A 144,179-nucleotide genomic window follows, 5' to 3' on the forward strand; every position below is an offset into this window, starting at 1 on the left:
ATCTATTTTCAAATTCATTTTTATTTCTACTGTGCTGTACATTAATACATTTATAAATTTTTTTATATTATTTTCTAATTTCCAATTTGTTATATTAATATACATTAAAAAAAAAATACTGAAATTTACGCTATTAATTTAAAAATGACTTAGTTTTAACTTTTCTTAACTTTATGCAAAAAAAGTTTCGCTAATAATTATAAGTAAACATTAAAATCTGGTTGTTTTTTGGAATAAAAAAAGATATTCGTGAGATAAATAATTATGAATATAAAGAATACAATAGAATGGAATCTACATAATTAAAAAATTTGGTAATATTTAGATTTTTGAATTGTGTAACATGGAAACGCTTGATATATCTGTGCCGCAAAAATTACCTCCTCGTATTACTTTCTTGACCCGGTCAAAATATGCATGATTATGTATGACAAAAATGTTCCTTTCTTGACCTGAAACGCGATATGCGATAAACAAAAAAAGAAATATTTTATTCTTTATTTATATTTAACAAAAATAATGTTCTTTAATACTTTTTTATTTCTACAATATTGATAAAATAATTTTATTTTATTTACAAAAGATAGCCGATAAATAGATTACATTTAAGAGAATTAGGTAATAAATACTAAACTACAACCCGCATAAAAATAAGTATTAAAATAAAAAAAAAATAATAAATTATTTTGTCATTAATCATTAATGATAAAAAAATAAATTATTCTTTTTGACATTAAATATTGATCTCCTTGTGTATATAACTCTTGAAAACTGAAATTATGGAAATAAGAAAAATAACAACGCGTTAATGTTTTTTGCAGGTCAAGAAAAGAACATTTTTGTCATACATAATCATGCATATTTTGATCAAGTCAAGAAAGTAATACGAGGAGGGTCAAGAACGTAATTTTTGCATCTGTGCCTGGTCTATTGTGAAAATTTTTGTGATCTAATTCAGTTCTAGTTAATGAAATTTTGATCAGATTTTTTTTTTTATATCATAATACTGATAAAGAAAGTTTAGTTTATTAATCATATTTCCCCTCGGGATGATGCGATCGGCCGCATTAGAATGTTAAAAAAATTTTCCAATATATTTTTCTTTTTTTTTTTAAACCAAAAAATTTTTTTTCAAAATTTTTTTTTATATTTTGATTTTTTAAAATCGAAATTTTTTTTTCCAAATCGGTTTTTTCTTTAAGCCGGTGTTTTTTGGTTTAATTTTTCCCCTTTATAATCTAAATAGTAATTTTTTTCCTTAATTCTTTTTTTTTCGTTCTTTCACTTTTTAGGTTTATATCTGTGATCGGATCGATACTGTAGTATTACTATAATTTTTTCTTTCTTGGTTACTTTTTTTTACTAATATTTCATTTTTCTTAATTTTTTTTTGTTCTTTTGACTTTTAGGTTTAGATCGGGCAGTGCTTTGATGTAATCAAAATAAATACTTTTTTTTTATTTAAATAAATACTGTATATTTTATATGATTTCTTTTAGGTTAGTAGAATAAATATGATTTTTTAAAAATATCCAGCAAAAAAAAAATAAAATTGATAATTTTTTAAATTATAAATATATATTTTTTAAATATTGTTAGTTGGTATAATTAATACTTATTTTATTATTGTTCATTTTTTATTGTTAATTATTATGACATAATTTATTTTATTTAATATAGTTAAAATTTTTAATCAATTTTTATTTTTCATTCACATTATAATCCAAATTATAAATAAATAAAAAACCTTTATGTAATTATTAACTCAATATATGAAATTTTATACTAATTTAAACTCATTAATCATTTTGCAACGCAACAGTTTACAGCAAGTTATCATAAAAAATAAAATACAAAGTTAAATAATGAATTTTAATCGGTAATTATTTTTTTATTTATCTTTTTTTATTTTTAAAACTAGTAGAGCCCAAATTACATATATTTGATAAAACGAAATATATAAAGTTGAATATAAAATATGTCCTAGATGAACTACACGCATAAATAGAACAATGTAACAATATAAATAAAAGTTGCAATCTGACAAAAGTTATCTTCTTTTTCTGTTATTAATATACTTTTTTTTTTGAATAAAAAAAAGATAAATCTTAAAATAAAATTCAAAGAAATTAAGTAGTAAGCTTAAATTTAATCTGCCTGAAATTTATTCATAATGATAAAACATACTTTTTTTCAAAAACAAATGAATAAATGAATTAATTAACGTATAATTGAAAAAATGACAAACATTTAATATACTGTTGTTACAAAAAAATACTGTAGTCAATCTGAACACTAGTTTCATAGGAATTTGATGTATCTACACATAATGAACATAGAATTCGATGTCAAAATCATTGCCTAGAAATTAAATTTCTTAGTGCAATAATGTAGCCTTACTAATAATTGTATTATTTAGACAAAAAATATATATATATTATAGTATTTAATAATAAAGTCAGTTAATAAATGAACGTGAACGTAATAGTTTTTTGTATAGATTATACAAGAATTTAATTTTACGGTGATTATGAAAAAGCATAAATTTTTTAATAACTTAATACTAATTTTAACCTATTGATTCGTTGTGAATATGAAAAAGGAAAGGTCTAAATAACATGATGTATTATTCCATACAATGATACAAGTACTTTTATTATTGATCAAAAAAAATATATATATAATATATATTTTTAAATGGATTCTTTGTGTAATTCTAGATTGTTAAAATTAATTACTCCAGAGGATATCATGGCTGGATAATACAGATATATGGATATTATCCGGATAGCCGCCAGGATAGTAAGAAGCGACATTCGCGAGTTTATCTGGATTGATTCACCACCAAACCAACAGAATGTGTCATGTTACTCATGTGTACTGTACATTAAAATAAAAATCGGATTTTTTATTTTAAAAAATCAAATCAAACTAGATATTCAATTAATCAAAATCCGGGTATTCGGATCATAAAAAATTTTTATTTTTCAACAAAAAAAAAATAATAAATAAATAAATAAATAAAATAAACCCTAAATCTAAATATAAAATCAAATAAACACTATACTATAAACCCTTCATTTACTAAATATTAAATACTAATATTATACATCTTATGAACATCATGAATACTATTAAATTCCATTATTTCAACTCCTTTATCTTTAATCCTATTTAATAATTTTAATTCCTCATCATTCAATTTTTTATTCAATTTCATCACACCAAGAATTTTTAAACTATTATTACTTTTTTCAATATAATTTAAAATAATTTTAAGTAATTTAAATTCAATAATATGTTTTAAATTAATTATTTCAAAATTATTATGACAATTTTCTAAAAATTCCTCAAGTTTTAAAAAATTGATTGATTCACGAAGACGAATAGTAAAAGTAATTTTATTAATATTAATAGGTATATTATTTGCTAAATTTATAAAAAATTTATCAATATTATAAGAAATATTAATATTTAATATTCTTATTCTTAAATTTTTTAAAAATTCTAATACTGATAAATCAATATATAAATAAATTCTTATTTCTAAAAAAATAAGATTTGAACAATACATTGATATATTTTCAATAAGTTGAATTGTAGGATTTTCAATTAATAATCTTTGTAATGATTCTCCTAGATATTTGATCATTAAAGATGTGACATCATCATTCCATCTATTACGTATAAATGATAATTCCTTGAGCTTAAATGAAGCAAAATTTAAAATCTCACATTGATTTAATAATATACCTTCACAAGATTTAAATATTAAATATTCTAAATTATATAAATTATTAAACCTTTTTAAATTAACGTTAATAAAGTTTGATCTTATAAATTCAATATGAACTAAAGAATGCTTTTGAAATTCTAAGGATAAAATAATATTATTTAATAAAGAATAACAATTCCATATCTTAAATATTTTAAGTTTGTTTTTCCCTTGAATAATTTTGTAAAGATTTTCCCATATAGTATTTTTGGAATTGACTGACCCTCGAGTTTGAGTAAGCTTAATTATCAATTTACTCAAATTTAAACTATTATTAGTTATATTTCCTAAAAATTCTTGTTTAATTTCATTATTAATGATATCATCTAATGATAAACTTAATGATTTTAATTTTGTTAAATTTGAAATAAAGTTTTGAACATTAAAATTTTTAAAACCTTGTTTATAAAATAAATGTAATGAAATATCTAATTGTTTAATATTTCTACTTTGACGTAAAATTGATTGATGAAATATTGGAATAATATCTTCATACATTTTATCTGTAAATATCGATAAACCTAAATTATAATTTATAAACATAATAATAAAAGACTTTATTTTAGAGTGATTGTAATCTTCTAAATATTTTAAATATTCAAATAATGGTTTATGTTCTTCATAATCAATATTATTATTATTATTATTAATTTGATTTATTCCTAATTGATTCTTTAATTGTAAAATTTCTTCTTTATTAAAACATAAAATTATGGTTGAGATTATCATGTATTTTTTTTTGGATATTATTACAAAAGGATTTGTATAAAGTAAAGGAATTGCCGTTTTACACCAAAATCTATTAACTAATAAACAGTTAAATAAAGTTGTTCCATCATTTTGAAGGTATTGTAAAATATCATAAACACAATCATCTATTAAATAAGGCAATGACATCTTAAGAAATTTTAGGAAGAAAATACGAGTATCGGAGTTATGTTAGTTATTACAGTATTATAAGCCCAATTTTAGAAGTCATATGGTTGTACATTTTATAATACTGCGACACGAACTGTGGATAAATTAGAATGCCGTAATTGCTGACGTGTGTGACGTATGACATATTGTATGTAAAACATTTATTGATGTATTGATGTGTTACACTGCTGATCATACGTTGAACAATAATTTTTATTTTTATCACAAAAAGAACCGTCATTAGTACAGTCTACAAGAAACTATATAAAACAATTTCTACAAGTAGGGCATAAGAACTAATGCATGAAAAGTCTTCCTAAGACAACATTCTTCTGGTGGAAATGGGAAATAACAAAAATATCTATACTAGATAGATATCACCAAAAAAGAAATAAAATAAAACTATGCAATATAAGGTTGAACAAACTTGAATAAAATTAGCCAATCAAAATATTATATAGTATATATCATATAATACAAATGAGCCACACTCTCCTATTTTGAAATAATTAAAGAATAATTAAAGCATTTTACTAAGTCCATTCAAAAAAAAATAATTATTATTTTTTGATCCCACATATAGCAAATGGACAACTTCTTCAAATTTGAACCGGCGATTTAAAAAGTTATATCCAAATTTTTTTGTCTCTTGTTCTTAAAAAGAAAATTTTATAATTTCAAAACAATACATATGGCTAGTTCATTAATAATGATCTGCAAAATTAAAATTTTCTGCAAATATGCGTCATATGATCATGTAGCAATAAAATTTATTTAATTGCCTATTCGTCTAAAATCAGCACTGCATCACTAACAAAATTTGGGGCTAAATTTGCCGATTTCATGCTAGAACATATTAACTATAAACTAGAAAATAGGGTTGGATCGGTCCTAGCAAAGACCGGTCCTGCGTCGGTCTTGGGACCGGTCTTCACGGTCTTCGGTCCGAGATCTGAGGACCGGTCCGGACCGGGACCGATCTTATATTATTAATATCCAATAAAAATGAGCCAAATTTTTGTGCTCATGTACTTCTAGGACACGGTTTTTGCCAAAACCGACTATCAGTTCGGTTTTTAACATTTTCGCAACGTTTTTTATTAAAAAAATGTGCGAAAACCTTTTTTTCGTGAAATTATTAATAAAAAACGTTTTTGTAATGTTTCCTATTAATAAAATAATTAAAAAAACATGCGAAAACGTTTTTTTATTAAATTACTTAATAAAAAATGCTGCAAAACGTTAATTACTTAATAAAAACGTTTTCACAACGTTGTTTGTTAAAATAATTAAAAACGTTTGCGAAAAACGTTTTTTTTTATGAACTTATTAATAAAAAACGTTTTCGCAACATTTTCTATTAAAATAATTAAAAAACGTTGCGAAACGTTGTTTATTTGTTAAATTACATGTTAAAAAATGTTTCGCAACGTTCTTTAATGTTTTAGAGGTCTTAAAATCATGGGGACAAAATTTCTTGAATTTAAATCAGTCCGGTCCCGGTCCAGTCCGGTCCAGGTTGAAAGACCGGTCTTTTTGGGACCGGACCAGACCGGACCGGACCGATCCAACCCTACTAGAAAACGTGAACCGTTGTAAGTCTGGACTCCGGAACGAAAAACTAAAATTTGCGATTTCATTGAGCGACGATCACGTGGCGGACAGAGAATTTCACGTGATCGATTTTTTTTCATAGTGCGTAGACATATATTGTCCTTCGCTCCGGACAATAAAAGTCACATGATATTCTGAAAAAATACTTGAAAAGCAGAATAAGAGTTTACTATGTACGCGCGTCAGATTTACACCTTAAAATATAGGAAAATTTAAAATTTATTTTCTGTATTGCATTATTTACATTAAAAACATATAATTTTTAGCTTTCAAAGTTGTTTTTAAAGACTTTTTTGAAATATTTTTTATTATTAAAACTGGGTGAAAGTTGAAGAAAACCAATTGATAATTTATTTTTTTCATTATTTCTATTGTAATTAACGGATGATTGTTCATAATTTATTTTGGATTTATGAATGTTTTATATTACTTTTACAGTAAGCAATTCTCATTCTTTTTTTTTATTTTTTTTATTTAGACAAGTTCTGTTTTGATTTATTATTTTTTTTTATTGATACATTCAATTTTTTGATTTTGATATTAGACATAGGATAGTTGAATTTAATAGTGACATGCATATTTACTTATAACTATAAGACGCGTATAGAGAAATTTAAACTAATTAAAATAATTAAATTACTCTTTAAGTAGGAATTTGGTAAATTTGAGAATATTTTATTAAACGGAATTTTAGAAAAACACGATGCATTATAATGAAACAAATACGATGTGTGGTCAACGAATCAATAATTTCAACAAATACCTCATCTTTAAATTAATATCGATAAGACAGAAATTTGAAATTTTTTTTTTTAAGATTAAAATTTATGCTGGATTGATTTTTTTCAAAAAAAAGATTCTTTTGTCTTTTAATACTTTTTTTTTTGCTTAAAAATGCTAAAAACTTGTAAGCTTACTTTTTTTGAATTTACTGGTCTTTACAAAGGTTCGTAAACTTTAAATCCACCAAGGAGTACAGTGCGTGACGTTGTTGGCAAGTAAAAAAAATAAAATTGATTAACATTAATAATTATACATCTTAGTCGAACCATCAAAGTTCAATGAAATGGATTTGAAATCCGCAAGCATCACTACTATCCGCCATAATCTTTATGAATTGGCATACTGGAGTTAGAAAACCTTAGTTTCAGAATAAAATTTTCTCAAACATCCGGGAAAACTGGAAAATGAATAGAAAATTGTAGTTTGGAGCAATTAATCTTGATATCTTTATTTCAAAACAACTTTCACCATTGGACTTGATGCAGTCCTAAAGAAAAATATAATGTTAGTTATCGTTTACCTATAGTTAAGTAAGTCATTTCCGGTGTAATAGTTTTGGGATGCGGTCCAATAATAATGATTATTACTGTAGGAAGAATATTAATGCAAAGAAATATCTAGAAATTTTGCAGAATCGTTTTTTCCTTATTATGACCAAATATTTATTTAATGTTTTACTAGCTGTAGCTTGTTGCGTTGCAACAGGATTAAATGAGTTTAAATCAATATAAAATTTTTGTTTTATATTTAGATAAATTAGAACTTAGAATAAGTAACTTAAAATAAAAAAAAAATTATGTAATATTATAACTAAAAAAGCTATACAATGCATATTTAGCGATAGTATGCTTTTGGATGATAAATTTCTGACGATCATCTTCCAAATTTATTCACTTTTTCGCTTAATTTGTAGTTTGTCATACGATCTACATGCATTTTTTCATAATTTCGGAAATGCTCAATGTGAACTTTTTTGAATCAATTTTATATAGCTATATATATTGCTAATTGCAATTGCTATTGCAATTGCAATTGCAATAGCTATATAGCTATAGACGTTGTTATTGCAATATTGCTTCTTTGATATCATTAAAATAAAATTACAAAATATTCATTTTTGTGCCACTTTCGCTACATATTAACTTGAGGCATCAAACAATAAGTTTTATATTTGTATTTGATTTTGTTGATCTTTATTGATTTTCAATAAAAATAGATTCAAATATATTTCTTTTTCGTTAAAAAAATTGAAACGTGTAGATGATCATGTAGATCTTGTGATAATCAAAATAAAAAAGTGTTAGACGAAAATTTTTTTCAAAAATTTTTCTTTTTTTATAAATTTTTTTACATTTTTTTCTATTTGTAAGATTAAATATTTGGATATTACATAATCACAAATTAAATTTATAAGTGTATTTAAGTGTATTTCTTTTAGAAAATAATGTGATATTTCATAAAAAATATTTTTTCTTACTATTTTTATTTTTAAACTACTTGAATTTATAATTAATGAAAAAATTAATTAAAAATTTATGTCAGGTCATTTTCAAATTTTTATCATCTCAGTTCTTAATTTTTATATTACATTTATTTTTTATATAAAATTTTTTTAAATTAAACTTCTTTTTCCAAATATACTATAATCTCCACTTTGGCCAAATGAAATCAACTTCATTTATTAATTAAAAGTTGTTCAGGCATGTTGAAACCACTTGACTATTAATTTTCATGAATATAGGTATAGTGCTTAGAGAAAATTGCATTTCTTGATGATATTAACTCTCTTTTCTGTTTTTTAATTTAGAGCGTAATATTTCCACTTTGGGCAAATGAAATCAACTTTATTTATTAAATGAAAGTTGTTCAGGCAGGTTGAAACTACTTGAATATTAATTTTCATGAATGTAGGTGTAGTGCTCATAGAAAATTGCATTTTTCTTGATGATATTAACTCTCTTTTCTGTTTTTTAACTTAGAGCGTAATATTTCGACTTTAGACAAATGAAATCAACTTTATTTATTAATTGAAAGTTGTTCAGGCAGGTTGAAACCATTTGAATATTAATTTTCATGAATGTAGATGTAGTGCTTAGAGAAAATTGCATTTTTCTTGATGATATTAACTCTCTTTTTTGTGTTTTAATTTAGAGCGTAATATTTCCACTCTAGACAAATGAAATCAACTTTATTTATTAATTGAAAGTTGTTCAGGCAGGTTGAAACAACTTGAACATTAATTTTCATGAATGTAGGTGTAGTGCTTAGAGAAAATTGCATTTTTCTTGATGATATTAACTCTCTTTTCTGTTTTTTTAATTTAGAGCGTAATATTTCCACTTTAGACAAATGAAATCAACTTTATTTATTAATTGAAAGTTGTTCAGGCAGGTTGAAACTACTTGAATATTAATTTTCATGAATGTAGGTGTAGTGCTCAGAGAAAATTGCATTTTTCTTGATGATATTAACTCTCTTTTCTGTTTTTTAACTTAGAGCGTAATATTTCCACTTTAGACAAATGAAATCAACTTTATTTATTAATTGAAAGTTGTTCAGGCAGGTTAAAACAACTTGAATATTAATTTTCATGAATGTAGGTGCCCAGTAAAAAGTCTTCGTATAAAATTCATATGGTTTTTGTTTAGTTTTTGTAATAATTGTCTAATTTTCGTATAGTATTTGTTATATTTAAACATTTTTTATTTTTTTATAAAGTTTAAACGTATAATTATTGTAAGATTTATTAAAATTTATGACATTTAATAAACAAAATTTGTATGATTTCTAAATTTGTTTGAAATTTGTGTTAAAGAAAAAGTTCTTAAAAAAAATTTTATTTTGTTTACTTCAATTTTAGATTGAAGTTCGGTAAACTTGGAATACTTAACTTAAAATAGTAATGATATACTTCATTTAATTTGAAGTACGTAAATAACAAATATTTATTTACACATCTCTATCACCCTTACTTTGTGCATCTTATGCATCTTATTACCGTATTCTTTTATGCATTATACTATTCTTTCCTTTTTCTTATGTTATCTTATTCCCTGCTTTCTATTCTCCTTTTTTACGCGTTTTTATCTTTTTTAAGTATCTATTCTCCCTTCTTACATGTTTTGTTTATTTCTCTATTTCTCTTATTTGTATATCTTGTTTTATTTTCCCTTTTTATTTTACATTTCTTTATTTTATTTCTCTTTTTTTTATGCGTCTTGATTTTTTGATTTTATTCCTTTTTTAAATATCTTGATTTATTTCTTCTTTCTTTACGTGTCTTTATTTTATTTCTCCTTTTTTTACGCGTCTTGATTTTCTTGATTTTATTCCTCCCCTTTTTAAACATCTTGATTCTATTCTTCTTACTTTACGCGTCTTTATTTTATTTCTCCCTTTTTTACGTGTCTTGTTTTATTCCTCCCTTTTTTACGCGTCTTGTTTTATTCCTCCCCTTTAATGCGACTTACTTTCTCTTTTCACACATCTTTTTTTTTATTTTTTTAAATATCTTACACATCTCATTTTCCTTTTTCATAGATTCATTTCATCCCTTCCATAATTTCTATTTTTTATAACGACATATATGACATAATCCGAAAATTGATACACCAATATGAATATAAAAATTTTTTTTTGAGGTATGTACTATTTAAATAATTTTATTTATAACTTTTATTGCTTATGTTTTAAGACACGTTTTAATATGAATTTTATTAAAATTTTTAACTTCATATTAATCATCAGCTTCAATGTCAAAATCTTCATAATCACTTTTGATTAATCACATTTATCTCTATATTCATATCAAAGCATCTTTCCAAAGTAATTTTTTTTTTCAGAATGTGGTTTTGGATCGGAACTCCATACCTATAACCTTAGAAGTAACCATTTCCTTAAGAGACTTAGGCGGGATAAGAGCCAATTCTAGCAACTGTACCTTTTAAAGTTAACCAAACTCCCTTAATTGGTTAGAAGTTCATAATGGTAAGGTACAAATTGCTTTAATTTGTTTAATTTTATTAGTTCATAAAGTTCTAATTTGCTAGAATTTTCCATATCCTTTTCAAGTTTGATGTAGAGCCCGCACTAATGACTCTATGATGCTGACAATAACTCTACAGCTCCTCATCCTCCTTAATACGATTACTAACACTTTTATCACTTCCGAAACCAACCCTAACTCTTTGGTTGATACAGCTTCCCCTTCTCAAACAGATAACCCTCCTACCAGCACCTCTCTTATGGATTCTATACATGTGTATATTATTCTTGATAGTTTATCACAAAATCTTCGAATATGTCAGCTGTAAAATTACTGGTATAATAAGTACATAGCCTACTACAATATTAGAATTTTGAATAACATTGAAAACATAATTTCAGACATCAGCATTGCCACCTCTGGTCAATAGCACAAGCCAAAAAAAAAGCGAGTTTAATAGATTATTATATTTTAAATTTAGAAGAATAAACCATATAAAGTGCAAGTCTATTGCAAATTTATAATAAATTACTTTCAAATACTATATAAAAATAATGCATGTTTATAACAAATTTATTTCAAATACCATACGAAAACATTACAGATATTGTACAAATGGATGCTCATAATTGTACTAAATTTGTTATATTAACTTATCTTACGTTTTTTTTACAAAAACCCAACATAAACTTTTTATTGGGTGTAGTGCTTAGAGAAAATTGCATTTTTCTTGATGATATTAACTCTCTTTTTTGTGTTTTAATCTAGAGCGTAATATTTCCACTTTAGACAAATGAAATCAACTTTATTTATTAATTGAAAGTTGTTCAGGCAGGTTGAAACTACTTGAATATTAATTTTCATGAATGTAGGTGTAGTGCTTAGAGAAAATTGCATTTTTCTTGATGATATTAACTCTCTTTTCTGTTTTTTTAACTTAGAGCGTAATATTTCCACTTTAGACAAATGAAATCAACTTTATTTATTAATTGAAAGTTGTTCAGGCAGGTTAAAACAACTTGAATATTAATTTTCATGAATGTAGGTGTAGTGCTTAGAGAAAATTGCATTTTTCTTGATGATATTAACTCTCTTTTCTGTTTTTTAATTTAGAGCGTAATATTTCCACTTTAGACAAATGAAATCAACTTTATTTATTAAATGAAAGTTGTTCAGGCAGGTTGAAACCACTTGAATATTAATTTTCATGAATGTAGGTGTAGTGCTCAGAGAAAATTGCATTTTTCTTGATGATATTAACTCTCTTTTCTGTTTTTAATTTATAGCGTAATATTTCCACTTTGGGCAAATGAAATCAACTTTATTTATTAATTGAAAGTTGTTCAGGCAAGTTGAAACTACTTGAATATTAGTTTTCATAAGATTTCATTTTTTTGTAGCTGTAGAACACTTATTACAGCTTATGTCATTATTTTAAATTATAAAAATTAATTTATATTATTGGCTAATTATAATCACATGATACTATTTGATTTAATAATTTAATAAAATATTATTATTTAAAATTAAATTCATATAAATGCAACTAATATTAATAATTATAATTTAAGCAGTAAATTCATTGACCAATTCTTGTAAATTTTATGCTCAAATTATGTAATTTCTTTGATCAAATCAATATAAATTCAGTATAAATTATGGTCAATCATACAAATGGTGCATTTTTGTGATATGGAATTGTGCATTTTCCTATATCCTTATATATAGTTTAGATACATTATTTTTAAGAAAAAATTGTATAAATCTTATTAAAACATGATTTTTTATAGGGTCTAATTATAATAAAATTTTATTATTCAGTAACAATTCAATTTATTTATATCAAAGAATTTTTTTAATTATAAATGTTATATTTGGGGGACGAAGTCCCCCAGCAAATCGCATATTCTAGTTATTCAATAAAAAATATTTTATTTTAATTATATCGCCGATCCAAACCTAAGAGGTGAAAGAACGAAAAAAAGAAAAAATGGAAAAAAAAACTAGTAAAATAATAAGAAAAATTATTAAAATAAAAATCACGCTTACTGTATGACTGTAGCGTCAATCCGACCAGTGAATTTTCTTCCTTTTTTTATCTTTAATTGTTTTTATCTATAAGAACGAATTATTAAAATAAAGTAAATTAAACATGTAGAAAGCAAGCTAATATAAATGAGTACCTAGGTTTAGTTGGTGAAATCTATTGCTTCTAGAAGTTCTAGAAAATAAAAAATAATTGTACTTTAATGATCTGATCATTGATCTAGATCAGTAGATCTAAGCCTAAAGACGAAATAAAAAAATGGATAAAATAAATAATAAATTACATAAAAATTATTAATATAGATTATTACAATCAGATATCTCTATAATCGACCACCCTATAAAGAGAAAAAAACTGGGATGAAAAATATTAAAAATTCAGTTTTAAAAAAAAATTGGAAAGAAAAACTATTAAAATCTTGGTAAAAAAAAAATAATATTAAAAAAAATCTGGTATAAAAAAAGAAACCGAAACAAAATGATATTAAAAAAAAAATAGTATTAAAAAAAATGATACGGTCTAAAAAAAATTGAAAGAAAAGTATTGTTAAATAAAAAATGATCCAGTCGAAAAAAATGATCCAGTCTGCAGTGAAAAAAAAACTGAAAAAAGATCTTAAAATCAATGTTCGGATAGGCTACGGTAACCACATCAAAAGGGTGGAATAACCGAAAATTGAAACATGATTAATAAAACAAGTTAAGCTTTTTTTCGTTAAATAAATATTCAGATATTATCAAATGTAAATTTTTTGGGATTTGGGAAAACATGAATGTTATTATTATTAGTGTTATACGTAAAATAAATGGTTCTATTTTCACAACGAAGGATGACATTCCACTTTCGCATTTTCCTTCCAATTCATGCAGTTCTTTTAAAACATTTCATTACTTTTTTTTAATGAATCATAATCTTCGTTACCACTTACCAGCAGGATATAAAATAATTGTAAAATGTTTGTCATGAAAATGCAAATTTTTCTTATAATTACACCTGTAACCATCACGTGTTTTACTTTTTGGCCCACATTATTTCCATCGCCAGAAATACTTAAATAATAATGATAGGACGACTAGGACGTGTAATACACCATCACTAATAAGCTTAGGTACTATATATTTAAGAATGTCTTTTATACTTCTATATCCCACTTTTCGAATTGCACTAAATTATATATTTAAATCAACATAATAAAATATAATTGTGTTAAAGTATTTGAACAATTATAATTATAACTAATATCAGTTCCTGTATTATATATACCAATTAATTTAATTAAGAACTAAATCTTCCATTTTTCAAAATATCATTGGCCATACACATAGTACATGTATGTGTCTGTGACAGACAGACAGACCGATTCCACCTATTAAAACATTAATATGATTTTACATACATATTAAGATTGATTTCTTTAATTTCAATTAACATTATTTAGAGAATTATTATTATATGATGCATGAAAGGATTTTTTGCCAAAAAAAAAGTGCATAATTACCATAATGATCCATAATTCAAAGTTTTATCCATCTTGTTAGATCATTAATGAATTAAATAGACTAAATTTTTAGATTATTTCGATTATTAATTATTTTTTTTTGTTTCCAAACAAAATATATTGTTATTTAGTATTTAATCCCATATGTGAAAAGAAGAAATCTTCTTGGAAATTTGAAATCATAAATTATGATATAGCTTAAATAATACCAATAAAAATAAAATTTAAAACAAAATTTAAAATAAAATTTTATTTATTTAAAACAATAAAAAGATATTATTGGGCGTTTTTTATAAAACTAGTAACGATTTTATTGATCATTTGTTGATCATTTATTTTTAAATTTATTATAAATTTTGTCACGAGATTTTCTATGGAAATCATTTCTCAATTTGTTATTAAAACACCTGCTGAATTGCCTCGAAATTGAAAATCATTTCTCTTTTTATAAAAAAATTTCCTTTTTGGTAAAAAACTCTCAAATTAATCTTATATAACTTTATATGTAAATGACAATGACAATGACAATGACAATGTCAATGTCAATGTCAATGTCAATGTCAATGTCAATGTCAATGACAATGACAATGAAAAAAACTTCTAATGCCAACTTTTCGCAAAAACTCTTCCTGTGCCACTGAAAATACCTGTTAAATTGAGACATCATTTAATATTTGCATGTTTTCATTTGTTTGCTGATCAATTTCGCTATTATAATATTATTTACTGTTGTAGCATTTTCGCTATAATTTAAAAAATTTTTAAATAATTTTAACAAAAAACGTTTTATCGTTAATTAATAAATTATAGTTTTTCAATTTAATTTTTAAAATGTTAATTTCAAAATAATACATGTATTATGACAATTTCTCTCTATAAAAAAAATAAAATAAATAAAATAAATAATAAGTAGAGGTTAGAACCATCCAAAAAAACCTTAACCAGTTAATATGAAAAATATTTAAAATTTTTTTTTACTTAAAATTGTACCAATTTTCGATTTTACTAACGCTAATACATTTAGTTGAAAAAAGACTATTTGAATCACTACCATTATTAATAAATAGGAAAAAATTCGGTATTAAATTTTGAGTTTGAAAACATATAACTGAATTACTAAGTCTCTAGGCAGCATTAAGTAAATCTGATCAGAATTACTGATATATTTATGGTCAAAACAGTTTTAACCAGTTAATCCTGCTAATAAGATCCTTGTGTTAATTAAATTTTGACAATAATTTGTCTTATGGATTATAAAATTTTGATATTTAACACTTTTGGGATTATAGAATTTGATTATGAGGATAATGCACCATTGGAATTTTAATGGATGAGTTCCCTTCAGTGTACAAAAAGTTTTAGAAAAATTCCGAAAATCTTCTGAAAAATACTACAATCTGCAGTAAAATGTCCAAAATTATTCAAGATTTAAAAAATTTACCAGATTTTTCAAAAACCTTTTAGAAAATCTGGCAAAATTGAGTAGATTTTACGCTGGCCCCCTTTCTTGAAGTGATACAATTAATTATGATAATCAAGTTTTTTCATCTTGTACTTTACCAATTATATAAAAATCTGTAATGCTTTATTCACATTTATAGATAGTTTGCAGGTGTTTTTTTCTCTACACTCAAAATAATATAAAATCTTTCAATTTTTTTTTATCAAAAAAATTAAAAAAAATGACCGCTACTCTGTCAGTTATCACACTTGTAGTACGTTTAAGAGAATCCTCTCACACAGCATTTGGGGACGCTATCTATCGTGAGAAAGTTTCCAATGAAAATCCTGTTTTTGGATTCAAACAGTTTTCAAACGCGCTGCACGATTATAATGAGGCGTTTAAAGAAGGGGACTTAGTCCATTTTGGTGGAAAGTTCACTATTGATGACAATAAATTAATGGTAAGTAATTTTTGTATGTATCTAAGGAATAATGACATATAATAATTTTAATAATAATTTTATAATTTACTTAATAATAATAATTATAAAAATGATAATAATCTAATAATAATAATTATAAAAATTTATAAAAATGATAATAATTTAAATAATTTTTTTAATATTAATTACAAATATAATATTTTCATTTGTCTTTTTCATATAAACAGCTCTTAGTTGAAGCGGCATGTGTGCTAGAACCTCAATTAGGACGTAATGGAGAACGTTTGAAATGGGAACCTGAAAAAATTCCATCAACAAAGCCGTTCGTTCATATCACTACTTCTGCTTGTGAACCATTGTCAACATCAAATAATATGAATTTTGTTAAAACCAAATCGTTGATCTATTCACCATTTCATTCTGCTGCACGTTACATTAATTTTGAGATTGGATATTCAAGTGAATCAAAATGGCTTGAATATCTTTCTGATAAATGGAGTGAATTTGCCAATTTTTTCGTCGCTGGATTTCTTGAGGCAATTTATACAGACGGATCAACAACATACGTACAGATAGATGCAAAGTTGATCGATTATGATGTTCGATTTTGTACTTCAACTTCAAGTAACAATTACCAACCCTCACCACAAAGATCAACCACCAACACATTTGCTCAAAGGAGGAATAAATCAACTCCTAATTTACCAGTAAAAACACATATTACCCCAAAATCGGATTCAAATACCACAGAAATAGAAAATGCATATGAAGAAGAAAGTGATAATGATTCAGACAAAGAAGATACAGTAGGAACAAATCAATCTCCTATAGACCTGGTTATGATAGATGATAATACGCCTATTAATGCTAATAAAACTAAAAAACGCCAATTATCTGATTTGTGTGATGGTGAAATTGATCAACCTATTAAACTGAAAAGAAGTTATAATAAAAAAGGAGGTCGTGGAGGACGCGGAAAGAAATAAAAATTATTTTGCGTATTATACAAATAATAAGAAAATATGTCAAAAATCATTTCCATAAATTATAGAAATTAAATCTTAAAGAAATTAGTAACAGAAAATTTAGTATTATTCACAAGGATCCACATTTTTTTGTTAAAAAAATATTTTTTTTCTATAATAATTTGTTTCACTTCTTTTAAAAAAAGAATATACATATATTTTCTTATATATAATAAAAACATAAAATTTATGATCTGAAATTATGATATAATGGTTTAATTTTATTAAAAAAAATAAATCTTTTTATAACGAGTGATTTCGTAACTAATTAATGTACACGTTAACATAATTATTTATGCTACACATAAATCTAATCTAAATTTATCAAAAAATTTTCTTAATACTGCTTAATACAGGTTAGAATTTTTGCCAATTTACTTTTAATTTATTCATAATTTTAATATTATTTTACAATTTTACAATTGTAATAGCAGGAGATATAATTTGGCCTATCGGTCATATATGTAATACGTATTACCAATTTAAATATAGGATTTCCGATTTTAATATTGCAACATGTGATCACGTATTACGGTTATTAACAAAGAATTTTTTTATTTTTTCAGCTGATTATTTTTTTGTCTTTTCGTTTACAAAAACCTAATAAAATAGAAGTAAAATTTTATTTTTTTTCCTTAAATATAAACAAACACATTTAAATTAAATAACTCAGAATTTAAATATAAACAAATATTATAGTTTGTTTACACATATTTCAAATTATGGTTTGAGCATTTTGGCCAAAGTAAATCTTGCTCTTTAATTGAAAGTAGTTCAGCAAGTTTGAAGCTGTTAAGATATTAATCTACATGAAAGCACAGTTAATATTTTTGGAGTTATTTACATTTTTACATAATAGTACTAAGTTACAAAATTTTTTTTACCTTCAGAGCGTATTTTGGGCAGTTTAGTCAAAGTAAATCAACTTCTTATATTAATTGAAAGTTTTTTGGCGGGTCAAAATCTGCTTGGATATTAATTTTCATGAAGGTACAGTTAATACTTGAAGAGTTATTCACGTTTTTCACAATGGAATTTTATTTTTTCTATTTTATCACTTTAGAGCGTATTTTCGGCACTTTAGTCAAAGTAAATCGACTTCTTATATTAATTGAAAGTTGTTCAGCGAGTAATAATCTGTTCGAATATTGGTTTTCATGAAGGTACAGTTAATACTTGAAGAGTTATTCACGTTTTTCACAACGGTACTCATTCACGAATTTTATTTTTTCCATTTTATCACTTCAGAGCGTATTTTGAGCACTTTAGACAAAGTAAATTGACTTCTTATATTAATTGAATGTTGTTCAGCAGGTGATAATCTACTTGGATATTAATTTTCACGAAGGTACAGTTAATACTTGAAGAATTATTCACGTTTTTCACAACACGAATTTTATTTTTTCCGTTTTGTCACTTCAGAGCGTATTTTGAGCATTTTAGTCAAAGTAAATTGACTTCTTATATTAATTGAAAGTTTTTCAGTGGGTCATAATCTGCTTGGATATTAATTTTCATGAAGGTACAGTTAATACTTGAAGGGTTATTCACGTTTTTCACAACGATACTCATTCACGAATTTTATTTTTTCCGTTTTGTCACTTCAGAGCATATTTTGAGCATTTTAGTCAAAGTAAATTGACTTCTTATATTAATTGAAAGTTTTTCAGTGGGTCATAATCTGCTTGGATATTAATTTTCATGAAGGTACAGTTAATACTTGAAGGGTTATTCACGTTTTTCACAACGGTACTCATTCATGAATTTTATTTTTTCTGTTTTGTCACTTCAGAACGTATTTTGAACATTTTGGTCAAAGGAAATCGACTTCTTTTATTAATTAAAAGTTGTTTAGCAGTTAAAATCCAATTTTCATGAAAATGCAGTGGAGTAATTTATATTTTTTATGATCATACTATACTGAATTGCAAATAAATTTACATTCTTTAATGTATTTTTAAAATTTAAATTTTTATTTAATATTACTTAATAAATAAGGTTGCTTGCCGAAACTAGAGGGTTTCGGCAATACTTTCTATATGATTTAATTAGAGTTTCAGCATTTAAACAATTTATAAGAATAAAGACAATATGATTTTTTGTATGTAAATATTTATTTTATAATATTTAATATTAAACTAATAAAATATACGATTAAAAATATAATAAAAATTAAAATTATCTTCTATGTGGGGACCTGCTTCTACCTCTTCTTCTATCTCTACTTCTGTCCCGTCTTCTATCTCTACCTCTATCTCGTCTTCTATCTCTACTTCTTGATCTACTTCTTGATCGAGACCTTGATCGAGACCTAGATCGCGACCTCCTTCTTTCCCTTCGCAATCTATATTCATATCGACGTCGATCATGCGCAGCATGCCGCTGTCGATACTCTCGTCTAAACAGATCTAAAATCCAATAAAAATATTAATGAATTGAATGAATTGCCTAAATAAAATTAATTTAAAATAATAATTAATAATAATTACCGGTTTGTAACCAGAATTCATCGTTCATATCGGCAAAACACGCTCTATCGAAACTATTTGGGCTTGTAATAGGAATGCCGTCATCATTATTATTTATTATTCTACTGAGGTTTTCATAACCTCGTTTGAGGGCATTCCATTTTGTATAGCACTGCCTGGGTGTCGCTGCAAATCCCGTTGCAGCGAACACCCTATTTGCTATTATTGTCCATGCATTAACATAGTAGCGGTTTGCAATTCTTTCGAATTGCTGATGTAAGTTTCTTCGCTCCGCAATTAACTGCCTAGCAGCATTAATCGTCCATTGGAATACTGGTGGTGGCGGTGGAACAAAAGGTACTAATGCTGCCATTTTTTATTTTTTATGATTTTTTTGTAACTTGAAAATTAAATACAATTTGAAAATTAAAATACAATTTGGTTTTGAATTGCGAAAAAAAAATTCAAATTTCATAATATTTATAATAATTTTAAAATTCGTTATAATGTTTAAAACATGAACTGATGAACATAATAACATTCTACATAATTAAAGTATTTGTAACAAAATAAACACAGTTTTGATTCTAATGTAATAAATTTAATTAACGCAGTTCTAAATTTTTTTTTGTAATGCAGTTCTTAAAATTTATTGATCTAATGTAATAAATTTAATTAACGAAGTCCTTAAAACTTATTGATTCTAATATAATATGCTTATCCTTATTCCTTAATTAAATTGCACTATTTTTAAAATATAATATGCTTATCCTTATTCCTTAATTAAATTGCAATGTTTTAAAATATAATATAAAATTACAATTGCCTGCATTGCCTGCATAATTATATGTTAACTGGACTTTGATCACGAATATTTTGCCCTGCATAATTACATCATTTATTTCCTAAATAGTATCATTATTTAAATCACATGATATTAGAATTAATTCTCATTGGATTAACTATTGTAATTATTTCTCATTATTATTATTCCTCACTATCATCATAATTATCGTCATTAACACTTTTATTAATAGAAAATTTAAAAACAAATTTTTATAGTGATAAAAAAATTATTAAAAATACTAAATAAATAAAAGAATTACAATGATGGAAAAAAAAATGACTGACTGAAAAAGGAATAATATTCATTTAAAAAAAATTTGTAATTACAAAAACTGAAAATAACTGGATAGCTGCATCAGGACCCCGAACAATACATATAAAGGTCACATTAAAATCAAAATTTTTTACTATGATCAATAAGCAAATGATTTTGGATTCTATCTCGCCAATTATAAGTGATCTACCTACTACTAATTTGTGATACTACAGACATCCCTCGCGCTCAAATTTTGTGTTCTTACAAATCTCTCCTTATAAATTCATTTGATAGATTTCTATTATTGGGGCTTTAAAAGTTCCTTTCATTATTTTACATAATTTACAATTATAGGTTAAATTATTGAAATCAGTATCTTAATTTTTAAAATTAAATAATCCTAATTATTTCTAAAAATAAATTAATGGTCGCGACTTATTAATTTTATTATTTTAACTCCTTAAATTAACTTATCGAGTATTACTATTTTTAGACTATTTTCCTTTGTTCTGAAAATAATTTTTCTGATATGATTTTCCTTTTCCAGAATTTTCCCTCATGTAACATTTATCCTTTTATTTGTTTTGCTAATTTTTACATGTTTACGCGTCACATCTCTTCATTATATAAGTATCTTCATTTTTCCTTCCTTTCTTGTTTTTACTTAATATTTTTCAAAATTTTCCTTCACTACACCTTTACTACACATCTATTTGTTCCTTCTCAAAATGGTTGCCACTAGGAAATTTACCACCACTTCTGCTTTAATTGCTGCTCGTCCTTCTACTACTGCTGCTCGTCCTTCTACTGCTGCTCGTCCTTCTACTGCTGCTCGTCCTTCTACTGCTGCTCGTCCTTCTACTGCTGCTCGTCCTTCTACTACTGCTGCTGCATCAAATAAGAAATGCTGTCGACGTTCTGCCACCTCTAACCGAAAATCTAAAAATCGCTTGAAGGCTTTGAAAGCTGCCAGAAAACCAAAGGTTCAACTTCTTGAAGGTGGGTATTGTACGCAAGGTTTACTAAATGATCTTAAAAGAGGTTGCCTGCAGACAGTATATTCGTATTCTCAGGGCATGGTTCTTGACGGTTCATTACCTGTAGACGGAGTATTCATATTTCCAGTGTCCAGTTCTTAAAAGGATTTTACCTTCTGCAGATCTTTTCTAAACTATCGACTTTATCCACTTAGTTCTCGAACTAACTATCCAATTATTATCATATACACATATATACATATATTTTTTTTTAATTTAATTCAGAGGAACTTGAAAGTTGTTGTCGTCATCTTAATCATATTCAGAAACAACTTAATGAGGCACAAGACTCCCTTCATGACAGTATTAAACTAAGGTCTCAGCTGGAAGATGATCTGACTATTGCACGATCAAAAATATTAGACCTTGAAGATGAATTAACGAAGCAGCGAAAAGAACAGAGAATGTTGGGTAAAAAGTATATGGAACTAAAAGGTATATTTCAATATTATATCTTTCAACTATTATTATATATTATTTCTTTAATTAAAAATTTTATTAGAAGAGAATTATACCATTAAAACTCGTCAACTTCGTTCTCATTCTACTACTCCCGCTACTCCTATACCATCACAACTGACTAAAAGTAAATCTAAAAAGAAAGTAAAATTTGCCACTTGATTTCTGTATTTTGGAAAGGCTTTTATTTCTTCTTTTTTTAGGTTTATGGATGATTCTTGGACAATTATTCATGGTAGGTTTATTTGTGTGGGTGTTAATGGTGACGTTATTAAACTACATTAACATCCCTTTTTTTATTTTTAGATTCCCAGATAATTTTAAACAACATTCTTCATGGTAGATCCTTTGCATGGTGTTTAATGGTGTATTGTTTAATAATATTAATGCCTTTTTTTATTTTTTTTAGATTTTTGGATGGTGTCAATAAATTTTTTGGATAATTATGTGATGGTTTTAATGGTAGTACTAACCCCATTATTTACTTTGTTTTCTAGGATTTTATTATGGTACGTAGGTTTTTTATTAAATTGGGTGATAATGGTGCCATTAAACAAAACTAATAATGCCTTCTTATTTTTGTAGCGTTTTTTGGATAGGAAACGCAAATGACATTAGACGCGATGAGATATCAAAGACATCTGAGACGTATTAGAAGTTTTTTGTTGGAATCGAACCAACTGGAAAAATGTTCCAAACCATTAACAACATTTATAATTTAGAAAGATAAAATATTAATGTAACACATATAATAAATATCTAGTTTTAAGCAAATAAAATAAATAAATGATGTTTATTAATAAATAATAATATACAATACACATAAAAATCAGTAAAATATCGGGATATATCAGGATATATTATCAATGAAACATTGTATTTTGATAATATACGGCAATAATTGAAAGTGCGAAAATTATTAGTACTCCATAAGTATTGCTCCGATTACTATGAAAATTTACGTGCAGGTAGATTCGACATCGCCGAACAACATTACTTAAACTTGAAAAGGCGATTACATTTGACTAAAATGCATTCCGAGCGTACCGACGTTAGTAAAAAAATAAAAAAATAAAAAAATAAAGTAATACTAGTTGTAGCCCGCTGCTTCGCATCGGGTGATTCGATTCGGGTGGTACAAAAATCAATAAATTGAAACAATAAACGTAACTAAAAAAAAATTCGTATACATAGTATACACATGACAATGATAATCTTCATACATACACATGACAAAGATAATCAAAGAATGAAAAAAAAAATTCGTTTTAACTTGTACAAATTCATACATGGGCTCACTTTTTACACAATAAATAATTTATTTCTTTGCAAATTATCGTAAAAGAGAAGAGTAAAAAGTTTATATTACAATATTATGCAAACACATACAAAATTCTAAGCAAAAACTTCCTTATAAACCACATTCCTTGTCCATCCTTTCTGAGATTTCACACAACCGTTGTCTATAAGAACTTTAATGTTCTGATATGAAGTAATTCTCGACAAAGCAACATACAGTTGGCCATGAGAAAAAACCGGTTGCGGCAAATAAAGACCAACACGGCTTAAGGTTTGACCCTGAGCTTTGTTAATAGTTAGAGAAAAAGCCACACGAATGGGAAACTGACGTCAGTTCAGAATAAAAGGCAAGTTGCTGTCAGAAGGGCTTAGTGTCATTCGAGGGATAAAAACACGGCTGCCAACATGAGAGCCAGAGATAATTTCAGCCTCAATTACTTTGTTCTGAAGAGCTCGACATATCATCCTAGTTCCATTATACAGACCTTGAGAAGGGGCAAGGTTTCGTAATAGAATAATTGGTGCACCCACCTTCAACTTCAATTCACCAGGAGGAATATCAGGAATTTTTAAGGATCTTAAAAACTCAGGTGAATATACTTGAGGTTGGGATGTATTGCCATCTTCAGATAAATCTACAGAGTCAGCACTGGGATAGATAGTAAAATCACCAGGTAATCGATCTAACACCAGTTCTGAAATTTTTTCAACATCAACATTTTTAGGTGTCAAGATGGCTTTTCCGACCATATAATCCACATTTTCATAATTCTCAATCAAGTGTGGATAAACAAAATCGATAAGCGCTGGTAAACCTCCTTTAGTCATCACCAAGTCCAAAGGGAGATTTATACTATCTTCTGTACCAGGAACAATGGAATTATTATCATCTCCAATATCCAAAAGAAATTTGGCAAATTTCTTTTGCTTTATGGTCTCCTGTGGATCAAGATCTTGACTAAGTCTCATATTAATAGATAATTTCATAACTTTCAAGTGTTTCCATAAAAAAGAGTGAGTCAAGCATGATGAGACAACATCAGCTCGAAGGGAACGTGGTATGACTGGTAAAACCTGCCTAAAATCACCACCAAATACGAAAACTTTTCCACCAAAAGGCTTATCAACGCAAGTGATATCACGTAAAGTCCTATCCACAGCTTCAAACGCGAACTTATGTAGCATTGGAGCTTCATCCCAGATGAAAAGCTTAGCTGCATTAATTAAACGGGCTTCTCTACTTCCACGGGAAATGTTGCAGGTTGAAAGTTCATCTAATTTTAGAGGAATTCTAAAGCGTGAATGGGCGGTTCTCCCACCATCAATCAAAAGTGCCGAAATCCCTGAAGAAGCTACAGCCAATGCGATTTCTCCACGGGATCTAACAGTTGCCAGCAACGTATTATACAAAAAAGTCTTACCGGTACCACCAGGACCATCAACAAAGAAGCAGTTACACGTATCATTAATAGAAGACAAAACAGCATCATAAATAGCTCGCTGGTCTTTATTCAGCAAAGGAACATTCTGATTTAATGCACTTTGCAATAGTGTAACATCATATGACATTTCTTCTCGAATCAGTTGATTTAACGCATCAGGACCATCAAGAAATGCAGATCCTCCCAAAAAAAGAGGCATATCAGGAAAATCTTTTAAAGATTTCGCATTCAACTGCAAGTAAGATTCCAATTGTCTCAACGCTTCCTGTTCAACTGCATCATTTACATCACTATAAAGATCACGATTTTGATATAAAATGTCTTCACAAAGAGCAACTTTATGATTATTCCACAGAATTTCAGGTGCAGCGGGCTGACAAAAGATAAGAATGGTCGCAAAAAGGAGACGTAATTGTTGACCCATTCTCATACAACATGCTTCTCTCAAACAGACATCCCATTCGGTATCATCTTGAAGAAGGCCCAAACGAATACAGGCTTCCTTAAAACTTCCACATACATGACCTTCAACTGTCTTCAAGTCATCAAAACTGGAAGCACCTCTTACATGAGTAAGCAACATTCGCAAATAATAACGTTTACCTTCTGAAGGTTGCACCATGTACAGTCTCCCAATCGTACTCGTAGCAGTTTTTCGTATATTCCACTTATGATTGGTTGAATTCCAAGTATAATAAAGTGGAAAATCAACATATCTGTAATTATGAGCAGCAGGATTCTTAGCATTTTCTTGAAACCAAGCAACTAAGGTAGTTACATGAGAGTCAGCATGATCTAAAACTTGCTGCAATTTATCATCATCACGGAAAGTAATAAGCTGCTTCTCAGGAAGATGAATCGCCAACCTTTGAACACTTGGAGAACGGCCATGCATCCTGTAATGAAAAATTCTCCAAATTGCCTCCGAAGACGAAATGTATCTCGTGTCAAGATACATCTTTATCTCATCAACGGGTTCTTTAACAGGTGATCGCAGTTCGCTAGCACTGTCAGGTCGTGAAAGCGCAACAGTAGCTCGATCGTGACCTTTGTATACGTATTTATATAGGTATTTAATAGCTAAAACTGAATTACAGATTTCAACGTTGATATGGGCGTCATATTTTTCTACCAATTCAACATTGTGAGGAACCACCCATCGGTTATCTAAACGGATGCCACGCCTAACTTCAACAAAAGAACCATTATCACGCCTACGGTAAAGAGGATATCCGTCACAATTGTCCTGTGTGGAGGATTGAAAAGATTTCGGATAATGCTTCTGGCAGAAACCATCCTTCATACACGGAGCCGAAGGATTAAGCACACCACACAGACCATGCATCATAGACAATATAACGGTCTCGTAAGCAAGAGGGTGAACATTAGGATCAGGGATTTCTGCAGAAACAATTGCATCATAATCTTCCGCAGAATGAAGCTTTGAATCTTGCGAAAGAATTAGGAGAATATGAGCATGCGGTAAGCCGCGTTTCTGAAATTCGATTACGTAAACAAACGCGGCAACTTTACCGAGGCAGTGTTTTTCACATAAATCCTTTAACAATTCTCGTAGTTTCATATGAAAAACACGTGCCGTCAAGTCAGGTCTATCCACGGCAGTTTGATGTGGCAACAATTCTCTTGTAACCTCTTGCCACTTGGGATTACATGTGAAGGTGACAAAAAGGTCAGGCTTTCCAAAGTGACTCACGATGGCCATAGCATCTTGATAGAGTTGGTACATCTGACGCGGACCACCAATAAACGTTGAAGGAAGAATTATCCGACGTCCAATATTCTGTCCAATGTCTCCAGCATCTCTATCATCAGCATCTCTGTCATCAGCATGTATGGCATCAGCAATTCCTTTATACAAATCCAAGCGAAGGGATGATTGATTAAATCTGAGATAATTCAAACGATGCTGTTCTATCTTTGAATACTGGTCTACAACATACTGCTGATACAAACGGCCAGCACGTTGCAAGCAATTACCGGGTCTAATCTGTAACCTATAAGAATAGAATTGCATAGGAGTCACCGTATCTCTTTGAGTATTTATTCGAGTGTTATCTGCAAGCAGTATATCAAGATGCCATCCATCATCACCGTTTGGGAACAGCAGCACGTATTGAAGAGGATCATAGGAAGGATGCAATTCGGATATTCTTTGTAAAGTCCCATCACGGAGGTTAAGAACAATATCTCGATTAGAAGGTTCAACTTCATAACCATCACCAACTATGATCGCAGCAACATCAGAAGCAGCAGGAGCATTATAGCGGCGGGCATCATTAGAACGATCACAAAAAATTCGCATCGAAATTTCAGCTGAATCAGCATCATTTTGAAGCAAATCTCTTACTTGACGAAAATTCTGGATATAAGGGTTAGAAGTATCCAACATATTCTGCAAATTCTGCAACATTTCGGCATTCAGATCACGCATAACATGAAGGCGATTGCTATTTTCATGATCGGTGTCATAGATATAGAGCTGAACAAATACCGGTTTCTGTCCTTCATCCGGCATCAAAGATCCTACGCGATGATAAATTTGCCCATGGATTTTAAAATTCGAGACACCTTGACCTTGAAAGCTTTCGTCAATATTAGCACCAAAAGAGGTGCATGCCAAAATTCCGTTATAAGCTCTGATGTTTTTACGAAAACTTATTGCTTCGGAACAGGAGGAAGTATATAAATCAAGTAGATAAGGAGGAGGATCAAGCACAGGAGCTAAACGGACCTTGCCACCCGCACAACACATAGCAAACCTAGGAGAAGATAGGCTGCTGTTCCGATCCTTCTCACACAACCAAAATCTCACGCCACAGTGTAAACACGTTTGATCGATGATTCCCAGATCAAGACGCCCTCCATCAAATCTCCTTTGTCGGTGACGTTCAACTCTCTCTTTTTGCAGTCTTCTTTTACGTGATACAGGAGTCTCGCTTGTAGAAGGCATATTGGAGCAGTTAAAGAAAGATTAGCGTCAAGGACAAAAGATAAGACGACATCGTGCAAATTGGGCAGCAACGCGCATAAATTAGCATATGAACACGCGAAGAAAAAGGAAATCAGGGTATCAGCACAACGGCATGGGGGAAGAATACAACAAAACGAAGGATTAGATAATTAAAGCAATATTTTTTTTCGGATTACATTGGAAAAAGTATTTTTTTCAAACAACTTTATTATAATCAAATTAAAATTTATTTAAAAAATCATCTTTTTTAAACAACTCTATTATAATAAGATTTGAAAAACATTAAAATAATCATTAACTACAAAACCGGTAAATCAACAATTTATACAATGTTATACACTTATAAATAAGAAATAATTAATTTATCAATGTTATTACTTAAAATATGTTTAAGGAACAGATAACGTTAACTACTCTTCTAGAAATAAAAAAAAATAAAATAAAATAAAAAATTACTTTTAAAATGTTTATTTTTTACAAAAGGAACGTTTATTTTTTACAAAAGCAATGCGAATTAATACAAAATGAATATACATACAAACAAAACTCAACTAATCAGGTTTATTAAAAAAAAGACGCGAAAGTAGTTAAAAAACGTGACCAAAAGCGCGATGACGAAACAAAGAAAATGGCGTCAACAAAGGGGGTAACACAACTGTATAATTATTTATACAGGTAATCTAAACGTTACAAATTTTTTTAATTATATAGATTATTGTGAAAAATACAATTTTTTTTATGAGTATGATGTCTAATTTTATGAGAATTAGATGTAATAAGTTCAATAATGTATTTGAAAACAAATTATCAGTTTAAAAATTTATTTTATAAAAATTTTTGAACGTGTGAAATTTAATTTTATTTTTTATATATAAAAAATTACTCCTGTTACGCAAATCTATATATGACTATTCATTTCTAATTTATTTGCTACGCAAATACAAATATGACGTTATGGAAATTTTACCCCTAAATACGCAAAATTCTATATGACTTAATAAAAAATTTTATATGATGAATAAGCAAATTTTTTTGTTACCGTTCATTCCAAAAGGATGGGAATAGAAAAATTATTATTAATACAACTGAGTTTTTTTGTAAAAAAAGTGATTAAAATTTCATTAACTGGAAAAATTATATTAGCAATAAAGAATTGTGTACATATGAACATATGACCTGACCGCTAATCAAATAACATGGACAGATCATGTTACATAATTCAAATTATTTATACAGACAGTATGACAGAATATTTCTCGGTTTACACAATTTTTTAAAAAGCTATCAATCGGCCGGTAAGTTGTACAACCGATACCAAAACTGCATATATATATAGTAAATAAATAATATTAAATTAATATTAATAATAAATAAATATTGCACATAATTATAATTTATTTATTAAATATATTAAATAATTCACTCAGTTTATACAATTATCGATCAGCCAGTAAGTTATATGGCCAATACCAAAACTGTGGTTTTTAATATATATATATAGTTAATAAATAATATTAATTATTTATCAATATATTAAATAATTTTAGATATAACAGCTAAGTCATATATATAGCGAATAATAATTGCATTAATTACATGATAAATAAAATGAATAATCACGTATTTTACATTATTTTTAGGAAAAAACTGGTAATTAATTACCAGAATTACAAATAAGAAAAATAAGATAATAAAATCCATGTATTACATAACACATATGATCTTCGGGAATCGGATATTTTGGCAGGTTTCGGCCTATCTTAAGATTCGGCCTAATTTTGAAGTTTCAGTCAAAATTACAAATTTCAGCCAAAATTTTGGATTTCTGGAATTTTATTGGTTAAACCCTTTCACAATTTAAAAATAGGGTTTTAGTAAAAGACCCTTTATTTTGGTATATTAACACTGAAATGTAATTAAAATTCTTACATTAATAAATACATTTTTAATTTTTTCATATAATATAAAACTATGAGTTTTACTGTTAATCATTGGAGAGTTGAAGTATCAGATAATGATTCTGAATCTTATTTGAACTCAGAACATGAAAATTTTGATAGTTCATTATTTTCAAGTTATGCAGTTCGTCAACAAGCTAATGCAGATCATTCTCGAATTCCAATTCAACCATCTTTGTTTTCTGCAAACATCACCTTTAGAGCTTATTTTCCATCCTGGCAACCTTCTATAAAATTGTGTAACTTACAAGATCGGTTTAATACAACTATTATTCTTACTCAATATCCATGTGTTCCATGTAGTTATTGTTCTCGTTTACAGTATCCAACAAAGGCAAAGTGGGAACTATATGATAGAACATTTAAATATCCTTTAGAAGAAGCTTATTCAAATAATCCACAAATCACATTAGTTTTTCATACTGATGATTCTCAACCTGCACGTATAGCAACATGTTCTTCTTGTTATAATTCTAATAATCATCTTAAAATACCAATTCCTGATTAAAGCTCTCCATAAGCCAAGCCGGCTTGAAGGCTTATAAGCCGGCTTGCATCAAGCTGGCTTGAATCTCACTTATAAGCCATCAAGCCGGCTTATTTCAAGCCAAGCCAAGCCGTGGCTTATTCAAGCCGGCTTGCAAGCTTTTTTTTTTTTTATAATTTATGTAATTTATATGAAATATATTAAATTATTTATTAAAAAAATTTATAAAATAAAAATTTTCAATAACCAAATTACGTAGTATTCATAAAGATCGGTATCAGTCATATGACTTGCCGAATCAATTTACCGATCGGTTGATAATCTATTTTTTATTTAAAACAACCGAATTCCTATAAAAATTTTTATGTAAAAACTCCGTAAAAATAATCCTTTCACGGATCCATTCACGGAAAATGAAAACAATTCGATAAATTCCATGATATAAGGTTATTAATTCCGGAAATATGAGCCTTCTACGGAAAAAGGATGGAATATAAAAAAACGGATCAACTTTTTTTACCGGAAATAGCTAAAAAAAGTTGGAACTCTACATAAACTAAACACCGGAGTGCTGTAAGTATGAGAGTTCGTGGTTATTTTTTTATTTTTGGAACGATTACTAACGTTCCTTTTCATTTTTTACTTTAGGAACGGTTCTTAGACGTCTGGAACTCTGGAATGGCAAGTCGAGGGGAGAATGGGGTATTGTTAAAACGTAAGAGACAATTCCTTCCCCGATTTTGAAGAAAAAGAATAACGCCGAGTTTCATAAAAGAGAACGACTAGATTTGCATTGTGAGGAATACCCCAAAACCCGGAACCTTTCGTATTCCCCTTTCCCTTTCGTATTCCCCTTTCCCTTTCGTATTCCCTTTCCCTTTCGTATTCCCCTTTCCCTTTCGAATTCCCCTTTCCCTTTCGTATTCCCCTTTCCCTTTCGTATTCCCCTTTCCCTTTCGAATTCCCCTTTCCCTTTCGTATTCCCCTTTCCCTTTCGTATTCCCCTTTCCCTTTCGTATTCCCCTTTCCCTTTCGTATTCCCCTTTCCCTTTCGTATTCCCCTTTTCCTTTTAACGGTTCAAATGTATTATTTCCGACGCTATTATTTGTTGCCATACCTGGAGCAGCGTAGGGATCTATTGTTGGTTGATTTTGTGGATCGTTCGTGTTTGATGTCATGTACCTAGAACCGAAAGAATTGAGAGAAAAATTTAAAACGGTATTTCCGGAGGATCTGAAGATTCTGTGAGAAAGGTTTTTGATGTTTAAATAATTGGAGTATTTTTTTGTGAAGAAGCATATCAACAAAATAATTTCTATGGAGGGTGAGGGTGTTGAACTTACCGACGTTCCTCCATCTTCGAAGTTCGAAAGAGGACGTTCAAAGTAGCAATGTTGGTCCATTTTCGGAAGAGGACTTTTAAACTATTAATGTTGGTATTTCTTCAAAAAGTAGACAGTTTATTATATAAGATGGGGAACGTTAACACGTTCATCAGTTTGGTGTTGATAAAATTTGAGGAGCAGCAAACGAACCCGTTGGAAAATAAAGTATTTGTTGTTTTTCTATAACCCATAATACTTTCAGAACGTTACTAACGTTCCTTTTCGTTTTTTACTTTAGGGAACGGTTCCTGGACTTGAATTTTGGTCTGGAACTCTGAAATGAGAAGTTGAGACTTGAGACGGGTTAAAACTCCGGAAAATAAGGTATTTGTAGTTATGACAATAATATCTTTACATTTTGGAGGCGCTTGTAGATACGAACCACTAATGGAATGGTAGTGGTCGGCATTTTTTCTATTATGGGAACGTTAGTAAACGTTACTGACGTTCCTTTATTTGGTTTTTTTTTAATAGGAACAATCCTGGAAGTTAAATATATCACCCTCAAGGTCTATATAAATATGTTTTATGGGGAAGTTGGCACTCACAATAGCATCTCCCCTTCTTATTCCTGCACGTTGTAGAGGTTGGCAAGCTTTGAGAATAGATGAAAAATGGTTGAAACTCATTTTCTTAAATCAATCAATTTGCCAATAAATTTGTCTAATTGATTTGTGAATATATTACATTAAGAATTGCCAAATTGTGTTAAAGTACCAAGATTCACACCATCCATGAGTGGAGTTATTTTGAGCTCTTCTAATTCAATATATACTTGAATAATAGTAAGGTGTGGAATGCTGAATTTTTGCATATAAAAAGAGTGCATGAATATTACCCAACTTTTTCATTACTAGTTAAATTAGCTGGATAGAAGAAGAGATACAAATGCCAAATCATTGTGGATGGATTTATCAATTATGGAATAATCTAAGATACAGGAATTGGGATTTAACAAAGTTTGATATCCAACAATCACTCTATTTACTTTTATATTTTTCGTCCTATTGGTCTAATAATAATGTATGGTCATATGATTTATACGTACTATACTTTATGCATGCATATTAAAAATTTAAATAAATGTTTGATAAGAAGATTGCTATTTTCAGTATTTTGGTTACAATTACGAATCATTATACAGATTTATGCATTAATATTGTTCTTTTTTTTAAAAACGTTTCAAAATTATTTATAAAAAAAAAAAAATTATTTTGTTGGGTTTATTCACTTTATTGTATTAATAATTTGTTTTTTTGTTTTTATAAAATTATAAAATGTCATCAGATTCTTCTAATAATACGAACAATGATAGTATCATTAACATTGGTAAAGAAGATGAAAGTTCTGTTAAAAAAAGAGTATCCCCCGTTTATCAATATTTTACATTTAATGATGAACTAAGTCGCTGGTATTGTGACTATTGTGCGTAAGTATATATTTTCATGTTTTAATATTTATTTTCATGCTTTAATATTATAAATTTACAATCTAAAATTAATTGTATTGTTTGAATAATAGGAAGGATTTTGGAGATAATACCTCAAATCTTTGGAGACATATTAAAAAAATCCATAGCGAAATTCTTGGTGAATCTGAAAAAACAAATAGTAATAATAATGAAAAAGTTAGTTTAATATTTTAATTTTCAATACAAATATTATGCAATAAGCAGTATTAATTAGAACATTTACTTGTTTATTTTTTTAAGCCTACACAGCATGGTTTTCGAAAAAAATTACTCCAATGGGTAGTACGAGATGACCAACCATTTATCACAATCGAATGTCAGGAATTTAAAAATATGGTAAAATATTTGTGGCCTAGTGTTAATGTACCATCAGCAAATACATTAAGAAGAGATTTAAGTGCAAATTTTGAGCAAGTAAAAGATAAAGTTCGCCTGGAATTACAAGTTAGTATTTAGTAATCACATAAATAATAATTATATAATTATTAAATATTAATAATAATATAATTTAAAAATAGGAAACTCCTGGTTTGCTTTCTTTTACAGTAGATGCTTGGACAAGTAAAAACCAACTACCATTTCTTGGTATATCTGTTCATTGGATTAACAAAAAGTGGGAACTACAAAGTTTAACTTTAGATTTTTGCCTTTTATCGGGACAGCATTCCGGAGAAAACCTTGCTCAACAATTTTTGAAGGTTTTGGAAGATTTTAATATAGAAACAAAAGTATGTAATTATATTGGTTTAGAAATTTTAATTTTTTTTTTAATATTTTTTTTTGATTTTAGCTTTTAGCTATAGGGTGTGACAATGCGTCAAATATGGATGTTATGCTAAATAAAATATCTAGTTCTTTACGTAGTAAAAATATTTTGTTTAATCCAAACAATCAACGTGTAAGATGTTTCGCACACATCATTAACTTAGCGGCAAAAAAAGCTGTTGAAAATCTTTATATATCTGATTTGAATGATGATGATAATTTAGATATTGGAGAAACTACTAATGAATTAATGAGTGTTATTTATAAAGTAATTTATTAATTATAAATATACTATATAACTTAAGTTTTAATACTAAAATTTATTCTTTTTATTATATTAATATTTAATATTAGCTTCGAAAATTAGTAGTAAGGATACGTGCATCTCCACAAAGAAGAGAACGTTTTCAACAGCAATGTGTTGCTATTGAACTTCCAGAGCTTGAATTACTGCCAGATATCAAGACACGTTGGAATTCTACAGAAATTATGATTGAACGAGCTTTAAAACTTCGACAAGCACTTCATAATTTCACTTCGGCTGATAGAGATTTAAAACATTACTTATTTTCAGATAATGAATGGAAGCTTATTGAAGAAATTCATTTACTAATGCAGGTTTGTAAATTATAATTATTGTTTTTTAAAAAAAATAATTATTTATTAATATTTTATGAATTTTATTTTATATAGTATTTTAAAATATGTTCAGATTATATTACTGGTCAATTATATCCTACTCTTGCCTTTACCATCCCAGCATATAATTATCTATTAGATAAAATCGAAGATATTATTGATAATAATAATATAAGAATTGAAATTAAGAATGCGGCAACTGCCGCAAAAAAAAAATTGAAGAATATTATCCTACTACTGGTGGACATATATATATAATTGCTACAGGTTAGTTGAATTACAAAAAGTGTATTTTATAATTTTTATAAATTTATATTTATTATTTATTATTCATAATTATTAAATAGCAATGGATCCACGATTAAAATTACAATATTATGATGACAATGATTGGGAGGCTGAATATATTTTAGAAGCTAAAAAAATTGTTACAGATATATGGAATAATTTTTATAAAAATAATATAGATATTAGCCAATCTTCAGATAATTTAGAAGACGATCTTCTTTCACATATTTTCAAAAAACGAAAAACTGAACGGGATGATGAATTAAAATCTTATTTTAGAGAACCAACTATATCTAAATCAACAGATGTACTTGCATGGTGGAAGGTAAATTTTATTGTAAAATTTAATTATAATAATATATATTATTAAATATAAACTTATTTTTTATTAATTTTTTTAATAGGTACAAGAAGCTAATTATCCAAATCTTTCTAAAATGGCTTTAGATTATTTAGCTATTCCAGGTTAATATTTAAATAACATTATTATAATAATATTTTTAATTATTTAATAATATATTTTTATTGTTTTTTAGCGACAAGTGCTCCTGTAGAACGTATTTTTTCAAGTGGTACCGATTTAGTTACACAAAAAAGATGTAGTTTAAAAGGTGAAACTATTAGAGAATTAATGTGTTTAAAAAGTTGGTGGAAATTAGGCTTCAATGAACCTATAATTATCAAAGATTAATTTTTTAAATTATTTTTTTTAAAAAAATCAATTTATGTATAAAACTTATATAAATATATATATAATAAAAAGAAATTATTTATCAGAATTTTTATAATTATATAAAAATAAAAAATTAATTAATTTGTTTAATAACTTATAAAATATAAATATAATTTATATTTTATTAAGGGTTTAAATCTTATATACAAGTATATTGCAATATCCTATCCTTTATAATATTTTATATAAAAGTCAAAAACACTATTTTAATTGGCTATTAAGTAAAATTGTAAAATAAGCAAAAATATATATAATATATATCTTTTAAAAGTTCTATAATATGTATATAGAGAAAATTACCAAAAAAAAAGGATGTGTTACTACATAATTGCATAAAATGTTTTTATTAAAATTAATTTTAAAGTATTCTTTTAAATTTAAAAAAGAAAATATTAAAATAATATTTTTTTTTATTTAATGATTATAAAAAAATAAAATTACTACTGTTAAATTCATTTCAATAAGATATATTAAATGGTAGTAATTTACCCTTTTATAATTACTTAATAGTAAAAAATTTAATTTGTAGTTTTTTCTAGAATTTTATAATTTTTGAGCAAAATTCATAATGCCGGCCAGAATTACAATATCACGTAATTTCGGAATTCGGGTAAATAGTTTAGCCACCAGAAAATTAATGTTACACAAGAAAAAAACACATTTCAATACGCACAAAATCCGTGTAACATAAATTTCCTTATTAGGAAATTATATTTACGAAATTTGTGTAACATAAATTTCCTTATTAGGAAATTTAATAATTCCGGCCGGCATTATAAATTAGACAAGCCGGATTATTAAGCCGGCTTGTTAAGCCAAGCCGGCTGGATTAATCAAGCCGGCTTGAAAAAATTTAATAAGCCAAGCCGGCTTGTAAATTAATCCAAGCCGGCTTATGGAGAGCTTTATTCCTGATCCTATACCTGATGAAATTCAAAGTGTGCCTTTATATCATCGAATTTATCTCTCACCTATTCATCTTAGTTGTTCATTAGGCCGAGTTCCAAATAGCAATGCTTACACAAACTATCGTCACTTAACTGGAACCTTTAACTACTCAAAAAATATTAATGCACTTGCATTATATTCTGGTACCATTGGTGCTATACTAAATAATAATCAATCAAATTCATGGTATCATTCTTCACTTGATAATGCAGCAAGATGGTTACGAGATCATAATCCTTATTTTAAACCATATCAAACTTTAATTAATCGTGGAACATGGGATGGGGCACCAATTATCTTTCCAAATGCCTCACTTAGTAATACTTCTCAAAATCAAGACCAACCATTATTTAACATTAATTCACGTCCTTCTGCTGTAATACTACCTCCCTATGAACTTGATGCAGAAATTCATAATGAAGATTACCATTATAATCGATTAATGGCAGGATTTTTAACTGATCCATATAATAAAAAATTACCAATATCTTTTTATGATAAAAATATTGAACCACTTTTATTTCCTGACCTTTTTCCATATGGAAAAGGATTTTATATAAATGATGAAAATACAAATCGGCGATTTACAGATAGTTTAGGTAATTATGCAAAATCTTTACTACTTTGTCCTGATCCCAGATGGAGATTATCTTGGTATTGGCCTCATTATATTTATTTAACAATTGAAAAATTAAGAAATCACCAAAATAGAAATCGAATTTTAAATCAATATAATACTTCACTATCACATCAATTAACAACAGCAGATTTAATTACCAATAGTATTTATACTGGACGTCCAATAATTAATGAAAAAAATACAACAACTATACCTTCTTATATTAGAACAGGAGATTCTTATTTTCGCCAAAAAGAACATCATATTAATACTATGGTTCAAGGATTTGGTTTACCACAAATTTTTTATACTATGACTATGGCTGAAAATCATTGGTCACATTTAAAAAATATTTTATTAAAAACTGATAACAAAGATCCCCTTCCTTCTAATCGTCCATTTCATACCTACTTGCATTATCATCATCGTTTAGCATCAATGCATCAATATCTTTGGAAAAATCCAAATTTAACTGATTGGGGTAACTGGTTACATCATTTTGAACGTGATGAATTTCAAAATCGTGGAGCAATTCATACACATGGTATAGCTTATTTATCTAAATCAATTTCTGAATTAATTGATTCTAATGTAATTAGAGCAGATATGCCAGATCCCAATTCTGAACCAGAATTATATGAATTGGTTAAAAAACATCAAATTCATACTTGTGATTCACGTTGTGGAGGTCCAGCTCCATCTGGTTCACGTTGCAAAAAAGGTTTTCCTCAACCATATTCAGATACTACACATGAAGATCCTAATTCCTTAAGATATATTTATCGTCGTACTAAAGAAGAAGATTTATATGTTATTCCATATCATGCACCAACATTATTTTTATGGAATGGTCATATTAATTTTCAATATGTAACAACACATCAATTTGCAAAATATATGACTAAGTATGTTACAAAATCTGAACCATCAGAATATTTTGATATTTCTGAACCTGATGCATTTCGAAAACATATTTTAGCAAGACGTCTTGGATCAATGGAATTAATGATTCTTTTACTTGGATATTCAATATGTCGATCATCAATTGCTGTTGAATTTCTTCCTTCTATTCCTCCTGAAATAAGAACTAAATCTATAAAACCACTTTATTTATTACAACAAGAAGAACAATTATCTCCCTATTGGGATGATGCCATTGATAAATATTTTGATCGTCCATCTGATAATGAATTTGATAGTATGACATATCCTTTTTATCATCGCAATTATACTATACAAAAAAGTCAGCCAAAAAATGGAATATATTATATAGATAAAAAAAACCGCTTTGTAAGAAAAAGACAAAAAGAAATTCTTGTACGTTTTCAACATTTAACAATTCAGCAATCAGAATCATTTTATTATCAACAATTACTACTTAGATTACCTGTTAGAAGTGAAACTGATTTAAAAAGCTTATATCAAACTTATAAAGCTCATTTTGAAGCTAAATATCCTACTGAATATTCATTAACTTTAAATTTTGTACAAAATTCAATGCAATCTAATATTCAAAGATATACAAATAATTATCAAAATTTAGTTAATAATTTGATATCTTCATTGCATGTAAACTTACAAGAAATTATTGGAAATCAGTTAAATAATTTGTTACGTCAACCTATTCGCTCTTTAAATCTCTCATCTATGCTACTTTCTGAAGATCAATACAAAATAATGAATATACTTACAAATAGTTGGGGAGAAAGATTACATTCTAAACATCCTTATTTTTTTCTAACTGGTTCAGCAGGTACTGGTAAATCTTTTATGATACATCTAATTAAAAATTTTTTAGCTGATAAAAAAACTGAATATTTATTGATGGCTCCTACTGGTGTTGCTGCACAAAATGTAAATGGAAAAACTATACATTCAGCATTATATATTAGAAATACTCAAACCTATTTTGAAACATTATCTCATTATAATAATCAACAATTTGAAAAACTTAGCCAGATTAAAGCTATTATAATTGAAGAAGTATCAATGGTATCATCAATTCTTTTATCTTTTATTAGTTCATTATTTGCAAAAATTAACAAATCACCAGTAACTTTTGGTGGAATTCCAACTTTACTAATTGGAGATATTGCTCAACTTCCACCTGTAAGTGGTAAACAAGTTTTTTATGCTCCAGAATGGCAAGAATTTTTCCCACTTTTTCTTACAACTTCTCATCGCCAACAAGATAGATCATTTTATAATATATTAGAAGAAATGCGAATAGGAAATATAAGTTCAGAAACAAGAAGATTAATTGATGAAAAAGTGCAATCATATCAAAGTAACAATGAAATGTCAACTGATACTACCTATATTTTTGGATTTCATCATAGTGCAGATTCAATTAATAATTTAATCTGTGGTTATCTTCCTATTTTTAAAGATATCTCCTCTGGATTTTTAATTTCTACAGCTATTGATTATGTTAATGAAAAAGAATGTATACCAAAAGAATATGATAAACAATTTAGACATTATACTAATTTACCATCTGAATTAATAATAAGAGAAGGAGCAAGAGTAATGTTTCTAACTAACAAATTATTTAATGAACAACTTTGTAATGGATCAATTGGTGTGGTAACTAAATTAATAAATGAAAATCAAGTAGAAGTGGCATTTCCAATAAATAATGGGATAAATCAAGTTATAGTAGAAAAAATTACAACTTATTTTAACTTACATGGAGCTTCAGCACAACGAACACAATTTCCACTTCAAAATGCATTTGCTCTAACTGTACACAAGACACAAGGCCTTACATTACCCCATGTAACTGTATCATTGGATGAACAAATGTTTGCTCATGGGCAATCTTATGTAGCAATAAGTCGTGCCACATCTTGGGAAAATCTAGAAATCCAATCTTTTGATCCAAATGCAATAAAAGTAGATGATGCAATGTTGTCAGAATTAAATAGATTACAGGAGAAATTCAATACAATGTATTTATCATAATAGCATCCAATCTAATTTTTTTAAATCACTATACTTAACATTATCATCATATCTAATATTTTACTAAAATTAATACAAACTATTATATTTATATTTATCTTTATATTATTATCACTTAACATGTTACAGGATCAATTCATTTTGATCATTAAATATAATATTTCTTTAATAAAACTAATAAACTCAAAATAAACCATAAAATTTATTATTTGATAAAAATACAAAATACAAATCAACTTTTTAATATAAACCCTATTATATTACTTAAAATATATATAAATAATTACTGAATAATGCAATAATTATATTATAACTCACTAACAATACCAAATTACCCTAGTTTATAATAATAATATAACTTTTAAGTTAATAATTTATGCATAAAAATTATTTAAATTACAAACTAAGAATTTTCCTTTTACACTTAGTGTTTTAAATAATTCAATTTAAAAAATTTCAAAATAAAATAAATGATATTTCCTTTGGTTTAATTTATAAAATAATTTAAAATCCCTCTAAGAAAAAACAAATGTATTAGTAGTAAATAAAAAATTCACTATTATAAGCATTAAGTATATAATTTTTGTAAAATAAACAAACCATCAGGAATTTCAAATTCTTCTTGTTCTTCTGAATGAAGATTTGGATTATTATATTCATCATCATCATCTATGAAACGAAAATAATATACAATTACTTATGATCTAAAAAATTTTTGATAAATAAATAATAGTTTACCTACCATCATTATCACCTGTTTGTGATGATGACTGTTGTATTTTATCTCTATAATAGTTATTTTGTATATCAACTATTATTAAATAAAATAAAATTTATTAATAAAATACTACTTATTTATAAATAAACTCTAATTTGAGTGTTTACTTTATTTAATATTTACTCACCACTTTTTGAATTTACCCGTAATTTTTTAAATACCTTGGTCAATCTTGTATTACCAGCTAAAATTAAGATATTAATACTAAGTATTTAAAATAAATTAAATATTTATTCTTATTTTAAATTACCTTCAATAACATTACTATTTCTTTTGTTATTCTGGTTACTTGATTGGCCAAAATCATCAACTAACAATAAAACAATTATCAATATTATACCATATAAATTCAACATAAACTTAAAAAATTTTTACTTACTATTTTTTGGAATATTAAAGTCAAATAATTTACTATGAAATGCTATTAAATAAATAGATTCAGTTCTAATTTGTTATTGACTAATTATTTTTTAATAAGAATAAGTATTAAATTTATTTCACCTTCTTGTTCTTCTATTATTATTTAAATGAAAAAAGATTATATTAGTAATAACAAAAAAGATTAAGTAGTAAATAAATATTACTAAGTTATACCTTCTGTTGCATTTTTTGGTTCAGGTAAATTTTCAAATTTATGAATTTTACTTGTAAATAATTTACTGCTTGCATTTGCATAGCTTATTTTTTTATCCATATTTGCTTTTAGTTGAGGTAATTCAGTTGGATTATGTTGATAATACAATTTAATTTCTTCCATTTTTTTCCAAAGTGTAAAAGTATCAGGCCTTTCTAATGGGTTAGCATTCCAGCATTGTTCCATTAAAGTTTTATAATTTAAGGGAATTTCTGATATGGTGTTTGGTCTCATACCATTAATGATATTTCTTGCAAGATAATAATCATGATCATGATTAAAAAATGGTGGTTGTCCAGATGAAATTTCCCACATAAGCATACCAATACTATAAATATCAGATTTAAAAGTATATTCTTTTCCATTAATAATTTCAGGTGCTATGTAAGGAAGATTTCCATATATACTTGTTGATGGTTTATCTGCAGGGCCACAAAATCCAAGATCACTAATAAGCCAAGTATCACTAAACTGTAAATATAATATATTTCCAGAATGTAAATCTCTATGAATTGAGTTCTCTCTATGAATACTATCAAGTGCATGAATTATTTCATAAATAATTCCAATTCTTTCTTTCCATATTAGTTGATTATGATTTTGTTGTAAAAATTCTCTTAAATTAACATTTGCCTTTCTCATTACAAGCATATAATTTCCATTTGATGGATTTTGTGTTAAACCATAACATCCAACAATATTTGTCCATTTATTACTTATAGTTAAATGTGATTTAGCCTATAAAAATCAGGTTTAATAATTATGATTTTAAATATTAAATCCCTTAAAATAATTTAGATTACAAACCTCTTCAAACCAATTTTGACTTGCATTTTCAAAGTTTTCTAATTCTTTTAGTATTACATCAAGATTTCCAAATCTTTGTAATTGTTGATTCTCAGAATCCCATTCTTCATATCCTCCATCAATCCAAGTTGCTGTATAAATTTCAGAAAATCCACCTTTTGTTAGATATTCAATATTTTGTAAATTATTATATGGAATCCATTCAACTATCATATCTGGCATAAGTGACTCAATTTGACATTTTTGTATAAAATTATATATGACATTATTTCTAGATGTCCAATATGAAAATTTTGCTTTTAGATAATTTCGGACACAATATTCACAATATGATGTAGCCAAACATTTTTGATTACAATTTTCACAAATTCTTCTTGTCCCTTCATTATTAAGAATTTTTTCTTTATCATAAACTTTTTTATGTATTCTTATTGCTTCAGTTTTTTCATCATTTGTAAGAGAGTTATCAGCAAGAATTATTCGATTTATAAATTCATATTGTTCGTGTATATTATCGTAAGCATTAATAGTTGATATAATTGCTCTATTGATTGCTGCGTTAATCAACTCTCCGCGAATGGTAGACATAATATTATAGGGCTTTCAATTTTTTCTGACAAATTTGAACGATGAACTAAAGTGTTATTTGGTAAACTCTGGATTCGTAACTATAAATTTAAATTTAGCATGATCTACTAAGTGGTTTCAATGTTTCACAACGTTTACCATATGACTTTTGTGATTATACATTTAAATTAAGAAGTGAACTACTTAAAAAGGTAACAAAAAGTATTACTAATTTTTTTTTTAACAAAGAAAAATAATTATTATGTCATAACTTTTCGTTCAAAAAAAAAAAATATTTTTTTTTCTCATTATTGTTATTTAATATCATTATTTCCAGATGTCCAACTTGAAAATTTTGTTTTTAAATAATTTTGGACACAATATTCACAATATAATGTAGCCAAACATTTTTGGTTACAATTTTCACAAATTCTTCTTGTCCCTTCATTACGAAGAATTTTTTCTCGATCACAATTTTTATTAAATACTCTTATTGCTTCAGTTTTTTCTTTGTTTTACAAATTCAAATTGTTTGTGTACACTATCGTAAATATTAGTATCAATTAATGCAATTGCTCTATTCAATGTTACTTTAATTAATCCGATTCGAAAAGTAGACATAATATTATAAAATTTTAATTTGTTAAAAAGAAAATATCTATATTTATCAACTTTAACCAATAAATTATAGTGCACAAATAGAAACAAAAAAGCAAGTCTTTTTACGCCCTTTTTAAAATTATAAAATTCTACAAATTTAAATTTAGCATGATTTACTATTGTATAATGTTACACCATATAAAGGATTGTAATTTATACACTTATGGGTTAGAAGCGTATTACCCAAATGCCAAATGTAACATAAAAATTTTTTTGTACGAATTGTTACTACGCCACGGCATTATAAAAAAAAAGTATTTTTTTCTTTCTCTGATTAATTTTTTTTTTTTAAAAAAAAAATCCTAAAAAATAAAAAAAAAATTCTAGGAAATTAATGAGTTAAAAATAATTTAATTATCATACACAAGTAATAGCTTTGCTCAAATTGTTTCAAACAATAAATCGTTCTTTTTTTTTCTTAAAAAAAAATAAAAAATAGCAATCAAATAAATAAATGAATAAAAGTAAATAAATTAATCAACGGATAATTGAAAAAACAACAAACTTTTAATATGTTGAAGATCACAAAAAATACCGCAGTCAGCTGGAGACTACTAGTCATAGAAATTTTATCTACGCATAATGAAATAAAGAATTCGATCAACTTCAAAATCATTATCAATATAAATTTCTTAGTTTAGTATTTGCGTCCATCTTATTAAACTCTCACATAAATGATATTAGCAATACGCTGCATGAATAAGTTGAACAAAATTGGAAGGAATACATTACATTATTATAAAATTGTGTAAATAAATGAACGTGAGCGTAATATATCATAATGTAACGGCAATTAGTAAAGTTAGTTAATATAAGTACTATAATAAAAAAAAAAGTTACGTATATAATAAATTAATTGTATTCCTTGAAAATTTAAAACTTTAAACTTTTTTTTTTTAGTTTATAATATGATATCTTACGTCATTTGTGTTAAAAGATTTTAAACCACGTAATGTTAAAACACTTTTAAAAGTTATAACGACGATTATAAAAAAAATTTTATTAATATATATAATAAATAAAAAATATATATATTATAATAAATAAATCTTACGAAAAAAAAAAAAATTAAAATCTTACAAATAAATAATTAATCTAAAAATTATATACACATTTTAAATAACCCAATTTTTTTTTTCTTAAATATTTTGAAATTCTTAAAAAAAATTTTTTTTTTGTTTATCAATCATAAAAAAAAAATAAATAAAAAAATATTATCAATATTATCTAAATTTTCAATAATTATTTTTTTTCTTTTTTTTCTTTTTTTTTTGTTGTTGCGTATAATCTATTTTAAATTCTCAAATTTTTTATACTTAATGTAGTATAAATCAATCACGAAAAATTTTAACGTTATTAAATTAAAAAATAATGTAAAATAAATTTATTCTTTTTTTTGGTTTCATGCAAAAATATTCCAAGTAATGTAACCTATAAATATTGAATTAATAATGAGTGATTTAGAATTACATGATCTATATATGGTTGGTTAAAATTTGGCAACCTTTTCGCAAATTACCTGGCGTTAAACTGCGTGCACTATAATAATGATGCAATTTTTCAATTTGATTTGTGTAAGAGTATATAATACGGTTACGGTACATTTTGCTGAAGCCATTTCACTGAAGGGATATTTTACTAAAGGGACGTTTTGCTGCAAAATGGACATTTCGCCGAAAATAAAAAATATTTATCGCGCAATGAAAAGAGATATTTTTTTTCCAGGATATTATCACTTTAATATTCAAGTAACTGATATTAATTGTTAAGAGATAAATAAATAACTATTCTCCTGAAAATATTTTTTAATACATTATAAACAACGAAATAAATTTATAAAAATCAGTTAATTCAAAAATTTTCTAGAAAATATTTCTTTATGTATTTAATATATAAAAACAATAAAATAACCAAATGAAATAAATAATTTTTTGGTGAAATGTCCATTCGATAAAATGGCTTCAGTGAGTGGAATTTGGTGAAATAGGGTTTCAGTGAAATGGTATTTTGGTGAAACGTCCTTTTGATGAAATATCCCTTCGGTTAAATATCCCTTCGGCAAAATGGCTTCGGCGAAGTGGGTTTGATGAAATGGACTTTAGCGAAAAGTCCGGATACCATATAATACTAAGTGTTTTCGCAAAAAAAATCAAATAGAGGACTTTATTGTTAATGGTTAAATATTTGTTGTTATTTAAAGCTCATGAAAATTTATTGAGATAAAAGACGTTCTAAAATAGACAATGATATATGGATAACAGAAATTCTTTTTACAGTATTGTGTTTTATATATTATTAAAGACATGTATAAAGTTTACATTACATCAATCCTTTAAGTATTTTTTGCTATATATATGTACGAGGTTGTAAAGTAGTAATTTGATTTTTGGCCAAAAATTAAATGCGAAAATTATTGGTAAAGAATAAAAAAAAAATTTTTTATTTGTATTACAGTATATGTTGTGTCTTGCTGTGATATTTGCTGTAAAGTAACTATTCTTGGCATAAGAATCCTAGTTACACAATTTTGCAAAATTTTTAATGAAGTCTAAATCTTCATTACACGAAATAAACAAATATACACATTTCTGAAATTGTGATAATAAGTGTTATAACATAAATCATAAGTTAAAAATAATACATAATATTTAATGATAATTTTAATACAGAAATAAATAAAAAAAAAAATTATTTAAATTACAAACTAAGAAAATTTCTTCTACTACTCTTTAGTGTTTAAATAATTTCAAATTTCAAAATAAAGATAAATGATACTATATTGCTTATAAATCTAATTTGTAAAATAATTTAGAATCCATCTAAAAAAAAATAAAATAAAATGATATAAATAAATACATTAGTAAATCATTACTATAAAACATTTGTTTATAATTTTGAAAAAAAAAATAAACAAACCATTAGGAATTTCAAATTCTTCTTGTTCTTCTGAATGAAGATTTGGATTATTGTATTCATCATCATCTATGAAACAAAAAATAATATACAATTAGTACTTATTGTCTAAAAAGATTTTTAATAAGTAAACTCGTTTGCCTACCATCAATATTACCAGTTTGTGGTTGATGTGTTGTATCTTTATAATAGTTCTTTTGTATATCAACTATTGTTAAATAAAATAACATTTAATAATACTTATTTACAAATAAACTCTAATTTGAATGTTTATTTATTTAATATTTTACTCACCGCTTTTTGATGAATTTACTCGTAATTTTTTAAATACCTTGGTCAGTCTTGTATTGCCAGCTAAAAATTAAGATATTAACTGTTAATACTAAGTGTTTAACATAAATTGAATATTTATTTTTATTTTAAATTACCTTCAATTACATTGCTATTTCTCTTGTTATTCTGATTACTTGATTGGCCAAAATCATCAACTAAAAACAAAACAATCATTTAGCAACATTATACAATATAAATTCAGCATAAACTTAAAAACACTTACTATTTTCTGGAATATTGAAGTCATATAATTTACTATGAAATGCTATTAAATAAACAGATTATTTTTAATTATTAATGATTATTAATTATTTTTTAATAAGAATAAGTATGAATTATTACCTTCTTGTTCTTCTGTTATTATTTGAATAAATTAAAAAAAGTTTGTATTATTAATAACAAAGAAAGATTAAATAGAGTTATAAATATTGATAAATTATACCTTCTGTTGCATTTTTTGGTTCAGGTAAATTTTCATATTTATAAATTTTACTTGTAAATAATTTACTGCTTATGTTTGCATGGTTCATTTCTTTATTCTTTTTTGCTTTTAGTTGAGGTAATTCATTTGGATTATTTTGATAATAAAACTTAATTTCATTTATTTTATTAAAAAGTGTAATAATATCAGGCCTATCAAATGGATTGGCATTCCAGCATTGTTCCATTAAATTTTTATATTTTAAAGGAACTTTTGATATAATTTTTGGCCTCATACCATTAATAATATTAAGTGCAAGATCACAATCATGTTCATGATTATTAAATGGTAGTTTTCCAGATGAAATTTCCCACATAAGCATGCCAATACTATAAATATCAGATTTAAAGGTATATTTATTTCCATTAATAATTTCAGGTGCTATGTAAGGAAGATTTCCATATATACTTGTTGATGGTTTATCTGCAGGACCACAAAATCCAAGATCACTAATAAGCCAATCATCACTAAATTGTGAATATAATATATTTCCAGAATGCAAATCTCTATGAATTAAATTCTCTTTATGAATATAATAAAGTGCATCAATTATTATATAAGCAATTTCAATTCTTTCTTTCCATGTTATTTGATTATGATTTTGTTGTAAATACTCTCTTAAATTTATACTCATTCTATTTATTACAAGCATATAATTTCCATTTGATGGATTTTGTGTTAAACCATAACATTGAACAATTGATGGATACTTATTACTTATAGTTAAATGTGATTTAGCCTGTAAAAAATAATTTTAAATTCAGTTTTATTATTTAATTTTAAACACTAAATTCCTTAAAATAATTTAGTTTACAAACCTCTTCAAACCAATTTTGACTTGCATTTTCAATATTTTCTAATTCTTTTAGTATTACATCAAAATTTTCAAATCTTTGTAATTGTTGATTCTCAGAATCCCATTCTTTATATTTTCCATCAATCCAAGTTGCTGTATAAATTTTAGCAAATCCACCTTTGGCTAGATATTCAATATTTTGTAAATTATTATATGGAATCCATTCAATTACACTATTTGGCATGAGTGTTTCTGATTGACATTTTTGTATTAAATTATCAATATCATTATTTCCAGATTTCCAACTTGAAAATTTTGTTTTTAAATAATTTCGGACACAATATTCACAATATAATGTAGCCAAACATTTTTGGTTACAAGTTTCACAAATTCTTCTTGTCCCTTCATTACGAAGAATTTTTTCTCGATCACAATCTTTATTAAATAATCTTATTGCTTCGGTTTTTTCATCATTTGTAAGAGAATTATCAGCAAGAATTGTTTGTTTTACAAATTCAAATTGTTTGTGTACACTACCGTAAATACTAGTATCACATAATGCAATTGCTCTATTTATTGTTGTGCTAATTAATCCAATTCGAAGTGTAGACATAATATTTTAAAATTTTTAATTTGTTAAAAAGAAAATATCTATATTTATCAACTTTAAACAATAAATTATAGACTTATAGACTTATAGTGCACAGATAGAAACAAAAGGCAAGTCCTTTTACGCCCTTTTAAAACTATAAAATTCTATAAAATTAAATTTAGCATGATTTACTATTGTATAATGTTACAGTTGTTACACCATATAAAGGATTGTAATTTATACACTTATGGGTTAGAAGCGTATTACCCAAATGCCAAATGTAACATAAAAATTTTTTTTGTACGAATTGTTACTACGCCACGGCATTATAAAAGAAAAAATTATTTTTTTCTTTCTCTGATTAATATTTTTTTTTTAAAAAAAAAAATCCTAAAAATAAAAAAAAATTCTAGAAAATTAATGAGTTAAAAATAATTTATATCATACACAAGTAATAGCTTTGCTCGAATTGTTTCAAAATAATAAATCGATCTTTTTTTTTTAAAAAAAAAAAAAAAGAAAAAAGAAATCAAATAAATAAATGAATAAAAAGTAAATAAATTAATCAACGGATAATTGAAAAAACAACAAATTTTTAATATGTTGAAGATTACAAAAAATACCGGAGACTACTAGTCAGAGAAATTTTATCTACGCATAATGAATAAAGAATTCGATCAACGTCAAAAGATAAATTTCTTAGTTTAGTATTGCGTCTATCTTATTAAACTCTCACAAAAATGATATTAGAAATACGTTGCATGAATAAGTAGAATAACAAAAGTGGAAAAAATTCATTACAATATTATAAAATTGGGTAAATTAATAAACGCGAGTGTAATATATCATTACGTAACAGCAATTCATCTTATAGTATAATAAAAAAAAGTATAATAAAAAAAAGTTACGTATATAATAAATTAATTGTATTCCTTGAAAATTTAAAACTTTAAACTTTTTTTTTTTTAGCTATTAATATATATCTTACGTCATTTGCGTTAAAAGATTTTTAAATCACATAATGTTAAAACACTTTTAAAAGTTATAACGACGATTATAAAAAAAATTTTATTAATATATATAATAAATAAAAAAATATATATATATAATAAATAAATCTTACGAAAAAAAAAAAAATTAAAAATCTTACAAATAAATAATTAATCTAAAAATTATATACACATTAATTTTTTAAATAACCCAATTTTTTTTTTCTTAAATATTTTGAAATTCTTAAAAAAAAATTTTTTTTTTGTTTATCAATCAATCATATCATAAAAAAAAAAATAAAATAAAAAAAATATTATTGATATTATCTAAATTTCAATAATTATCTTTTTTTCTTTTTTTTCTTTTTTTTTTTTGTTGTTGCGTATAATCTATTTTAAATTCTCAAAATTTTTTATACTTAATGTAGTATAAATCAATCACGAGAAATTTTAACGTTATTAAATTAAAAAAAAATGATGTAAAATTTTCCTTCGTTCGATTCCGTGTAATAAATAAAAAGAAAAATTAGGTTCGTCTAATTAAAAAGTAAAAAGGTGTACGTTAAATATGAACTAATCTATCTATCTTGATCTGGTTATTTTTTGGAATATAATTGCGAAATAAAACATAACAAAGAAAAAAAAAATTGTAGAGTGGAATATAATAAAAATTAAAATTTAGTCGTTGTTCATGAATCAAATTATTATTTGTTTTAATTAATCATCAAAAATTGAATTTAGTTTTTTCGAGCATAACATCTAAAATTTACAAGTTGAGTTTTGTACTCATCAAATTCACTTGCAATAGAAGCAAATATATCATCTGTTTCTTCTTCCGTTAAACCTGGTTGAAATCGTTTATTTAAGGCTTTTTGGGACGTTTCATAACTATTTAGCATCTAAACAAAAAATAATAATGATTAAATTAATTAATATGAAGATTTTTTATTGACGGATTACGAGGATTACGAGGATCACGAGAATCACGGATGAACCACTTACCATCAAACCAATTTCTCCACCCCAACGACCTATCGGACAAATTTTATCTTGTTTATGAAAGTCTGAAAATGAAGATGATTGTAACATTTGAGGAATTGAATTTATGGTAGTTTCTGGATCGATTCCCTTAGAATTCAAATATCTAAAGACTTTAAAAAAAAATAATGATGGTGAGAACTACTAGAACTTAAGATGCAGTACTAATGAACACTACCAATGTACTCGCTTACCTTGATCATTTCTATTTTGAGTTATTGGACCGGGATTATCGTAACCTATACGATATTCCATTATCTCCAGATAACCACCTGGTTTTAATACTCTTTTAATTTCAGAAAAAAGATATTTCCATTGAGAATCTGTAAGATCAGGATAAATTAAGAACCTTTCACAAACAAAATCAAAAGTAGAATCAGGAAATGGGATTCCATCAAGAAGATCACATTGTATAAAACCAGTATTTGAAAGACGAGAATTTTCATCAGGAAGGATTGGTAAAATATCTATACCGATATAAATATTTGTAGAGTGATATTCTTTTGCCATATCAAGAATCCAAGTACCAGTTCCACATCCCACATCAAGTACTTTTAAACCACCTGATAATAAATTTTGTTCTATAGGGGAGGAAAAATTACTTTGCCATTGAAATCGAAATAAATAATGATCTAAATTTAATCTTTCAAAATCTTCGTCATTAAAAGAAGGAAAATTATATTTATGAAACGATTTAAGATCATGAGCTATATTAGGTTTATAATGATCATCTATATCATTGTTTAATAAAGGTTTATTATTAATTAAAGCTCGAGAAAATTTTTTTAGACAAAAAATTTTAGCGAGTTCTAGAAGAAGAGAAGATGCGTCGGTTTGTTTACGTGGATTGGGAGATGACGGACGATCGGTCATGGTATGGATAATATTATAGTGTTGGAAAAGACTGAAAAAGTTTTTCGTAAAATTATAAATATAAATATAAATATAAATATATAAAATAAATATATTAATATATATATATATATATTAAAAAATATATATATACGTCTCTTTCTAGTTGTCACAAAAATACGAGACTAAAAGGACTGAAAGAAAAGAAAAGAAAAAAAAAAAATTTTTTTTAGTATCAGCAGACATAATTTATAAGATATCTTGGCGTGAGAAAGATGCATGCAATATACCATTTATAATTGGACATATTTGGATTATCCATTTAGAGAGATCTCCCCATTGTGCCCGTTACCAGGGAACCTGATATTTTTTAAAAAAGAGGGAATCAATACCTTAATATAAATAATTTCACAAAATTAATGCAAAACATGAAAGTAGATAATCAGTTAAGAAAGAATTAATTGGTTAAATTTCCCCCTAAAGTTGTTCTTGTTAGAGGGGTAAAAAGTAATCTCCGAATCTATTTCAAAAATCCTAAAAAGGAGAAGATAATTTAAACTTTTTAATAGTTTAATAATAATGTTTATATAATCAAAGTAAATTAATATGTTACACGGCATGCATTACGTGAAATAGCATAAATAAAATTCATTATTTCTCACTCCTTTTTTGCGTTAATGAGACAAAATATCAAACAATTTAATCAAAAATGATTTATAATGAATGAGCCTTACTACAAGTTTAGCAAAAATTCCACGTAATCCAAAAAAGACCAATGAAGTTTTCTCCCGATAAATCCGCCCGTTATCCGGCAATAGCCGTAACAGCCGGAATATATTTTCCCTTACAATAAATAATTAAATAATTCGGGAAATGAATCCTTTTAAAGGAGTTAAATATTAACTTTTTTTAAATAACAACGATCTTTATGAAACTAAATAAAGAAAACCATACCTCGGATTTTCCTTTGAATAATTCATTAATGTAAGTAATTGTAAATAAAATAATCATTTATTTATTTATTCCATTTAAAAATATTTATTTCTACAATGATATTTATTTTTACAATGTTCTCAAAGCAAACTTTCATCTTTTTTTTTCATATTTTTTTTTCATTTTTTCTTTCATTTTTCGTTTCATTTTTATTTTTCATTTTTATTTTTTTTGTTTAACGTTAATTGTTTAATTGTTTTGATCAAATGATCATCCAATATATTATTATTTTACGATTTGCTAATTGTATTTAGTTTCATTTTTTTTTTCAAATTAAAGTCTTTATTGTTTTCATTGTTAATCATTTATCGTAATTAATGTCTTGTCTTTATATATCCTGGTTTCATAAATAACAGATAAACTTTGAATTCATAAATATAATAAATATAATTAAATAATATATATTATAACTTACTAATATACAATATTACCGCAGGTAATAAACATATTGATGATCAATGATTTACATGTACCTTTAAACTAAAAATGGAGAGGTCTAGATCAGTCTACGCTTTCACAAAAATGATCATAAAGAATAAATAAATAATAAATAAATAATTTTTTTAACCGAACTTTTCCATAAAAAAAAAACTCACGTGCAAAATCCCTTACAAGTACATTTATACGTAAAATGAAAAATATGTAAGTAAAATAATTAATCACAGGGATCAGTCCCTTGTTTTTCTCCTGCGTACTTATCAAGAATCTTTTCAATAAGAGATTATTTTTTTTTTTTTAGTAATTATAAATATATTTTGTATTGATACTAACTATAATTAGAATTATATAATTTATGAGAAACTTCTTTTTAAAAAACCATAACGATAATATTGAAGCCACATACATTAAATATTTATAAAATGTTAGTATGATTGGATAATATAAGTTTTAGGATTCACTAAATTATATTAGTTAAATAAATAGAATGATTAATTTTTGTATCCGAGATGTTAGACGCTTGTCTAATTATTTTGATTGACACTTTGGAATATTTATAGTAACACATATAAACATAATTTTTAATATAAATTGGATTGGTGGAATACGTCATATAATATATGTCTACCAATTAAATATTTTAAATTTTATGTATTAAATATCATTTATATTAATTTGAAATAATAATTTTCGAAACCAAATTCAAAAAATTTTGGTTTTAAGTTATAAAAAAAATAAATTAAAAATTAAAACATTGAAAAATACGAATTTTTATTCTAACTAATCTAGTAAATGAAATTTGAGTTATTTTTTTTTTGTATACACAAATATTTACTATATACAGTGAGTATTTGGAAATTACTAATTAATAATTCTATTAATAATACGGTACGGTAATCCATAGTCAAAAAATAATATATGAATAATTAATTGAGAATTTATTATAAATCGTGCGTTAGAATCATTAGTTTGTGATGCTTTTAAGTAATGAGTAAAAATTAAGGCACGACAACATATTCGTTAACGTACTGTACTTATAGTATAAAGCATGAGAAATAATATAATGGTTGTAATCTAGTTGATTTTATTATTTTAATTTGTTATTCACTTATTAATCTTTTTTTAAAGAAAATTATTATAAAAAGTATTGTATAAACATGTTACAACGATAACCTTTTTAAAATATTCGTAATTTCGTGTGATAGAAGAGATCGACGTTACGACTTTAATTTATCATCAATCCACTATTCTATTAATAATCAATAAACATTAATAAACATTGTACAATACTTTTATTTTCATGGTTAAATTTAATATATTCTTTTAGCACAAAATTTAAAAAGGATTATAATAAGTTATTATTGCACATCAACAATCTTTTCACTATAATTTCGCGTCTGAAGCGAAATCATGAAAGTAATCGAATAAAGATAAAATAAATCTTCAAATTAACTCAATTTTTAGAGGTTTGAATGTCAGTCGCAATTTTTTTTTTTGTGCACCAAATAATAATGATAATTTTATTCAACAAAAAACTATTTATACAAGTAATAACCGAATCCTTTGTATAAAAATTCTAGTCCATATTTTATTTTTTATTCTTAAAAAAAAAATTATTAATGTTAAAAAGCAAATTCGATCATTTATAATAATGTCTATATCTGGCGACCGAACAAACATTTTCCACTTATCATTAGTAAATTAAGTACATGTAAATGTTTGTCAGTTAATCCACAAAAAAATATGTTGGACATTGGATATTTGGAAATGAAAATTTAATCATGATAGTAGTCCAGGGCGAAGTGGAGGAATTTTTTTGTAATAAATAACCCATGTCTTTCTATCAATTCACTTACGTCATCTATTCAATTACGTCATCTCTACTTTCTTTTTTTGCTGATCACTAATACGATATCGGTGTTTTTCATATTTACTGTATAAAATTGTCCATTTTCTTAGTAAATAATAATTTATTTTAATAATAGTTTTATAGTTTATAACAACAGAAAATAATTCTAAAAAGTAGATAGCTATTTAAAATTTCATTTTATTTTATTTGGGTTCTTACGCTGAATTATTAAAGAATATTTATAAAAAAAGTTTTGTATAATTAAAAAGAACGAGGAAATAATTTGAGAAATATTTAAAGAACCTATTTCTTTAATAAAAAATAATTGCATATTTAAATAAATAAGTATACATGACTATACACATTTAATAATTTTGTTAAGCTCCAATGGCCATGTTCGGATAGTTTTTTTGAGAAAGACGCGAAAATCTAATCTTTAATTAAAGTACATTTTTTCTAAAATTTTTTACGATCTATTTTGTTCAAATTGACAAAATTATGCGGTCGGTAATAATAATCATCGTTTTTCTTTTAATTTTTTTTTAATATCGAAAATGGGTTTTTTGTTTGTTTTTTTTTTGTAAATTTGCTGTTAGCGGTAGTTGTTGATCACGTGTCTGTATAATATACTAAACTTTTTAGGTAAAAACAAAATTCTAAAATCTTCGTATATACAACATACTTTAAATGAAGTTAAAACGATTTTAGCAGCACAACCAAAACTTTTATCTCACACATTATTAGTTATCAATTTTATCCACTTCAAGAAAATACTGTAATAACGATCGATATTAATATTATAATGAATCATTATCAAATAGAAGCGACTTTAAAACAGAATAATTTCATGATGTTATTATAATAAACTTTACATAACAAAATGGATAATTTATGTTTATAATTTATAATATAAATGAACTATTTAAATTACAAACTAAGAAATCGTAAGTTATCTTACTACTCTAGACTTAGTGTTTAAATAGTAATTAAGAATAAAAAATAAAAATAAAAATAAAATCAAAAAGAAAGAGAAAAAGGAAAAAAAATAAATACAACTCATTCTCATTCAGGGTTACGCCCAGAAAACTTTAAACGATTTGTAAATTTAATCTAATATGTTAAACATCACTGGAATTTAAGATCTAGATTATGCTAAGTGGTTTTAAAGGATATGAGCGAGACAAAATTCTTTGAAATAAAATTATAATTTATCAATATCTAATTATTTAAATAAAATTTAATAAATTAGTAATTCTAAAAATATTATTTTATTACATTAAAAAAAATGTTTACCATCAGGAATTTCCAATTCATCTTGTTCTTCTGAGTGAAGATTTGGATTATTGTGTATTTCAGCTTCATCTATGAAACAAAATAATATTATTATCTAAAAAATTTTTAATAAATAAATAATGTTTACCTACCATCAATATCACCAATTTGTAGCTGTTGTGTTGTATCTTTATAATGATTATTTTGTATATCAACTATTGTTTAAATAAAATATCGTTTAACAAATAACTGACTGATTTGAGTATTTATTTATAATATTTTACTCACTACTTTTTGAATTTACCCGTAATTTTTTAAACACCTTGGTCAATCTTGTACTACCAGCTAAAATTAAGATATTAATACTAAGTATTTAACACAAATCGAATATTTATTCTTATTTAAATTACCTTCAATAACATTACTATTTCTTTTGTTATTCTGGTTACTTGATTGACTAAATCCATCAACTGAAAAGCAAATAATTTCATCAATATCATACAATTTAATTTCAAATTCAAATAAATACTTACTGCTATCAGGAATATTGAAGTTATAATATGTTTTATTACTGTGAAATGCTAAAAAAATTATAAAATAAGGATTAAACACTATAATATAAATTTAAATAAAAATTATTTTTATTTTTACCTTCTTGTTCTTCTATTATTAAAAAAAAAGAGAGATGTATTAATAATGTAACTAATATTAACATAGATAATAAAAAACACATTATAATACCTTTTGTTGCATTTTTTGGTTCAGGTAAATTTTCAAATTTATGAATTTTACTTGTAAATAATTTACTACTTGTGTTTGAATTTATTTCTTTATCCATTTTTGCTTTTAGTTGAGGTAGTTCGTTTGGATTATTTTGATAATATGACTTAATTTCTCTCATTTTATCTCTAAGTGTTTTAATATCAGGTCTTTTTAATGGATCAGCATCCCAGCATTGTTCCATTAAATTTTTATATTTTAAAGGAATTTCTGATATAATTTTTGGCCTCATGCCATTAATTATATTAAGTGCAAGATCACAATCATGTTCATGATTATTAAATGGTGGTTGTTCGGATGAAATTTCCCACATAAGCATCGCAACACTATAAATATCTGATTTATATGTACACCCTCTTCCATTAAGTACTTCAGGATCAATGTAAGGAAGGTTTCCATATATACTTGTTGATGGTTTGTCTGCAGGACCACAAAATCCAAGATCACTAATCTGCCAATTATCATTGAATTGTGAATATAATATATTTCCAGAATGCAAATCTCTATGAATTGAATTCTCTCTATGAATATTTTCAAGTGCATCAAATATTGTAGAAGTAATATTAATTTTTTCTTTCCATGTAAGTTGATTATAATATTGTTGTAAATATTCTCTTAAATTTATATCCATTTTACTTAGTACTAGCATGTAATTTCCATTTGATGGATTTTGTGTTAAACCATAACATGGAACAATATGTGACCATTTATTACTTATGGTTAAATGTGATTTAGCCTGTAATAAATAATTTAAAACTTCAATAAGTTAAATAATTTTTACCATAAAAGATAAATATTTTTAGATTATATACCTCTTCAAACCAACTTTGACTTGCACTTTCAACATTTTCTAATTTTTTGAGTACCACTTGGATATACCTTATAGATCTTATTAATTGTTGCTTTTTAGAGTCCCAATCTTCATATCTTCCATCAATCCAAGTTGCTGTATAAATTTCAGAAAATCCACCTTTTGTTAGATATTCAATACTTTGTAAATTATTATATGGAATCCATTCAATTATACTATTTGGCATGAGTGCTTCTGATTGACATTTTTGTATTAAATTATCAATATCATTATTTCCAGATGTCCAACTTGAAAATTTTGTTTTTAAATAATTTTGGACACAATATTCACAATATGATGTAGCCAAGCATTTTTGATTACAATTTTCGCAAATTCTTCTTGTCCCTAAATTATGAATAATTATATATCGGTCATAGTCTTTACTATATATTCTTATTGCTTCCGTTTTTTCATCATTTGTAAGAGAATTATCAGCAAGAATCGTTTGTTTTACAAATTCAAACCATTTGTGTGCAGTATCGTAAATATTATAATCAATTGAATTAACTGCTCTATTGATTGTTGCATAAACTAAATCTCTTCGGATATCAGACATAGTTTATTAAAGTATTATAGCTTTTAGCTTTACTAAAAAAATTGAGCGTAAAACACAGAGCACAAAGAAAAAAATTTGGTACCAAAGTTAAACGAGTAGTTTGTGTAACCATTAAATCTTAGTATTGTCTACTGATCTACCTTGCACATGCAGCATAATTTTTGGTTTTGTGTAAAAAATGCCAGAAATGAATATTCTGTATCAGGAAAAAAAAATCTAGTTAGCCACAAATTGAACAACTTTATATGGTTGGCAATAGCCTTCATATTAATTATTTTGGACTTTTGAAACGTTATTTTGTAAATATTTATTTAATTTTAGATAGATATTATCTAAATTGAGAAAATTTTTCGGTGATCTTCATCCCTACGTTTAACCGCAACTTTTAAAAAAATGAGTTATTGTAATTTTCCATAGCTCAATAATGTTTAAACTTCAAAATGTATTATTCTAATTCTTAAAAAATAAAAATATTAATACTTGCTGTATAATAAATAAATATAATTATACCAAAGTATTTGTCTTTGTTTGTGTTCTCGACATAGTAATAATGTAATTATCTAATTATCATTATATGTAAAAAAGTTTTTATTTTAGATTGTAAAATTAAACATTATTTATATGATTTCTAGTTAATTTTACAAATATGTTGTATATATATATAATATATATGAATCAAACATAGACCTTATTTAAAAAATTAGTATATTTTTGTGATTACGCATTTATATAAATAATGATTTTATTATAATTTATAACATTTATTAATTTTTTTGTTCATAAATTACAAAACAGAGACAGGAAACGATACTCGTATTCTCGATTAAGGTTAAAGTACAGTACTAATTAATTTGTTGACGAAACTCGACAATGTATTTATTATCTCAATATCCCGACAATCAATCATTCGATTATGATCACGTTATAATTATGTTACTACGTAATAGAAATTATTTACAGATCACTTATTATCACAATAACATGTTGCAGCAGCGACTAAAGGAGAATACTCTATTGTATATATGGCATGGTGCTAAAATTGTTAAGTATGGTTAATATGATACTTCATTCTGGGTATATAACAATATTGTATAAGTAAGTACAGAATCAAATTTGGTATGGGTATACCGAATTACCAAATTACTATGATAAGACACTAATTTCAACCAAAGTTGTAATCATGTGACATTAGCGTCTGTGCTACTTACAATTCCAGCTAGAATTAAATTTCTTAAATAATTCCGACCAGAATTAAGATAATTAAAAAGTGGTCAAAATTGTCCATGCGAAATCAATAAACAAATTGGCTAAAAAATTGTCCATATGAAATTAATAACAAAAAGGGAAAAAATAGAGTGAACATGTAAAAATAAGGCAAAATTGTCCAGGAACAAAATTAATAATTAACAAGCAGCTTAAATGTTACTTTTATTTATTATAAAATAAATATGAAACTAGCAAGTTGAAAACTAAAAAAATAGAAAAAATAGATTATTAATTCACAAAAAATTTAACGAAATAGCCGGCTGGCATTACACATTTTGGCTGAAATTGTGAGTTGTGACAGATAATATGCTACTAAAAATTTCGTCCCTCAGATACTTGGTGATGAAGAAGTCACGTGATTTCCGTCGTATGTGGTCCTGGGATATTATATTCACGTCCAATACATGTTAAAGCAATCAAGGGTTTATTTAAATTTAACAATTTTTTCTACTAGTTACAAGACTAAAAAATTTTTAGTTTAAAAATATATAACTTATATTTGCTATACATACAGGTAATAGTTAGATGGTTTTTTAATCAATAAAGACAATTACTGGATCATGTGCGCAGATCATATGATAATCAGGAACAAATCCTTTTTTTTATTAGTCTTTTCGTTATATGTAGATGGTCACGTGTATGTATATATATAAACGTCTAATTAATTTATAAAAATTCTTTGCATACTTTTAAACAAAATTAATGAGCAAATTTAAACGATTTTATCGGCAAACTTCATAATCTTTTGTCTCATAATAATTGGCATATTACTAGTTATCTATATCAATTCTATCCGCTTCGAGAAAATACTATGACGATAGCTTTACTCTAATTATATGATGTAGCGTTGGTAAAATAGAAGCAGAATAATTTTATCATGTTATTTTAATAAATTTGAATGAAATATTAACTAAGAAATTTGTAAGACATCTTACTACTCTAGACTTAGTGTTTAAACATTCATTAATTCAAAGAATAAAAAATAAAAATAAAAATAAAATCGAAAAAGAAGAAAGGAAAATAAATATAGCTAATTTTCTAATCTAATATGTGAAATTACATTTCACAGGATACAGCAACGAAACAAAATTCTTAGAAATTTACTATCAATATCTAGCTATTCAATGAATTTATTAAATTGGTAATTCTAAAATATTATTTATTATATTAAGAAAGATCTTTAACATCAGGAATTTCTAATTCATCCTGTTCTTCTGAGTGAAGATTTGGATCATTGTGTATTTTAACTTCATCTATAAAATAAAAAAATAAATTAATAATCTATCATAAATAAAGATGGTCATCGGTCCTAAAAGACCGTGGTCCTACGGTTTTACACCTTAAAAAGACGGACCGGTCCGTCTTGGTGTAGGACTGCGATCTTTCGGTCCTGTATCACATATAATAAGACCGTCGGTCTTTCTAAGTACCGCAGCCTTTTTAAGACTTATCAGTCTTTTTTCTTTTTTTTTGCAAATAAAAAAATTTTTTAGCTTTAAATTTAATTCATTATATGAAGACCGGTATGAGGACCCCTACTGCGCCATAAAAAATGCAAGACCGCGGTCCGGTCCTACAAGTCCTGGGACCGACCAGTCCAGGACCGAGTAGGACCGTTAGGACCGATCCTTAATCATAAACAGTATACAATTCGAAATATTAACTTACATAAAGTACCTTGATATTTCTCTGTATCTTCTGTATCGGGAAAAAAAATCTAGTTAGCCACAAATTGAACAACTGTATATGTGTGACAATAGTCTTCATTTTAATTATTTTGAACTTTTGAAACGTTATTTTGTGAATATCTATTTAATTTTAGTTATTATCTAAATTGAGAAAATTTCCCGGTGATCTTCATCCCTAGTACGTTAACCGTAACTTTTAAAAAAAATGAGTTATTGTAATTTTCCATAGCTCAATAATGTTACAACTTCGCAATGTATTATTCTGTTCTTAAAAAAAATATTAATACTCGCTTATAATGAATAAATATAAGTATATCAAAGTATTTGTGTTCTCGACATGGTAATAATGTAATTATCTAATTATCATTATATGTAAAAAAAAGTTTTTAATTTTGGATTGTAAGAGTTAAACTAGTTAATTTTATAAATATGTTGTATATATATATAATTTATATTAATCAAACGTGATCTTTATTCAAATAATTATATTTTTGTGACCACGTCTTTATATAAATAATGATTCAAATATTTGTTAATTTTTTTCGTTCATAAATTGCAAAACATAGATTCAGGAAACGATACTCGCATGTCACTACGACATTTTCAATTATTACGTCATAATTATCATAACACGCGATTAAAGTCATCAAATTTGAAATAAAAGAGATAGTGATTTTAATGATTTTGAAACATCTTTACAAATTTAATATTCAAATAAACAAGATAAATCGACAACGCTATTTTGGTTTATGGATGTTGCATGTTTTGTGATTATTCAACAGATATCAGAATTCCAAAAAGCAATGTATAAATATTATTATTTGTTTTTTATTTCAAACAATATTATTGCATTTAAATAGTCATATTATATACTTCTGTATTAAACTTTATATTGTATTAATCCTTCAAATTTTCTAACACTAGATCATGAAAAACTTTTTGTTTATCTATATTACGAATTTAAAAAAATTAACGCCTTAAATTTATAAAGAATCTATTTTATCGAAAATTTTAAAGTAAAAATAAAAATATTTTCATTAATTACAAAACCGTGTACATCTTAACGAATTTATTTCTTCTAATAAAGGTTATGAATTAATATTCAAAACTAACAATTTTTTCTCTTTGAACAGTGTGAATAAAAAGTAAAAATTTTGATTTTCTTTGATAGCAATTAAACTAAATGGTATTACGTATAAATATATCATTAAAACTTCCAGTGAAATAAAAAAATAATGTATACATAAATCTTAAATATGGAAAGAGTTCTTGTCATTTAAAAAATTCTTGGAAATTACTAACTAGAACATTCTATAATAATATATTTGATTCATATTACAAGTAATGAAAATCATTATCTTGTAATTCTAATTATAATGAAAGTTTGTACGGATCAAATTATGTTATTAAAATAAAAGAATGGTGAGGGTTTAACAAGTTTAGAGTTTCAATTCGCGGACTGGCGGATCGGGACATTTTGGCAATTATACACGGATTTAATCAATAAAGGCAAGAATTTTTTTTTGAGATATCCTTAGACATATTATATAGTTAATTTAAAAACTCTTTTCAAATATAGAAAAAAAGAGAAATTAGATCCGGATTGAAAATCTATCCGATGGATGAAAAATTCAATATGAATCAAATTTATTATAAACAAAATATTTTGCATATGAAACTGATCAAAGAAAGCCATACCACAAAATTATAATAATAAAAATAAAATAACCAAAATAAAAAACTAATTAAAAAAGATTTATTTTTCGGTTTTGAACGGAAAAAAAATAAAAATGATGATTAAAAAATTATAGAAATTTGAACTAAAAACCAAAAACAAAAAAAATAATCAAGAAAAATTTTTTCAGTTTGAACCAAAAAAATAAAATAAAAAAAAAATTGATTAAAAAAATTTATTTTCTATAATGAATTAAAAATAAAAAAATAATTGAAAAAAATTAGCAAATTGATTAAAAAAAATTTATTTTCGAAACTGAACTATAAAAAAAAGGATTAAAAAAAAAAATTTATTTTTGATATTGAACTCAGTTTGAACTGAAACAAATAATATAATGATTAAAAAATTTATTTTCAGTATTGAACTGAAAAACTGAAGGTAAAAAAAAATAATTAAAAAAATTTTTTTCGGTATTGAATAAAAAAAAACCCCAAAAATAAAAATAATTAAATTTTTTTCAGGTTAAAAAAAAAAGAACCAAAAAAATAATCGGATTTAAAAAAAAAGTAACCGAATGCGATAATTGCGATCTGCTGCGGCCGATTACATCATGTACCAAAAATGAAATTAAACTTTTTTTTCGTTATTAGCAACCTGATTAAAAATTTCAATCTCTTATCTCTTGGATAGAATACACATGGCCAATCAAATCCCCAGCGTAACCAAGTAACCAACAAAAAAAGCTTGAACACGTGATCTAAAGTGTGACGTCTAAATTTTGATTGATTGATCTTGTGTAACATTTAACTTTTGAAAAAGACAATATTTAAGTTTTAACAAAATTTTTTTCTTTGTTTTTGTTTTTAAAATTCTCTGTATAACTGATAAAGTAGTTTGTGCTATTTATACAAAAAACGCCGAAATATATAAAATTAATATATATGAATACTTTAATACTTGCTAAAACAAACTTTAAAAATTTCAAAGGAACGCAAAATATTAATATTTATTGTTTATAATATGTGCGATAAAAATAATAAAAAGAAATAAATAAAAAAGAAAAGACAATATTTATATAATATAGGTTTCCAAGGTTTCCAAAAAATAAGATGTATAAAGAAATAGGTGAACGGGCAAGTTAATATTCGACGCGAGAAAAAAAACATTTATTTATAGTGTTTACAACGGTAAATGGGGAAGATTAGACATGTCACGATTGTCACGCGTTGGGGAGTAATCTAAACGTGTAAACTTTCAAATCGAATTGGCGAAATTCTCAAATAATAATATATGAAAAATTTATGTATTAAATATTAATTATACCTAATTTTCAAATTCGGTTTTAAAGTTGCAAAAAATAAATTATAAATAAAAAATAAAAATACGAAATTTTTTCTTTGATTTAACTATAAACTAAAGCGAGTTATTTTTTGTATACGTAATATTTAAAATACAGTAAATAATACATATACAATATATGGAAATGTAATTAATATATGAAACGATTACTAATCGGAAATTTGTTATAATCGTTAGAATCATTAGCGTGTTGATGAGTCTATAACCTTTTAAGCAAAGGATAATATAATAATTGTAGTTTAAACTTTGCTATCCTAATTTGTTGCTCTCTTATTTATTGTTTGTTTCTATCCCACCCCAAAAAATGTAATTGAAGAAAAGGCGTGAAAATTATTATAAAGTATATTGTATAATTATGCTATAGCCTTTTTAGAATATCCGTTTGAGATCAGGATGGTCCCAGAGGAGATGATTAACATTTGTTTACCATCTATGTACTGTATAATTTATTTTTAAAAAAATAATAACCAATAAACATTAATAAACATTGTACAATACTTTATTTTCATGTTTTTTAAACTAATAAATTTTACTACTAAACTATTTATTTCGGATTTTTTTTTAATAAATACTTTTAAGCAAAATCCCACACGAAATTTAAAAAGGATTATAATAAGTTAATTTCGCGTCTGAAGCGAAAATATGAAAGTTAATATAAATATTCATCAAAAAATATTTATACTCTTAATAATGTATAAAAATCTATGTTCATATTTATTTTTTTTTTATACTTGACGACAAAACGAACATTTTCCATTTTTACTCATAATTAGTGAATTAAGTAAATGTTCATCGACTAATCAGTAGAAATGATGTAAAAGAACATATATGTTGGATATTAGTTGGATATTGGAAATGAAAATTTAATAACGATAATTGCCGGAACGAAGCGAAGGAATTATTTCTATACTTTCTTGTGATAAAACATGCATTTTCATTTCATCAATCCACTTTCCACTTATATTTTCTAATTTCTTTTTGAATGATACTAGCGCGACATTTTTCCATTTTCCTGGTAAATAATGGTTTATTTTAAATAATATATTATAACAAGCAGAAAATAATTCTAGGAGGTAGAAGACTTCATTTAATTTATTTGGTTCTAATACTAAAATTATTAAAGAATATTTCGTAAAGTGCAATTAAAAAGGGCAAGGAGATGGTTGTGACTTGTGAGAAATATTTAAGGAACCTATATTTTTTTGATTGTTGCGCTGTTATAGTAGTTGATCACGCGCCTACTACAGTATATACTATAAATAAAATTCTTTGTATACAATATACTTTAAATGACGTAAGAAAATAAAAATCTAGTGTAGTTGAATAGAAAGTTTCCCCGTTAACGATGAATATCTTTTTATTTTTTAGGAGTACTATGAGGATAGTACTCAGTTTTCTTTATTTAATGTTACATTTTCTTTTGCATAATTGGTTTTTATTTCCCTTCCCCTTCCTCTTATCCTTGAATAATAGTAGGTTGTCTGAGGTGTAGTTGGAGGTTATATTTGATAGTTCACTTATATTTATTTTTTTAGGTAAAATGTGCGTCCAAAGGTTGGCGTGGTAGGAAAATGGTACCTGTTAGGCAGTGTTACCAGGGCTTATGTTGGGTTTATGAATAATTACAGTTATACTAAAGATTTAGGATTCTATATGTTTTGTAACCACATTTTGTTTTCCAATAGTATAAATAAATAAATGATATAAATACTTTTAAATGAAGTTAATTGAGCAAATTAATTTTATCAACTTTTACCTCACAATAATTGTCACATTGCAAGTTATTTATATCAATTCTATCTACTTCAAGAAAATTCTATATGTTACGAGATTTCACTTGTTTTAATATAGGATTGTAGCGTTGCCGGTTGGTCAAATAGAAGCAATTTTAAGCAGAATAATTTTTACAAAAAACCTAATAATTTATATTTGTAATTTATTATATGAATGAACTATTTAAGTTACAAACTAAGAAATTGTAAGACAGAATCTTACTACTCTAGACTTAGTGTTTAAATAGTAATTCAATAAAAAAAAATAAAAATAAAAATAAAATCAAAAAGAAAGAGAAAGAGAAAAGAATAAAAATAGCTAATTTTCATTGAAATTTAATTTAATATGTGAAAAAAATTAAATATCACTGGAGATTAAAATCTAGGTTAGATTTCACAGGATACATCAACGTGACAAAATTCTTAAAAATAGTAAAATTACAATTTATCGATATCTAATTATTTAAAGTAAATTTAATAAATTAGTAATTCTAAAATATTATTATTTTAGGAGAAAATATTTACCATCAGGAATTTCCAACTCATCTTGTTCTTCTGAGTGAAGATTCGGATTATTGTGTATTTCAACTTCATCTATGAAACAAAAAATAATATATAATTACTTATTATCTAAAAATTTTTAATAAATAAATAATAGTTTGCCTACCATCAATATCACCAGTTTGTGGCTGTTGTATTGTATCTCTATAATATTTATTTTGTATATCTACTATTGTTAAATAAAATATCATTTAATAAACACTTATTTTATAAATAATCTCTAATTTGAGTATTTATTTTTTTAACGTTAATATTTTACTCACCACTTTTTGAATTTACTCGTAATTTTTTAAACCCTTTGGTCAATCTTGTACTACCAGCTAAAATTAAGAGATTAATAATAGTAAGTATTAAACATAAATTGAATATTTATTCTTATTTAAAATTACCTTCAATAACATTACTATTTCTTTTGTTATTCTGGTTACTTGATTGGCCAAAATCATCAACTAAAAATAAAATAATTATTTAATATTATACCATTATATAAAATTCAACATAAACTTAAAAACACTTCACTTACTATTTTTTGGAATACTAAAGTCATATAATTTGCTATGAAATGCTATTAAATAAACAGATTATTTTCAATTATTAATGATTATTAATTATTTTTTAATAAGAATAAGTATTTAATTATGTTACCTTCTTGTTCTTCTGTTATTATTTAAATAAATTAAAAAAGTTTGTATTATTAGTAACTAATAAGGATTAAATAGTTAACAAATATTGATAAATTATACCTTCTGTTGTATTTTTTGGTTCAGGTAAATTTTCAAAATGAATTTTACTTGTAAATAATTTACTACTTGTGTTTGAATTTATTTCTTCGTCTATTTTTGCTTTTAGTTGAGGCAATTCATTTGGGTTATTTTGATAATGTATCTTAATTTCTCTTATTTCCCCTAAAAGCATATTAATATCAGGTCTTTTTAATGGATCAGCATCCCAGCATTGTTCCATTAAATTTTTATATTTCAAAGGAATTTCTGATATAATTTTTGGTCTTATACCATTAATTATATTAAGTGCAAGATCATAATCATGTTCATGATTTATAAATGGTGGTTTTCCATATGAAATTTCCCACATAAGCATAGCAATACTATAAATATCAGATTTGAAAGTATATTCTTTTCCATTAAGTACTTCGGGTGCTATGTAAGGGAGATTTCCATATATACTTGTTGATGGTTTATCTGCAGGACCACAAAATCCAAGATCACTAATCTGCCAATTATCATCAAATTGTGAATATAATATATTTCCAGAATGCAAATCTCTATGAATTGAATTTTCTTTATGAATATAATCAAGTGCACCAATTATTATAGAAGTAATATTAATTTTTTCTTTCCATGTAAGTTTGTTATGATTTTGTAGTAAATATTCTCTTAAGTTAATATCCATTATATCTAGTACTAGCATATAATTTCCATTTGATGGATTTTGTGTTAAACCATAACATCGAACAATTTCTGTAGTTTTGTTACTTATAGTTAAATGTGATTTAGCCTATAAGAAAATAATTTAGTAAGTAACCTTCAATAATAAAGAATTTAAATATAAGCTTTTAAATATTTTTTATTACGAACCTCTTCAAACCAACTTTGATTCGCACTTTCAACATTTTCTAATCTTTTGAGTACTGCATCATGCTCTCCAAATCTTTTTAATTGTTGCTTTCTAGAATCCCAATCTTCATATCTTCCATCAACCCAAGTTGCTGTGTAAATTTCAGAAAATCCACCTTTTGTTAGGTATTCAATACTTTGTAAATTATTATATGGAATCCATTCAATTATATTATTTGGCGTGAGTGCTTCTGATTGACATTTTTGTATTAAATTATCTATATCATTATTTCCAGATGTCCAACTTGAAAATTTTGCCTTTAAATAATTTTGGACACAATATTCACAGTATAATGTAGCCAAGCATTTTTGGTTACAATTTTCACAAATTCTTCTTGTCCCTGAATTATTAGTAATTTTTTCTCTGTCATATAATTTACTATTTATTCTTATTGCTTCAGTTTTTTCATCATTTGTAAGAGAACTATCAGCAAGAATCGTTTGTTTAATAAATTCACGCCATTTGTGGATATCATTATAAATATTATAATCAATTGAATCAATTGCTCTATTGATTGTCGCATAGACTAAATCTCTTCGAATAGCAGACATAGTTTATTAAGCTTTTAGTTTATTAAAAAAAATTATTTAGAGTGTAAAATACATAGAGCACAAAGAAAAAATTCGGTAACAAAGTTAAACAGGGAAATATGTGTAACTATCAAATTAGTATTGTCTACTGATCTACCTCGCACATGTGGTTGCAGCATAATTTTTGGTTTGTGTAAACTTAAGGCACAATGCCAAGAAATGAATATTCTGTATTAGAAAAAAATGAATTAAACACACAAATAACAAAAATTGTTAAATGAAGACTATTTACAAACATATAATACTTATTTAATTTTAGACCTTTCTAAATTGAGAAAATCTGCCAGGTGATCTTGCTTCAATCCTACATTAAACGCAATTTCTTAAAATCCCATAACTCAATAAGTTTTAAACTTTACAATGAATGTATTACTGTATTCTGTTTCTGAAAAAATTTTAATACTCGCTGTACAATACAAAAAAATGTGTATATCAAAATTGTTGTCTTTTTTTGTATACTTGATATGGTAATAGTTTAATTATTTAATTACTTTATATGTAAGAAAATTATAAATTTTGTTTTATTAAAACAAATGTAAAAGTTATATGTATGTAATATATTTATGATAATGTCTATGAATCAAACGTAGACCTATTTAAACAATTATATTCTGTGACCACGCTTTATAAGGCCACGCAAATTCGATTTTTCGGTTCACGTCACCCGGCCGGGTCACTTTTTCAAATTTCAATAAAAAAAATTTTATATATAAAAATTTTATCACGTGACTACGATATGCAATTTTATTGATGCGTTAAGCTTTATTGAATTATTACAACTAATTAGTCTCAACATTTTTTTGTTTACTTGATTTTACAAATTTCTTTTCTTTTCTTTTTCTCTTTTTATTTTCGTCTGACATACTATCACAGTCTTCACAATATGGAAAATATTCACCATGATTAGTAGTATTGTGTTCTTCACATTCTACACCACAATTAAAGCAAAGGACTTCTTTAAATAATCTACTTGAATAATATGGAATTTCAATAGGACTATTACATGTTAAAGTGTTATTAACTTTAACAATAGAGAATAATTTCTTCATAGAATCATTTGTGTCATTAGAAGCTATGTCATAAAAACTATCACCACATGTATATTGAATTTCGTCTAAAAATCTTGCCAGTTCTTCACTTTCTTGTAAAGCTAACTTTGATTTTGAATAAATTACACGCCATTTATCACATTCCCCACATTGAATAAGAGTGCCTACATTTTTACAACATTGTGCACTAGGTTTAAACCCCATCTCATTATTTGAATTTTTTTTATCTTTTAATGAGGGCCTATATTCTTCTGATGTTTCCTGACCATACAATTCTTCAAAGCTTTTATATTTTTTACCATCCAAAGATGGAATTGGATCAGGAAAGTTATGAACTTTGAGCCAAGTTTCAGAATCACATCTTACGGGTTTACATATATGGCAATCTAACGATCCACACTTTTTAATTTCAAAAAAATAATGTCGTGATCTACAACAATGGTTGTAAAATTCCAAAAATTTAATTTTATTTTGAATACTTCTTTTTGAATTATCTTCCATTGTTAAAAGATTATCAATTGAAAGAAGCGAATTCCATAATGTAGTCATTTCTTCATCAAAGGCTGCTTTAAAAGTACCAAATGGTTCTCCCTTCAATTCAAGTCTCTTAATTAAATTTTCCATTAATTCAAGAGTAGGTTGTAAACTATTTAATAGTTGTTCTTTTAATTGTGGTTCTTCTTCAGCTTTATTTCGGATATCATCCATTGAATTACAATATTTCATAATCTCTTCAAACTCTTCATCCATTTCTGCTCTCATTAATCCTATACACTGTAATCCTAGATTTAAAATAGACATTATACGTTCTACAGGATTTTTCCAGGAATGTCCTGGTGGTGTACGCACTGCTATCAATAAATCTAAATCTAGTGTAATAAATAAAGCAATTAAAGAAAGTTGGACTCTTAAATAATTAACACGATGATCAGGGCCACCATCTGTGTAAATTAATAAAAATGGATTTTGCTGTTTATCATTTGCAAGTAAATTATACAATTCTGAATTATGTCGCATTGGACTAGATGGTTGAAAAATTGGATCTTTTAACCCTGCATAAACTTTACCTTGATAGAAAGAATCTTCTATATTCATTGGTATATCACAAAACATTGTAACACTAGGAATAATTCCACATTTCGTAAAATCATGATCACTAACAACAAAAGACTTATTGCATGAAACTATTACTTGTTTTCCTCTTTCAACGGCAGCAACTGGATAGCCAGGTTCTCCAACCTTACATCTGTGTTTGTCATCCATAAAAACCAACCATGAATAATCCTTAAAAGTAATAGCTAATTCTTTCAGATATCAAAATAATGCTGAAGCATAATGACTGTCAATATGATTACATCGTAATTGTCTACTTTGTACCATAAATTTAGCATCTAATTTCCCAGTATATTTCAAACTTGATAGGTAAGTTGGATTACGTGGCCAAAATTGTAATCTTACCCATTGTTCTGATGGTATCTCTGTATCTGGTGGACATAAATTTGTTACTTGTTGGCGCAAATCACGTATTGAAATGGCTTGTGCTAAATGTTGAATTGTATCATGTCTTCTTTCATCCACCGCCAATATAGTTTCATTTACAGTATTTTCAAAATATTTTTGTGCATAACTCCAAAAAGTGTCAAATTTATTTGTCAAACCTCCATTAAGATGCCTAAGATCTGAAATAAATTCTGGATCACCTAATTCAATCATTATATCAACCCTTTCATCTACTTTTTGAGAAGCTGAATTCTCAGATGCAGAAAAATCACCAAGTAGATCAGAAATAATATGACGAAGTCTTGATTTTTCGCATTTTCCTACGTGTAGTTCAAAATTTTCAATTAATTCTTTTTTCATTGCTCGGGTATGAAATATTTTCAATTGGGCTTTTAATTTTGTTCGGATCTTATAGTTCTTGTTAACTATTTCTGTCTCATTAGCATTTGGATTAATCTTCCATATATATACTGCATTTTGTGCTGAACCATGATGGTACTTATACAACCCAACTTTAAATAAAAAAGCCATATTCAATCCTTCAATAAACCTATGCCTTCTCATTCTTTCATTAGGACAAAACTCATTCACATTAACAGGCTCCCAAAATTCTACTTCTTCTAATTTATTAGTTAAAGAACAATATTTATTTATATTTGCTGGATTACGCCAAATATTTGCTGAATAAATTTCCATAGATCCTGCTTCCATTTCGTCAACTATAGGAATTAATGAATTTTTTATTTCCTTACTTCGAATTTGTTGATGTTCTAAATATTCTGAATATTTAGCCAGGATTTCACCAAATTTAGCTAAAGATTCTTTTAGCCAGTTAAACCTACTTTGTTGCATCCAATTTAATTCAACATAATTAAGTATTTTTTTGCTTTGTTGAGTTAATTCTTCAGAACTAAATTTTGGTCTTGAGCTTTTATAGTTTTCTGGAAATGATCTTCCAAAAAATTCATAAAAAGTTACAGGAATCTTAAACTTTTGATCCAATGTTTCTGCAGAACGACTATCGACGTACCATAGCGCACTTGCCAAATCTGTTACGAATTTTTTTCCAATACTATCTGCAGCATCCTTTCCTTTCCATCCGCCACCATTATTTTTAACCCAATTAGATAAATCTAATCGCAACTTTTCCAATGCATTCCTTGGAGAGTCGTTAAATTCTGGAACAAACAGATCATTTGAACTAGCTTTTAAAATATCAAAAGCATTAATAGGATTAGAAATCCTATGAGATATCATTTCCTGTGATATGAGATAAAAATGTGCATAAATTCCATATTGAAGTGAAGCTTCCCAAGCAATGCATTGTGCTGAAATTTTTTCTCCAACTGATGTTTTTGATGGACTAAACTTCACTTCAAACTCTGCATCCCACCAATCGGGTGATAAATATAAGATCGATATATCTCCAAAAAAATCTTTTATTTTTGTTTCTTTTTCAACAGGTAATCCTTCCCAATCTTTCAAAATTATAGATTTGTAACTTACTCGCACATGTATAATAGGCATCTTGGCTTTAAAAAAAAACTTAAGAGTGAAAAAAAAAATTGATTATCTTTAAAGGGGCAATTAATTACGATAATCACATTAAAATTGGCCAATCAGAAGTCACGGTTTTACATATAAAATTTTTTTAATAGTAAAATATAAACCCCGGGTCCCCGGGTCGATTTTAAATTTCAATGTTACGTGAACCGAAAAATCGAATTTGTGTGGCCTAAATGATGTATTACTATAGTTTAGAACATTTATTATTTTTTCATTCATAAATTGTAAAACATATAGATAGATTCAGGAAATGATATTCGCGTTCTTGATAGTTGAAGTACAGTAATAAATTTGTTACGAGTATTTATTTATTTATTTCCATATTGTATTGTGACAACAATAAATCACAATTCAATCACGTTATAATTACCCATTCAGAGTTGTCACGACGTCGCGTAATTAGAAATTATTTGCAGATCATTTATCACAATATCACATTTGTCGATTAATGAAAATTTGAAATCGCATCATCTTCACAAATTCAATTCCAAAAAAAAAAATAATTCTAATGGATAAAGATAAATCGACAACGCTATTTTGGGTATTTCATAGGATGTTGCATGTTTTATGATTATTCAACAGATATCAGAAATTTCAAAAAGAAATATGTAAATGTTGTTTAATATTGGTTATTTTTTAACCAATATATTCATTATATTGTACTTAAATAGTCGTATTATATTCTTTATATTAAAGCCAAATATCTTTATTAGAATAATATTAGAATAACTGAAATATATAAGGCCAAATTGTAATTAACAAAAAAAAAGATTTTTTATTTTAATTAAATAATTTGATCAAAAAGATCATTTATAAATTCAAGATGCTTGAGTTAATATTGTTAATATTTTAACTAATAATTTTTTCTTCATTTTGAACTATGTGAATAAATAGTAAAAAATCACTGATGTGTTTGATTCATTTTCTTGATATCAATTAGTAAACTATATATATGTAAAATATGATGTATAATAAATAACAGTAAAAGAATAATGTATAGATAAATCTTAAATATAGAAAAAGGGTTCTTGATATTTAAAAAAATCTTGGGTATTAAATAGTAATAATATATTTCATTATTATAATTATAAAACAATATTATTTATAACTTGTGATATAAATAAAATTAAGTTTAGCTATTAGAGCGAATATTTTATTTTTAACTTGATTTATATAATTTCAAACATTTACTTAGTAGTTACTCAAGAACAAATTGTTTGTACATTATTTTGAATAATACGTAATTATTTTTCTAAATACTTTTGAGAAATTATGTTATAAATCAAATGTTACTTGTGAAACCAAATCAAGCCTCAGAATTTCCTTTGGAACAATTAAACAAAAAATTAAGTAATTGAAAGCATTAGTTTGTTTCTAAAGGGGTACAATTTATTATTCAATTTTTAAACAACGGAAAATGTATTAAGCATGACTAAATGATGATCAGCACCCAAAAAATGAAACCAGATGAGAACAAATTTATTGTTAACGTTATGTTAAAGACTTAACGTTAACGTTAACGAATCATAGAATCGATTTTAGAATCATTAATCGTGATTAATCGTTTCTCAAATTTCGACTTTAAATTCGATTCTTGATTCCGATTAATCATTTCTATCGATTGCGCCCATTAAATCTGCGGAAAAAGCAATTCCAATGGCAGCGGTAACTCTGGCCAAGTTTATAATTCCGGCCAGAATTAAAGCTTTTGTGTACCTCTATTCAAATACAAAGATCCGTATATGTAACAGTGCTTTACCGGCTAGGATAAATTTATATTTCGAAAATATTATCATGAACAATCATAAATATAAAGTTTTAAAGATCATCAAGTTAATACTTTATTTAATTTTTTATAAATTATTCAAATATTATGATAAAATTTTAACGTGTTCGATTCAATATATAAAAATTACACATATATATCATATGATTGCTGATCTTGTGTGTTGTGTATTATAAGGTATACCTCAAATCCTCAATTACAATAATTTTAAAACCACATAATAAAAATAAAATTTGAATGTATATAAAATTACAATTTATATTACGCGAAACATTCAAAAATTTTTATTAATCAACTTAAGTAAATGCTTTATATTAAATTTAATTCAAAAAATAAGAGATCCCTCTTGAACGTTTACTGTTAACTTGTTAGTTTATTAAACAAATAAATTTATAAAAATTAAAAAAATTCGTTTCTTTTATCATTTTATTTTTTAATATAAATCTACTACTACATAAATTATTTAATTCTTATATTTATTCTTAATATTTATTATTAATTTATCTTTGATAAATATTAAGCTCAAATATTGGATAAATTGTAAAGGAAGAACCGCGAAAAGATAAACAGTATAAAATTGTAGACATTTAATCACGGAAAACGAAATGTAACAATGATATTTTTTGTTACAATGAGGTCTCCCATAAAAAATTTGTTATGATATTTCAAAATCTATTATGTGCCGCAGTTATTTTTGTGATTAATAATATCATATGTTTAAGTTATGCTAATATATATTCTACATTTAACTGCCGATTTAATTTTGTCGCACAAAGTTTTTTTTTTATTTATTTCTTAACTATAGTAGAATAAAATGATAAATAAATAAATAATAACACTTTTATTCTCAAAGTTGCCAGCATGAAAGTATCATCTGGTGAAATTTTTACTTGTGAGAAAATTAACAAGAATTATTATTAAGTAGTCAATTGAATATTTAATGACAAATACGATCAACATAAATTGTTGCTATAATAGTGATATTCTAATTTTGGAATTTTAATTCCTTTTTTATCCTTATTGACAAGCACTGCACAATATAAAGTAACGCAAATAACGCCAACAAATTCACAATATAAAAAAAAATTAAACTTGGACAAAAGAAATGAAGTTTTAGTTACAATGCAATGGAAACTGAATTTAATAAATTAAATATCTCTGATGAAGATTCTAATAAAGATTCTAATTTGGAAAGCATCAGCCATAAAAATTGTTCTTATTGCAATAAATCATTTACCAAAGAATTATGGTGTAAAGAATGTGATCCATTTAGAATGATTGAAGGTTGGACTAGTGGAAATAATGATATTGATAAATTTATAAAAGACACAATTTATGATGCAAGAAATAGTGGCAGTGAATTTATTGAATGGGTACCATTTGATAGATTTGAAGACGTAAAACAAATTGGTGAAGGTGGATTTGCAAAAGTATATTCTGCAACATGGATTGATGGTAAAACAGAATATGACAAACAAGATGATGGAAGTTGGAAAAAGGAAGAACCTGAACCTATGAAAGTTGCTTTGAAAAGGTTAAATGGATCACAAAATATGTCAGCTGAGTACTATTTAAATGAGGTATGTTTAATTAATAAGATAAACATATATGTATTGTTAATGACATGCTAATTTACTTAATTTTACTTAAATGAAAGCTTAAAATACATCGGAAACATTGTACAAACACTATAAGAACATTACAATTTTATGGAATAACTAAAGATCCTGAAACTGAAGAATTTATCATGATTTTAGATTTTGCAAATCAAGGAAATTTGAGAAGTTTTCTTTCAAGTAATTTCAATAAAATTTTATGGAAGGATAAAATTAAGTATTTGTTTTGGATAATAAGTAACCTTGATGATTTACATGATTTAGGGTATTTTCATAAAGATTTTCATAGTGGAAATATATTACAAGTTAATAACGAATCCCACATATCAGATTTTGGATTATCAGGATCATCAAATAAACAGAAATCAGATAATAATAAAATATGTGGAGTACTACCATATATTGCCCCAGAAGTTTTGAATAAAGAACCATATACATTATCTTCAGATATTTATAGTTTTGGCGTAATTATGGCTGAATTATCTTCTGGAAAACCACCTTTTTATGAAAGAAAACATGATATTAGCTTAGCATTAGAAATATGTAATGGATTCAGACCAGAATTTGGAAAAGGAACTCCTGAAATTTATAAAAAACTAGCATATAAATGTATGAATGCTAATTCAAATCAAAGACCAACAGCTGTAGAATTATATGATATAATAAGTTTTTGGAATAATTCTTTTGATGAATATTACCAAGAAAAAGAAAATTTTGGTTATAAAGAAAAAGAGATTAAGGCTATATTTGAAGAAGCTGATAAAGAAATACCAAATATTTCTACTTCATATAAAAAAAATTCTGATGCAATATATACTAGTAGAGTATTCACATTTAACAATTTACCAAAACCTGTTAATTCATCTATTATTACTTCATATCTTGATGATAATGAAGGTAGTATATTTAAAAAATTTATTATTTATTTTATTCCATAATTGCTCATTTTGTTTCTTTAATAGATTGTCAAGATTCACAATTATTTGACTTAGAAATATCAGGTAATATACATTATATGTTTTGTATTATATAATGAAATTTTTTGGTTAATTTTTACTTATTTATTTGAACCAGTTGATATTCCTCATCAAGCTAATGTTAATAGTGGAAGTATAAATTCTAGTTGAAAAAATTATTGCAGCCCTAGATCTGTAATGCAAATAGTTAAATAATACCTGTAAGAACACATTCATATATGACTCTGAGGCTTGAAAAGAAAAAATTTAGATATTTTTGTTTTTAAATGTTTTCTTGTTATTTCTGTATAATTAATCATTCATTATTTCTAGATTATTTTAAGATATTGGTACTTTTACAATTTCAAGGTCATTTTCATTTTTCATTATCTTTAATCGTTTGGTGGTTCAAATGATCATATTATAATTTTACGATTTTCCAATAATTTTACGATATTTGTTTTCATTTTTTCAAAATTTACGCCTTTACATTTTTATTGTTGACTTATCTATATATATCTTGGTTTATTTATAAGCTTTATACCAATTAATATAATTAATAGTATACTCAAATATATAGAATTTAGTTTAGCCACAAGTGAAGGCGTTGTTGATCGACATGTAAGCTAAAAATGGAGAGGTCTAGATAGTATGGAAAGCCGCCATGGTCAAAAGTGCGTAGCAAAACATAGCGTGTATACGCTATGTTTTGTAGCGCATATACGTTATATTTCACGGTGGGTTACCCCTGTTCTGTCTGTTTCAGGGGTAACCTGTTGCAAAAAATAGCGTTTAATACGCTATATTTCATAGCGTTATATACGTTATATGTTATGACGGGTACCCGTTATAAGAAACGGCGGGTACCTGTTATATGGAATGGCAGGTACCCGCTATAAGAAACGGCGGGTACCTGTTATAAGGAACGGCGGGTACCCACTATAAGAAACGGTGGGTACCCGTTATAAGAAACAGCAGGTACCCGCTATAAGAAACGGCGGGTACCCGTTATAAGAACTGGCAGTCAGCATATTAACTTTTGATATCAATAATGATAATTATTTATTTAATGAAATTTTATTTGCAAATATTAAAATTTAAGTCACCCATTTACAATTTTAAAGAAAAAAATCACCATATATTTATTTTTATTTAAGTGTAAAAATAAAAGAAACAATAACAATAAATAAAAAGGATAAGTAAATTACAATGATCAAGGAGAAAGATGCTAATCAAAAAATGAAATAACAGTGGGAGTAATGGAAAGTAATAGAAGATGAAAGGTAGTAAAAAAGAGTAATGAGAAGTGATAGGAAACAAAAAGGAGAAATAGGACATAATGAGAGATGAAAAGGAGTGATGGGAGACGAAAAGAAGTGATGGGAGACAAAGAGGAGTGATAAGAAATAAAAAGGAGTTATGGGAGACAAAAAGAAGGTGAAGAGGAACGAAAAGAAGTGATGGGAAACGAAAAGAACGAAAAGGAGTGATGGTAGACGAAGAGGAGTGATGGAAGACGAAAATGAGCGATGGGAGATGAAAAGAAGTGATGGGAAGATGAAGTAAAAATTTATTAAAATTGTAAATTTAATAAAAAATTTTCCAATAAATTTTCAATCAATTTTTATAAAAAAAATTAAAAAAAAATTTCAAGCCAAAATTCTCGATACACTTATTAAAAAAAAACTATTATCAATAAAATTTTCTATTAAGATTTCTAAACAAAATTCTCCATCAAAAAAATAAAAAAAATTTTCAACAAACAATTCTCTAATGAAATTCTCAATCAAAAAAAATATCCCGATTAAAAAGATTCTTACCACCTATTAAAAAAAATTCTCAAAGAATTTCTATATCAAAAAAAAAACTCTCCTATTAAAAAAAAATCTTTACCGAAATTCTCTATCAAAAAAAAGTCTCCCCTGTTAAAAAAATTTACACTAACGAAATTATCTATCAAAAAGAAATTCTATGATGAAATTTCTATCAAAAAAAAAAAAAATTCTCTGCGAAATTCTTTAATGAAATTCTCTATCAAAAACAATCCCCCTATTAAAAAAAAATTCTCTAATAAAATTCTCCGTCAAAAAATACTTTCACCTATTAAAAAAATTCTCAAAAGAAATTCTTTATCAAGGAAAACTCCCTCAATTAAAAAAAAATTCGTAACGAAATTCTCTATCAAAAAAAATTTCACTTGTTAAAAAATTTTCTAACGAAATTATCTATCAAAAAAAAATCTTCTCTATTAAAAAAATTCTTCAAATAATTTTCTACAAAAAAAAAAAAATCTCAAATAATTCTCTATCAAAAAAATCTCTCCTGTTAAAAAAAATTGCTCCAACAAATTAAGTATACGTCAAAAAAAAAAATCTTATTCAAAAAAATTCTCCAATGAAATTTCTATCAAATAAAAGTTAACGAAATTATCCATCAAAAAAAAAAACTCAGAAATGTCCCTATCAATGAAAAAAATTTTCTAACCAAATTTTTTATCAAAAAAAATCTTCTTATTAAAAAAATTCCCAATGAAATTCTATCAAACAAAGCCTTTGCCTATATTAAAAATAAAAATTCTCTACAAAATTTGTTTATAAAAAAAAGCCAATAAAAAAAAAAAATTTTTTTTTAAAAAAAATTAAATGGCAGGTATAAAATGGCGGGTACCCGATATGTGAAACGGCGGGTACCCGATATGTGAAGCGGCAGGTACCTGATATGTGAAGCGGCGGGTACCTGATATGTAGAATGGCGGGTACCTGATATTTGAAACGGCAGGTATTCGATCCCTTAATAATTTAAAATTTGGTCCAAAATAAATTAATAAACCGTTATAATATAAAGCTTAAATTATGTAGCGTATACACGTTGCTTTTTATGGCGGGTTACCCCTGAAATTGACAGGTTAACCCAACAGAACAGGGGTAACCCGCCGTGAAATATAACGTGTATACGCTATGTTTTGTAGCGTGTACACGCTATGTTTTGCTACGCACTTTTGACCACTACCGCTTGCCATAAGATAGTCTTCACTTACGCTATTTATCACGAAAATGTCATCATAAAAAAATCTTTTTTAATTAGATAGATCTTTTTAAGAAAAAGATGAAACAATTGAAACATGAGAGTGTCATAAAAAATCACGTGTAAAATCCCTTAAAATCGAGTAAATTACGAGTGAAAAAAAAATAATTGATCACATGGTATAAATCGGCTCCACTTTTTTTCTTATTTTATGTATTTATCAAGAAACGTTAGAATCTTTTCAAGAGAGCATATTTATTAATAATTGTAAAATTTTTTATTCATTTTTGTATCATACTAATTATAATTACTGTATATGAGAAACAACTTTTTAGAACATAATGGTTAAGTCACATATTTTAAATGCTTGATTTTAAAGACACTGGTATGATAGGATAACTTGAGATTTGGAGAATATTAGTTATAACATTAAATGATTATTTTTATAAGGACCAAAGATTTAAATGTCTAAAACGTTAGACAAAATTGGTTCAAAAATTTTAATTGGCATTTTTAAAAAATGGGAATATTTACAATTTACAGTAATACATATAAACATATATTTCTTAATTCATATTTGATTGATGAAATACCTCGAGTAATAATAAAATATGTTTTCCAATTAAGATCGGACAAAAAAAATTTTTAAATTCTCGTAAAATAAAATTTTAAAAATGATACGGGGGCGGCTTTTTTTTAATGTATTTTTTTTATTGTATATACAATTGGTATCACGAAATAAATTGATACAAATCATCAGATCGTTTAAATACATAGCGAAAACCTTTTTCTAAGCATGGTAACAATTTATTGTAAATGTAGAATATCATTCCAAATCAGTTTTTGGCTGGGAAGGACTTGAAAATATGAATATTGATGAATTTTATCAAGATGTGGTTAGGACGAGAGTTATGGGATAAGATCATAAGAATATCACTGAATTTTTAGTCATACAAGACTAAGTGAAAAGGAAAACATGGGAGACTGTAATGCAATATGGAAAATATGTTAATGTAATAATGTAATAAATATAGTAGTTGTTATCAAATAAAGCAAAAATTATAAATTACTTATGTGAATCACGTGTAAAATTCACGTGAAAAAAATCGAGTCAAAAATTTAAATATACGAAAATTTTTCTTCGACTCTAACTAACCTAATAAACTAAAGCGATTTATTTTACTTATTTTTTGAATACACAATATGCATAATATATTTATGTATTTAATACAATTAATAATTCTATGAAAAAAAAAAATAAATCATTAGCATGTGATATTGTGATACGTTAAGCAATGAAAAAATACTTGGTAAAAATTAAGGCGCGACACAAGTTCGTTAACGCAGTACCGCATAGTTCATAAATAGGTGCATTCTAATTTGTTATTTTAATTTTTACACACTTTTTCATTGTTTTGGCTTTATTTTATTTAAAAGAAAATTATTAATAACCTTTTTAAAATATTCAATATTCGTTTACTAATATAACTAATAATCAATAAACATTATACAATATTTAATTTTTCATGGCTTCAGGCTAATAAATTTTTTTGCTAAACTATTTATTTCTGACTTTTAAAAATAATTTTTTAAGCAAAATTTCCATTAAAATTTAAAAAGGATTATAATAAAGTTTAGTATGCACATAATTGAAAAGATCTTTTCATTTTATGTCTGAAGTGAGTACATTAAATTGATTCAATTCTTAGTAAATAAAGTAGATGTATGTCATGTCAGTCAATCCATAGGAATGATGCAAAAGTATACGTTGGACATTTGGATATTTGGAAAAAATTTAATAACGGTAATTTTCTTGAGCGAAGCGAAGGAAATATTTCTATACTATCTCGTGTTAACTCATTCATTTTCTTCCATTGATACACTAACGTCATCTCAATTTCTTTTTGGGATGATCCTAACCCTGCTTCCTTTCTTTCTGATTATGCGTAATTCTTTAATTTATGAATATATATATTTTGCGTTTTTAAGTACACTTAATTACACATTTAATACAATTTAATAATTTTTGAGAAAGACATGAAATTTGATTTTTATCAAAAATTACAAAAAATTTTGGTCATATCGGCGGATTTGATTACTTTGCGTTAAGAAAAAAGTCTTATAATTTTCATTGCGCAAAATTACCAGAAAATCATCTGATAAACGGACTTGTGATTATATAACATGTTATGTTAAATCAATAAATCTACGTTCGTAAAACTTATAAGTTTTAAATGAAATAGACGAAAAAAACCGTTTCACTAATAAAAAAATTTATTTCTCATTCATATAATGATTTATGATTAAAAAGGGAGTATACTTCAATAAAACAAAATGTAGAATATAATCTTAATAATCATAAACATTTATACAGTTTTTTGTACACCTAACATAACAATGCCACCCTATTATGTAATTTTAAACTCATTAATGTATTTATTATAATTTATTCAATTTAAATAAAAACTTTAAAATCTTTATAAAGAACTATAAAATTACAAAAATATCAAAGAAAATAAATTCAGCAAATTATGAGAGAAAGGTCACCTCTAATTGTTAATCATAAAACTTACTAACGTTCCCAAACCATAAAGCCTACTCACATGAGAGTCTAAAGTTCATATTCTAGTCCAGAAAGTTACCCACGAGAAAAAGAAAGGATCGTCTTACTAAATCATAATTCCCACTCACACCTTTTCATACCGACTGAAGTCCAAAGTCCAGAAAGATATTAGTACCTATAAGAAAAAAAAAGAAAGAAATGTTAATATAGATCTAACGTTCTCAAATCACAATTCCCACCTACACCTTTCCATACTGGAGTTCAAAGTCAAAATCCGCGTCTAGAAAGATATCTACAAGAAAAAAAAAGAAAAGAACGTTAGTAAATTAACATACTCTAATCCCCTAACCACTACTCTAACTCACAAACTACTTACCTTATTCCTTTATTCATCCTTCAGTTAGTCAGGCCGTAATCTATTTTTTTTTAAAAAAAGAAAAATAATAAAAAAATGGAAAGTTATTAATGTTTATTTGTTTATCAGAAATTCTTTTTTTAGACGTGAATTATTTTTCACAGATAATATATATATATTTTTTATTAATTAACGTTAACTAACCTTTTATTTCTTTGTAGGTAGTTCCTTTCAGCTTAAGAACTTCCAGTAAGTCTTTTTAACGTCATATATGTTTTTTTGTTAATTGACGTTAAGTGAAAATACAGTATCTTTTTTCTTGGCCCTGAAGTTTCCTGTAATGCTATTTCTAAAGTTCTTAAGGTAGTTGTCAATTTATTGTTATTTACCTATTTTTCACGTTCTTTTGTCTTGCTAACTTCACTTCCTTCTTCAGATATGAAATTAATAAAAGTTTCGTATTGAGAATAAGGTGAGTCTTCCTTCCGTCTTATTATGTTATATTCTTTTTATTTTTAAAACAATATTAACAAGTTTAACAAGTTTCTTTTCTTTCTTTATAGATAGTGACTTTCTTTTATTCCCTCTATTTTTTTTTCGTTCCTCTATTATTCCCTATCTTTTTTTTGTCCCTTTTCTTTTATTTATTCCTTTGTTCCTTTTTATTCCGTTTTATCTCCTTTCACTTTTAATTTAGAAGGTTTTCATAAATTTATTAATGATTGTACTTATATACCTGTTACAATTATGTTCACTTCACAACCATATGATGGGGTACCAAGAGAAGGTGTTATAATCATTTCGAAAGAAAATTTTAAAAACATTTTGAATCCGTTTTCCCCACGGGCAAAATTTGCCATTATCAAGGAGACCAATCCCAACTTTTGATATAGAAATAGGTTGTTGAACACTCATGATGGTGTTGGTGCTACTTCTATTGATAAAGCTTTAGAAAAACGGCCATATTTTGACGATGAGGGGTATCTAAAGATAAATCCAAATACAAAAAAATTGGATTATCACCCATTTAACATATCAAAAAAATTGTCCATTGAAAACCGAGATACTCCTTCCGTCTATTATTAAATATTCACAATTTAAATGTGATTCGTCTTAAGTTACCGTTCTTTGCAAAATGAAAAAAAATACATACCTTTTTTCAGTTTAAGATTTGAAATTCATGATTATCAATTTAATGTTCTTGTCATGCCATGTCACCAAAAAAGATACGGGCACGAAATTTAATTAAAGCTATAAATTCCATTTTTAAGGACAACATTGCGGCGGATTTATGAATAAGCAAAAATCCCCTGTTGCACCCTCGGGAATTAAATTGATTATGATATTGATTAAGTTTTTTCCATATTGAGGCAATATACGAATTTGCATAAAAAAAATGTCAAATAATGACGCATCCTCAATACATAGAAAGATTTGGTATACAAAAAAACTTTCCGGGTTTATTTTGACTGTTGTAATGTAGGGATTGGAATCGAAAATCGAATCTTTTCAAGATTTTTCTTATAGACGACCAATCTGACTTTGAATCAGTTTCTAATTTCAGCAAAAATAATCAGCACTTGGCCGGCATGAAAAATTACTTTAGAGTCAGGTTAACTTATATGTAAAAAAATGCTGAGAATCGATTCTCGAGAATCGATTTTACTATGTTTTGTCGATTTGCGATTAATCGATTCCAATCCCTATTGTAATGCCGTAATTTACCTAAGGAATTTATTAATTGTGGGATGCAGTATTATAGTTAGTTTGTGTATTTTTATCAACTGCGGTCCGGAAAGACCATATTAAAAGGATTAACTGCGGTCCAAAATAACGTTACTATCAAGTTGAATTTAATAGGATATATATTTTTAGAAATGGGAATTATTATGTTTATCGACATAAGAAATGAGGAAAAAGGTCAGAGGTTAAAAATCTTGAAAAACTAATTTTTACGAAAAACGAAAAATGAAATTTTTGAAATTCTAATGATGATGAGAAAAAGATCTATTAACTAATTAAGGGTAAATGTGAGAAAGTCCTAATTGAAAAACATCAAAAAGGAAAAAGGGAAAAATCTTAGGAAATATTTTGGGAATTTATTTTATTATATAAATAGGGGATAAATTCGATTAAGGAAAAAGCACTTCCAGAATTCTATTTTTATTTTTTTTATTACATTATATTAAACCAATCATTATATCATATTTGTGTAATTTATCATATTATTAATAAAACATCGTTTTTTGTTAAGACTGCGGTGGCAACGTAGTTTACTACGGGCGCAGGTCTTACACTGTTCATTAGTAAATTCGCCAAAATTTGGTGATCAATATTTAAATTTGGTGACATGACGGACATGACGGACAAATTTTGGGTATTTCATAAATCTGCCGTGATGAAACACTGTCAAATATTATATTTGTTAGGAAAAATAACCAATTAAACTTTTCATAGTAATTACTTAATTTCTTTTTATAATTTTAATATACAAAAATAATTCAATGCATATATATATTATAATAAATTATACATTATATTAAGTATACGAAATCATTCTGTGCTACAGAATGTTGTGCGATAAACTTTACGATTAGTTTCATTCGTCGCTTTTAAAAAAATTTCCATGGATCCGAAACGTAGAGTCAGCATCACGGGACGATTTGTTCCCAAGTGAACGTCGGGTAGATCAACATTGAACTTACCCAAGAAATTCATCTCGGGCTCATCACAATATGTTGCACTATATTTGGAAGTGTAATAAATGCAGAAGTCTATGGAGGTTTGATTTGGATAAGACGGATATAAACGCTCAGAAAATTCTTTGTCTACATCCACCTGTACTTCTTTCTCGGCCATTAAAAAAAATTTGTCGATTCTACCATTGCTATCTTTACGAGATGGTGGATCACCAGGTTGCTAGTATTAAAAATAAAAATTAATGCTGTACTCTTGCTAGACTCTTTGCTTTTTTATTTTATTGACGCTTACCCATTTAGGCGAAATTAGAACTCCATATGTCCATTTCAATACTCTAGTGCTCACTGCTTTTGTATCAAGTCCATATTCACACGCACCACTTACAACCGCAATAACCGGACGAGGTGGGACTGTAATGAAGAACGTTTAAGCATAAATTGAATGTACTCGCTCTCCTTTTTATCAACTACCAACAGACAACGAACATACCTGCTATTTTGATTTTGTGTTCGAATGCTTGTTTAACTCTAGTTTGAAGATATTTCGATTCGCTAAAACCTCCGACCAAATACATCATTGAACAATCCGGACATTTCTTCAACTGGTCCTTAATCAATTTCAAAATCTTATCGATCACTGGATCAAAAAACCCTTTTACTGTCTTAAAATCGAGATCAATAATCCAATCATCCTCACGCAGTTTATTTTTTTCAGATCCGGTAACATATTTCTTAAGAGCCGGACACTTTCTCTCAATGTCCCACTCAAAAGTTCCGAAGTCGGACTCTTCGCCAGTGAATGGAATTTTAACATGAAAACAGAATTGCTGTACCATATAATTGACCTGGCCGTAGTTTTTCTCTTTTAGCTCGTTCATCGCAGATTTACTTACTTTCTTTTCAAGAAATTCTAGAAATTTATCATCTACATAGGATCCACCGCAAAAATCTTCTGATCTCATAGTCGTTTCTCCTAACTTATTATCTGGTAATAATTTCCTAACGGTTAAATCCACGGTCCCTCCACCACAATCAACAATTAAGTATTTGGCTAAATATAAAATAATATAATTATTTGTAAGGTTATAAAAATGAACTAAAAAAGGCTTAATAATATATACCTCCAGTTGATAACCCGTGTTCCTTTAATATACTCATACAATGAATCGCTGCTGCTTCCGCTATAAAATCAAACCGAGTATTATCAAAATATCACATGAAAATGAATTACACAGTATTTATTCTTACGTTCGGTGGTAAACTGAAGACCTAGTGTACCAATCCTTTTGATCAATCCGGCATCAAATAAGCATTTTCTCATTATTGACTTTGTTTTCTCAGAGAATCCTAAAATAATAATTTTTAATATTTGCATATATACAGTACGTTTTTATAAACTTACCAGAAGGCACGGTAACAATAATTCGCACGTGATGGTAAAAATCAACATTAGACCAACAACGTTTGATTTCATCTTTTATAACCTACGAAATCACAAAACCAACTGGTAACTTGTTCTATATAACTGGATGAGAAGTACAATGTATTTTATCGTTATACCTTTCCTAAATAATAATAATAATAATAATAATTTTCGCCACGCAATTAATTTTTGGACCCAAAAAATCAGTGAGCATAAAAGCCGAAGGATACACAGTTAATTACCCATTTCACGAAGATAATCAGTTATTGCTCTCTCAGGAGTAATTCCATCCGGTAATTTAGGCTTTTTGCTTTCCGGGACGTCACCTAAATGAAGTTTAAACAACTCAACCGGTCTTGGTTGATTATTCTTAGCTTTTTTGGAAGGTTCGCCAGCTAGTGCCTTAGCTCCCCATGCAATAACGTCTTCATAGTCTTCGTCATATTGCAATACGGTATTTGTTTTCATAGGACCTTTAATTCCCAGCCAATTATCGTTCACTACAATTTCTATTTTCTCCTTTTCGGGTTTAATATAGGCGAAAGAAAAACCCTAGTAAAAGAATGTGACGATTGTGACGTTATCATTACTAGTTATTCGGATATTGACAAACGATAGCTTAAAAAAATTACCGAAAATGTTGTGCCAAAATCTAAGAATGAAAAAGACGATTTATTAATAAAAATAATAAATTTTGCTAATAATAATAAATAACTAAGATATTGCTTGGATTTTACCTATCCCAATAACTACACGTGCATCCTCTACCGGAGGTTCATACTCAATTGGAATCATTTTTTTGTGGGAGAAAATTTTATGTACTAATAATAAATGTATCGAACGTACTGCACGTATATAAACCAAAAGAAATTTCGGAGTTTTTAAACGTAAATAAGGTTGAAATAATTCCTTTTATAGGTGACCATTTCACTCAATCACTCAATCACCGGGAATTATTAAAAAAGAAAAGATTTACATCTGGTTTTGTTTAGGTCACTCATATGAAAACATGCTTTTATCAAGCTTAGATAATATTTTGTGTTACATGATTCCGATGTTTTGCATTTAAAATGTATAATTGCATATCAAATGAAAAATCATACATCTAACCCAAGATTATCGAATGAAATGTTGAAATGTATGATTCCGCGAACTGATGAAGGAGGGAGTAATGCGGGTCTCAGCATCACGCCCAGTTACTTCTTTGCTTCTGTAAATTTTTACATCTAATTATTTAATTTCTATCACTAAATATAAAAGATTTTAAGTTTCGCATGCAAAAAAATTTCAAATTTCAAACCTATAACGTAAGTTACTGACATTAGCATTGAAGAAAAAAAAATAAAGCAATATCGATGGCGTAGTATTTCCGATTTACTTCCATAGTTATACTTCATTTTAATAAAATTAAGAATATACGAAAAATGATTGAAAGTTCGTTAAAATAACAGGTAATTTATATAATGAATTTAGCAGTATAGTCGTTTATCGAGATATTTCACATTTGGCACATTTTATATAAATAAATAGCACGTAACTTTAACGAAGTTTGAGATTCATTCAATAGAATGTTCAGAAAAATGAAATCGTAAATTTATTATACTAACGTGCGTGAACTGAAGATGAAGTTCTTTTTTTTAAAAAAATAATTTAATTATACATTGTTATTATTATATTTATAAATAACATTTTTATTCGCTATATATAACATAGTTGATATTGATAAATTATCTAAATTTCCGCACTAGAAAACGTCGTACGATAATCTTCGTCAGTCGTTTGATTTTTTGCTGTTGCAACAATTTCCATAGAACCGAAACATAGTGTCAATAAAACAGGGCGATTCATTCCTAAGTGAGGATCAGGCAGTTCAATATTGAAACTACCCAATGAATTCATTTCAGGTTCATCACAATATGTTGCATCATCTTTGGAAGTATAATAGATGGTGAATTTTAGTGTAGTAGCATCTGGTTCTGGTGGACTAAAACTCTGCGAATATTCATCGGTTGCATTCACTTCTGTCCCTTTCTTAACTATTAAACTAAATTTTTTGATTCGACCATTCGACATTTTACGATCAGGTGGATCACTGGCTTGCTGAAATTCCAAAAAAAAAAAATTAACATATTATTTTGATTTTTTTTTTTACGTTATTGCTGCTCACCCATTTAGGTGCAATTTCGACTCCATATGTCCATTTTAATACTCTCGTGCTTATGGACTTCATATTAAGCCCATATTCGCATGCACCATTTACAACTGCAATAACTGGACGAGGTGGGACTGTGACAAATTTAAAACAAATTGAATGTTTCGTCTCTTTTTTTTATTAACCAACAAACAATAAACATACCTGCTATTTTAATTTGGTTTTCGAAATTTTGTTTAACTCTGGATTGAAAATATTTAGACTCACTAAATCCTCCAACCAAAAACATTACTGAACAACTCGTACATTTTTTCAACTGTTGCTCAATTAAAGTCAAGATCGACTCGATCACCTTATCAAAAAACGATTTTACAGTTTCAAAATCAAGATCAATAATCCAATCATTTACAACTAATTCATCTCTTTGCGTTCCGTCGACGTATTTCTTGACAGCCGGGCATTTTCTATCAATATCTAATTCGTAAGTTTTGAATTCGGCTTTATCTCCAGTGAATGGTATTTTAACTTGAAAGCAAAATTGTTGCACCAAATAATTGACCTGACTGTAGTGGTTTTTCTTTAACATGTCCATAGCAGATTTACCTACTTTACTCTCAAAAAATTCTAGAAAATTTTTATCTACGTAGGATCCACCGTGATATCCACATGTACTCATTGTCATCTCTCTTAATCGGCTTTCTGATAATAACTTTCTAACGGTTAAATCTACTGTTCCCCCTCCACAATCGACAATCAAATATTTTGCTAATTAAGCCGTATTATTTAGAAAATTAATAACAAAATAAGGTAACAATAAAAGAAGCTTAATGGCAGGGTTGCGAAAACGACGAAACATTCGTACAGTTCTGTTTCTCTTCTCCTGGATTGCACATCTGATTAAGGAGGAACTGTACGAAAACATTTTCTAAACCCTGCTTAATGGTATATACCTCCAGTTGTTAATCCATGTTCTTCTAATGTACTCATACAATAAATCGCTGCGGCTTCCGCTATAAAATAAAATCAAATGTCATAAGGCGATGAATTGCATGGTTTTCGGAGTTTAATTTTATTTCTTACGTTCAGTGGTAAATTGGAGACATAATGTACCAATCCTCTTAATTAAATCGGCGCCATATAAACATCGTCTCATAGTTGTTTTAGCCTCCTCAGTGAATCCTAAACATAATATTTAGTATTTCGCATATGTGTAGTACATTTTAAGAATTAACCAGATTACCGGCGGGTACAGTGACAACTATCCGTACGTGACGATAAAAATCAATATCAGGCCAACAACGTTTAATTTCTTGTTGGATCACCTATCAAATCCAAATTACAAAAATTTATTCATGACGTATTTGAATGAAAAGAGGATATCTATTTTTATCATCATACCTTTCCTAGAAAAAAAAAATAATTTGTCATAAAATTAATTTTCGAACCAATTTTATACCATAAGCGTAAGAAAACACTGTTAATTACCCATTTCACGAAGGTAGTCGGTTATCGCTTTCTCAGGAGTCATTCCATCCGGTAATGTGGGTTTCTCTTCTTCTGGTACGTCTCCTAAATGAAATTTAAACAATTCGATCGGTTTTGGTGGTTGTTTATTATTTTTGTCTCTTCTGGAAGGCTCAATGGCTAACGCATTAGCTCCCCATGTGATAACATCTTCATAGTCATCGTCGTATTGTAATACAGTATTAATTTTCGCAGGACCTTTGATTCCAGGCCAATTATCATTTACTACAATATCTACTTTCCTATTTTCAGGTTTAACGAAAGCATAAGAAAAACCCTAGCGGGAAAAGTAACGTGATGTTAGTCGATTGGAGGCGAAAAAAAAAATCAAAAAACAGTAATTTCTCAATTTACCGAAAATGTTGTACCAAAATCTAAGGTTTGGTTAATAAAAAAAATATGAAAGATTATTTTATTTATTAAGCATTGATAAAATTTTGTTAGTGTCGCTTTTTACCTATTCCAACAACTACACGTATATCCTCTACAGGAGGTTCAAACTCAATCGGAATGCTTAGTAATGGAGTTTTTCTTGAATGAGACATTTTATCTATTGAAATAAGTAAATGTGCTGAAAGTATTGTATATATATTTATTTATTCATTTATTTATAAATGATATCTAGCGAATAACATACGTGACACAAATGAAGCCACAATGCTTATTTCAAATGAAACCCCAAAAAACTTTATTTATGAGGAATAATAATTCCGAATACATACAGTGTACAATACTAATTGCTTTCTTTAATCATCCTTATATGGTTAGTTACTTATGCTGACAAACCTGGCCGAAAAATTCGGAAAAAATTCCGATTTTATTCCGATAAAAATTACCAATTATAGTAAAAAATGTTTGATAATTCTGGCCTGGCCACGTCTTAATGCGGGCTGATCTAGGTCTACAATAATATCAGCCAAAATAATCGGAATGCATATCACGTGTGACAAAAAAAATATCAAAACAAAATTCCATTTTTATTATTTCCGTTGATGATTATCTATTATAATCTATAAGGCTGTAATGCACGTATTATTTGTACTTCCTGTGTTATTAAACAAAGTGCTAGAACGATGAACTTTATTAATAATCAAAATCACACGCATTGATTGATGGAATTACATATATATATAGATGCGTCAGATTTTCGTTTTTAAGTTGTTTCTTCCATAAAGATGGGCAATACAAGCACACACTTTGACGAAACCATGCAAAAGCAGGTCTTAGGGCCAATAAAATATTTAGATAAAAAGTGTTACATAATTAGTCAAGAAAATTATAAACATTCTTCCGATAAAATTTTAGGAAAGTTAAATTGCGTAAGAAGATATTATCTAATAAGCAATGAAACTTTCAAACTATATATAAACGATCAGCAACAAAGCACCTCAGACTTACAGTGTATGCAAACGCAAGTCTTTGGTCCAATAAATTACCAAAATAAAGAGATTTATGCTTTATCTAGTTCAATTAAAGTTAAAGATAGGGTTATGGGATATGTATATATTGATGATGTTTATTACGCAATAAGTGAAGAAGCTTACGGAGAGTATCTTTTGAAAAATGATCAAAAAATAAAGCAGCAACTTCAACAATTCATGCAACAACTTGTGCGACCAATAAATTATAATAACACAGAGTTTTACGGAATTAGTAAAGAAAATTATGAATATATTTTAGAAATAATTCCTGCAATTAAAAAAACAAAGCTGGTGGTTAATGAAGTTTATTATATAATAAGCAAAAAAAGATATGATAAGTATCTTAATATGCAAAATGAACAAATACGAAAACTCCTGCAAAAAATTGTATCAGAAAAACTTTATAAGGGTATGGAGAGTTACTTAGTTAGTGAAGATAATTATAATCACTTTGTAACGAAAATTCAAGATCTTAATAAAGGAAAGGAAGTGCGCCATGAAAAGTATTATAAAATGAATGAGGAAACTTATAATCTTTTGCAAAACATGATAAACGGTCAACAAATTCCAGAACAGCAAGATGAATTATCATTCATGCAGCAAGAAGTCATAGGGCATTTAAATTATTTTAACAAGGATTGCTATATAATTGATAAGGAAAATTACGAGTATTTTTTCAAACTTTCAAACCAACAACCTGAAGGTCAAGTAAAGATTAAAGAAGAATATAATGTAATAAGTAAAGAAATTTACGATGACATTCTGCAACAAATCACTTCTGGGAAGTTACAACACATGCAACGACAAATCTTGGGTCCAGTAAATTGTCTTAATGGGGAAACTTATATAATTGGCGAAGCCTATGGGAAGGGTTTAAGTGACGAACAAATTATAAGAAAAATCAAGATAAATAAGGAATATTATATAATAGACAAAAAAGCCTACGACAAAATTTATAATCACTTACGATTCCAACAATTCGTAGAACGACTTAATGCAAAATTAATCAATCATAATAACACAGAGGTTTATGGAATTAATAAAGAAAGTTACAAATATATTATTTCGGAAAGAATTCCCAAGGAACTCAAGGAACAAGTCATAAGCAATAATATATCTGTTCAAGAAGATTATTACGCAATAAAAAAAGATGTATATACTAGCTATTTTCAAAACGATCAGCAAATCCAAAATTTTATGGGACTCGTAAATGAACTTGATAAGTCTAAAGGGTATTATTTAATTTGTAAAGAAAATTATAATAAATTTTTTAGGAATATTATTATTAATAATAAAGAATTTAGACCAACAAGAATTAAAGAAGAATATATTGGAATAAATAAAGAAGTTTACGATAAATATATTTTAAAAATCGATCGACAAAAAGACCCAACTCCAGAACAACAAGTTGAATTAATACTTCAAAATTTCACACAACGTCAAGTCTTAGGACGGTTAAATTTTTTAGGCGAGGAGTGTTATGTAATTGATAAGGAAAATTATACTAATTTTTTAAACCAAGCTCAAGCCAACAAACAAGTAGTCATTGAGCAAGTTGTCAGACCAATAAGAATAAACGTTGATTATTATATAATAATTAAAAAAGCTTATGAATCTCGTTTAGGACCCGTCGACACTAATTCTTGCAATAGCACAAGGAGAAATGAATCAGAAGAATTAATGAACGATATTCTATCGCGAAATCAAGCGCTTGAGGAAGAGTGTAAAAAGTTAAGAATACAAAATCAAGTGTTTGAAAACGAATGTGGAAACTTGAAATCGCAAAATCAAGCGTTTGAAAATGAGTGTGGAAACTTGAAATCGCAAAATCAAGCGTTTGAAAATGAGTATGAAAACTTGAAATCGCAAAATCAAGTGTTGAAATTGCAAAATGGAGAGTATAAAAAAAGGTGTGAAGATTTAGGAGACAAAATTACTGAATTAAGGGAAGAAGTCACCAAATATCAATCGGAATTAGGTGATGCAACATCATTTCATCTAGGAAATCAAGATTCTAATAGCACCAGCCAGCTATCAGATGATATTCGTAAGTTACATGAAAAATTAGTAAGTTTTTGTAATGTAAAGAGAGAAGTTAAAATTAATAATCGGGAGCTAAAAGAACTCATGAAAAAATATGATTGTTTACCCACTAATGAAATAAGCAAAAACTTGATTTCTGGAGTGTTAGAACGTGCTGTGATTGAGACCATCATCGAAAAAACAGAAGCATATTTCAACTTAACAAAAAATTCAAATGCAACAGATAAACAACAGTTGGACTTAGAAGCAGAGAATAACGAGAATCAACAGCCGTATTTAGAAGCAGAAATTTTCAATACAACTGATAAACTGTTGACGATGACAGAATTATTTACAAAGATTCGCGTCGGAACTGATAGAGTTAGCGAAGCTATTCCAACTAAATTACGTCAGCAAGTTTATGCTATTCTTGGAAATCGTGGATTTTCCCAAACTTTTAAAGACGTAAATGACAGTAAAGAACATCAATTTATTGTGAAATTACGAGATTATATTTCGAATTTAATGAATCGTTATCGAGAATTTAAAAATCCAGAAAGATTGAAAAAAAGTACAGAAGAGATAAATAAGATTATTAGGGAAGTTATCAATATATTTTTTTTCAGATTAAACGTACAACAACCTATCGCAACTTGGGATTGGCTTCCAAAAGGTACAATGATCAATACATTAAGAATGGAAGCATCTTGGGACGAAAATGAAACTGATGATTTACGATTCGACATTTGCGCATTTCCCCTAATTGGATCCAATATTAATCAATCTAACGAGAAAGTGATAGTTCCAGCGCAAGTTGTCATGAACACTCTAGATGAATAATTACTATATAATAACCCTCTTTGTCATTATCGTTATTGATAATTGTTATTACTGTATTATTATCCTTATTATTTGTTTTATCGGAAAATATCAATAAAATTTTAACATAGTTCTATGAGTCTGACAATTCTTCAAAGTTATCGCACTAGTACAAAGTTAATAAAAATGTATGACTTTGTTAATTGTCCAAAGCGTAAGCGTAGAACACTTCATGTTAATTCATAAGCTTTATGCAATGTCTATCCGCAGCGTCTTTACTAGTCATTTTGTTATACACATTTTCTTTGATTTTCGTTGCGTGCTGATATTTTTGATAACCCGGTATACAATATGATGTTATACAATTGTTACATTTTTAATTTATCCATAAATATATTGATATAAACTTATAAACTTAATTTATTAACGACGCTTGTAAATACATCAGTACATCGGGAAGTTACGGGAAAAATGTTCATCCAACCAAAATTGTATCTACAAAAAAAATCCTAAGTCAAATCAAATCGAAATACTGCACGCAAAATTGAGTAATCTAAAAGAAAAGTAAGTTCAAAGTTAAAGTTGATCAATTATTAATAAAAAAAAAGCAATGAAAAAAATAAAAATATTAATCTTACGCTTCGTATTCTTAGAAGCCTACTGAAATTACCGTTTACTAAAAGAAGAAAACATTTTAAAATCTAAAATAAAGAAATGGTTAGTTTAAAGCCTAACCAAAGATAAAAATTCAAGACTTACCTCTATAATAGTATAATCTCACGCAAGAAACAAAATTCTAAAAGAAATAGCATATTTAATGAATTTTGGATATAATAAATAAAAAAGAAAAAAATGAGAATTGATAAAAGCATTAAATTTTCTTATTATGTTGAGAAAGTAAAAAATCTTTTCGTAAATTAATCAAAAAATTGTTGTTTTTGCAAGACGCGTTACTTTATTATTTTTTGTACTACAAAAAAAGAACGAAATATTAATATGATAATGTTTCGATAAAAAAATCAATGAAAAATTGAAACTCACCCATAGACACAAGGAGATCCAAGCAGCTGAAAAATCTACAAAAAAAAGAACAAAATGTTATTAAACGTTTCGTTAAAAGAAAAAAATAAAAAAAATAGTTACATTTCGAAACTCACTCAGATAATTGGAAGCAAAAACAAAACTGCCAGATTCTATAAAAAAAAAGGAACAAGAAACGTTAGTTAACATTTCTTAAAAAAATAAAAAAAATTTAATTAAGTTTCGAATATTACCCAAGAAGCTGACCAAAATTGATTAAACAGTTACTTTACAGAAACTACAAGATCGTAGCGATGGCTTAATGCGCAGTAACTACGTTATAAATACATAGTGACCACATTATGTAATCGTAAATAAATTACATATATGCAGTTACTGCGCATTAAGCCATTGCTACGATCTCTGTAAAAGTAGTTTCTTTAAAACAAAATTACAAAAAGAATTTAAAAAAGTTTTGAAACGAAATGAAACATTTTGAAACTTACCGATCATATCCGTTCAGGATTCGGAAAGCTCAATCTACCGGTGCCTGCAAAAAAAAGAAGAAAAAAAGGAAAGCTCAATTTACCGGTACCTGAAAAAAAAAGAAAAAAAATCAATAAATTTACTTTCAAAACTTACCAATTATATTATCAAGAATTTAGACAACTCGATTCCTGCAAAAAAAGAAGAAAAAAAAATTAAAAAAAATCAAAATAATAGAAAAAAACAAAAATAAATTTAAAAAGTTTCGAATTGAAGCAAATGCTTCAAAACTTACCAATCTATTCCAAGAGCTGACATACGAAAGAAGAAAGTCTAAGTAACGTCCATCCAGCTGAAAGTCCAAAATGTTAGCGTCTAAAGTCCAAGCCGAAGGATCAATATCTACAGCCACCCAATTCCAACCCAGATCTTGGAACATGAACCGATATCTATAAAAAAAAGAGAAAAAAATTAAATAAGAAAATAAAAAGAAAAAAATTTATAAACATCTGTAAGTTTCTCCCGAAACCCTTACCAGATCTAAGATCCACAGCCGAACCAACGATATCTACAAAAGAGAGAAAAAATTAAATAAAAAAAAGTAAAATTTAAAAATCTTTAAGTTTCGCCTCGAAACTTACCAGATCTAAGATCCACAGTCGAACCAACCGATACCTACAAAAAAAAGGGAAAAAATTTTTTAAAAAAAAATAAAAAAAAATAATTAAAAAAAAAAACGTAAGTTTCGCCTTGAAACTTACGAAAAAGAGAATCTTTTAAATTAAAAAAAAAACAAAAAAAAAATAAAAGAAACGTCAAAGACATTTCCTTAAAAAAAACACACACACGCCATAGTAATTATATACCTGTCTATAAAGTCCAATTCATCAATAAAAAAAGAAAAGAACATTTTGTTAGAAATTTTTTTTTAATGCATTTAAAAGAAATAAAACAAAACTTACCTTTCAAAAGTCCAGTTCGTCTAAGTTCAAAAAGCTAGTGTTCCTATAATAGAAGCGTTTACTTAGAAACGTTCTTAATACAATTAGAAAAAATAAAAATAAAAAATTTACCCTTTCAAAAGTCTAATTTCAGAAAGCCGGTGTTCCTATAATATATTAGAATGTTTTTTTAAAACTCTTTTTAAAAAATATTACATTTGATTTTTTATTTATTTAAACCATGTATTTAAGTAAAGTCACCAAAATCTCTCTTTCTCTCTCTCTATATATATTTATTTAATGAATATGAAGTAGTGGATATAGTTAAGCAATTTAGAAAGGATAAGTTAAAGGAATGAATGAATCAAAAATACAAGAGGAAATATCGAAAAGAAATGAAAATTCACATAAAATAGTTTCAGATAATACGGTCCCCTCGTTTTTTTAAGTAAAAAAGAGATCGATCGGCAAACTGATCATGTGATGCTGATTATTCAAGTTTTTTAATTGATGGTACAATTGGTATAATAATCTTTTTGTATAGTGCCACCACTGAAATTCTTAGGTACCCAAATAAAACATGAAAACGAACGTAAAAATTTTTTTTGCAGAAAGTGAATAAACTTATATAGTAGTACAGTACATTTCCAAGAACAATATTGATGATTTTAGCGCAATTGGATAATTTTATGATATTTTTTATATACGATTAAACATTAAACTAGTTTCCAGGTTGCAACCTATTTGTGTCTTAATATCATAGTTCAGCCAAAGGAGAGTAAAGAGGTTAGAAAAAAAGGGGAGGTAAGAATGAAAGGAAAGAGGAGAATGAAAGGGAAGTGAAAATGGAAAGGGAATTAATAGAGTGTGAAAAGGGAGTAAACTTTCTAATTCTGTAGTGAATGATATTATTCACTTATTTAATAACTTTATACGGATCCAACTGCAACTTTACCATTAAATGTGAAAGCAGCACGAGTACAATATAAATTCCTCATTAACATTGCTCGCATTGAATATTCATCATAAATGCTGCACATTATGATAAAAATCTCATGGATTTCATTAGCGTTAAATATTGCATTTACATTTAAAATAATGATGTATATGTTCTGCAAATTACAAATATGTGATGAACATTTTTTTCCGTGAGTAGAATACACTATATGAATCTGAACGAGGTGTAAATTTTTGACGAATACATCCAAGGTATACGGGGACTAGTTCATGCTATACTTTGTCGATAGCCTAGAATCTTTCGTAGGTACTATTTTGGTAATATTATGGAATTTATCAAATTATTTATATTTTCCGTGAATGTATCTGTGAAAAGCTTATTTTTACAGAGTTTTTACAGAAATAATACTGGATAAAACTTTTTATAGAGATGAAGAGAACGAAAAGGTTATGGGAAAACTAACTATTGCCCAGTAAAAAGTATTTGTCAAATTTTCGTATAAAAAATGTAATATATTTTAACATAACAAGTTTAATACAATTATGAGCATCCATTTATACAAAATTTGTAAATGATTTGTAGCAAACTCGTAATACTTTTATTTAGCATTCGAAATACATTTGTATATATTTTGTTTTACATATGTATAAAATATATAGAATGTAATATATTAAAGTATAATATATTAAATATGTACTAATTTATAAAATATCAAATACATAGATAAATATATTAAATAATGTTATACCGCTTTACATTTACGACCAGGACGTTTTGCTGGAGGAATTCTGATAGTTTCAGCATCTTCAACACCTTTCTCATCATTAGGTGGTTGTGCTGCTTTAGTTTTACGACCAGGACGTTTTGCTGGAGGAATTCTGATAGTTTCAACGTCCTCAACACCTTTTTCATCATTAGATAGTTGTGTTATCTTACGTTTACGACCAGGACATTTTGCTGGAGGAATTCTTACAACTTCAACGTCTTCAACACCTTTTTCATCATCAGGTGGCTGTGCTGCTTTAGTTTTACGACCAGGACATTTTGCTGGAGGAATTCTGATAGTTTCGACGTCCTCAACACCTTTTTCATCATCAGATAGCTGTGTTATCTTACGTTTACGACCAGGACGTTTTGCTGGAGGAATTCTTACAACTTCAACGTCTTCAATGGCTTCTTCTTTATCAGATGATTGTGTTATTCTATGTTTATGGCCAGGACGTTTAGAATAAGCTGGGGAGACATCAACGGCTTCTAATAATTCTATTGTAATATATTTTATATATTTAGTTGATTACATATGTATTAAAGAATCTATGAGCTTACTCTTACTCGGTAAAGATTTATTATTATCAAGCCTTTCCAAACTTTCTATATTCGGGCTGTTGGATACCAATAATGGTTCTGTTTGATTGGTAGTAATGTTATTAATTTGATTCATTTTAAAATATTTCATCAAAATTAAAAATTACCATGATTCGATTTTTTGTTAATAGTTCATTTCCTTTTTTGGCTCTTTTACTATTACCATTTGGTTTTCGGATCTTAGCTTTATTAACAGAAATATTTATCTTATGCATTTCGCTAAGATTAAGAATTGACCCTATAAAATGTTGAAAATTTTAGTAAAATAGCAGAATAATGACAAAACAATATTAAATTAAGATAAACTTACGTCTATAATTTATATGTCGACAAATCATCTCACGTTCCGCCCAATCACTAACAGTTTCTAGAAAGGATGGATTTTTCTTATGAAACTAATACAATAAAAAATTGGTTAAAAAGTGTTAAATAAATGGAATTCAGGATTACAGTTAGTATTTACCTTATCAATGCATTTATTAATTTCATTAATAGGCATATCACGATATTCGATGGTAGGGCATAGAGGATAAAGTTTTTCAGCTACTAAAAGTCTCATTGATTCCTGCAGTAGTATATTAAAGTTAAACATTTATCTCAAATATTAATAATAATATTATATACTGACCACATAGCCACGCCAAATACTCTTTGGGATATGAAGAAAAGAAAGAATCTTTTGATAGTTTATATTTTTCTTCTTGAATATTGGCTATTATATATTTTAAAATAATAAATAAAAATAACAATAAAATGTTATATTTAAAATAATTGCCACCTGTTTAGGTTCATCACTAGAAAATTCAGTATCATCTTCTTCAGAGAGGGTTGGCTGACTTTTATTATTTGATTTATTATTAAAAGATTTATCCTTTAAACGACTTTGATTTGATGATCCTTTTGTTTTATTTGTTATGGCAAAAGATTCTTTATCTACAAGTTTTTGGTTCAATTTTCTCTTTGTCTTTTCCTTTTTCATAGAAGTATTTTCAAGTTTCATAATTTTTTTTTAAGTTCTGCAATTTTTTTCAATGTAGATTCCTTTTCACAATTAATAAAAGAACCACCATCGGAATTGGAAGAACAATCAGACATTTCACTATTATTATATTCCATTATAGAGAAAATCTTTATTTTTCGAAAAATAAAAGTAATGAATCCTGGGAAAAAAAACTTCTAAAATAAAAAAGATCATATGAATTATATAAACTTATAATACGTCATAATTATTTAAGTTAAATTCTTATTGCATAACTATTTTTAATTGATCTATTGTCTACTATAATAAGTAAAATTTAAAAGTTTTTTGTTATACAAATAAGGAATGTGTGTAACTATTAGATTTTATACCATATTTTAACCAGCAGCAATTTTTCTTAATATCCCGATTAATAATTATTCAAATGTCTATTAAAAACTGTCAAAAGTAAAAAAAGAAAAGTAACAAAGGACTAAAAGTTTTTTGTAATTGTTTGAAATGCAAAGGCCAAAATTTAGTTTCATACTCTCAAAGTGGAAATATTCAAAAATCAAGTACTGATGAGCAAGAATCTGATAAAGATGATAAAGATATTGAGATTTTAAAACGAGAATCAAGCAAAGATGAAGAAAATGACAAAAATACTGAAATTTTAGACTTAGAATCTCCTAATTACGAACCAATTTTTCAAGAAAATATTGACAAATCTGATAATAGTACATCAATAGAACTAAACTAACAAATATTGAACCTACAACTATTTGCTCTTTAGATGGATCTAGACACGTAAAATTTGGTTAATATATTGATTATATCTCTTAGTATATTCGGCTGTAATTTATTTTAATTTTGATGAATGTTTACTAATTGCTCATTTATTTATTTTTTTCTTTTTAGGGATTCTTTGAAGTGCCTTAACTATACTTTTTATTAGCGATGCAAATATTCTGGATTTATTAGTATAAACAGACTTGAGGTTAGAGGTCATAAGCTATCCCACCAGCTGGCAAAGTGTATGAAATTTCTTTTAATTCACAAAGAAAGCCTTGCTAAAGTCATCTTTAGTGTAGGTCTAGTAATACATTGCCTTAATTGAGCGTGGCTACGAAGTTTATGATTCCTAAACTATATATATATATCATATATTGATATTATATTTTAGCATATTTCTCTAATTTTATATTTGCATATTTTTTACATATAGAATATGATATTCCATTAATTAATTTTCACCATATAACAAAGATATTGCAAAAATACGCTAGTTGAGCAATTTATTGATATGAGAGTGATTGATCAATGTATAGATTCTTAAAATCATGTGAAAATAGTTTTATGATCCTAATGATAATTATATAGATTCAAATGGTGAAAGTAATTAGTAATTGCACGAATCATTAAATAGTACAAATTTCAAACAAATTTCAAAAATCCATATTAAAATAATTGTACAATTTCCATTTAATAAATGTTAGAATTTAATAACTTTATAAAAAATCTACAATAATCATACATTTAAGTTTACGAAATAAAATTTAAATATCAGAATATTAATAATGTTATGAAAAGCCTACAATAATCATATGATTAAATTTTATGAAAAAATGCGATTTTATTCAATTATACAAATACTAAACAAAAACTAGATGATTATTACAAAAATAAAACAAAAACTGCACGATTTATATACAATGACTTTTTACTGGGTTGGGATAGTTTTTCGATATCCAAGGAAAGCGTATTTAGAGTTAGATGACCAACTGGCAAGTAGGGCACCATAGACTCTTAAAGAAGAAATAGCCATAATCTTTATAGACGGACATAATCGTCTGTACATAATTTTATTCCACTAGATACTTTAGCACCATCATTCATCACCCACATAGCCAACTCGCCTTTCATAGATTATATGCAACTGCCTATCGAGCTCAACTTATGAGAAAAAATTTACACCTGAAGGAATGCAATAAATTTCCGAATTATTATGTCCCATTTTTTTATATAAACTGTATAAACTGGTAAAAAGATTGTGGCATTTTAAAAACATAAGTTTACGAAAAAAATCCGCAAGACTTATTGCTAAGGAAATAACTGATAACTTTAGCTTGAATTAACTATAAAGACATTTTGTAATAATATATTTGATTCATAATTACAATTTTGTTTATCAAGTAATAAAAATTAGTGACTTATTGTCTTATTTGTACCATTATCAAATAGAAATTATAGACATAATAATTGAAATATTGCAAATGCTATTGGCAATAAAATCTTTGTATATATATATATATGAATAATTTGGAAAAAATAATCTATTGTATATTTTTATAATTAATTGAGACTTCTTAATGCTTTAAAATCAAAAATTAAAAAACTTTCATCAAAGGAAACTTTTTTTTGTATTTATATTGGCTGATCAGAAAAGCCCCCCATAATTTTATATGCTAATGACAATAAGTAAACCCATCAGTTATATAATAAACCCATCAACTGAACTTAAATATTAATTGGCTTTATTTTTCCAATCAGCCCATATGTAATATAAAGTTTACCATAAAGAAATCGAATATTCGTTATACAGTTCACCCTCGCTATAGTGAATTTTTATATAGTGAATAATTTGCTATAGTAAAGAAAAGCTCAGGTACGGATTTTCTATATAAATAATAATTCTTAATACAGTTCACCTTCGCTATAGCGAATCCCTTACTATAGTGAATCTTAACCTTCAGCCCATGAGCTTCACTATAGCAAGGGTGAGCTGTACTACTCGATTATCGCACTGGTCAAGGGTCAAGGGACCCTACAAGAAATAAACAAACGTAAGCAATGATCCAAGAAGTGCAATCAGATCCTCACATCCAAAATTAAAATAGAGTTATTAATGAATATTTTTTATAATATTTTACTTGTATTTCAGGATATATTTACAATTTTCGCAATTCTTTTCATTTTTTTTTTATTTTTCATTTCAGTTAATTACGAATACCAATGATATTTACTGATTTTATTGACTTATTTTTGTCATAATTTACCGTTTTATCTTTATATATCTTAGATTATAATTTTTATAAATAATGGCTATTGGCCGCAGGATTAATCTAAAGCGAATTATTATGCTTATTTTTATATCCATAATGATAATTTTTATAATAATATTAATTGAAATTCATTATAAATTAGCGTGTGAAGGTGTGATAAGTTTATAATCTTTTAAGCAATGAAAAGCATAAGGTAAAAAATATGGTGCGACACAAGTTCGTTTTAAAAGAAAATTATTATTAAATGTATTATATAAATATGTAATAACCATTTTAAAAAATATTCCTATGAAGATTACAGTCCTTGAGATCGACATTCGCTAATTCAAGATTTTTAGATATAGCTTCTTCAGGAGTCAGGACAATCTACTTTATTACTAAACTATTTATTTCAGATTTTTTTTAAAAAATAATCTTTTAGCAAATTTCTATGCGAAATTCAAAAAGGATTATAATAAGTTTAATATGCACATAAATCGAAACATCATTCACTATAGTTTCATGTTTGAAGCAAGTAGTTAAACGTAAATAAAAATAATAATTAAATTGACTCAATTTTTAGAGGTTGAATATTGAAAGTTGCAATTTTTTTTTTTATGCTCATCAAAAACTATTTATATTCCTAACATCTGAATCCTTTGTATAAAACTTTCAGCCCATATTTATTATTATCTTTTTTTAAAAAAAATGATTTAATGTTAAAAAACAATCAATTATGTCTATATCTGACGACTGAACATTTTAATAAAGTAATTGTTTGTCAGTAAATCCATAGGAATGATGCAAAAGGATGGGAATGAAATTTAATAATGGCAATTGTCCGGAGCGGAGAAAGGAAACCATTTTTATATTATCTTGTGTTAACCGTCAGTCGTGGCCAAACCAATTTGTTTTGCCGTTGGCTGATTTGGCTGATCGACCAAAGCCAACGGCCAAAATTGATGACTAAAGTTGATTGGGAATTGAGAACTAAATAGGCCAAATCGGCCAAACATAATATTAATCAAATGGCCAAGAATCTAATTCATTTTCATACATGATTCATTAGTACAGTAAAAAATTGTTTTATAAAATTATTTTATTAGATGTCTCAATTTGGTGGTTTTATTGAAGTATTAATAGAGAAAACAATTTTACTGAGGATATTTTAGATTAATTGTAATTTTATAATTTTCAAAATAAATAAATAAACATAAAATTGAATAAATTTGATAATGAAAGATAAATCATTATCATTATATGGTCAGAATTTATTAGAGACTTTGCCATTTTGGCTGGCTAAAACTTATTAAAAAGTTTGGCCGCCATTTTGGTGGCCGGTGTAGTGCCAGAATTCATCATAAAACACAACCGAACACAAAGTAGTAGGTAAATCAAAACCAACAAGAAGAAAATCAATTGTAGAATGACGTAATTAATGATTAGCAATCACGTGATCTTAAATAGCAATGATTACATAATCAAGAAGATCATTTAACAGGACGATCATTTAACCTGATGATCAGCAAGAAGTACCCGAATTGACGATCAGTCAAGGACTTAATGATCAGCATGAGAACCATCTGACCTGATGATCAACCAAACAGGTTATGTGGCACAGCCAAGGAATAGGAACATTTAAACAATTGTAACTTAGAAATACCAATAATATTTTAATATCACCTAGAAATTAGTGAAACCCCAATTTGTATAAAATAACTCAATTTTCCTCTTGTTTTACCAGAGACTTTTTTCAACAGAATTCCCAGAAAATTTCCTGAAAAGAAATTTAGTCTCGAAGTACTGAACCAAGTCCTTTATGTATTTTTTTTCAAGAAAAATAATAAAGTTAAAAATTTAACATCGAAATATTTTAAGTGCGTAAGGAAACTATGTACGAAACTTTGTAACCATACTTATGCATGTATTTAACATGTCCAACAAATAACATGACCGAACTTATAAAATCGAAACATGACTATAACATAAATCAAATGAACTTATATTAACATCAAACAATAACGCTATCAAAAGATGTATAGTCATAAAATAATAAAACCAAACTCATATAATATCAAACCTAAATGTCTAATTATAAGACCCAAACTCAAACGATAAATCTATAACGTTAATATTTCCATATTAAAACCAAACTAGAGTTTGGAATCGATTAAGGTTAATCAATTAATTAATCGACTAAGACGGTTAATCGATTAAGGTATCTCAAAAATCGGTTAATCGATTAAAATTATCAACCCATAATTCTGGTCAAATTATCTAATGCGGCCCAAAGCTGTGAATTTTTGGTCACGTGTTCTCTGAACTTGGAAGAATTTGTATTAATTTTTTAATGATAATAATAATAAATAAGACTTTCCTTATAACTAAATGTATGATCAAAAACAATTTGGTGCAATCTGCGGTCAAAAAAAAAAAATTTTTAATATTTTAATATTAATCGATTATTAATCGATTAGGGCCCTTGGTTAATCGATTATTAATCGATTAAGGTTTTTTTGATCGGTTCCAACCTCTAAACCAAACTCATACAATATCAAACCTAAATGTCTAATTATAAGACCCGAACTCTAACGTTAACCCTATAACGTTAATGTCTCTATCGAACTATAACCAAACCAAAATGAATATTGAGTCACAACCGATAGGAAAACTATGCCCAAACCTTTACAGCTATAGTTTACCATAACCAAACCCACTAAACCAAGCACTTATTTAATCCTTTTGTTATCATGTTTGCTAACCCTACTAACCTTTACTCCTTGTGACCAAGATGGTGGCAGCATCTTGTAGATAGTGGTGAACTGCCCGTCACACCAGCCAAAACGGCCAAATGCCAACACTGACTAACGTCATCTTAATTTTCTATTTTGGAATGATCCTACTCTACCTTATACGCCTTTTTTCGTTAGCATGATAACGGGTTGTAAGAAATATTTATGGAACTTGTTTCTTTAATTTATGAATATATACAATGTATATTGAAATAGAAAAATTGTTGGTTGATCTTGCATTAGCCGCTTATCTATGTGCCATATTGATTAAATAGTTAAATATTATTTTATCTATTAGATCTTTTTTTACTGCTTTCCTTTTTCTTTCAACATTTTTAATATAAACGAACTATTTTCACCACCATCCTTCAATATTAGTAATATTAATATTCCTGAAGAATTTGGTCTATCAAGAGAACTTTTTTTCTTTGATAACCTGGTAAGAATGACCAAACTTAACATTAAACTTATTCCTATTCGTTGATTTAAAGATAATTATATGCAGATGGACCAAAACATGGTTGCAGCTAATGGTCCTTTTATAACAACTCAAGGAGATCATGTAGTTGAAACTAACTATATGACAAATGGTATTGTGTTTCAAATTCGTGGTGATTTAAATAATGATGAAGAAAAAGTAAAGGCAAAGGCAAGGCGAATTAGAGATCTATATGGAAAAATTCCCAGTGTTTAAAGAAGTACTCAAGAAGGCCGTTGAGGATGAAGACTTTAGTCTTTATAATACTACCAATCAATGGATTATTAAAAAGGAACAGACAAGAAGGTAAGACTTCAATTCAACTACATAGTTTTGATGATTTAGATAGTACTGAAGATATTCCTCCACCAGAATATAAAAGACATAAGGGTCGGGTAGGATTAAAGTCTTCCATCGAGGGTAATAAGCTTTATCAGACAAATTAATACAATAGCAGGTGCGCCATTGGAGAATTCTCATGAAAATCGTGAAAGTAAAACTTTAAGGCGATGTAAGAATTGTTCATGTAATAGGACATTATGCAAAAAACATATACTGCTGATTAATTGTAATGGTTAATTTATTTGTTTATTTGTACATTAATCATTGTAATGAATAATATTTGTAACTATATTGCTTTCAATTTTCAATTTTAATTAACAAGGGTCTCTCTAATTTTAAATTTGCAAACTTTGAATTATATTTATTAAATCTTTAAAATAATGACTCGAATTACTAGATTCCGGCTCTCTTCGGTTGCCGGAGTATTCAATCACCTGATGATCATATTCATGCTATCATTTCATCAGCCACATTTGCCGAAATTCATGTGGGCATATGATCTACTCTGATTGGTCAAAATTTAGCGGTTGACAAATAAAAATTTATCCCCGGTTAGCAAGCAAAATTTTTCATTTAAATAAATAGGTATGCTTAATTAAATACAATTAATAAATTTGTTAAGTTCAAAAAGGTCATGTTACGGATAATTGTTGAAAAACACATGAAAATTTGATTTTTATTAAAAATTACATTTATCCTTTAATTCTAGCCATAATCTCAAAATTTTTGATGCAACTTATACAACTTATTTTGTGTTAGGTTATCAAATTATTTATACAACCAAAATAATCTTCGCACTTCCTTTAATTTTTTTTAAATTCGCAAATAGGCTTAATTTTATTTTTTTTATACATATTCTTTTTTGTAATTCTGTTGATTAAATCGCTGTTATATGAACGACCCTAGCATTATCAATAAAAAAAAAGTGGTAGCCGGATTTGTTTCCAGGTTACACATAATCTGCGCACATGATTTGGATAATTATTATTCGGTATTTTAAACCTTGAACGCCACACATTGAGATATTTTTCTAAAAATTGTTGTCATATCAAACAAAATAAGGTTTTTAATGTCATTGTACAGTACTAGAGAAAGTTGGTATTTTTAAACGAATAAGGAATTATTTTGAAAAAAATGTTTCAAATGCCGAAATAATATTAAAGGATCACGTTAAATAAAAAATAAAATTTGAAAATCTGGCACGATAATTAGTTATGCAGTTATAACAGGAATCATATCCAATTTTTTAATCTCTTTAAGTAATAATAATGAACTCTATGAAGGAGGAAATACTAAATTAAGTATTAGTTTTGATATTGACCTATCAACATTAATTGATGTAGTTTTAGAAAATAATGATAGTGAAAATATTAATTGTGAAATTTGGCGTTATATTGTATTTCTTATATCAGAAAGTGATGTTTACATACTTACAATCGGCTGATTGGAAAAATCAAGCCAATTAATATTTAAGCTCAGTTAATGAGTTCATTATATAACTGATGGGTTACTTAATTGTCATTAGCATATAAAATTATGGGAGGCTTTTCTGATCAGCCGATATGCTTAGTATATTTGCTTTACATATTTTTTATTTTAGATAACGTAAATTAGTTAATACGAACCTGTATATATTTATACTGATCTATACTATACAATCTATACATGTAGCCGAATCCGAAAGATTCGAAATCTGAAGCGAAACTCTGGCCGAAATTTAAGAACATGACCGAAATTATTTTGTAATTCTGGCCAGCCAGAATTATAAATCGCGTGACTTCGGATAAAAGTTTGGCCACCAGGTGAGATTGTTAAACAAGAAATTTTATATGACTGGCCGAAACCAAAACCTTGAAATTATACCATACTTCATAGGCTTTCGTAACTTCACAGACTCACAGGTCGAGAGATATGGTTTACATGAAGTTTATACTATTAAAATTTGGTGGAAATCTGTCCAATTTCCATGGTGTACGCCAGATTTCAATGAAGTTTCCAGTTTTTGTGGAAATGTAGTTTCAATCACGTACATCAAGGTTTCCATAGTGTATCACTTCGAACAGTGACTTTACCATTCAGTTTTTTTTTCTAATTTAATGGAGTAATATGTAAAAAATAAATTGCAAAATCTAAATTAGGCGTGTAATTTTGTATTATGTATTTACTTAACTCAAGTGTGCGCATCTTTATTAGCTAGATTTTATATAATGCTACACAAAACTTAAATTCGTGATATCTTTAGTTCTTTACTATTTAATTTAATAGCGCCACAAAAAATATAATAGCGAAATTAAAATACATATTTTAAACACTTTTTAGACTCCTTGCAAAATAATTCGAGGTAATTCGGAATTTACATTTTCTCATAAAATAGTAATATTATACTTTATGATTATTTTTATTCACTCTGTATTTATTCTTATTTATTACAACTACTTTTATTATTTTTTAGAAGTTTACTTCTGTAACAGCCTATTGAAATAAATAAAGCAAAAAGATATATATTTTTACAGAATAAAAGGATAAATTTTCGGTAAATGATTTGGGTTTTTTTTCATTTTATAATAAACATTTTGGAGTTTTTTTTTCTTTTTATAATAAACTAATTATATATATTTTTCCTATTTCTTTTAGAAGTTATTTGTAAAAGTCATTAATTTTATTCTATTAAAGACTTATAAGAAATATACAGTAATTTAAATTTTGCTGATTGAAGTAATTTATTCATTAATTTTTTATCGCTCATGCACATATACTAAATAATTATTTTATATTCATTTGGAAGAAGAAAATCTACCCTAATTTTAGAATCAAAGACTATTAATATTGAATCACTACATGTTATATCATTTATATTCTATTTTGTATTAAAGAATATTATAAAAAAAATAGCGAATTATTTTTAAGGAAAAGTTGTGAAAATATTTATAGATATTTATAGAATCTTACTTAAGATTATACTGTATATGAATATATACTTTGCATATCCGAATAAATTTTATAGTTTATTGTGTTAAAAAGATTGTTGTTCGAATAATTTCAAGATAAAAAGACGAAACTTTGGCTTTTTGTTAAATTACATTTTTTTTTTACTTTTTTCCTCAGATTATGATGCAAACTATAGGACTAAATTATCGACATTATATGACCAATGATAATAATCATCGGTCTTTTTAATTTTTAATAGTAATAATAGTAATTAATTTTGACAAATGTATTGCACTAGGATTACACCGTTATATTGTTTTGATTACGTGTCTATATATAAATTATATTTCTTTGTAATACAACATACTATTAAATAAAGCTAATTGGCATTTTCCAGCACAATTTTAATTTTATTTCTAATTGTCATGTTTTTGCCGGTTATCAATAACTGTATTCTGCAATATTTCACTTGTTGTTTAGCGAATATAATATTATAATTTTTTTTAACTAAGAGCGGCTTTAAACTCAAAATATAATATTACGAAATGAACTATTTAAATTACAAACTAAAAATTGTAAGAAATCTTACTATTCTAGTTTTAGTGTTTAAAATAATTCAAGATAAATAAAAATAGAAATAAAAATGAAAGAAAAAATAATTCGATTGTATTTTAGTTCTAACATGTAATAGTAGTTTATGTTAGGTATTAAGTAACTTCACAGAATATCGAAATGGTACAAAAATTTTAATTATTTTACTAAGTATTCATTAATTTCATTACCATCGGGAATTCTCAAATCATCTAGCTCTTTTGAATTATCACGTATTTCGATTTTATCTGTAAAATAAAAAATGAATTAACGCTAACTATCATAGTAATCTGTTATAAAAAGACAATTAAATTTTTAATTTATTGTTGTTCTGATAAATACTCGATTTATCAAATAATTAAAATAATTAATTAATTGTTTTTTATGTAAAATTATGAATACTTACCGCAACTATTATAAGAATTATTAGAGTCATATGGTTTACCGTAAAATTCTATTATAAACAAATATATTTTAATTATACTTGATTTTAATGATTAAAAAATCGTTAAATTTATATTATTTATTATATTACCTTCTTGTTCTTTAAATTGAAAAAAAAATTATATTAACGTTAATAACAACAATAGAAATTAAATGATTAATAAACATTGATGCAATTGAATAATTATACCTTCTGTCGTACTCCTTAATTCATGAATTTTACTTGTACGTAATTTACTACTTGTGAAAGTTGTTTCTTCGTCCATTTTTATTTTTAATTTTTTCGGTTTAATAGGATAATATTTTATTTCTTTCAAAAGTTCATTAATATCAGGTCTTTTTGATGGATCAGCATCCCAACATTGTTCCATTAATTTTTTATATTTTGGGGGAGTTCCTGATACTATTTCTGGTCTAATACCATGAATTACTATATCCAACGTAAGACCTAAATCATTCCGATATTTATTATCATTGAATGGTGGTTGTCCAGATGAAATTTCCCACATAAGCATTGCAATACTATAAATATCAGATTTATAAGAATATTTTTCTCTTCTTAACACCTCGGGTGCTATGTAAGGAAGATTTCCATATATACTTGTTGGTGACTTGTCTGCAGGACCACAAAATCCAAAATCACTAATGTACCAACCATTATTAAACTGGGAGTATAATATATTTCCAGAATGCAAATCTCTATGAATTAAATTCTCTTTATGAATACAATTAAGTGTATTCACTATTAAATAAATAAGATTAATTCTTTCTTTCCATGTAAGTTGGTTATGATTTAGTTTTAAATAATCTCTTAAATTTATATCCATCTTATTCATTACAATTATGTAATTTCCATTTGATGGATTTTGGGTTAATCCATAACAAGGAATAACCTCCGAATACTTATTACTTATCGTAATAAGTGACCTAACCTAAAATAAATAATTTTAAAAATTTTTAATAATTTTAAAGAATATTATATTTTTTAAAAATTTTAGATTAGTACAAACCTCTTCAAACCAACTTTGACTTGTACTATTAACATTTTCTAATTCTTTAAGTACTACTTTACCAGGTCCAGATTTTATTAATCGTTGTTTTTTAGAGTTCCAATTTTGATATTTTCCATCAATCCAAATGGCTGTATAAATATTGGAGAAACCACCTTTTGCTAAATACTTAATATCTTTTAAATTTTTATATGGAATCCATTCAGTTATATTATCTGGTCCAAATGTTTCTAATTGACATTTCTGTATTAAATTATCGATATCATTATTTCCAGATGTCCAATATTTAAAATTTTTCTTTAAAAAATTTCGAACACAATATTCACAGTATAATGTAGCCAAGGATTTTTGATTACAATTTTTACATTTTCTTTCTAAATAAAAATTATAAAAATTTGACAAATAAAGGTTATTTGATACGAAATTATACGAAATTAAAAATTTATTTGAATATTCAAAACGAAAAACTATTAAGAAGATCTAGTGAAAATACAATACCTATTCCTGAATTATAAAACATTTTTTCTCTGTCATAATCTTTATTACGTAATCTTATTGCTTCCATTTTCTCACTTTTTGTAAGAGATTTATCAGAAAGAATTATTTCTTCAATTAATTCGTGCTGATGGTGAAAGTCTATATGAGTATTATAACTAATGAAATCAATTATTAGTGCTGTTGCTCTATTAATTGTCATGTTTATTAATACCTTTCGAAGTTTAGGCATGATTATCGAAAAAAAAGTGGAATGTATTTTTCAAAATTATTAAAAGTCAGAAATAAAAAGAAAATAAAATCATCCCATATACTAATGACGTGTAACCTACTAATGTAATATATCTTATGTCATGTGCCATCAACTCCTATTTCTTTTATTTTCGTTACCTGATAGAATTGGGTGTTACTTCTGTTACGATAACATGTACTAGTGTATGGGTTTATATCTTGTAGACTTGTAGTGTATGGTCAAATATCACTTACAGATCTACATTGTTTGTCACCAAATGCTAGACGGTACCACATATGGAACCATACACTACATGTTTGTTATATACTCCTTACTCCTATTTGTTACAAAAAAAAAAAGTATAATCCGATGCTGGTGTATCGCTTTTTTATTTTATATAGGGTAATTTAAACAAGACGATGTCACAGAATTTTTGTTTTTTTAATTAACTGAGTTTAATATTCAAATTATTGCGGATGGAAGTTATTACAATGTTTTATACGTCATAAGCTTTAAACTTCACAACAAATCATTCTCGTTAACCAACGTACTTATAAAATTTTGTATAAAATTTTTTTTTTTTAACGAAGTATATCAAACTAGTGATCTTTTATTTTTTTTTCGATATTGATAATAGCTTTTAATTATCTAAATATATGTAAAATAATTTTAATTTTAGGTAATAAAATTTAATTTAAATATTGTTAAGCAAAGAAATTAAAGTTAAGGAGAATTTTAAAATCAAAAAAGGGAAACTGCATTATTTTATGATTAACTTTTTTTTAATTATTTTTAAGGTTTATAATTTATCATCTTTTTTTCATTCACAAGTTGTGAAATATACACAAATTGTGAAATATAGACAAATTATCGTCTGATATGTATCATATGACCGGAGGCTGAGGCAGTAGTCAACACCGCTCAAAATATTTTCGAAATATACACAAACAATCGTCGGCTTCTCCAATAGGATATTCTATAACACAAGTTACTTCTCTGTCCTCTCCACTCAAACTTAGCGTCTGCAACAAATATTTTATTGCCGTTTTTCAAAACAAAGCACACATATGTAATGTGTGTAATGTGCAATGCAACACAGACACATTCTTTTAACCTTGTTGACACTGTAACGCTCAATCCCGTGATATGGGTCCTTACCACGTTGAGACGTTAACAATTATTTTATTATAAAACTAGCCGTAATCCGTCGCGCTGCGCCGGGATATACAGTATATTAATTGCATATTATAGTGTATGTATTGAAAAGAAAATTCTGATTTATGTTTAGAAATTTTGTTACTTATATAATACTAAATTTCGTTTGTAATTAGAAATTTGAAGAATTGAAAGTAAATAAATAATTCAAAATAAAATAAATAATAAAAATTAAATAAAATAAAGATTTAAAAGGTAAAAAAAAAAAGCCTAGTACCCTCAGAAAAAATTTTTTTATATAGAAAAATTCTTTCACACATTAAAAAATTTTTTATATGTTAAAAAAAACTTTTTGCATGTTAAGAAAAAACTGAAGTAGTTATGTAGATTTGTATTTAATATTAGACTAAGAATTTAATTTTAAGAAGACATTGTATAATACTGAACATACAGTAATATATATTATATATTTATTAGTATAATAATACAATTGAATGATATAAATATATATATTTACAATATTTAGAATACAATAATGTGAAGTGTATTTACAATATGATTAAATTAGAATGATTTAGTATTACAATAACTTGATACAAATATTATAATATTAAACAAATGTTGCAGTATTATAGAATTTATGGTTTGTACGTTTACAGACTCATCACAAAATCAATTCTGAATAATTAATTGTTACAAAAAAAAAAATAAATAAATTTCTCAGAATACCATCATGCGAATGTATTATTACAGAAGATTATATCATAGTAATTAATCTATTGTTTAAAATAAAAATTTATATTAAAAAAAAATTTCCATTATCAAATCTATTGTTACAAAAAAAAAAAAATTCTTATCATCAAAGCCTATTGTTATTACTAAAAAATTGATAGAACTATTACTTAGTAGTATTAGAATGACGGGAAACAAAAACAAAGTAAATTTTTTATAATAATACTAGCTGGATGCCCGCGTTTTACGCGGGCCTGGCTATTAAAATTATGAAAATCAGATACCTTTCTGCTAAGCTGTTATATAAAGTCTAGAATGGTTATTAGCATTAATTTAGAATTTTGTGGTAAATAGGGAATCATAGGCTGTGTATGGCAAGGGATTTTTATAAACGCCGTCGGAATTGCCGAATTGAATTTATGGCGTTACGAAATATGGATTTTACCATTTAAATATCTAACAAATCATCAAGATCAGCATTATAGATTTACGGATTACAAATTATCTTCGGCATAATAAAAAAAAAATATTTACTTTCTCTGTGTAATTTTTGTATATTTAGCATTAAATAATTACGGCATTACGACGATTTAATATATTACGGTATAAACTTCATATGCCGTAGTGATTTTACAGCACTCACAATCCTTGCGAAATATTTTAAAAATTATTACATATTAATAGGAATATTAATCATTACAAAGTATAACAGATAATGAGTGTCAGTATAAATAATATGCAATACATTTTTTATTATAATAGTTATTATAATAGTCATAGTGGTTCATTAGGAAGCCGGGCAAACCTAAAAAACATCCAAAGAATCATTAGACCTAAAAAAAGGTACCAAAATTTAAAAAAAGAAAAGAAAAAATGATTAGTAATTATGAAAAAGAATTTTTTAAAAAAAATTAAAAATATAATTCAAACTAACCTTCACTCTGAAGGGTACCACCAAAACCTAAAAAAGAGAAAAGGGTGTTCCCTACAAAAAAAAAGTTAAATTAGTGACATTTTTTAAAGTTTAAAATTCATTTTCAGAACTTACCCAAAGTTCTCAAAAATTGATCATCTACTAAAAAAAGAAAAGAATGAATCATCAATAATGTTTCGTTAAAGAAATAATGTTAGGAAAATATTATTTACCAAAATTTACATATGTCCAAGGTGTTGCAGTACTGTCTAAACTACAAAATATAGAACACAAAATGTTAGTTTTAATGTTTCATTTCATTAAGAAATAAAAAAAATTAATGAAAAACACTTACAAATTCCATGTCTGGAAAGAGCCAAAGAACCACCCTACAGAATGCAAAAATAAACATTAGTAAACATTTTGTTAACTAACATTATGTTAAAAGAAGCATTTTAAAAGAACCTACTAAAATTTCACACGTCCAGAATCATGAACAAACCATATAAAAAAGGAAGAAACATGATGTTAGTAAATGTTTTGTTAAAAAATTTTTCAAAGAAAAAATACTCACCACAATTCTGTTCGTGTATAAATTATTCCTTATTCAGTTATCTAAAAAAATGAAAAATCAAACTGTTAGAAATGTTTGATTAAAAGAAATGTATTAAATCCTTCCTTACCAAATTTCCACGCGTCTGAAGACAAACCAAGAAAACCACTGATACCTAAAAAAAGAAAGCTTTATTTTTTGGGTTTTTTTTTGGTTTTTTGCATAGTTATTAAATACCTGTAATTGCTGTTATTAGAAATGTTCAATCCCCCTGGTAAAATCCTACTTTGAGAGCTGTGCAGGCATTAGAAATTAAAAATTAAATGTAAAAGAAAAGGTTTATTTTTTTTTAAAAGAAAGGGATTTTTTTTTCGTCATATGGGAAAATTCAGAAACTGAAAAATATTTTTTTTTAAAAAAAAAAAGAAAATGTGTCGTATGGGAAAATCCAAAAAACTTTTTTTTTAAAAAAAACAATGATGATTGCTCAATAAATTTTTTATATTTTATATTACAATTAGTACTAATTGGATTAGTTGCTATAATTTGTTTTTACGCCAATCATTTATGCAGCCTAAATTCAAAATTGTATTGGGATTAGAGCTGCTAATCAATGTCAAATGATGCGCCACTCCGAATCCCTATATAAAAATCTGTAGCACAGGGCGCAGACACATGATGATGGACGATCCAATTTAAATCCACCTTTTTATGCAGGGTAGTCTTAACGTAGCATAGGGAAAGTTTGTTTTTATTGGTTATGATCAACGTGTGTCACGTTATTATGATTGGCTAAATAAAATAACACGTGATAATACTACGCGTATTACAGATCATTCCATGAGCCATTTTCAGCCCATCTGTAGGGGTTTTAACTATTCAATATGGTCCAAAAAAATCATGGCCCATGTTCAGTACGAAATTGTAATAATCAAGTAACCCGTTTTCATCAATTCACTTCATTAGCATATGAGAAAGCCCAAAAAAAAGGAACATATGAAGCACATACGTACCTAAGAATCGGACAACAATTGTGTCATAGTCATTATATGAGTATTGTTGAACCTTACCATACTCAAAAGTCAGAAGTTCCCTTTTTTTTAGAACCAGATAAAGAAAATTCAAATCGTAAATATTAAAATGATTGAAAATTAAATTTTTTTTTTTTTATAACTAATTTTTTATTTGTTACATACAGAATCAAAAAGCTATTCATTTGCCGAGCAGGTTACTATGCTTACAAAGGTTCTATATGAGCGGCGTGGTAATTTAGAGCTTAATCCTACCCATTTTAAACAAATGATAGAAAAAGCAGATCCACGTTTACAAGGTCTTTTTGATAAATTAGTAAAGGCATTGGTTCCTGATAACAGATCTGCATATAATAAAGTTGAAGCAAGAAAAACAATTGTAAGTCTATGTTATATCATGGCTGGAATGCGAAATAAGTTTGTTAACGATTTCAAGTTGGAAGTTGGATTATATTTGTCAGCATCGGGTGCAACACGTGCTGCAATTGATACAATGAATAGTATTGGATTTTCTGCTTGTTATACAACAGTTAATAATTTTAAACGTAAAATTGCCAATGAACATCCGTTAAATATCAGAAAATTTCTCTCTGAACATGTAAGTAAAAAAATATTTTTTTTTCATTTGAAGAACTACTATTAACCAAAATTTAATTACAATCAGAGTGACCATTTGTACGTTTATAATCTAGATGATTACCATGACATACATGAGAAAAGAAGACCAGATACCGTAACTTTATCTACTGCCAAACATATGGCCACTTGTATCTGTAAGCAGGTTTCAGGTTGTGCACCAATACCTATTATTTTTAACAACGTGTCAGTTCATAATCCAGTAAATATTGATGCCAGCAATATTTGTTTTCGATTAATTCGGGAATATCATGGAATATTTGATATTGCATACACTAATCGTAAAAAGCAATGGCTTACCAATGGACAATTAGCTACTGACACTTTTGATCAAATTGAACTACTCACAGTGCATTGTTATGATGATGCCATTGCTGAAAGAAAAGAAGAACGTTCAATGAAAGGAGTACGATTAATTGGGTTTCAAGAAAAGAATTTGCATTCTCTGAACGATTATATAACAGCATTACAAATGATTTTGGATATTGATAAAGATACTGGATACTTACAAAATCATATCACACCATTAGTAGCAGATTGGCCTGGACAGTTATTTGTTCGTAAAGCAATAACAAATTTGCATAAGGTGGATTCACAATATTCAATACCTGGGATTAACTCGTTTATTCCAATTTTAGGCCCTCTTCACGTATCTCTAAATAGCAGAGAACATGTATTAATTGTATATTATACCTTCTTTCAAAAACTATTCCATTTTGTATTTGGTAAAAGAAAAGTATTAGCAAAGAAACCCAAACCTTGGAGAATTAATTTGCTTCTTGACTTAGCATATAATGGATGGTGTAAAATTAGAGATACTATTTTAACAAAATTTGGAAGTACCTGTAAAGACATAGAATACCGTATGGTTATTGACTTGTTGGATAATATAATTCCTGCAACTTTGGATGTGTATTCTATTCTTTTTCGATCTGGTTCATTCAATGAATATATAGAAACAATTTTTCGAATTTGGACATTTGCACTTAGATGGAAACGGCATAATTATAATAAAGCACCATTAGCCTTCTTATCAGATATTTTTTATTGGCAAGATACGAACCATCCATTTGCTGAAGCTGTAAAATTATTTTTAGTAAACTTTAATGATTATTATGTTGAGAATATGCATAGTAAAATAAGATCTCAAACACCTGTGAATAGCAATGTTGACAATATAATAAAACAAGCTTACGTGATTGGTATCTTGTTTTGCCAACTATTTTCTATTTCTATTTGTTGTTTTATGTAATATACACTTTGTAACATCATTTGATCTTCATGTGAATGCATTAGATGAACGAAACCATTGTGAACTTAAAGATACTTTTCAAAAAACAAAGGCGTATCCTTACAAGCCATCATTGTTAAACATTCTGGCAGAAAAAACATCATTGTTTTTATTAGACTATTTTCAGAGAATTTATAAGAATTGTGGGAAAAGTAAATTATGTAAATCAAAGAAAAAGATACAATGTCAATTAGCTACCTTGGGAGAGACTGTTGATACGAAATGTCTTCCAACAGGATACAGTACAAATATGCCTCCATTGCCAGATTCTTGTGATCATTGCCGTAAAAAACTTGATGATGGCGAAGTATTAATTTGTGGGCATGGTTATCATTTTGAGTGTTATCAAATGATGGAATATGGTTGTCGTCATTGTGAGGAATACTACAAACGCGGAATTTATAGCAACGTGAACTCTTTCTTAGATCGATTAGAAAAGGGACCAAATGTTCTTACTTCTGATGAACAAGACGAAACTCCAACAGAAGAAAATGAGACAGTGGAAGAAGTGGAAGCAAATGGAAGCCAGGAAGTGCATGCAGAACTTTTAATTGCACTTATTCATGTTAATACCTGGTGATATTGTCTGTAATTTAGTTAAAATGTATTAACTATTGTAATGTGTTATTTTTTTTCATGTATAAAAGACAAATTAAATAAATTACTTACTCTTATAATGTTTTAAAACGAATATTCTGTTTAGAATAACATTTTGTAAGTTCAGTTTGAAATTTACTAAGAATAACTTCAATTTCGGTCCTATTGCCATAATTATAGAAAATACTTCATATAAAACTCTCTGAAACATTGGATGTCATTGGATGTTATTAGTTCTAGAGAAGGAAATAGATTTAGAGAACATATTTGTAAAGTTTCGTTATGTGTCTTTTAGTAGTATTTGTGGCTTATCATATGGTCGATTATAATTTAATTGAATCCTATTGTAAAATACATATAAATAATTGTGTAACAATTATTACCAAATTTAAACTTTCCCTATGCTTCTTAACGTCACGGTCGCACAATGCTTTTTTTTATAGATAGAGATTAGGACCCAGAAATATATATATAGAGGTCAGGTGATGAAAAAAATTTTTTACTATGAGCTGTACGCATTTTTTCAGGGCCGGAATTATGATAATGTCAGTCTGTTACTATATTAGGAAATAAAATTCTGACCGGCATTATCAAAAATTATCTAAAAAAGTAAAGATTTTCATGATTTTTTATTAGTTCAAAATACGCAAACTCAAACCTGACCCTTATATATATATTTCTGGGTCCTATAATATTAGTAAACGTCAGTTACCGAACTTAAAGAAAGGGCAAAATCCGATCTATTGTTGGAAAATTTTTTTTTTAAAAATAAAAACAAATTTCTAATAAAAAAAAAAATCCGATCTGTTGTTAAAAAAATTTCTAATATTATATTAAAAAAAAAATAATAAAAAAAATTACTAAATGAAAACAAATTCCGATCTATTGTAAAAAAAAAATAAAAAATAAATGAAAGGCCTATTGTTATGGGAGATACAATATGATAAAAAATAAAAGAGATACAATATGATCAAAAAAAATTATCATCAAAAAAAAAAATTTACCGAAGCCAATTGCCTTTTTAAACTTAAACTGATGATGATTACTTAACCACATAATACAAAATCTCGAAAATCATTTGAGCGACTGACACAAGACCGACATCAAAATCTCGACAATCCAATATCTTGACAAGTCAAAATCCTGACAAGTCAAAATCCCAACAAAATTATAACATATTTAAACTAAATATTACATATTGCAACAATTTTTTTTATTAGAACACACATCACAAAATTGTCGATATAATGACTTGTAGGGATTTTGGATTGCCGAGATTTTGGATTGTCGAGATTTTGTTGTCGATCTTGTGTTAGTCGTGCAAGTGACTGTCGAGATTTTGATCGGATACCATTTTAATTTGTGATTTTATATTTTTTGATTATTAATTATTAACCAGAAGTTCCCCATTATGTTAAATGTTTACTTGTTTATTAGAAAAAATGTTCCAGAGTTTAAATTAATTCTAAATTCCCGGTGAACAGGGATGAATAGTTTACCAAATAAAACTCCGATTGGCAAAGAATTCATCTACGCAATGAATTTCTAAATAAGTAAAAAATCTTAGAAATTCATTACACAATGACGGATTGTCAACATGCATAATTGTTTTTTTTTCTATAAACGTTCGCCAATGAATTGTATTTCAGAATTATAAATACTCTTGTATTATTTTTATTTTCAATTTTTATAATCTATTTTCTTAAAATACAACATTATGAATACAGATGACAATCTATTTGATCCTACACGAAAATTTAAATCTAATACTGTACCTGTTTCATTTATTCCTTTTAAAAATAATGAAAAAAATTGTAATTATTGTGGAGTTGAATACTCCAAGACACTTAAATTTGAACAAAAATATTGTGAAAATTGTTTACTTCGTTATACTAAAGATATAGGCAATAGTGAACACTTGGATACATACATTAAAAATCATAATACTCAATGTATTAAACATAAAGCAACTAGGAATAATGCTTGTGCAACAGACATTCAAGAATGGTGTGAACATTGCTCTGAGATTTTATACTTTACACATTTAATCCCAAATACATCATCATTAAATAATTGCTCTATTCCACACACTGATACTTTCGTAGCAAATTATTATGAAACAGGAACTGAATATTTGATATTTAAATTAATTGAATATGGTAAAGAACATCATTATCAAATTTCTTCTGAATGGGTAAAATCAATTTTAACTAAAAAGTCCATTCAAATTTTATATTTACCATGGTGGGATAACTTTGATAAGTGCGTAGTCTGTTTACAAGAACTAAAATATATTCACCTAGAGTCAGTACCTTATTACCAAAAATGGTGCCAAAAATGGTGTTCAAATTGCTTTATAATTTATACTGGATGTAGATATTGTTTAACCACAAATATTATTTTTGGGATTACAAGTCAATCTCAATGTAAAAATTGTGAAAGAATATCACTTATTAATGTTGATATTACAAATATTAGCAGTGAAAACTGTGACGTAGATTATTTTACTATTACAAAAAATAATACAGATTCAGATTCATTAAAGCTTATTAGAAATTTATATAGTAATCTGGTAAAATGGTTAATAGAATGGATTCCATATTCTCAACTCAAAGATTTAAGAAAAATAGGAGAAGGAGGATTTAGTACTATTTATAAAGCAACTTGGTCGGATGGTATAAGGAATACTGATGTTGCTTTAAAAAAATTATTTAGTTCACAGAAAATTGATAAAAATTTTCTTAATGAGGTAATGATATTTAATGTTAATATATTTTTTAATGTGCTTTATTTGATATTTATTAATATATTTATATTATAGTTAAAATTACTTTCTTACTTTGGTCCTTTCGAAATTTTCAAAGCTGATATAATTGGTTTTCATGGTATTACACAAGATCTTGCAACAAAAGAATATATATTGATAATGGAATATGCAAATGGCGGAAATTTACATGATTATTTGCAAAATAATTTTATAAATATTACGTGGAAAGAAAAATCACATATTTTAGCGAAAATAATAACCGGGTATTTATATTTTTTAATGCATTAACTTACTATTATCTGTATTTATATTATTAATTACTAAAATGTTTATATTTTAGACTTTATAATATCCATTTGAATAATTTTATACATCGGGATTTTCATAGCGGGAATATATTGTTATCAGATCAATCTTGGCTAGTTGGAGACTTTGGATTATCACAACCTGCAAATAGCACCTCACCAAATAATGAAATATATGGAGTAATACCTTATATTGCACCAGAAATATTTAAAGGTGCTGCATTTTCTCAAAAATCTGATATATATAGTTTTGGTATGATTATGTGGGAGCTTACCACAGGTTGTAAACCTTTTGCTAATGTTGAACATGATCATAATCTCATCTTTAAAATTCTCGATGGAGAACGACCTGAAATTACAAATGACACCCCTGAATGGTTCGCTAATTTAATGAAAAAATGTTGGGATTCTGATCCTTCAAAAAGACCAACTGCTGTTGAAATAAATAGAGAATGGGGGATTGTAAGTAAAATTGGATTTAAAGAAGCATTTGAACAAGCTGAAAAAAAAAGATTAGAATTAATACAAGAACAAGCTAGAAACAAAAGATTAGAATTAATAGGAGCACTTGAACAAGAACTTGAACAAGAACTTGAACAAACTAAAGAAAAAAGATTAAAATTAAAAGAAGAACAAGCTAAAGAAAGAAGATTAGAATTAATACAAGAACAAGCTAAAGAAAAAAGAATAGAATTATTACGACAAGCTAGAAAAAAAAGATCACAATTAATACAAGCACTTGAACAAGCTAGGAAAAAAAGATTAGACTTAATACAAGAACAAGCTAGAAACAAAAGATTAGAATTAGTAATAGGGGCACTTGAACAAGAACTTGAACAAACTAAAGAAAAAAGATTAGAATTAAAAGAAGAACAAGCTAAAGAAAGAAGATTAGAATTAATACAAGAACAAGCTAAAGAAAAAAGAATAGAATTATTACGACAAGCCAGAAAAAAAAGATCAGAATTAATACAAGAACTTGAACAAGCCAGAAAAAAAAAATTAGAATTAATACAAGAAGTACTTGAACAAGCTGAAAAAAAAAGACTAGAATTAATACAATTAAAGAAACTTGGACCCGAATTTAGTGAAAAACCTCATCCAAAAGCAATTTATACAAGTAGAGTATTAAGTTCATTGATTTCTAAATCTTCAATAGATTTTTCTTCAATTAATTCAGTTAGTGTTAAACAAGGTATTATATTAATGATTACTAACTTGCAGTTAAATAATGATCTATTTATTTCATTTTTATATTAACTTAAATACTTTTTAGAGTATATTACAAAAGAATATGAACTTGATATAAATAAAGTTCAAAGGTAACTGTTACAATGAATAAAATATTAATAATATAATAGAAAATTAAAATTTTTCATTATGCATTCTTTAGTTCATCCACTCAATATATAAATTCCTCCGTTCAAGTCTCTAATCTCCAGCATCAAAATGTTAGTGGTCCATTAAATAATTTAACTACAAATTCTTTAAGAAAGCGAAATATTGAAGAATTAGATATTGAAACACAAAAAAGTAAAAAAAATAGTGAGTGAACTTTATGATAAATTATATTTGTTGTGATGTTATCATGTTAATTTATATTAATATTTTTTTTATTGAAATAGGAGAAAGATATTAAAGCTTATAATTAGATAAAGAACTTTGTTGAAGTAGTATAATTGAATATGATAAGTTTCGAATGTATTTATATTTAGAATTTTTCTAATGGTAACCGACATTATGATGATCGACCAGCATTAAAAAAATATAGTGCCAGTAAAAATTGATAATTCTGGCCAACGGTGATGATTACCCCAGTGATTTGAAGTAAAAATCTTATATTTATATGTATTATTTTTAAATTTTAAATAAAGTATAAAATTAAACATAACACATAATTGATGATTATCGTTAATCATCGTATTATTATTACATATGCAAAACACACGTTTTCAACTATACATGATTATATAATTCAAAAACATTCATTTCGTGTGTGATTGTTATGTATTATTAAAAGTAGGGTACTAGTAGGGTACTGTAAACTTGTCAATTTTTCGTACAAAAAGACATACTTTATTGATCTGTATAATAATACTTTATCTTATACTATATACAAAATTCATTACTTTTTTCATGATTTTTTCATCGACCCATGATTTATTTTGTTGTATTACAATCATAAACGTATTACCGGCAAAATTTTAGAATATATTAAGTATTAGCAATAGTATTATGGTTATAGAAAATTATTATTATATTTAAATAAACTCACACAAGCTGAGCAATATAGTCAAGTTTCCTTATTTGTAACGTTAACACAAATATTTAGCACAAATATGCGCACTAGTACTTAATAAATTTACTAGATGATTCTGATCAGGTGATCTTAATTTTAATAGTGATATTCCTTGTAATTGGTTGTTATGCTAATTGTGCTACTTGTCAAAATTGGGAACCTGTAAATTTACTGGTTAAAAATTATTTAGAAATAATGTGAAGCATCGATTATTAATCAACTTAAAACAAAGTTTTTTTTTGCAATATTGATATTTGTTATTTTACAAAAGAAATTAAAATCTAAAATTATACAACAATTAATGGGACAGATTTCCTCGTAATACTAAATTCACATTATCATTAAAAGTAATCATACATTTTTTATACAAGTTTTATATAATTTTGTGCAATTTTGTACAGAATTTGTATATAATTTGTAGTGGTGTATTATTTATTGTATAGAATATAACTGAAATTTGTATGTAACTACACATGATATTTGACCAATAAAAACTGTGTTACACAATTCAAAGTTTATTTATACGATGTTATCAATGATTTTTAATATATAGATTTGATAGATTTGATATGTAATGACATGTCCTTTGTTCACTCAAAAAGTGATGGTATAGCCTTTGTATAGAAATTCTCATAATTATTAATTATTAATTGTTAATATTGAACTGTGCACAAAATGTATATATATATATATATATATAACTAATCCGGTTAAATAATTCTCACCTTAAGAATAATCAAATTATTCCTATAAAAATTATTTTACTCTGCGTTAGATCAATTCTGGATGTCAAAAGAAACAAAGAGAGAAAACATTAATGATAATCTTGAAAGTATGATAATATTTTATTTATTGTACTAATTATTTTATGTATTAAATTACATTTTGAACTTTGTAGTGATTTTATCATGTGAACAAGTCCAAAAGTTACTCAGTAAACTTAGTTTTGATCATTATGAAGTAAGATTGTGGAAAGATCAAATTGAGATTCCTATTGGGATTTCAATGGAACCCTTTGTTATATGTGAAGTTATTCTTTGTAGTTTGTACTTTCAACATTTAAACCAGTACCCAGAGCTTAGATTTTAATGTAAAAAAGGACAAATACCTAGCTTGGTAAATGAAAGGGCTGCATTTGAACTTGAAAAACTCATACCTGGAACTGCTCATGAGCATTATCCAGATCATATAATTATCTATAAAATCCAATAGTTGCCCAAACATAGGAATCAAACTATAATCCTTGAACTGCTAAAAATTAAACCCAACAGCATTTTCTATATCATGGAGTTTGTACCCCAAATATCATTCCTGTATTTATTTTAGATGCAAGACCACATTCCAGCGAATATTTCAGAAGGGATGGTGCCATTTTTGTATATACTTGGTCAGATTCTGAAGGTGATAGCATTACTATAAAGATCTAAGTGGTAGAGAATGGGCTGATACAGTTAAGGGTCATATCTGTATTGAAGACAATACAAAGGCAGGTCCACCATTACATGCAGAAGATATCATTCAAGGACCTATTACAAGTAATAACAATAGTGTTTATCATTGTTGTAATCCAATTCAATCAGAAAAATTGCAAGTTGTTGCAAGAACCTTTAATGGTATGGATGTATTGGCACCATGTTTTTTATCTTTGTTAATTTACAAAATAGAGGTTTTAGTAGAAGCTTTTAGGAATTTAACATTACTATTGATTATGATGTATTTAGTTAAATAATAATTTTTATTACTATTTGATTTCTTGAATAAAATCTTTTTCAAAAAAAAATTGCACAAAGCAAATAATTATATCATCATATATAAAATTCAAGTTTCAGATAATGATTTTATCTAAAGTCTAATTAATAATACATTCAAGGTTTCTCCTATGAAAATTAGAGCAATTGCCCTATAAAAAAAGAATGTCCGGAAATTGTAGCTGAAAACGTCCAGAAAATGTTTATTTGTCTGGAATATGTCCGGAATATTGCAATATTCCGGACGTTGGAAAATTTCCATTTTCCGGAAAATGTCCAGAAAATGTCCAGGAGGGTTCAGTCCCAGCGTCCAGAAAGTGTCCGGAATATTGCAATTTTCTGGACGTTTTCCGGACACACGGACATTTTCCGGATGTTTTTAGCTACAATTTCCGGACATTTTTTTTTTACAGGGTTGAATAACTTTTTTACATAGATCAGACTTTGAGATTTTTGAAATATGTCTGATATCTGCAGATATTTGTGAATCACAAATTAAGAATGTCTTTTCTGAGAATTTTTTTACACCATAAAAATAGTTACTTGTTGTTGCTCAGCTTCACCAAGTCAATTTAAGATTTATATATTTATCTGTACGATAAAGCTTTTAGAGAAAGAACACATTTTTATTGGTGTGATGTTTGAATCATTTGTAGAGTACATATAATATGGAAGACAAATTTCAGACTCTTGTTATAACATCATTTAAGGAAAAAAAATCATGGTTACTATTCGCTAGTTGTCATAAGCAATAAAATTTGTCACTATTTAATAAGGTGACTAAATAATAAATTTGAAATTATGTTACTCATTATTATATTATTTTTTCTTTTATGAGTCAATTCTTATATAAATATCTGGAATCAAATTTTTATTTTCTTACATTTATTAATTGTTTTATAATTCTTTCTTTTATTTTTTAGTATATCAATATGATTAATAAGTCTTATATTCTTGCTACTAATGCTAATGATGTTCTATATGCTTTAAAGATTATTAACAATGATGAAAAAGATAGCACTTCTCTTATAGATCATCCTGTACTTATTGGATCTCGTGCTGCTAAATGGCATATTCCATTTTTTCGTGATCCAAATGATTGGGATTTAATGGCAACCATCCCACAATCAATTTCATTTATTAATATAATTCAGTTTAATGCAATTTTTAAATATATAAAATTGATTTATTATCCAGGAAGTGGACTAAAAATTGTTGGAAAATGTATTGAATCATCTTCATTTACAGACAGAAATCATGGAAATCCTATCTTATTTAATATTGAACTTGTCTCTGATAAAGTTGATTTCAGAAAAATGAACCCAAATAAAAAAATAGATGATTTACATTATGATGTTGATGATGATGATGATGATTATGATATAGAAAAAGAAAATTATAATGATGATTATGATAGTTATGAATATAGTTCAAAAGAAAGTGATGATGAGGATAATGATATTAATAGCGATAAGGAAGATAGTAGCAGTGATATGGAAGATAGTAGTAGTGATATAGAAGATAGTATCAGCAATGAGGACAATAATAATGACGATGAGGATATTTCAATTTTTGAAAGTTTTGAAGATACTACTAGACCAAAAACAAGTTCATTGATGCTTTTAGAATTATGTCATGATATTAAAGATAAAATAATATTTCCAATGATGCCAAGCTTTTTATGTATAGTTGCTCCATTAAAAATACTTGAAGCTTTAAAATCATCTCATATTAATTATCCATCTAATTTTCAAAAGAATATTACAGATTTACACATATTAAGAGTTTCATTAGGTTATAATAAAATGTTAATAACTCAACCATTGTGCAGTCCACAACGTGATGAACCAATTGAGCTTATGTTAAAGACTCGTATTATGGAAACTGAAATTATACAAAAAGCACAAGTTGGTTTAAATATGAGTAATAATGAGGAATTTTTTGATCATAATAATAAGTTCTCTGTACAAGGGTGTATTCCACATGATGATATACATGAACTTGTTAAATATGGAGAACATCCCATATATGAAAGTTTAAAGATTGACAAGGTATAAAAATTTTTTATTATTAATGATTAATACAATAATTTTATTTATAACTTATGATACTAATTTTTAAATTAATATATAGTCTAAAACATTGATAGAAAAATCTCTTTTTGAAAAGATTGATTATCAAACAAAACTTAATTGTGTGAAAGAGGAAGCAATGACTATTGCACTTGAAAGATATCTTATTCCAATGGTTTCCAAAAATCAAGAAACTTCTTATAATTTAGCACTTGCTAGAATTTGTACTACATTATCTAAAGGTTGGTTTTGTCAATTTGCAATTGATAACTATCCTAAACTTTCGAATCTTGATAAAGATTTGTTATCAATTGCATATGATATAATTGATAAATATCCTTTAGAACAAAAAAAACAACTTCCATTAATGTTTAATCCGGAAACTCAAGCTATTTTTGAAACTATTAAACCTTATACTAAAGAAATTTTATCTTTTGATAAGATAAAATTTTATAATTATAGTCATTATAATGATTATGAAATTAATAGATCTGGAATTAAGATTACTTCCCCAGTAAATAGATCTGTGTCAATTACAGCTATTGTTACAACTCTTTATATGGTTTATGAAGAAGGTGAAAAACATTGGTCAGCATCTGTTGTAATTTTACCTAGTGATGAACTAGAGACTAAAAGGTAATATTATAAATTCATGTATTTACATACATTTATTTTTGTTTTTATTTATGATATATTTATTTATTTTTAAAATTTCTAGTTATAAAAATTATAATAATGACAGTGATGATAAAAGGTACAATTTTTATTACTAAAAAAAAAAAAATTTTTTTTTATGAACAATTATTAATCTTATTTTTTATTTTTAGTGATGAGTTTGATGATCCATTAAATATTCACCCTCATTATGATTTGGAAAAACAGAAATATTTTAAATTAACATTAACTTCTAAGAATGTATTTACATTTAATTCATTTGAAGATTTATATACATCTATTATGGCTATTAGGGCCAAACCAGCTGATTATGTTGCTAATAAGCTTAAAATTCCCGATGTTAATGGTGATTTATTATATAAATATGTATTATATTATTTAAATCCATCTTTCGATGAAAATTCACCACTTAGAAATCATATTGATAATTTGGTAGCTGAAGGAAATATTTCAAATATATCTGTAACACAACATCCTTGGTATTCTGCTTGGAATTATACCTTAAAAAACAAGCAATTAGACATGATTTATTATTTATAGTAGTAATTATTTGTTTAAGTAGTAATTGTGAAGTTTAAGTTACAATTAAGTTGTATATTTTGATTTAATTTGTTTTATAAATGAATTAAATAATTTTAAATGCAAAATTTTGCTTTCCAAAGAAAAATTCTGAATTATAAATAAAATATAGATTATATTGATGTGTTAAACAACTTTTTTTTGTTGCCAAGACTATTTAAGATTGTTTCGCAAATTATCTTCCTGTATAAATATTTAAAATTCATCAAAATTGAAATAATGAGACCAAATTCTATGATTTCTACACTTTTTATACCAAAATCTTTGTTGGAATATATAATGCCGAATTCGGATGATTTTTATCTTATTCTATAAACCTAAGAATTGCTAAATTATTCTATTTTTAGATTCTTCCTCTAAGCATCTATGAATAAATTCACCTAATGAAAATTTAGAGCAAATTAACAATGGAATTATAGATAGAAAATAATTTTAAGTAAGAAAACCAACCTTATTTAGTCCTTATTTTATACTGCTTGTTTTAAACTGAGTTATGAAATTATTAGATTTACTCACTATATCTTTTATTTCCCTTTGAAACTCGTTTCCATAAGCTGCTTACTTTTAGTAATTAGTTCTACGTACTTCAATCACCCTATCATCATTTAAGAAAAAAAAATCGTGGTTACTACTCGCTAGTTGTCATGAGCAATAAAATTCTTTACTATCAATGTAGACTTTTTTGATAACCATATAAAAACCCTATCATAAGTATGTTATAAAATTCATGAGCGCCAACCTGCTATTTTAGTGGTAAATATATTAAAACACTATGTCATATATGTATTATAACATGAATTTTACAATATGTTCTAGACATGGTTTATTTCGCATTACAATCAATGTTTTATATTTATAACATGTATGTTATTATTAGTATTATAATAGATATTATATTAATAAAATAATTCTGCCACAATAATTACATAATTAAATAGTAAAATTCGTTAAATGTATTCCATATTATTTTTATTATGTAATCCTTCTCCTGTACATCTGTGTAACGAAATGCATTCTAGGTTGCTAATCAACAATTATTAACGGGTGAAGATAAAACCATAAATTACCATCAATACATCAATTTGAAACTCATCTAAAGAGCATACCCAAAATCGAAGATGTTGCCTACAAAATAGACAAAAGAAGAAATAGTTATGTTTTCAAAGCAAAGTTAAAAAAATTTTCAACCTATTTTGAAACTTACTGATCATAATTTAGAAGTCATACCTACAATAAAAGAAAAAATTATTAACAAAGAATAATTAAAATTAAAAGTTTTGAGAACGAAACATGTTTTGGAACTTACCGATCACTCAATCTACCGATATCTACAAAAAAAAGGAGAAAAAAACCTTAAAAAATGTTTTTTTTAAAAAAAAATCCCAAGAAAAAATTTTGAAATGAACTGCTTTGAACTTACCAATCAAAAGTAGTCCTAAAAAAAGAAAAAAAAATTTTAGTTAAAAAACCAAAAAAAAATAAGTTTTGAGCGAAACTTTTAAGCTTACCAATTTCCACACGTCACAATGTCACATGAGGGTGCCGATCAAAATAATTCAGGTGTCAGCGAAATGGAATAAGGAATGAATATTTCAGTCGTGGTTACATTTGCAAGAAAGTGACTCAGAGCTTGCAAAGCTAATATCTACTGATTAAAAATTTCACACCGATATAAAAAAAATTAGAATAATTTTTTTATTTTAAAAAAAATCCAAAAAATTTTGAAGCATTCGCTTCAAAACCTTACCGTCCAAAGTACCAAAGAAATAACCAAATCTAAAAAAAAATAAAATAAAAATTAAACAATTTAAAAAAAGAATTTACTAAAAAAGTTTTGAAATAAAACACTTCAAAACTTCCCAAGAAACCAAGCCAAAGCTGAAGACAAAAATCTACAAAATAGACAAAAGAAGAAAAAATTAGTTTCTTCAAAATTAAAAAAATATATTTCGCTCTAAAACTTACATCTAAAAACTGAAGTTGATAACTTACAAAATAGATAAAAGAAGAAATGATTAGTTTCTTCAAAATAATATTAAAAAAGAATTTAAAAAATGAAAATGAAAACTTCCAAAACTTACTGATCCAAAGCGAAAAGTTGAAGCTGATTCGTATCTAAAAAAATTTAAAAAAAAAAACAAAAAACAAAAAAAAAGTTTTGAAACAAACGAAACTTTTGAAACTTTATACCAATTCAAAGCACCAGTGATACTAAAAAAAATAAAATACAATTTTTTAATTTTAAAAAAAATCAAAATAAATAACGATAAAGTTTTGAAATGAAACTTTCAAAACTTACCGATCTAAAGCAAAAGTTGAAACTGATATAAAAAAAAAAAAGAAAAAAAAGTTTCAAAACGAAACTTTTGAAACTTACCAAAAAAAAGTTTTTTTTTTAAAGCTTAAAAAGTTTATCATTTGCCACAGACTATAATTGACTAGTCCGATCAGCTGATCCTTCGTTTTGACTAGTTTTACCATTGGTCAAAATGTGATGATTCACATGACCGATCGGCAAAATTTAAAGGTCAAAAGTTTTGATTAAAATGCATAGATAAAATATTATAATTATATTTGGCAATATATGTAAATAAAATATTGTTATTTTCTAAATTTGAAACATAATAAATTTTTTATCATATTATAATATTTGTGTAATGCATTAGATTTAAACAAATTATATCAACGTATGTATCAAAATAATTATTTATTAAGAGAAAAAAATAATTATTGCATAATACTTGACAATTAGTATTATTTTGTAATGGTTCATTACATTATTATTATAATTCAAAAACCTGTCAATATTCATGTTAACATACATGATAACATGTATATATTAGTGTTTGGATCCGAAGCGGTTTTATCCGGTTTTTATCCGGTATCCGTTTCGGTTAATTCAGGATGGAACTATCAGAATTACCAATTTTTTGATTCATAATATATTAAATATTCTGGTCGAAATTATAGTCTATTCAGAGCTGAGATTTAAAATCTTTTTTCGGCAATAATCTCATTTAAAATATTTAAGATTTTATCCGGATCAAAACACTAGTATATATATGTCAACATTATGATTACATGGATGGTATAATGATTGTAAAATCATGCCAAAAAAATTGGCCTTGACAGTAAAGTTTGTCACTATTTAATAAGGTGACTAATTAATAATTTGAAATTATGTTTACTCATTATTATATTATTTTTTCTTTTATGAGTGTCAAGTCTTATATAAATATCTGGAATCAAATTTTTATTTTCTTACATTTATTAATTGTTTTATAATTCTTTCTTTATTTTAATATATCTCAATATGATTAATAAGTCTTATATTCTTGCTACTAATGATAAAGATATATTACATATTTTAGAAGTTATTAAATATAAGGATGAAAAAGATAGAACTTCTCTTATAGATCATCCTGTACTTATTGGATCTCGTGCTGCTAAATGGCATATTCCATTTTTTCGTGATCCAAATGATTGGGATTTAATGGCAACCATCCCACAATCAATTTCATTTATTAATATAATTCAGTCTAATGCAATTTTTAAATATATAAAATTGATTTATTATCCAGGAAGTGGACTAAAAATTGTTGGAAAATGTATTGAATCATCTTCATTTACAGACAGAAATCATGGAAATCCTATCTTATTTAATATTGAACTTGTCTCTGATAAAGTTGATTTTAGAAAAATGAAACCAAATAAAAAAATAGATGATTTATATTATGATGATGATGATGATGATGATGATGACAATGATGATGATGATGATGATGATTACGATGATGATGATTATACAGAAAAAGAAAATTATAATGATGAGTATGATAGTTATGAATATAGTTCAAAAGAAAGTGATGATGAGGATAATATTAATAGTGATAGGGAGGATAGTAGCAGTGATATGGTAGATAGTAGTAGTGATATAGAAGATAGTATCAGCAATGAGAATGATAATAATGATGAGGATTCAATTTTTGAAAGTTTTGAAGATATTAAACCAAAAACAAGTTCATTGATGATTTTAGAATTATGTCATGATATTAAAGATAAAATAATGTTTCCAATGATGCCAAACTTTTTATGTATAGTTTCTCCATTAAAAATACTTGAAGCTTTAAAATCATCTCATATTAATTATCCATCTAATTTTCAAAAGAATATTACAGATTTACACATATTGAGAGCTTCATTAGGTTATAGTAAAATATTAATAACTCAACCATTGTGCAGTCCACAACGTGATGAACCAATTGAGCTCTTGTTAAAGACTCGTATTATGGAAACTGAAATTATACAAAGAGCACAAGTTGATTTAAATATGATTAATAATGAGGAATTTTTTGATCATAATAATAAGTTCTCTGTACAAGGACGTATTCCACATGATGATATACATGAACTTGTTAAATATGGAGAACATCCTATTTATGAAAGTTTAAAGATTGACAAGGTATAAAAATTTTTATTATTAATGATTAATACAATAATTTTATTTATAAATTATGATACTAATTTTTAAATTAATATATAGTCTAAAGCATTGATAGAAAAATCTCTTTTTGAAAAGATTGATTATCAAACAAAACTTAATTGTGTGAAAGAGGAAGCAATGACTATTGCACTTGAAAGATATCTTATTCCAATGGTTTCCAAAAATCAAGAAACTTCTTATAACCTAGCACTTGCTAGAATTTGTACTACATTATCTAAAGGTTGGTTTTGTCAATTTGCAATTGATAACTATCCTAAACTTTCGAATCTTGATAAAGATTTGTTATCAATTGCATATGATATAATTGATAAATATCCTTTAAAACAAAAAAAACAACTTCCATTAATGTTTGATCCAGAAACTCAAGCTATTTTTGAAACTATTAAACCTTATACTAAAGAAATTTTATCTTTTGATAAGATAAAATTTTATAATTATAGTCATTATAATAATTATGAAATTAATAGATCTGGAATTAAGATTACTTCCCCAGTAAATAGATCTGTGTCAATTACAGCTATTGTTACAACTCTGTATATTACTCATCATGAAGTAGGTGAAAAACATTGGTCAGCATCTGTTGTAATTTTACCTAGTGATGAACTAGAGGCTATAAGGTAATATTATAAATTCATAAATTTTAATATATACATTTATTTTTGTTGTTATTTATGATATATTTATTTATTAATTTTTAAAATTTCTAGTGATAAAAATTATAATAATGACAGTGATGATAAAAGGTACAATTTTTATTACTAAAAAAAAAAAAATTTTTTTTTATGAACAATTATTAATCATAAATTTTATTTTTAGTTATGAATTTGATGATCCATTAAATATTCACCCTCATTATGATTTGGATGAAGAGAAATATTTTAAATTAACATTAACTTCTAAGAATGTATTTACATTTAATTCATTTGAAGGTATTATGGCTATTAGGGCCAAACCAGCTGATTATGTTGCTAATAAGCTTAAAATTCCCAATGTTAATGGTGATTTATTATATAAATATGTATTATATTATTTAAATCCATCTTTCAATGAAAATTCACGACTTAGACATCATATTGATGAATTGATAGCTGAAGAAAATATTTCAAATATATCTGTAACACAACATCCTTGGTATTCTGCTTGGAATTATACCTTAAAAAACAAGCAATAAAGCATGGTTTATTATTTATAGTGGTAATTATTTGTTTAAGTAATTGTGAAGTTTAAGTTACAATTAAGTTGTATATTTTGATTTAATTTGTTTTATAAATGAATTAAATAATTTTAAATGCAAAATTTTGCTTTCCAACTGAAAGAAAAATTCTGAATTATAAATAGATATAGATTATGTTGATGTGTCAAACAACTTTTTTTTATTGCCAAGACTATTTAAGATTGTTTTGTAAATTATCTTCCTGTATAAATATTTTAAAATTCATCAAAATTGAAATAATGAGACCAAATTCTATGATTTCTACACTTTTTATACCAAAATCTTTGTTGGAATATATAATGCCGAATTCGGATGATTTTTATCTTATACTATAAACCTAAGAATTGCTAAATTATTCGATTTTTAGATGCTCCTTCTAAGCATCTACGAATAAATACACCTAATGAAAATTTAGAGCAAATTAACAATGGAATTATAGATAGAAAATAATTTTAAGTAAGAAAACCAACCTTATTTAGTCCTTATTTTATACTGCTTGTTTCAAACTGTTATGAAATTATTAGATCTACTCTACTTATATCATCGTATCTTTTATTTCCCTTTGAAGCTCGTTTCCATAAGCTGTTTTTCTTTAGTACATACTTCAATCACCTTACCTGAGACTTTTTCGAAATTTTCCGGCCTATCTTTTAAGGAAAAAAAAAATTATGAGCAATAAAATTTGTCACTATTTAATAGGGTAACTAAATAATAAGTTTGAAATTATCATTGTTTACTCATTATTATATTTTATGAGTTAATTCTTATATAAATATCTAGAATCAAATTTTATTTTCTTACATTATTAATTGTTTTGATAATTCTTTTCTTTTTATTTTTAATATATCTCAATATGACTAATAAATCTTATATTCTTGCTTTAGAGGTTGGAACTGACCAAAAAACCTTAATCGATTAATAATCGATTAACCAAGGGCTAGAGATGGGAAAACTTGAAAAAGGAGCAGCTCGAGTATGGTTTTGGAGTCAGCTTATGGTTCCCAGCTTGGTTCGGTTCAAACTGACTCAAACCGATTTGAACAAACTTGAACCGACTTGAACCGACTTGACCGACTTGAACCATTTTTATCACGTGACATTACACAAATTTCCAAAAAAGGAAAATGTCACCTGCGAAAAATTTGAAAAATCATGTTGTACTGTATTCCGAAAAAGGAAACTCCTGTGCCGATCACTTAATTCCGGCCGGAATTAAGGATTTATTAAAGCCAGTTAGTGTTACAAAAAACTTAGTTTGAGTCACTTTAAGTCGGTTTGAGTCGCTTGAGTCAGTTTGAGCTGCTTGAACCGCTCAAGTTGGTTTGAGTCAGTTTGAGCTGCTTGAACCGCTCAAGTTGGTTTGAGTCAGTTTGAGCTGCTTGAACCGCTCAAGTTGGTTTGAGTCAGTTTGAGCAGTTCAAGTCGGTTTAAGTCAGTTTAGACTGAGCCGCTCCAAGTCAGTTTAACGGCTCTATTGGGCCGGAGTTGAACTGACGAGCTACTTCCCATTTCTACCAAGGGCCCTAATCGATTAATAATCGATTAATATTAAAATATTAAAAATTTTTTTTTTTGACCGCAGATTGCACCAAATTGTTTTTGATCATACATTTAGTTATAAGGAAAGTCTTATTTATTATTATTATCATTAAAAAATTAATACAAATTCTTCCAAGTTCGGAGAACACGTGACCAAAAATTCACAGCTCTGGGCCGCATTAGATAATTTGACCAGAATTATGGGTTGATAATTTTAATCGATTAACCGATTTTTGAGATACCTTAATCGATTAACTGTCTTAGTCGATTAATTAATCGATTAACCTTAATCGATTCCAAGCTCTATCTTGCTTCTAATGATAATGATATACTACATATTTTAAAAGTTATTAATAAGGATGAGAATGATAGAACTTCTCTTATAGATCATCCTGTACTTATTGGATCTCGTGCAGCTAAATGGCATATTCCACTTTTTCGTGATCCTAATGATTGGGATTTAATAGCAACGATTTCACAATCAATTTCATTTATTAATATAGTAATTAAATCTAATGCAATTTTTAAATATATAAAATTGATTTATTATCCGGGAAGTGGATTAAAAATTGTTGGAAAGTGTATTGAATCATTTTCATTTACAGGCAGAAATCATGGAAATCCTATCTTATTTAATATTGAACTTGTCTCTGATAAAGTTGATTTCAGAAAAATGAACCCAAATAAAAAAATAGATGATTTATATGATACTGATGATGATGATGATGATGGTAATAATGATGAGGATATTTCAATTTTTGAAAGTTTTGAAGATACTAAACCGAAAACAAGTTCATTGATGATTTTAGAATTATGTCATGATATTAAAGATAAAATAATGTTTCCATTGATATCAAGCTTTTTATTTATAGTTGCTCCATTAAAGATACTTGAAGCTTTAAAATCATCTCATATTAATTATCCATCTAATTTTCAAAATAATATTACAGATTTACACACATTAAGAGTTTCATTAGGTTATAATATAACTCAATCATTTTGCAGTCCACAACGTGATGAACCAATTGAGTTTATGTTAAAGACTCGTATTATGGAAACTGAAATGGCAGAAGTTGATTTATTTATGACTAGTAATAATGAGGAATTTTTTGATCATAATAATAAGCTCTCTGTACAAAGGCGTATTCCACATAATGATATACATGAACTTGTTAAATATGGTGAACATCCTATTTATGAGAGTTTAAAGATTGATAAGGTATAAAAAATTTTTTATTATTAATGATTAATATAATTATAAATTATGATACTAATTTTTTAAATTAATATATAGTCTAAAACATTGATAGAAAAATCTCTTTTTGAAAAGATTGATTATCAAACAAAACTTAATTGTGTGAAAGAGGAAGCAATGACTATTGCACTTGAAAGATATCTTATTCCAATGGTTTCCAAAAATACAGAAACTTCTTATAACCTAGCACTTGCTAGAATTTGTACTACATTATCTAAAGGTTGGTTTTGTCAATTTGCGATTGATAACTATCCTAAACTTTTAAATCTTGATAAAGATTTGTTATCAATTGCATATGATATAATTGATAAATATCCTTTAGTAGAACAAAAAAAACAACTTTCATCAATGTTTGATCCAGAAACTCAAATTATTTTTGAAACTATTAAACCTTATACTAAAGAAATTTTATCATTTGATGAAATACACTTTTATGATGGTCGAGTTAATAGAACTGGAATTGAGATTACTTCCCCAGTAGATAGATTTGTGTCAATTACAGCTATTGTTACAACTCTGTATATGACTAGTGAAAAACGTAATAATTATTGGTCAGCATCTGTCGTAATTTTACCTAGTGACGAACTAGAGGCTGTAAGGTAATATTCTAAATTCAATATTTACATACCTTTATTTTTGCTGTTTACGATATATTTATTTATTAATTTTTAAAATTTTTAGTAATATAGATTATGAAAGTGATAATGAAAGGTATAATATTTATTACTAAAAAAAAAAAATTTTTTTTTATAAACTATTATTAATCTTAAATTTTATTTTTAGTGGTGCATTTGATGATCCATTAAATATTCACCCTTATTATAATTTGGATGGAAAGAAACATATTAAAATAACTTCTAAGAATGTATTTACATTTAATTCATATAAAGATCGTATGATTATTAGGGCTAAATCAGCTGATTATGTTGCTAATAAGCTTAAAATTCCTGATGTTAATGGTGATTTATTATTTAAATATGTATTATGTTATTTAAATCCATCTTTCGAATCTTTCAATAAAATTCCACCACTTGGACATCATATGGATAAATTGATAGCTGAAGAAAATATTTCAAATATAGCTGCAACACAACATCCTTGGTATTCTGCTTGGATTTATGCCTTAAAAAATAAGCAATTAAAAGCATTTCATAGAAAATAGTAATAATTATTTGTTTGAGTAATTGTGAAGTTTAAGTTTATATAAATAAATTAGTATATTTTATTTTATTTTGTTTTAAATAAATATACATTATATTGATGTGTTAAGACAAATTTTTATTGTTGCCAAGACTATCTAAAGTTAATTATCTTCTTATATAAATACAAATTCAACAAAAATTGAAATAATGAGACCAAAATTCTATAATTTTTACACTTTTATTTGTAAACTATACAATGTCGAATTCTGATGATTTTTATCTTCTAACTTGTTGTTTTATATTATTCTATAAACCTCACTAATAATTGCTAAATTATTTGATTTTTAGATGTTCTTTCTAAACATTTTACGAATAAATATACCTTAATAAAAATTTAGAGAAAATTATTAAACAATGGAATTATAGATAGAAAATAAATTTAATTATGATCCTCTGATCGGCACGTTATTTATTTATCCATTTCTAGGAAATTTTGCAATAAAAATTAACTATTGATTAAACTATAATAGACGGATTTGAAAATTTGAGTAATTCAGAAAGATTTGCAATTTTCCAAATAAGAAAAACTTTCTTTTTAATTTATTCGTAATCTCAATATTATTTTTCATGTATAATAGTAATAGTTTTCCGAAGCTTTTTAAAATTTAATCATTTTTTTAAAAATCTTTTAAAATGAAAAAAAAAACCAATACTATATTATACTCATGATGTACTAGCAGGACCCCGAGCAATATATGTATAGGTAACAATATCGTTTGCTTAGTCACATGCTATTTTAGCCACAGTTAGAGGTTAGATTTGCGTAAAATTAATGATATTTTTTGCAAATGTCATATTTTTCATTTGCTTATTTTCACAGAATTTTTGAAAAGTCATATATTACAATTGCTTATTTTTTGAGTAAATTTGGTATTATTTAATAATGCATTATATAACATTTAACTATATAAGCGATGGTATTATACTAATATGCAAAAGTTAATAGGAGATGAAAAAAATTTTAAGATGGATATTTTAGCTAAGATGATATTACTATTGAAAAAAGTGAAATTGTAAATCATAAATGCGAGAAAATTTGATCAAATAATTTTTGTAAAATATAATATTATAAAGTCATATGGTTAGATTGCTTATTTTTGGGCAATTTGTAAAGTCACATGTTGAGTTTGCTTATTTATCTTAATAAAAACCTTGCGTAGAGCTATTATAAAAATTTTGACCTTTCTTGTTACCTATATATATATTGCTCGGGGTCCTGTACTAGCTATAAAACACATATTATTGTATAAATGGCAGAGGATAAATAGAATAGGACCCAGAAATATGGTTTGAGTCTGAATTAAAAAAATCATGAAAATCTTTCTTTTTTTATATAATTTTTGGTAATGCCAGTCAGAATTTTATTTATTTCCTATTATAGGGCCCCGTTAAAGTGGATTTACCCCAGCATCGCCCCAAGATTTCTAAGTAAAATTCCACCCCCACGTGACTGGTGATGTTTAAGGGGGAGTGAAAAATATTTTTTTCACCACTAAAAATTTTCTAAGTCCCCAGAATACTTATGAAAAAATGAAAATGGTGAGGTGTGACGCGGGGTGACATTTTATGCAGGTCACGTGGGGGTGAAAAATCTTGGGGCGACGCTGGGGAAGATTGCTTTAACGGTCCCCCTAAAAAAAAAAACTCTTTCCCCTTTTTCTTCATTTCGTTAGTTTTCCGCAGCAATTTTGCGCAAGTTCTTTTTTTTTTAGTTTCTATTTGAAACAACTAAAGGGAAGAGGCCCTAAAGGGCGCCTCGGGCATAAGGCGAGGTTTTATTGTTCTCATTATACCCATATTTAAGGGTTGGTTATGTTTTATTTCCCAAGAGCCAACGATTTTGCTCTTGCACCCGGATACGACTATACACCTGCTGGTCCTGATGACTTCATTTTCAACCATGATACTTCACAAACAGTACCTCCTACTGAAGATATTTTATTGGATACACCTTCATTTCATAACGACTTTGATGATATTAGGCCTTTCTCATCGCTGAACAAAAATTATATTTTTTCTACAAAATACGAAAAGTTCCACGTGACTCCACACCATAGAGCCGGTTATAACAAGATTTACAATTTTAGGCGCTCAAAAAGTTTCTTTTTTGAGCTGGTTGATCACTTACCAGATACCAATCAACTTCAATTGAAGATTTACACAAATGATTATCATATGTCCTCTAACCCGATTAATCACGATTCCACGAGCCGACTCCCTAATTTCAAATTTCAAATATCGAAACAGCTCACGCACTTTTTTTCAACACAAAAAGTTATTCCTCGAAGATTGCAAGAAAAATTTTTTACACATATTCGTAAAAAACTATTGGAGCGTTTGGATTTTATAAGATCACGTGCCCAAAAAAAAGACAAAAATAATCATATGACTAAAACTTTTTTTAATTTTTCGTATAAAAAATATAGATTTTACTTTGGAATTTACCTTCCATGTAATCATACTCACACAGTAGGTTTACTTCCCAATACTACTGCGACTTGCTCCATTCCGGTCCCTTTTACAATGTCACATCATCGTCATGCCTGCATCATCCACCATAAGAATCTTGTTCTATACTGTATCTCGAAGGATAACAAAATTCCTGACTCTAGTCTTTGCAAAACATTCAAAGATTTTCACGCATCTCATCTCTACAACAGATGGACTAAAAAGAAAATATATCAGAATTTTTCAAACCGATTGGGAATCTCTTTCACCACATCATACCATGCATATAGCACTAACGTCATCGCTACAAAAGGACTTGATTTTATTTATGGCAAAAAATATGGGAATCTTCAATTTACTCCCAGTTCGTCTCCAAAGGTCAAGAAAAGACAAGAAGCACGTTTTAATGCTTTGGTTAGGCATACCTTTCATAACACCAAGCTGGATGATAATGCGTTAACGGATGATAAACTCCAGGCTGCACGACGTCACAAATTATTATTTCAAGAAAATCAACGATTCACCACTCCTATCAAACACCTTCGATACAAGAAAAAATTCGTCGAACCATCAAAAGGTTGTTACACCTTTCCGATCCCATTTCCTGAATCTACGACTGTATCTGTGCCTGTTACAGTGGAGACAATTTGTAACGTTAGCTCTGTCGCATCTACATCACATGGTAATCCTATATCCCCAGCTAATATTAACAATTGGGAGAATGTACCTGAACATTATATTCCGTTAATTCCTCAATCTGCAATTTACGAAGGTGGTCGATTGAATCAACCTTCTCG

At 26.6% G+C, this 144,179-nt stretch overlaps 29 protein-coding genes across 33 annotated transcripts in view; 14 read left to right on the forward strand and 15 right to left on the reverse strand.

Moving 5' to 3' along the window:
- Window positions 1-3,091: 3,091 nt before the first annotated feature.
- OCT59_025896 (uncharacterized protein) lies at window positions 3,092-4,672 on the reverse strand (the record flags this gene model as incomplete). The annotated part of the gene is made up of 1 exon (XM_025331864.1): window positions 3,092-4,672. The coding sequence occupies one exon, from the start codon at window positions 4,670-4,672 to the stop codon at window positions 3,092-3,094; it is 1,581 nt and encodes a 526-aa protein (XP_025180954.1).
- Window positions 4,673-16,302: 11,630 nt separating this feature from the next.
- OCT59_025897 (uncharacterized protein) lies at window positions 16,303-17,492 on the forward strand (the record flags this gene model as incomplete). 2 transcript variants are annotated; one of them, XM_066142799.1, is made up of 2 exons in its annotated part: window positions 16,303-16,524; window positions 16,734-17,492. In XM_066142799.1, 2 exons carry the CDS (start codon window positions 16,303-16,305, stop codon window positions 17,490-17,492), a joined length of 981 nt encoding a protein of 326 aa, XP_065992376.1. The 2 variants fall into 2 exon arrangements, with proteins under 2 accessions (XP_065992376.1, XP_065992375.1); XM_066142798.1 differs by lacking the exon at window positions 16,734-17,492 and having other exon boundaries at window positions 16,303-16,566.
- Window positions 17,493-21,829: 4,337 nt separating this feature from the next.
- OCT59_025898 (uncharacterized protein) lies at window positions 21,830-23,252 on the forward strand (the record flags this gene model as incomplete). The annotated part of the gene is made up of 7 exons (XM_066142800.1): window positions 21,830-22,100; window positions 22,364-22,573; window positions 22,641-22,724; window positions 22,801-22,836; window positions 22,904-22,936; window positions 23,007-23,106; window positions 23,183-23,252. The coding sequence occupies 7 exons, from the start codon at window positions 21,830-21,832 to the stop codon at window positions 23,250-23,252; spliced, it is 804 nt and encodes a 267-aa protein (XP_065992377.1).
- Window positions 23,253-26,942: 3,690 nt separating this feature from the next.
- OCT59_025899 (uncharacterized protein) lies at window positions 26,943-28,309 on the reverse strand (the record flags this gene model as incomplete). Its single annotated transcript, XM_025309544.2, has 2 exons — window positions 26,943-26,948; window positions 27,053-28,309. The coding sequence occupies 2 exons, from the start codon at window positions 28,307-28,309 to the stop codon at window positions 26,943-26,945; spliced, it is 1,263 nt and encodes a 420-aa protein (XP_025169488.2).
- A 3,174-nt stretch (window positions 28,310-31,483) lies between these two features.
- Window positions 31,484-32,133, reverse strand: OCT59_025900 (uncharacterized protein; the record flags this gene model as incomplete). The annotated part of the gene is made up of 2 exons (XM_066142801.1): window positions 31,484-31,958; window positions 32,120-32,133. The coding sequence occupies 2 exons, from the start codon at window positions 32,131-32,133 to the stop codon at window positions 31,484-31,486; spliced, it is 489 nt and encodes a 162-aa protein (XP_065992378.1).
- Window positions 32,134-41,092: 8,959 nt separating this feature from the next.
- On the reverse strand, window positions 41,093-41,722 carry OCT59_025901 (uncharacterized protein; the record flags this gene model as incomplete). Its single annotated transcript, XM_066142802.1, has 5 exons — window positions 41,093-41,103; window positions 41,189-41,257; window positions 41,331-41,399; window positions 41,494-41,550; window positions 41,617-41,722. The coding sequence occupies 5 exons, from the start codon at window positions 41,720-41,722 to the stop codon at window positions 41,093-41,095; spliced, it is 312 nt and encodes a 103-aa protein (XP_065992379.1).
- A 5,120-nt stretch (window positions 41,723-46,842) lies between these two features.
- On the reverse strand, window positions 46,843-47,810 carry OCT59_025902 (uncharacterized protein; the record flags this gene model as incomplete). Its single annotated transcript, XM_066142803.1, has 8 exons — window positions 46,843-46,853; window positions 46,951-47,016; window positions 47,093-47,155; window positions 47,242-47,301; window positions 47,376-47,435; window positions 47,504-47,545; window positions 47,623-47,634; window positions 47,723-47,810. The coding sequence occupies 8 exons, from the start codon at window positions 47,808-47,810 to the stop codon at window positions 46,843-46,845; spliced, it is 402 nt and encodes a 133-aa protein (XP_065992380.1).
- A 3,018-nt stretch (window positions 47,811-50,828) lies between these two features.
- Window positions 50,829-52,049, reverse strand: OCT59_025903 (uncharacterized protein; the record flags this gene model as incomplete). Its single annotated transcript, XM_025328016.2, has 3 exons — window positions 50,829-51,037; window positions 51,141-51,289; window positions 51,371-52,049. 3 exons carry the CDS (start codon window positions 52,047-52,049, stop codon window positions 50,876-50,878), a joined length of 990 nt encoding a protein of 329 aa, XP_025168556.1. The 3' UTR covers window positions 50,829-50,875.
- Window positions 52,050-56,509: 4,460 nt separating this feature from the next.
- Window positions 56,510-57,418, reverse strand: OCT59_025904 (uncharacterized protein; the record flags this gene model as incomplete). Its single annotated transcript, XM_066142804.1, has 8 exons — window positions 56,510-56,526; window positions 56,602-56,670; window positions 56,733-56,795; window positions 56,869-56,925; window positions 56,991-57,050; window positions 57,114-57,161; window positions 57,232-57,243; window positions 57,322-57,418. 8 exons carry the CDS (start codon window positions 57,416-57,418, stop codon window positions 56,510-56,512), a joined length of 423 nt encoding a protein of 140 aa, XP_065992381.1.
- Window positions 57,419-66,964: 9,546 nt separating this feature from the next.
- On the reverse strand, window positions 66,965-68,185 carry OCT59_025905 (uncharacterized protein; the record flags this gene model as incomplete). Its single annotated transcript, XM_066142805.1, has 8 exons — window positions 66,965-66,981; window positions 67,052-67,120; window positions 67,194-67,256; window positions 67,351-67,407; window positions 67,477-67,536; window positions 67,611-67,652; window positions 67,733-67,744; window positions 68,101-68,185. 8 exons carry the CDS (start codon window positions 68,183-68,185, stop codon window positions 66,965-66,967), a joined length of 405 nt encoding a protein of 134 aa, XP_065992382.1.
- Window positions 68,186-70,091: 1,906 nt separating this feature from the next.
- OCT59_025906 (uncharacterized protein) lies at window positions 70,092-70,862 on the reverse strand (the record flags this gene model as incomplete). The annotated part of the gene is made up of 1 exon (XM_066142806.1): window positions 70,092-70,862. One exon carries the CDS (start codon window positions 70,860-70,862, stop codon window positions 70,092-70,094), a length of 771 nt encoding a protein of 256 aa, XP_065992383.1.
- Window positions 70,863-72,282: 1,420 nt separating this feature from the next.
- On the reverse strand, window positions 72,283-73,388 carry OCT59_025907 (uncharacterized protein; the record flags this gene model as incomplete). The annotated part of the gene is made up of 2 exons (XM_066142807.1): window positions 72,283-72,292; window positions 72,412-73,388. 2 exons carry the CDS (start codon window positions 73,386-73,388, stop codon window positions 72,283-72,285), a joined length of 987 nt encoding a protein of 328 aa, XP_065992384.1.
- A 2,952-nt stretch (window positions 73,389-76,340) lies between these two features.
- Window positions 76,341-77,956, forward strand: OCT59_025908 (uncharacterized protein; the record flags this gene model as incomplete). Its single annotated transcript, XM_066142808.1, has 5 exons — window positions 76,341-76,793; window positions 76,871-77,094; window positions 77,464-77,726; window positions 77,792-77,830; window positions 77,904-77,956. 5 exons carry the CDS (start codon window positions 76,341-76,343, stop codon window positions 77,954-77,956), a joined length of 1,032 nt encoding a protein of 343 aa, XP_065992385.1.
- Window positions 77,957-86,171: 8,215 nt separating this feature from the next.
- OCT59_025909 (uncharacterized protein) lies at window positions 86,172-88,644 on the reverse strand (the record flags this gene model as incomplete). Its single annotated transcript, XM_025321567.2, has 9 exons — window positions 86,172-86,646; window positions 86,719-86,837; window positions 86,917-87,477; window positions 87,548-87,607; window positions 87,675-87,773; window positions 87,829-87,900; window positions 88,092-88,401; window positions 88,482-88,501; window positions 88,587-88,644. The coding sequence occupies 9 exons, from the start codon at window positions 88,642-88,644 to the stop codon at window positions 86,281-86,283; spliced, it is 1,665 nt and encodes a 554-aa protein (XP_025168550.1). The 3' UTR covers window positions 86,172-86,280.
- A 757-nt stretch (window positions 88,645-89,401) lies between these two features.
- OCT59_025910 (uncharacterized protein) lies at window positions 89,402-92,070 on the reverse strand (the record flags this gene model as incomplete). Its single annotated transcript, XM_066142809.1, has 9 exons — window positions 89,402-89,949; window positions 90,017-90,135; window positions 90,206-90,766; window positions 90,952-91,011; window positions 91,082-91,180; window positions 91,242-91,259; window positions 91,487-91,802; window positions 91,880-91,899; window positions 91,983-92,070. 9 exons carry the CDS (start codon window positions 92,068-92,070, stop codon window positions 89,581-89,583), a joined length of 1,650 nt encoding a protein of 549 aa, XP_065992386.1. The 3' UTR covers window positions 89,402-89,580.
- A 630-nt stretch (window positions 92,071-92,700) lies between these two features.
- Window positions 92,701-95,808, forward strand: OCT59_025911 (uncharacterized protein; the record flags this gene model as incomplete). Of its 2 annotated transcripts, none has more annotated exons than XM_066142810.1 (1): window positions 92,701-95,808. In XM_066142810.1, the coding sequence occupies one exon, from the start codon at window positions 92,701-92,703 to the stop codon at window positions 95,806-95,808; it is 3,108 nt and encodes a 1,035-aa protein (XP_065992387.1). The 2 variants fall into 2 exon arrangements, with proteins under 2 accessions (XP_065992387.1, XP_025168548.2); XM_025321565.2 differs by having other exon boundaries at window positions 93,242-95,808.
- Window positions 95,809-99,934: 4,126 nt separating this feature from the next.
- On the reverse strand, window positions 99,935-101,557 carry OCT59_025912 (uncharacterized protein; the record flags this gene model as incomplete). 3 transcript variants are annotated; one of them, XM_066142813.1, is made up of 7 exons in its annotated part: window positions 99,935-100,455; window positions 100,519-100,596; window positions 100,721-100,795; window positions 100,868-100,952; window positions 101,021-101,122; window positions 101,186-101,269; window positions 101,336-101,557. In XM_066142813.1, the coding sequence occupies 7 exons, from the start codon at window positions 101,555-101,557 to the stop codon at window positions 99,935-99,937; spliced, it is 1,167 nt and encodes a 388-aa protein (XP_065992390.1). The 3 variants fall into 3 exon arrangements, with proteins under 3 accessions (XP_065992390.1, XP_065992389.1, XP_065992388.1); XM_066142812.1 differs by lacking the exons at window positions 101,186-101,269; window positions 101,336-101,557 and having other exon boundaries at window positions 101,021-101,116; XM_066142811.1 differs by lacking the exons at window positions 101,186-101,269; window positions 101,336-101,557 and having other exon boundaries at window positions 101,021-101,056.
- A 403-nt stretch (window positions 101,558-101,960) lies between these two features.
- OCT59_025913 (uncharacterized protein) lies at window positions 101,961-102,275 on the forward strand (the record flags this gene model as incomplete). Its single annotated transcript, XM_066142814.1, has 2 exons — window positions 101,961-101,976; window positions 102,043-102,275. 2 exons carry the CDS (start codon window positions 101,961-101,963, stop codon window positions 102,273-102,275), a joined length of 249 nt encoding a protein of 82 aa, XP_065992391.1.
- A 5,578-nt stretch (window positions 102,276-107,853) lies between these two features.
- Window positions 107,854-108,272, forward strand: OCT59_025914 (uncharacterized protein; the record flags this gene model as incomplete). Its single annotated transcript, XM_066142815.1, has 2 exons — window positions 107,854-107,985; window positions 108,045-108,272. The coding sequence occupies 2 exons, from the start codon at window positions 107,854-107,856 to the stop codon at window positions 108,270-108,272; spliced, it is 360 nt and encodes a 119-aa protein (XP_065992392.1).
- Window positions 108,273-111,846: 3,574 nt separating this feature from the next.
- Window positions 111,847-112,397, reverse strand: OCT59_025915 (uncharacterized protein; the record flags this gene model as incomplete). The annotated part of the gene is made up of 4 exons (XM_066142816.1): window positions 111,847-111,935; window positions 112,094-112,141; window positions 112,223-112,231; window positions 112,322-112,397. The coding sequence occupies 4 exons, from the start codon at window positions 112,395-112,397 to the stop codon at window positions 111,847-111,849; spliced, it is 222 nt and encodes a 73-aa protein (XP_065992393.1).
- Window positions 112,398-118,105: 5,708 nt separating this feature from the next.
- Window positions 118,106-118,360, forward strand: OCT59_025916 (uncharacterized protein; the record flags this gene model as incomplete). Its single annotated transcript, XM_066142817.1, has 1 exon — window positions 118,106-118,360. One exon carries the CDS (start codon window positions 118,106-118,108, stop codon window positions 118,358-118,360), a length of 255 nt encoding a protein of 84 aa, XP_065992394.1.
- A 1,393-nt stretch (window positions 118,361-119,753) lies between these two features.
- Window positions 119,754-120,759, forward strand: OCT59_025917 (uncharacterized protein; the record flags this gene model as incomplete). Its single annotated transcript, XM_025330806.2, has 2 exons — window positions 119,754-120,090; window positions 120,185-120,759. 2 exons carry the CDS (start codon window positions 119,754-119,756, stop codon window positions 120,757-120,759), a joined length of 912 nt encoding a protein of 303 aa, XP_025168543.2.
- A 1,734-nt stretch (window positions 120,760-122,493) lies between these two features.
- OCT59_025918 (uncharacterized protein) lies at window positions 122,494-125,487 on the forward strand (the record flags this gene model as incomplete). The annotated part of the gene is made up of 6 exons (XM_066142818.1): window positions 122,494-123,525; window positions 123,598-123,806; window positions 124,274-125,043; window positions 125,125-125,170; window positions 125,242-125,393; window positions 125,474-125,487. 6 exons carry the CDS (start codon window positions 122,494-122,496, stop codon window positions 125,485-125,487), a joined length of 2,223 nt encoding a protein of 740 aa, XP_065992395.1.
- Window positions 125,488-126,933: 1,446 nt separating this feature from the next.
- OCT59_025919 (uncharacterized protein) lies at window positions 126,934-127,876 on the forward strand (the record flags this gene model as incomplete). Its single annotated transcript, XM_066142819.1, has 4 exons — window positions 126,934-126,979; window positions 127,046-127,189; window positions 127,474-127,548; window positions 127,623-127,876. The coding sequence occupies 4 exons, from the start codon at window positions 126,934-126,936 to the stop codon at window positions 127,874-127,876; spliced, it is 519 nt and encodes a 172-aa protein (XP_065992396.1).
- A 951-nt stretch (window positions 127,877-128,827) lies between these two features.
- OCT59_025920 (uncharacterized protein) lies at window positions 128,828-131,182 on the forward strand (the record flags this gene model as incomplete). The annotated part of the gene is made up of 4 exons (XM_066142820.1): window positions 128,828-129,946; window positions 130,029-130,603; window positions 130,686-130,721; window positions 130,795-131,182. The coding sequence occupies 4 exons, from the start codon at window positions 128,828-128,830 to the stop codon at window positions 131,180-131,182; spliced, it is 2,118 nt and encodes a 705-aa protein (XP_065992397.1).
- Window positions 131,183-132,435: 1,253 nt separating this feature from the next.
- OCT59_025921 (uncharacterized protein) lies at window positions 132,436-133,702 on the reverse strand (the record flags this gene model as incomplete). The annotated part of the gene is made up of 9 exons (XM_066142821.1): window positions 132,436-132,448; window positions 132,528-132,549; window positions 132,642-132,656; window positions 132,969-132,997; window positions 133,068-133,113; window positions 133,187-133,208; window positions 133,303-133,336; window positions 133,521-133,542; window positions 133,651-133,702. The coding sequence occupies 9 exons, from the start codon at window positions 133,700-133,702 to the stop codon at window positions 132,436-132,438; spliced, it is 255 nt and encodes an 84-aa protein (XP_065992398.1).
- Window positions 133,703-134,534: 832 nt separating this feature from the next.
- OCT59_025922 (uncharacterized protein) lies at window positions 134,535-136,896 on the forward strand (the record flags this gene model as incomplete). Its single annotated transcript, XM_066142822.1, has 4 exons — window positions 134,535-135,683; window positions 135,765-136,342; window positions 136,433-136,468; window positions 136,542-136,896. The coding sequence occupies 4 exons, from the start codon at window positions 134,535-134,537 to the stop codon at window positions 136,894-136,896; spliced, it is 2,118 nt and encodes a 705-aa protein (XP_065992399.1).
- An 895-nt stretch (window positions 136,897-137,791) lies between these two features.
- Window positions 137,792-140,894, forward strand: OCT59_025923 (uncharacterized protein; the record flags this gene model as incomplete). The annotated part of the gene is made up of 5 exons (XM_025311763.2): window positions 137,792-137,824; window positions 138,779-139,696; window positions 139,772-140,331; window positions 140,414-140,443; window positions 140,516-140,894. 5 exons carry the CDS (start codon window positions 137,792-137,794, stop codon window positions 140,892-140,894), a joined length of 1,920 nt encoding a protein of 639 aa, XP_025168540.2.
- A 1,852-nt stretch (window positions 140,895-142,746) lies between these two features.
- Window positions 142,747-144,179, forward strand: part of OCT59_025924 (uncharacterized protein) — a gene marked incomplete at both ends in the record, with an annotated part of 1,668 nt that continues 235 nt past the window's right edge. Inside the window, 2 exons of the mRNA XM_066142823.1 lie at window positions 142,747-142,967; window positions 143,361-144,179. The exon at window positions 143,361-144,179 is cut by the window's right edge and continues 235 nt beyond it. Of these exons, the coding sequence (XP_065992400.1) occupies window positions 142,747-142,967; window positions 143,361-144,179 (1,040 nt within the window). The remainder of the gene's footprint in view (window positions 142,968-143,360) is intronic.

Source organism: Rhizophagus irregularis, chromosome 6, assembly GCF_026210795.1.
Source record: "Rhizophagus irregularis chromosome 6, complete sequence".
Taxonomy (NCBI): Eukaryota; Fungi; Glomeromycota; class Glomeromycetes; order Glomerales; family Glomeraceae; genus Rhizophagus; species Rhizophagus irregularis.